Here is a 118,451-nt window from a genome sequence, read left to right as displayed (position 1 = left end):
TGCCAAATCTACTGTACGAGAACCAATTAAATTTTTAAATTTTCAATTTGATCAATTTAATCCTAAACCTTTTGACGATATGGTCGGCGCAAACGTGAATGATTTCTTCATTTTTTTAAATTTTATGATTTTTCAGATTTTTTATTGTCTTTTTTCTTTTTTTTCCCGCTATCAAGTGCCGGCAGGAGTTGTCGGGGCCTTGGCGATGTCACCAGCCATTGGGTGTGGGCTTGCCATCGCTGGCCACTAGGCAAGGGCAGCAAAACCTTTGCTAACCCTTTCGAGAAGATGAATAGTGGGAAAAAAAAAAGAAAAGAAAAATTATAAAAATTTAGAAAATTAAATAAAAATAACAAAATCGTCCACATTAGCGTCAACTATACCGCATATGATGGCCGATAGCCACGTCAGCGGTTTTTGGACAAAATTGATTGCTATGACTATATTGAAAAATCATTAAAAGGTTTAAGACTAAATTGATCAAATTAAAAACTTTATACTGAATTGGCCGTTGTACAATAAGTTTTGGACTTCTTGTACAATTGCGCTAATTTTACGTCCATCCAGAAAAAATTAATAGATCCTTCTCTATGTGAGATTTAGCAAAGATTGAGGTGCATTGAGCTCGTATGAACCTATGTCTACCACAATTTTCCTTCACGAGGTGCATTGGCATGGCCTAAGCCCTCAAATGATCTCCAATCGCTGTTATCTTTAAGATAAGGACGATTCCCTTTCAAAGAAGCTTGGTTTCCTCGCCAAACAAGAGTTCCAAGAGAAGAGACACGATTTCCTAATAAAGAATATCCGAAGAAGAAGAACAGACACGAACAATTGTAGCGAGTATAAACACGCTAGCCACGGGATGAGGCGGGAGCGACTAGATCCGTTGCCGTCCCATCCCATGTACGAAGCAATACATTCAGTAGTCCTATTCCCGTGCTGGAAATTCACTCCGTGAAATTATAAGCACGTAAGTTCATATACATTAAAATGAACGATCAGGAATAGTGAACCGTAACTATTGCCCATTAAATTTCCCTCGTAGCCATCCATCTAACGATCTATATGTACAACATCTGCGACACCCAGAAATTGGATTACATAATTTAAATCCCACTAAACTCAATTCATCTTCATTGGCTGCCTTTCTTAAAGAGAGTTACAGTAAGATTCATACAGAACGAGAAACGGAACAACAGCACGCGACGCACGTCCCTCTGCTGTGCTACAGGAACTTTCATCGGCACGGATTCACCCGTACGTGTGGAGTGGCTCCACGAAGGAGAAGAGCCTTGAAATCCTCCCCCCCGAAGTGAAAGGATCGTCGAATTACGGTTTTACCCCGACCCTCGGTTTGCTGGGGACCGCCGCGTTCGACCGGGACAGGCGGGCCCACGGTTCCAGGACCGAGTCGCGGAACCTGTACGGGAGAACCTGGTTCCTCCCCCGCTTCGACCTCACCACCGGCGGCGGCGACGGCGACGCGTCCACCTCGGACTCTCCGAAGGCCGCCTCCGGAACCTGTCGCTTCCCCTTCGACCCCTGCAGCTCGGTCTTGGTCGGTTCCTCGGTCGCGTCTGCTTTGGTTCGAGCGGAATCGTGGAGCTCGCGCAGCGGACACGGTCGCTCTCTTGACTCGGTCCCGTCGTCCTCGTCTTCATCGCCGTCGCCGACGTCGCGTCCGGAGACCAATTTCGCCGCTTCGACGAGCAAGCCCAAGAAGCCGTCGCTGTTCGACCGCTTCATCTCGCTCGCGCGATCTTCGTCGCTCTTCTCAAAGCTCTGAACTTGCACGTTGGTGATCTCCGAACCACTGTCATCTTCACCATTCTCTTCTCCTTCTTCTTCAGCTTCGACGCGATTTCGCACTCCACCCACGACGGCTCGTTCGCAGTTCCTCTCATCAGTTTGCTGCGCCGTCTCGCGTCCAACCTCAGAGCTCTTCTCGAGCGCCGTATTCCTCTCATCCACCTCAGGAGCCGCGACAGAGCTCGAACTGAACGAGCCGCTTTCCTCCGCAAAACCCACGTTCTCTTCTTCTTCTTCTTCTTCTTCCTCCTCCTCGTCGCCGAACGAAGCGCTGCACAATCGCAGGTTCAGATCGATGCCCAGGCCTCCGTTCGAGCCCTGGAGGCTGGAAGGTGGGTCCTTGGACGAAGCGATTATGCGGAGGATCTTGTGGAGACACGCCTGAGCCTTGGAACACCCACGACGATTCTCGTCATCGCCGCTCAACAGAGGAGGAGGAGGAGGAGGAGGAGGAGGAGGCCGCACCTGACGATCGGAATGGTTGACGAATTGAGACGCGGAAGACATTGCTCGGAGGACTCCGACCCCACCCTTCTTCACCGCCGCGCGAGATTTGGAGGCTTCGCAGCTGCGAAAAACTCTCTACCCTTGCTCCGTCGCTTGCTCCGTCGCCATTGGAGAAGATGAACGATCGGTGGTCGCGTTCTAGAGACCGAGGAACAAAGACCCGAAGAGATCGGGAGAGACGAGAGGAACAGTACTGGAGCGAGAGACAAAAGCAAAGGTTCACGCCCGATATGCCTGCCTCACTGCCTGGGCCTTGGAGCTGGAAAAAGAAACTTTTGACATTCTATATATTTTTTTTCCTCTCTCTCTTTAATGGATGACCTATGTTAATATCTTCTTTATGGGAAATGTTTCTTAGTACTTTATCACATTTTCTACTTAGTCTATATATCTTATTTGTAATACCCGCTTCATATATGGCAATATCAAGTGTTATGATAGTGCAATGTTAATGTTCGATTATCGTGTTAAGAGAAGAAGGACTATGGGTGTGGGATTATTATTGGGTCCGCCATCAACATAGAAAAATCTTCACACATTCTGTACTGAATGAGTGATATGTGTGTTCAAAATCAAATTTCTAATGGAATTTACTCGCGTGTCACATCATCCGGCAAATGTGTATGGGTAGAGATAATGAGCGAAATTCTCTGTTTTCTTTTAGTAAAAAAAATCCAAGAATCATGTATGACCGCGATTAGTCAAAATTTAGAAAAGAACAAGTATTATATCAAACTGTCCATTAGTTTAATTGTTCTCGTCCATCACAAGGATGATCAAAGACAAAATCGGTCCTCGTCGGTCGGAGGCGGCATGAACTTCGCGATGGGTCGCACGGCGCGTGGACCGATCATCTCCTTCGGGACGCGCTTCACGGCTCGGCACGTAAATGAGCCCGATTGTGACCCGATTCCCGTCCCTTAATTGGAGAAGCCCAGCACAAATTGGGCGGATAAATGTCATTTTCTCTATGAGGTTTTCTTTCCCATCGTGAGCTTCTTTATGGCCGCGATCGGAGCTTTTATGGGACATGGACTTGACCCTGCTAGGGGAAGGGGCGGTGGCCCCGCGGAGTTCCTGCCGTGCCGATGTGGCTCGCTTTTATTGGAGGAAACGGCACGGATAGTTTTTAAACTTTAACCCGATACGTAATGTCGTTCTGGTTGAACTTTTTAAATTGCTCGATGTGGTATTTAACGATTTCTATGTGTTCAATCTAGTCCCTAAACTTTCAATTTATTCAATATAATCTCTCATAAATAAAATTTGGTTCTTTGATACTATTCTCGAGTTTTCATAATATCATTTGCCCATGTTTTGTAACATCTTTTCATTTCAATCATTTTCTGATAAGAACAACATGAATGCCTTAACTTTCGTGTGATGCTCACTTGAGGGTCGGAACTTTTTTTTTTTTTCGCTCATTTAAGGCCCATAAATTTGAAAAATCGATTACTTAAGTACCATAGGTGATTTGCCTCGCCGGAAAATCTAATGTGGATGCCAATTGTCCTATATGGCACCACTGGTGCCGGCGTGGACAATTTTTGTAATTTTTTTTTTCGCTTACTTAAGTATCACAAATTTGAAAAATCGATCACTTAAGTGACATCGATAATTTTCCTCGCCGGAAAATCCGTCGCCGGCTTTACCCAAATCTGGCGAGGGCCTTCACGCCCTTGCCCGTGGCCGGCGAGAGCGCAGTGGCCTTAGGTAAGGCAATCGAGGTCTCACCAGCTGCGGGCGAAGGCCCTCGCAGGATCCAGGGGACGGCCTTTACGTCCCCACCGGTCGTGGGCGAGGTGGCCTTGCCGCGAAGGTTCTCGCCCGTAGCCGGCGATGGCCTTGCCCAGGGCCTTCGCGGCCCTGCCGGCCAAGGGCGAGGCCTTTACGGTTGGCGGACAAAAAAAAAATAAAGAAAAAACGAAAATAACAAATTAAAAAAGATCAATTTTAAAAATATACAAAAAATCAATGTAGGACGATTTTCCGGAAGCGGCACTCAAATGATCAATTTTACTTTGATGTGGTTCTTAAGTGAGCGAAAAAAAAGTTATGGCACTTGAGTAAGCGCCACACGAAAGTTATAGCACTCATGCTGTTCTTATCCTAATCATTTTCCTATTAAAAATATGCTATTTTTTATTACCTTTTTATCTTTTTGATCTTTATAACTATTACGATAGTGTCATATTAGTATATTTTAGTTTATAATCTCTATAACACTAATAATAGATTCTCTTTTGGAGTTACATCTAATTGATATTCCCACTATTTTGAAGAATAAGTGTTTTCTTAAGGATATCTGTAAATGGTGTTAATTTATCTATAGATGCTCGTTTGTTAATCTAAATCTTGTTCCCAATCTTTCGGATATATGAATTTTTTCACTATTGTCTGTCATGTTTTCTAAGTTAAATTTAGTTAAATCTATGAATTAGGAAATTAAAATAGCAGCATTATTAACCCGATACAACTCAAAGTAAGTTTATATTTTTTCTATTATAGTGGTCATAAGTTAAAATATACTTCAATGGAACAATTGTGATATTATAAAAACCGAAAAGGTAAAATGATAATATAAAACAACATACTTTTTTTGTTGATATAGGAAATGGATTGAAATGAAAAGAATTTTAAAACCCGGGTAATTATGAAAACTTGTTCATAGTTAAGAGGGACTAATTTGACTTTCTTGTGGAAAGTTGAGGAACTATTAAACAAATTAAAAGTTTAGGAACTAGATTAAACATTTAAGAATATTTAAAGGACCACACTAAATAATTTAAAAGTTCAAGGTGACATAGCATATTGAATCAAAATTTATGAACTATTAGTGTCATTTTCCTAGTTGTTTATTTTATAGTCCAAGGGCATGCATGTGTAAATCTGACTACCTAAGAGGCATGTGGAACATCCTGCAAGTCTCATAAAGCGATTAAATTTAGATCTTCGACCTATGCAGGGCTTTGACCCAAAGTAGTTTGACGTAGTGGGTTGGACTCGAACGGGTGACATTTTGTAAATTAATCGGATGTGTTTAGTGATCGATATTTGTATCAGTTGAGGACGGCTTGGGGGAGGAATGGGTGGCCAAGGCCCAGCCAAAAAAACAGAACTTCCCCATAATTGGCTGCATTATCCCCCGACACCTATGTTAAATATTTTAGTTTTTGATGTGAAGTTGTGAACAGACTTCCTTCGAGTTAATGAAATTTCAGTATTACCAACCAAAAAAGTTAGAAAAATTGCAAGAACTGCCTTAACTTGGCCTCATATTTCTCGAATCTCATGAAATTTCAAATTCTTACAAAGTATTTTTAGGAACTATTCAACAGAAACATTCTAATTTAAAAGCTAAATCTTACAACGATAATACTTCTAATTATAAAATATAAGATAAATTGATTGTTTCCAACTTGAGAAATAGCATTGTTTGGTGCCAATGGAAGTATTGTATTTACTTAAAAGCTTGCATCTATTAGCTCTTATAGGAGATTTAAGGAAAGAAATCCATTGTTAAGGAACGAATTATATTGCGAGTCTTATTATTATAATCACAAAAAGTCAAGAATAAATGTGATATTTAAAGATTATTAAGCAAGTCGAAAATCTACTGAAAATTAATATAAATATTTTATTCAATTGACTCAACTAATAAGATATCTTTCTATTTCAAGAAACAAAATGCACCTTTGTTACACGAATTAGATTGTGATCATAGAAACGAATAAATTCTTATTTCATGACAGAATTCTCTACCATACATTCACTAAATAAAATTACTTACAAATACGTAAAAAAAATAAAAAGATTGTTAGGTCGAGGTCAAACCCCCTGATATTCAAATTGAAAGGCTCGTAAGCTTCACCAATTATTTATATTTTTTTAATAAAAGAATGTAAAAAAAATAAAAAGATTGTTGTTTTATCAATTATTCAAGTCGAACGCGATGATCTTTTGAGTCAAGCTTGAGCAAGAATGTAACGCTCGATCGAGAGCTCAGATCATGCTTTGAGCATCCAAGTTGCAGCTTGAGTCGAACTTGAATTTGACAGTGTATCTATCAACTCAAGCCCGATAATGTATCAACTCAACTCCACTCAGCTACATCCCTAATCCCGAGCTTCATTTCCCTTGGCGAACGGAGACTTGAACTCGACAGTCACTACCTCTAACAAGTTGGACAACTCATTAGCCTCGATCGAACCAAGCACGGCAATCTCTTGCTTAGGTTCATTTTGATCTGTTCATAGATTGATCAGCATGTCCATTTTTTTCTTTTGCCACTCCGATTACTAAATTACTTTCAGTTCATACTTCATCAGCTCATCGTAATAATCAAAGAACAAAAAACAAAATCTAGCACAATTCATTAGCGTCTCTATCATTATTCTTTGGGTTTTACACTCTAAAGGTGCGTATGGCAACCATTCTGTGCCCCGAAACAGATTCTGGTCAGAAATGATTCTTTTTTATTCTGTGTCCGGGAACAATTTTTAAGCATTTGAAGGCGTTTGGTAACTGCCCAAAATTTCTATTCTTAGAATAAAAAAAGAACAGAAATGCGTTTGGTAACTACACAAAATTTCTTTTTATTAATAATATTTTGAATTTTTTAATATTTTTTTTCCTTTTTTTTTTTCTTTTTTTTCCTTGGCCATGGCCGGCAAGGGCGTCGCGGCCCTCGCCGCCGGCCTCACCGGTCGCGATGGCGAGGTCGGCCTCGCCAGATCTGGGCGAGGTCGAGCCTCGCCATGGTCGGGCGAGGCTCGACCTCGCCCAGATCTGGGCGAGGCCGACCTCGCCGTCGTCGGGGGCGGCGAGGGCCACCCTCGCTGGCCCTGGCTGGTCACCGGTGGCCGGCAGCGGGCCAGCGGTGGGCCGGGAAGAAGATGAAGAATAAATAAAAAAGAAAGAAGAAAAACAAGAAGAATCAGTTCCGGAAAAATTGTTCAAGAATCAAGAAGCTACTTTTTTTTGTTTCTTGATTCTGTTCCAAAACTGATTCTGGAATCAATTTTTTGCAAAATTGTGCTCGGGCACAAAAATTTTAACAAACGGATTTCTGTTCCCAAACTGATTCTGGGAACAAAAGAACAGAAATTTTCACTATTTGGCACGTTGCCAAACGGACCCTAATTGGGCTGAAATTGTAAGCTTGTCTTGTGTAAAGTTAGGGCCTACATAGGAGGGAGACAAAATCTTAGCCAGGCTTCTCGCCTAACCAATGTTTTCTCCAACGTTAATTCCTCGTAATAAACTTAGAAGTGGGACAAGGATTCAAATAGTCTTAGCATCTTTATCTCTTTAATCACTAATATTGCAAATTCCTATTTTTCGAGATAGAACGACCCCCCTAATTTTGTACAATTTACTACTTCCTTCAGAAAATAAAGAAATTTTAATTTGGGAAAATGATACAAATGATCTATGAACTTTGACCTAATGTGCAACGTGGTTCCTGAACTTTCAATATGTTCAATGTGGTCCATGAACTTTCAATATGTTCAATGTGGTCTCTAAACTTTGATTTTGTTCAATGTGGTTCCAGAATTTTTGGTACATGTTCAAACTAGTCATCGGACTATACTAAAATGCTCAATGTTGTCTTTTCATCACTTTAAGTTCATGGACAACATTAAGCATTTTCGTTTAGTCTAGTGACTAGTTTGAATATATACCAAAAGTTCATGGATCACATTAAACAAATTAAAAGTTCAAGGATCACATTGCACATTTTAGCTAAAGTTCAAGGATCGCATTAAACAAATTGAAAGTTCAAGGACCACATTACACATTAGTATAAAGTTCATGGATCATTTATATCATTATCCCTTTTAATTTTGGTCCATTCCATCATATAACAAGTGATGTAGTAACAGACGGGGCTTTCCATATACCCAGCGATCATGGCCCAACCCATGGATATGACATAAAATCCACGGGTCACGGTGAAGCCCGCCTATGTAATTGCGCACCACAGATTCCTAGTTATCTTCTTGTTTTGACCTAATTATTAAAAAAATCATAATTATTAGTCAACCAATACGACGACAGTTCATTTAGGGGGAAAAAGACGATTCGACCTGGCAATTGAATGTATGTAGAAATCATGCACAAAAATGTCATAATTCCATTAACCAAGCTTGCCAGCAGGTATGCCTCTGGCACTACATACATACCCTAACCCCAATTTAAAATTCTCAGTTTTTTTTCTAATTTAGTTCTGTCGGGCTCCGAAAGAACACCCCGGGATCTTTCTGAATTTCAGATTATTCAACGATTTGTGCACATGAATTAAAAAAAAAAAAAAAACTTAACACGTTCTAGACTCGAACCTTCTGATGAAGAGGAGCAGATTTAGATGAAACTTGGGTTGTGATTCGAGAGCTTCTGGGGAAGGTAACTCTTTGTATTCCTAATATTTATTAAAAAAAAAAGAAATTCCGTATCTTGCGGCTTGCTTCGTTTATAATATTTACTAAATACAATAATCGATAAATTGGCTCACATATAAAATTAGGCCCCGGGTAATATATATATGCAAATCGAGCCGTATCTTCATCCTGGCTGGCACATGAAAATTCCCTTTCGCACGTTTAGAGACCCTTATTTGTAAATAATTCAGAAGCCTAGTTGAAAATAGAAATACATATATATATAAATTAGGAATTATATATAAATATATATTTATGGCCCTGACAAATCTCACATTAATATTTCTCTCCCTATTATTTCATTTGTCTATGTAGAATAATCAGGAAAATCTTCATGATTGCTACCCTTTTCTATGATTAAAACTCGGAAGAGATTACGTATCCGTTCGCTAATTGCCAGGCACCACAATCAACCCATCGCGATTTGTACTTGAAGTATAGATATATTGCTGTCGTATTGCTTATAAATAATTATATCTTGGTCACAAACCCTCTCTTATGCAAAAAACCTAATTATGTGGAAAATTTTGTATCTTCCATCTCCGTATTATCTTGTCTTTTTTTTTTTTAATCAAGTCAGGTTCCTATTCAATCCAAAAGAGACAAGGAGTATGAGTCTGCGTAACTATCGTGTTTATATTATGTAATATTTTATAATCAAGAAGTTGCTCGAACGATACCAAATGATAATTTACGAAATTGAAAATAGAAACATATAATTTTGTTTTTTTAACTCAAGCTTGATTGCCACTAATGCACTTGAGGTTTGGTTTTTTTGGCCAGACAATTGAGGTTATCGAATGAGTAGCTCGACTTGCTTGAAACTTTGCTTTCAACCATGACAAGCACATCATCTTCACCTACCACCACCCCTTGAATTTTCACCATGCCGCCCTTTTCTCACCAAATCCTCTTCTCCGTGTACAATGTACCAAAATCATTGTCACGAACCCTCGCTTCCATTAGGAAGATATGATGTCTAACCATAAAATAATGACATTAAAAGTCATAGACTTTAATTAAATGTTTGAATTTCGTGGTTTAATGCACTTCCTAAGACGATCATAGTAGAATGGTTTCACTTTTCCTCCCGCGACATTCTAGCAATAGTGTCCCTATATTTTTGGGAAAATTACAGTTTGCTCCCCAAGATTATAGATTGTTGCAACTTTGACCTGAATCCCCGTTATGTTTTCCAATAGATTTCAATGTCCCGGCCAACCAACCTCGACTTCAACCGCTATCTCTTTTGCCCCTCTCAAGGGAGCACCGGCAGTCACGTGAGAGCATGTGACCAACTTTTCGGCGAGAATTTGGGCGGAGTCGATGTCAGGGGTGCATTGAAAATAAATTGAAACCATCGAGGTCATTTACGCTAAAGTCGAGATATTGGGCGGCAAGTCGTGATGGCCCCAAAAACTCAAGGGACAAATTAGTAACTTTCCCCTATGTAATTATTACTTAATAGCATATCAACACTCACAAGTGGGTCATTCCTCTTTGCACCCATCCTGGTTTATTAAAGCCACAAGTCTGTCCTAAATAAATGTCAATTAATGATCTTAAAAAATGATACATATTCTTCATATATTCATGCTTATCCACGTTATCGTATGTTGAGTTGATGATGTAGGCTATCGTCATTGCTTATGCCAATGCATGATGGCACTTGTTTTCTTCCCTTTGGTAGGTGAATCCAAGAAGAGACAATAAATAATTAATGAGCATTAAAGAGATAATGTACATTTGAAGTTTTATTTGGTGGGTCGGTTTGAAAGAGAAGGACGAGTGAAGGAAGATGGGAAGAGCACTTTTGGGACCTTAGGAATTGTACCAAGAACATGAAGATTTTCATTAAGTGAGAACAACCCAATCATTAAAAATTCGGCGGTCTAACATTAGTTTTCGTTATACTTTAATAGCAAATTGGATGAAACATTGTTTTCATCGAAGGGAAACACCTACTCCCAGTGTCCAATTGCTCATCAAGACAGCCATGAAAACCACGGCGCAATTTTATATCGAATTTTGGGGCATTCTTCGATGGAGCAACGTTGTCATGTTGAGTTTGAATGGCTAGATATGGGAGACTAATATAAGACCCACCGTTTTCAATGGATTCATTTCTTAGCTATTCTTTAAATTCTAGGGATGTGAACGTTGCTATTAGGTTTAAATGATGATATTAATTAATGACAAGTAAATGCTCTATATATCTAAGTATATCAAAACGTACCACGGGAACTAATGATTACTAAAAGCAATCAAACTGACGACCACATGATTTAGGAGCATTGTTGTGGCATTTAATGTTAGATACGATATGGTATAATGACATCAGAAGAATTGAATAAGATGATAGTAGTATTTGATAATATTGCGTGATAGTAGTTATTGGCATTTAAGGTCATCTATATTCATATCAAATCAAGATACTTAATACATCTACACCATAATGTAAAGGTCATTGTATTCATATTTTGGAAAATAGTTACATCACAAGGCTCCATTGGTTTCGCACAAAATGTGACATCTCCGGAAAATGTTTTTAGGGAAGTCATTTTCCACGAAAATATCAATATTTTCCAGTTTTGGCCAAGACTTGAAAATGAACTGGAAAATATTTTCTATCGTTTGGTAAAAAAAAATCTCATTTGATTTTCCTAAATTTACATATAATATTCGGGCACTACTAATTGCTTGTGCATGGATAGCTAAGGAACTCAGCATGGGCACCAGGGTTTCAAGCCCAGATCCCCGACTCCTGGGCATGAGAACGGCCATTGGTCTCCGATCCACCGATATTGAGCCCACAAAGGCCTGGGTCAATCGAGGCCGACTCCGGTACCAATGCACACGCTTGGGTCCATTGAGGCTGGGCCTCGAATTCGATGCTTGGGACTTGGTCCCCTACACCCAGACCCAGATCCATCGAGATCGGGCCTGGGACCTTGGCACCCATGCCCTAGTTAATCGAGGCCATGCCCCATCCTCGGCACCCGGGCCCGACATTGATGGACCAAGGCACGAGTGCAGGGGATTTAAGAACGGGCATAGGAGTCCCGAGCCTGGCCTCGATGGACCCTAACTCGGAAGTTGAGGACTTGGGCGTGGGCGCTAAGATTTGGGGCTCGGCCTTGATGAACTCAAGCATGGGTGCTGTGAACCAAGACCCGACCTCGATATTACCAGGCCTGGCATCCCAAGCACGGGCACTGGTGTCCCAGACCTAGCCTCGATGGACCCTCGCGCGGCGGCCGGGATCTCGAACGAGGCCTAGATGGACCCGGGCTAGGGCGCAGGGGACCTAGCCCCGTTGCCAAGGACTCAAGAATGAGTGCTAGGGTTCTTGTGTCAAGGGTTCCCAAGTCAAAGCATAAAGTTTCTTGTCCAAGCATCAATACCTAGTCATATTTTCGAAAATGATTTTCTATGTGTAAAGAGTAAATCATTTTCTTGAATTGAAGTTTTGGTAGGAAAACCTTTTCCCTTAATTCATTTTTCTAAGTGATCCAAACATCAGAAAATAAGGAAAATGTGTTCTTGAAAAATGTTTTCCGTGAAACAAACGGAGCCTAAAAATATCAATCTTCATCGTAGCTTATACTTTGAAACAATATTTTCATGAATGAGGATATTGTTCTTGCGAACTTACTAAAAGTGCCAATCGGCAACAATCGCCGGGCTCCAAGTTGCTATGATATGATCGCCACCGGCAGAAAATGGTTAATTAGGCCAATGACATCGCCGCAACCGCCACCGGTGTCACTGATCATCGCGAGTGCTTTCATCCGGGCATATCTAGCGCTAATTATCCATGGCCGCTTGGGTCAAAGTACACGTCCGTGCAGCGTAAGGACAATTAGTCTTTTCGTATTTTCAGTGATGTCTAAGATGGCGTCATCTTAGCCAATTGCAAGGTTTACTCTTGCTGGCATAGATAATGCCTGTGATCCTCTTTGCGATGTGAAGCCGCTCAAGCCATCGTATTCAGATAGTCCCCTCTCAGTGCATTGCTTGTACCGTTGATTAATACAATAGGACAGGCCATTTTCCTAAGACCGGCTCTCTTTCTTGCTTACGATCTATCTGCGAACTGTGCGTGCGCCCTTAGGCATATATTGGAGTATCGCCCGTTCGAGTTGGCTAGCGTAATACCTGTGGCCGACGATAGTGCACGCCACATGGTACCTAAACTTGGGCCACCAGCCCTGACCGTGACACGCGAGGAGGCAATTGTCTTGGACAAGAAACTTAAGTCGAGATTTAGCTCATAGATATTGATGTGCCGGATAAATCAATCAAAGAATGTGCGAAAATTTTCAATTCTCTTTGCCATCTCAAATGGAGTTTATTCTTTTTTGATGACGATCCTCTGCATAGACTGCATATCCCGGTCGAGTCTACAATCCCTCCCTGCCCAATCCCTACTGCAGCTTATTCCCTTTAAACAATGGCCTTCTTGAGCGCTACATGTTCGATGCTTTTGCCAGGGTTCAGATCCCGGTCGAGCCGATGATCCCTCCCCCGACTCGTCCCATAGGATCCAATGTCGACCGGTGGCCGTAGGCCGGCCATCACGACCTAAATCGTAGTTAGTCATTTCTGTGTTTTTGACCAAATGTTAGTTGAATCAAAGAAACATATGAGTCGAGCCATTCTATGTGCACACCACATCCTCCGGTCTCCTCTCTCTCCTCGTACCTGTCTTTCACGTCCCAAACAAACAAAGAACGACAGGGGGAGAAGAAACGGTGGTCCCATTTCGACATATTATCGTCATTCATCGTCGTTTCAAATTCTATTCTATGCTCTCCACCAATATTTCTCCTCCCTTGCTGGTTGGTCGTAGCCAGAAAAATGCGAAAGTATGAAATATTTTCCGAGAGAGAAAAAAGAAGAAAATTAAATTACATTTCAATTCAATTCAATAACCCTCTTTTCTCTGTGCAATCAATAATCACATCCCTTTACTTGTTTCTCTTTTAAAAAGAAAGAATTTAGGCCAATCAATCACTATCGCCGCCGCTCGTCGGAGGAGGAGGGCTCCAAGGGGTCATGTCCATGGGGTAACTCCCCAGCACCCGGAGGAACGACGTGTACTCCTGCACCTCGGCGAGCGCGTTCTGGGCCCTCACCTCCGCCATCGATGCCTCGAAGTCGACGTAGAACATGTACTCGAAGTGCTTCGCCGTCCCGACGTTGGCGTCGTCAACGAGCCTGATGGGCCTGTTCCGGTGCGGCCTCGACTCGATCTTTGTCAGGCTTATGTTGCGGAACGCGAACGCCGACAGCACCTTGAACAGCACCCCCGTCCCTTCCCCTCCGTTGTGCGCGAACACGATGCTCGTCTTGAAGGGTCGGTCCGTTCGCGGGATGATAGGCTCCCGCGCCAGCATCAGGAAGCGGGTCACGTTGCCGCAGTCGTCCTGTACGCCGTCGGCGAGCACCTGCATGCCGTAGAGCTCGGCGGCACGCGCGCTCGCGATGGCTGCCGTGTCGCGGAGGCGGTTTGTCGCGATGTATTCAGCAGCGCCGGCGGTGTCGTCGACGGCCTCTCGGGTGGCTTGCGGAGCGAGCCGCGTGATCGTGTTCTCGCACTGCGAGAGGGCCTGCGGGTGCGAGATGACGCGGGAGAGGCACTCGAGGCGGCTACCTGGGAGCGCGAGGAGGCAGTGGTGGACTGGCATTTGGACCTCGCCCACGATGTGGAGGCGGTGGCGGAGGAGGAGGTCGTAGTTCCGGTGGATCGAGCCGCCTAGGGAGTTCTCCACGGGCAGCACGGCCCGGTCGGAGATCCACAGCTCGACCGCCTGGAAGGCGACCTCGAACTGGTCACACGGGATGGCCTCGCAGTTCGGGTACGCCTTCCCCGCAGCCGCCTCGGAGTACGCGCCCGGGACGCCCTGGTACGCCACGCGCAGCTGCGAGCCATGCAACGGCGCCGGGGCGAGGTCGCTTATCGATAGCGGCTTCGGCCCCTGCGGCGCGGGGGCCGGCACGGGCGGGGCCGCCGGGCCGTCCTTGGTCTCGATGGGGACGAGGTTGAGGTCCACGGCGGCCCGGTGTCCGTTCACGGCGGCGACGTGGTCGGCGCCGCCGCCGCTCTTCTCGGCGGGCTGCTCCAGGGACAGGACCTTGCTGGATAGGATGGCGCAGGAGCTCTGCCAGTCGGCGCGGCTGTGGCCGACGCCGTTGGGGAAGTAGACGGAGTCGGAGCGGAAGGCGCAGCGGACGGCCGTGGCCATCCGGGTCGGGGAAGGCGCCGGCCTCGGCCTGATCAGGGACTTGAGATTGCCGGGAGCGGACGGAGATATAGCCTGCATGGTGATCGATATAATCGCTAACCCTCCTTCGATCGCTCGTTCCGCCTTCGGCTTCTGTTTCTGGGTCGACGGTTTATTACTCCGGTAACAGAAAAAAAAAAGGCCCAAAGAAAAAAGGGTGAAAAGCTGGAAGAAAGAGAGAGAGAGAGAGAGAGAGAGAGGGGAAGATGGAGAGGAAAGCTTGGTGTTCGCTTATGAGAAAGTGAACGTCAAGCTGAGGGAAACGAGGGGAGGCTGCGGTGTTTTTATAGCCAGTCAGAGGAACAGTGAAGGAGAAGACTTTGAGACACAGAGCCTCTGTACGCACGGAGGTGGGTGGTTCGGTCATGGCTTCACCTACCACCATCCATCCATCGAAGAAAACACCCCCCTTGCCTTGCCTTGCCTTGAGGCTTCTTCATTTTTCAATTTTTTTTTAAATAAATAATGGACATGGAGAACCGGACAAAGACTCGCATAGACAAGTACTTTCCAATTTCCATGTTCCCTTTTTTTCTTCTTTTTTAAAATTTCGTTTTGGTCTGAGTCTTCACGGAGTGTGTGTATTTTTATGAATGTGATGAGGATTCAGCGAAGGTTCCAACCGAAAAGAAAAGGGAAGAAATATTGCTCGATTGAGTTGGTCAAGAAGAGTCACTTGTAGACCGGGGATCGATGGCGGGAGGCCTGGCGACTCGTTATTAGTTTAATCCGATCGATGTCTTGATAGGAGCAAAACTGACCGGTTTAATCTCCCGTTAATCGTGCTTTTGCTCTTTAATACGTGTCGATTTGCAAACATATGCCTCTGACAAAAACAAGTGATTTATGATGCAAAACAATCGACCCTTTTAAACACCGTCCCTAGTTCAAAACTTGGGAGATAGCAAAAGGGTGGTCGTTTGACTGCTGAATGACTATAGAGAGTGCGATGATGCATTCCTACAAACATTGCCAAGTTACCGTACTTTTTGCAATCCTAATTAAGCTTCGAATCGGCTGATTAGGGAGTACATTTTTGCTTGAAATCAAAGGTGATACCGTCGACTAATTATCTCCCTCTTGTCGTGTCGAATTCAAAAAATCCGCGACATCCCACGGTATCAGTCCCGATGGATCTCATTGAGGATTGCAATGACACCGTGAGTGAAAGGAGAATCGAGAGCACGATGGAGGGCACCGAGGTTAGCGTAGTTACGGACAATTGACTGCTCGAGCGTCTTGAGGCCATTGAAATCGCAAGTGTGCACTGGAAGAATGAAAGATTGTACTAAGAGTGGAGCCCCCAAGAAGGGTTCCCATTTGTCTCTAACCACCTCAATTTCTCTAGGAAAGCATAATAGGTGGACCTGACTGCATGAAGGATCATGAAACACCTTAATAGTCTCATGAACCGGTTCAATACATGCTTCTGCCTATGCAGGTTACCCTAATTGGGAGTGGTTTGCGTTCAATTGGTGATATTCGAACGGGCGACTTCCAGTACCAGAGCCGGAAAACCCGGATGCCTTAATCAACCATTCTACAACTCCTAGTCATGTAGTGTTTTACCACGTTAAAGCATCGCGTCACGGTAGCCATCCTTTCGTTGTTTAGTCTAAGCAATTGTGGAAAATATGCTTACAAAAGAAATGGTTGCAATCAATGCTAAATTACGTGCGTTATGCTCCCGTCATAATGGCGCAATCGTTATATCTTCCTCTTATTCTTATATAAAGAGACGCGACCAAATTTTCGTTTTGGTTTGGTTTGGTTTTGTTCTGGAAGGGGACAAGTGCTTAATTGGAAAAAGAGAGAATAATTGGGGTCTTTGATGTGATGACGTCGTGTGAATGGGTAGTGCATGCTATGATTCTTGATTTGAATAATGAAGAGAGAACGGTTGGAGAGAGCCTTGAGAGAAAATTGGATGAGACTATTTCTTCAATGAGGTTAGAGATGGGTTTGAAAAGTACTCCCTTAATGCTGATTTACTTGGTCTTGCTCCTAGTCAAAGAGTATGGTTTAATTCGATATGATTAAGTATCTGGAAAATTTCATGCACCACGCGTGGGGGAAAACATTCTAAATTGCTTAATTAAAGCCTGCGCCCCTCTCTCTCTCTCTCTCGAATGAGATTATATTAGTGCAAAATAGTTTGTGTAATTAGATACGACACTAATTACGACGAAAATAAAAGATATTATGATGTCAAAAGCAACCGTTGTTAATGCAAAATGGGTTCATTATCCATAGAATATATCATCTCGTAAGTCGTTATAATTAATGTTTTTCTTAATTTTATATTATAAAATGACCCGATTCCCTGAAAATAGCTTAAGTCTCAATTTTGACTTAAACTTTTTGTCTCATAAAAGCCAATTTTAGCTCGGGTCCTAATTCTAACTTAAACTTTTTTTATTTGTCTCATAAAAAAGCACAAACATTAATTTGAGTCCCAATTCCAGCTCAATTTTTTTTTTTATCACATAAAGTGTCGACTTTGAGTCGATACGAAAATTTAGCCCCCTTTATTGGAATGCCTCTATATACATAGAATCATGCCTTGGCCTTAAAACATCAAGGAAGCAAACTGAAAAAGATAATGTCAAACCACCATTCACATTAATGAGAAATTAAGAAAGCCACGGCCCCAAAACATTATGTACATTGCTACACACGACCCCATATTAATTAAAAGGTTATCCCTCCCTTAGATAATATTTTAATTTTTCGTTTGCCCCCGGAAGAAACTTTCAAAAAACGCAAAAAAAAAAAAAATGAAATTGCGGGGCGGTCCTCGATAATGCACATCGCCCGCGTTGAACGAGCAATTAGGAAAGATTCCACGGCCTAACCCACTATCAATCTGGTTGGTTAGGACGTCCGTCGCAATGTTTCGCAAATTTCATTTGTGCCCACTCTTTTCGCGATTTTTTTTTTTTTGCAATTTTGCCCCCCATCTATGAATTTCTTCCCCAAGAAACCGCGATCTTTTCGTGCTCAAGCAACCCATTACCTTACCCGACAGTGCAAAGATGATTTCGAGTTTATCTTAATCCCCCCACGCTCTTAAAAACCCTTAACTCGGTCCACGTGTCGTTTTTCCAATTTTTATACAAGTTACTTGTAGCTAAGGGCCGGGCGCCACCCACCATTTTGCGCACGTGTGAAATAAAATTCCAACTTACGAATGAAAATACGGCGTAACCTTCGTGTGTCAATTGTAGACTACGGGCATGGCTGTTTTTTTTTTTTATCGGTCCTACGCCTATTCTTACTCTATCTCTCATCTCACTTTTCAAACTTCTGTCTCGCTTTTTACGGAGCGTGGGAGTCGAAACTCACACCTAAAACTATGTGTCCCCACCCCTGGCTTCCCCAAAGAAAGTGGGGGAATCGAACTCCCCACCGTAGATGTGGGGTTGTCGTGAGGCATTTCGTGCCAAATCAATCTTTTCTGGCCGACCCCATCTTCTTCTTTCTATGCACCAACATCGGGACACGTTATGAGAAACTAAGATGGCATGGATATAGTGAAAATTGTCTAAATAGTCCTAAATTTATCTTACGGCGGTCAATTCAGTTTTAAACTTTTTAATTATATCAATTAAGTCTTTGACGATTTGACAATATAATCCTAGATCTTTCAATTGTGCCGATCTAGTTCTAAACCTTTTAACGATTTGTCGATATAATCTTTTCAGTAATTATCCAAATAATAGGTTTATGACTAAATTGGCAAAATTTTGAAAGGTTTAAAACTAGGTTAGCAAATCGTTAGAATGTTCAGGATTAAATTAGTGCAATCGAAAGGTTTAGAGATGAATTGGTCGCCTCCTATAATTATAGGAGGCAGTTTCTTTCTTCTTTTTGGTGGATTTCACCAACTCATTATATATATATATATATATATATATATATATATATATATATAATGACATGTATTGACTTGACCAGAAGGTTCCTAAGGGGCCTCCAATACATATCATTTTAATTATCTTTAAGCTTTCCTTGCACCAACTCAATTGTATGTGCTGAATAAGGGCATTAGTTTTATATATTTTGCACCATAGTTGTCACGTCGGCTCTTTGTTAAAGCAACATTAGGGTCCTACTCCTTTTTATGTGGCTACTCTCTGACCAAGAAGACTTCGCCTCACATCCATTTTTATTATTATCATGTCACGTTGACGGAATTTCTGGGACCCTCCAACTTTAATCGACTGGTGTTAATCCTTAGGGTTAATATTGCGAAAATCCCCAAACTAGTACACCTATAATAATTTTATCCAAAATTAATTTTTTGAACATAAAAAATCTCAAACTGGTACACCTGTGACAAATTTACCTTCAATTTATTTCCGTTAAATTTTACAATCAAATTACTTTGTTAAATGACACACGACAATTGAGAGATGTACCAATTTTATGTTTTACTCGCCGTTTGTCTAGGTGTACCAGTTTATAATTTTTTTTTTGTATTAATTCAATTTAATGAAAATTAACGGAGGGTAAATTTGTCACAAATGCACCAGTTGAAGGTTTTTGGTTGTCAAAAAATTAGTTTGGGGTAAATTTATCACAAGTGTGCAAGTTTAGGATTTTTCGTGGTAAAAAAATTAGTTTAGGGTAAAATTGTCACAGGTGTACCAGTTTGAGATTTTTCGTGGTATTAACCCTAATCCTTAATCTCTTGACGAGACATAGGATAATACCCACGTAACAAAATGGACCGTTATATGTACATTAGACTATACTCAAAAAATTATTTATCAGATGATGAGACATTGCATAGCACAACACATATATGTCACAGTCCCGAGGTTTCTCCTGCACGAAGTACTGTGAATGTAAGTAGCACCGACACGCGACACTACACGACACAACTCGCCGATATGTTATTTCTCAAAAAAATTAGAATTCCAACATATTGTATATTACGTGTATATTTTTATATATGCATGATAAATTATCATTTTTATAATTATTTCAATCAAATTAATTTGATTCAAATCCATAAATAAATAAATAAATAAATAAAGAGTGTCGGACGAGTGTCGGTGTCCGACACGACACAGAGGCCTCGGAGAGTCTCCATGCTTCCTAGCCGTGAACTATAAAACTGACTTGGGAAGAGATTCCTAAGGCTACATTAGGTTGCATGGGTAAGGAAATGCTATATCGATCGACCTGTGACACATGGACGAAAACATGTGTCATAGCGAGATGGACGTAAGTTCTCTGAGATCAATATACATGAGAGTCCTTTTGGCGTGTTGATGGAACATCGTTTAGTGAAGATCATCCGTATTTCAGGGTTTGCCTCTGTGGTTGTTGGCGTGCCTTTCACATCTCTTTGATTTGAATTGGCCCATCTTAATCTACCGACACCGTATGACATTTTTCATTCACTGCAACATCTCTTTGTCAATGGTAGGTACATCTCTCAAAGCCCTTTCGAGTTATATAGGTCCGTGAAGACTCCTCAATATGAACACAGCACTCGTGTCGCATCTTGAATGCGAGTTTCAAGCCAATTCATTTGCCCATTCCGCACACCTATAGTTGAATTCTTCTCGTAATCGCGCCATGTGTAGTTAAACGAGTTCATCGTGACAACCTCACGTCTCGTTTTCAATAGCTACCCACTTTTTTTCTTTTTTTTCATAAGGTAGGTATTCAAATTCGCTCCTCGACTGACTTTTACTAATGCATGCAATGAATCACCGGATTTGCTAATCCTATCATAAGATGATATGCATATTTCTTTAAGGTTACTTCGAACTGAAGACGCTGCGATATGAGATCGAGACACGTACGGTTGTAATCGAATCATGCTAACTTATGGTTGGATTCCTTGGAGCGCATTTGAAGCTGCATGGCAAACATGGGATTTGACACGATTCGACTGTCTTTACGTACGACTAGCGTTGACAACTTCGAAACAAGGGAAGGACACGTGGCTTATAAGTTTGTAGCAACACGCTTAACACGTCCAAGTAATTGACGTCTGTCTGTACACAACAATAGATTTTACTCCACGTCCACGTGCCAGGTTTTCCACACGAAGAGGATGACATTTTCCTTGTCACATTCAATGAAAAAAGAAAAGAGAAAGAAAAAAACGCAATTTCTGGATATTATTGTGGTCTAAATTGCTCTAGGAAGTCGTTGTCGACGATCAATTACGGAGTTTGAAGATACGTATCTTTTGATGTCTCGTTCGTGACCATTGTTGTTTGCTTGCTTGGTGCATTTCTCCAAATAATTTGCATGCTTCGAAGTAAATGTCTTTGCTTTCTCCACATGTTTTGATAATGAGTGTCGTGATCTCCACACGTTCGATGACGTTGTTCCTAAATCAACATCGAGCGAATCTAACTATCGAGCAACTGGGAAAACGTATAGAAGATTGTTCTCTGGTCATAATTCTATCACAAAATGATCAAACTATCCACAAAACAAGTTTTCAAAAGATGGGTCGAACGACAGGTGCGCGAATAAAGCTTGCTAGTTCCCTAGAGCAAAGTGTGAAAGGGAATTGAAGGAAACTAAAGGACGGTGCAGGAATTAGACTAGAGGGAAAATAACACAAACAATCCTTGAACTTTGGCCCAATGTGTAATTTGGTCCATAAACTTTTAATTTGTTCAATGTAGTCTCTAAACTTTAACCCGATATGCAATGTAGTCCGTGAACTATATGAGAATGTTCAATGTCATCCCTCCATTGATTCAAGTTCAGGGACTACATTGAATATTTTCATATAGTTCAAGGACTGAATTGAACATGTATCAAAAGTTTAGGGACCAAATTGAACAAATTAAAAGTTCAGGGACCGCATTGAATATTATATTAAAGTTCATGGACGACATTGGATAAATTAAAAGTTCAGTGACTGAATTGCACATTAGGTCAAAATCCAGGAACTGTTTGTGTCATTATCCCTAGATTAGAAGGAAATCAAAGCATATACATTGGAAAGGAAATTGCTGGAACGTAAACTTCACCGGAATTAACATGAAAAGGAGAGTTAGAAAGACCATGTTAACTGAAATTTTTCTCTTTCTTTGTGACGGAAATGTTGGAAGGGGACGGGAAAGGTCCTCGCAATGTTATAACACATTAGAAATACTTGATCAAAGATCATCGAGTCTAAGCATTTTGATCTTTGACACTTCATATATATACACATTGGTTGTACATGAACTTAATATACAACTATATGATCGACATAGTTCAAAACTGACTCGAGAACATCCTTGACATTTTGACCATGTTAAAAAGTAATACCATACTACGTTAAATTAAATCATAAAACGCCTTTTCATTATCGCGCTAGAGAGCTGAAATCATCATAAAATTAAATGATTCTAAACTGTTATGAACGGATAAGTGATCGCAGAGATCACCGGCCATAATCGACAAAACGATTCGGCATCCGTGTTCACCGTGGCAATATCCAATGATGCATATGTTCCACCTGTCTTATGTTGCTTAGACTAGACATTAATCTAGTTGTATTGATCAGACCCTGCAGGTTTTATAAAGTCGACGTCCATGTGACGCAGAGATGCTGTACTGTACTAGGGTTGGACCAGATTCTTGCACGAAAACCTCGGGACGTGCAGTTATTCTTCCAACTGTTTTGTTGCCTTCTCCTCATTGGATTGTCCTCTTATCTTCGCAATAATGCAGGGCGCGATCCGCACATGAAAACGTGAAGCAGAGCCTGAGCATGTGCTCCGTTGTTTTTTCAGTGTACATGTGATTCACATCTTACGAATGTGAAGTACGGGGAAGACCTTGACCTACAGATGGTGAAGTCGCGCGAAAAAGAAAATTTATGGAACATTTTAATGTGTACAAACTTGAAAGTCAACGGGAGGGAGAGCCGTGCATTTGTCCCTGTCAAAACCAGGGTTTCTCAGAAACAACCAAACCGAAAAGAAAAGCAGAAAGGGTGAAGAAGATCTGCAAGAGACGATAGGGTGAGTAGAGCCACTCTCAACTAATTGATTAGTACTTAATGTCTAGCTAATGATTGCATAAGAATATACAAATTATGCCAAGTATAAGAAGTGAGACCCTTCGATTAGTGAGGATGGATTCGAGTTCGTGGCACGTCATGTCGAAATACATGATTGATTGAGCCACGTATTGTAGTCGATGAATCGCGATCTCCATGGAAATAAATTGACTCGGGGTAGTATAGAAACTCGATATGACATGTTATTGTGCTAGACTGAAGTGTGCACAAAAACGCAATTACTTCCTGTCTTCGATTAATCGGAAAACAGTACGAGCAAGCATCATTTGCGAGAGCCATCGAGGTTTCTTTCCATATCCTACTCATTTCAATGAGGTTAGTGAAGTATCTTCTAAGCCCTAGCTTTAAATTTATTGTTATTCACATAAAATGTGATCCCTCCTTTTATCTTTTAAAAAGAAGGACATGTGAACTGTGAAGTCAATCCTGATTTACGTGAAACATGATGATACTTTAGTACCTCGAAAGGAATATGCTGTTGGCTGATGGATGGGTGAAGAAGCATCGAACTTTCGCTCATCTCTTGCAGGGCAGGCAGGTGGAGGTCATCGCCCCCCCAAGAATTTGTCAAGCTTGCATTTGCAGCGAAATCGGGAACAAAATTTAATTATATTGATGTAGCAGAAAATACATATGGAGTTGACGTTGAAGTTCAGCTGGTCAACTCGAGATAGTCTCATCTTCTGATCAACGACCTGGGGTCAAGACAAATACATGTGCATATGTGCTGACTATCACTTTGTATGTAGGAGGAGGTCTAGTCGAAGAATGGGAGCTGAGCTATAACTATTTTTTTTTAAATGACGCGATCTAATGCGAAAGAACGCAATTTGCCAGAGAAAACATCAAGAAACGATAAAGAAAATTGAAGATTTACATGGTTCGGAGGTTACAATCACTCGCTTATATGTCTCTTAAGCCCCATGACACAAATCCTCACAAGCGCTCATGTTTCTCTTATCGAGTTTTGCTAGAATAGCATAAGAGACTCTTTGAACAGCTTGTGATCGTGTTCTATTCAAGATGGAGGAGAAAACTTACTTAAAAACGGAAAAGTTTGCGTCAAAATGCGTTCCCTCTGGATACCTGGACAAAAGCTGTGCCCTAGTCCGAGTTCCCTGCCAACATTGTGGCCAGACATCTAGCCAATGCCAAGAGATCTTCTAGGCTGCCGGCCGGCCATGCGACTTAAGTGTAGCGGGGTCGCCGGACCAGCCATAATCTGATCCGGGGCATTCTCAGGGTGTTCGTTCTCAACCCAACGGACGCCCGAAAGTTTCTCTGTCATATATTAGAAGATCTTGAGCTTAGTCCCATACTCCCAAACGACGTATTCGACAAAAAATTAAGCCACAAAAAGAAGCTCAACAATTTTAAGTCTCTATGTCACAAAACTCACCCATGGGCATAGTCCACTAAACTGAATTTGGGTGATTGAAATTCGTACCATCGGAACTGTCTATTGGATTTCTATTGACCCGACTACGTGAGAAGCATTGAGGCAATCATACCGCCATCGAAATTATTATGTCAACTTAACGCTGTCATAGCTAAGTAATTCATATAATTCATCATCGCGTGATTTTAGCCATGTAATTTATATGTTTCGTATTGAAAATGTCCTAAAAAACTTTTGTGGGAGAGAGAGAGAGAGAGAGAGACAGAGAGAGAGAGTTGATAGAAGAATTCTACGGGTTGACTGGGGTTAAAGGTGCGAAAGACAGTTGGGTCAAAAACAAAGAGGGAGATGGCCATCGAGATGAAGGGTAGCGGATCCGATAAGTCATGTCATATCCATATCTACATACAAAAAATTGCTGTAGTATGTATATATTGTTTCATGACTTGTGATTTACTAATATTATTCACACAGCTTGCCATCTGAGGATGTCAAACAATTCACATTACATTTGCCGGTAAGGAAAGGCTCATGTCAAAAACAAGGCAACGGTGGCGTGCCGTAGCCCTATTCTATTATCAACCTTGACGGGCGCGCCCACGCCCTATTCTATTAATAGTGTTACATTAAGTAATGTGCATGATATCGCCATGCACGACAGACCCTTGCTAGCGATCGAGCTTTGAAAAGAGACAGCACGCATTTGGATTGAGATTTACCTCGAAATGGTCGCTCATCCGAGACACGCTAAATATATTTGGTACCTAATCCTGCACTGGATATAAAAGACAGAACCAATCACGGTGAAGAAAAATCCCATGGTCTTTGCTTTTCACTATAAACTCCATTAATGCAAGCCCTGCTGTTTTTCCAATTGGTATGACATTCTTATCACGAATATTAGGAGAGGGGCATGAATAAGACGGGAAGATCCAATAAGGAAGGAAGAATAACACTATTAGGTCACTTAAGCCCTTATCATAGCACCATTAAGTTCCCAAAATCATGAATCCAACAGTCATTTTCCATTGAAAACCTGCAATGACCATCAGCAAAGAAAATAAAAGCTCATCCCACCGATCTTCTAGATCGTACGAAACACAAGTTAAGAGTTAGGAGGAAGATAAAACATCATGCCTGTGATCAATATTTCCGAGTAGAACTCATTTCCATTCAGTATTCCAAACAAAATTTGTTCGAGAAAAAGATGATCCAAACAGAATTTACACAACAGAGCTCCTAGCTTGCCAGAAGCTGTATCTAGACATTTCAGTAAGCTACCGCTAACCATTCAAAAAATTACAAACACAACCAGATCTCAAGAGACCTCAAATGTACATTGCGACTCATATCCAAAATCTATTGGCTCATGTCGTCCTACTTTGCTAGAAAAGAACAGACCGTGGGGTATTGCTCCGCTTCAGTATGGTGTTAAACAGCTCAGATTCAGAACCCAAGTGCTATTACAATCATCTCGTAACGACAGCTGCTTTAATGCAATGATTTAGCCACCCAGCAACGCCGATGCTCAGAGACCAACCCATTTAACCCATCTAAAGAACTTGCTGACTCTGAAGGGAAGCTCATAGTCCTTAACAACTGCAGGTTCCCTCCTCGCAGCTTCCCGTTCAGACCACACATAAACACCCCGTTCTTGCTTACTACCAGGAACAGTGTTGTCCAGGATAACAGCCACAAAAAATGCAATTACCATGTGCATTGAAAGTAATGTATTCAAGACATAGTTCACCTGCAAAGTTTAACATAACAGAAACAAATTACTTGCTAGAAATCTTTTCTTCATTGGGAAGCTCTATGGGCCTTAAAGATTCCATTATCAGTTAAAAACAAAGCCAATCTGACTGAGAGCATTGACTTGGTTGGGGTTCTTTAACTTGGATGGATCATTGATTTGGCTGGGGTTCTTTAACTTGGATAGATAAGCTCACTTCATTTCTGACTATTTAATAGATGTTTCTTTTTATAAACCAAAGAGGAAATGACGAACGGTCACTAGCACAGATTTAAACACTCCTATAAAAGAGAATGCTTCAGGATCATTTTTTTCGCTGACATATTAGGATATCATCTCTCATGTGCAACGGGATGACATTCACACCACATAGGATGGTGTTATCGTGTAGCTTGGGAGCACAATTGCATCCTGAAACTTCAAGAACTAATGCTCCATTCAAAAGCAGTTATCTATTCTAGTGTGGCACTATGTTCCCTGCCCAAACGAGAGTTTGTCTATTGCTATTTCCACATCTATTTCTAAAAACCTATCCGATCACCCTGCCATCAAGGGTTTTGCATGCAAAATGATCGATTCCTAAACCACCAAGAAGAAGAAGCCGAAAAAGAATTTTGCAAGCAGAGCAGGCCAAGAGATCCTTACCCCTCCATACTTGCTGCGAAAAGGTCCATGAGAAGCTACGATATATGGCTGGAAATAACTTGGAACGGACAAATTACTATTGGGGGAGATGCCATATTGCTGGAAGTAGGCTGGTATTGAAAGGGCGAAAAACAAAGATAGCCCAACAATGATGATATTCCTAGAGCTTCCTGCCTCACTGTAACGCAGATTTGACAGGCCTAAAGCAGCAAGCATTGCCCACATGTAGCAAAGGAGAGCAGCAACCATGACCACAGGAATTGAAGCAATAAAACCTCCGACTTTACCTGTGAGCAATTGAAAGAAAACATCAAGACCCGATACTAAATTTCACCATTGGAAAGGAAACAGGCCACTTCATGCCCACAGGAAGGGTACCCAAGGAGGTGCAGAAAGAAAGAACATGAACCGGTATGTTCAGCATCTCAGTGCCATAACCTTACTTAAACTTAATTTGCCAGATAAATAACAAAGACTACAGAGTTGCCTCCATGCTCGACTATCACAAATGAAAAATTATCAAACTTCACATGCAAAAGCATATGCCAAAATCACAAACTCCATCTGCTTAGTATGTTAAACTTCTAGCTCAAAGAATCAGCCCTTTGTTGATTGCATCACTCATATGGCACGTTACCATCAAGGTTAGAATCAGAAATTAAAAGGAACTAGAAAGGATTTGGCAGCCTTATTAGCACTAGGAGCAAGTCTTAAAGATATGACAAGTTGACACAAGATCCTATAAAATTGTACAGTACAAAAGACACCTGATCCAAGGATGGTCCTCTCAAGGAAAAAAGGTGAGAAGGGAACAACACATTCAGTCAAAGGACAGTCTCAAGCTAGCAAAACAGCCATCTAGATCTAAATCACGACCACAGCTACATATCAAGTTCAGCAATATGAAGCCACAATCATTTTGTCAGCTCAGTTGATTAGTGCTTCAAAGATTTAAGAAACTTAAAATTTTATGTGAAACATTGCCGTCTTGAAAATAACTTTAAAGAAAATGGGTTTCTCTAGAAAATTATCATTCTTTTGGTATTGTTTACAGTATGGAAGTTGACAAACTTTAGTTCATCTCAGTTAGAAGAATCTCAATTGTGAAGGTTGTCACTTGCCATTATGCGTATATACAAATCTTGTAAATGGTATGGTTGGCACATCCTTGACGCCTATTTATCTATTATCTATACTCAATTATCCAAATACCACAGAAGGCTTCATTTAGCACCCCAAGCAGGTAGCATCAACAGTGATTCCACCACCCAAGTGATCCAATGATCTCAGAAGTCAAAGATATTGAGGATGACTTCTTACCTATAACAGATAAAACTATCAAAACACCCGCACCTACTTCAACTGCTCTACGGCTTCCCATTTTAGTCACAGCAATAGTGTGCACATTCTCAGTTAGTGTGGACGATCCGGTTCCTGTGCCACAGAGACCAGCTAAGACACTTGAAAGACCCTCAAGACCAATGCCTCGACTAAGAACGCCTGGGGTTGGAGGTCGCGACGCCACCAAGAGTGAAGATGCATGGTATGATCCAACCTGAATGTAACAAAAGGAGAATTTAGCAGACCAGCTATTTGGAAAAGGGTGCAAAAACGCAGTAACTACTACATTTCATCAAGTTCAAAACACATACTTTATATGTAAGTCCTATGAATACATAAAGTTACTTTGTCATCTGTTAGCCATCAGTTTTGTGAAATTCATGTGCTAGCTGTCAGAATATTTGTGTGTTATAGATTTGATTTTCTTTTCCAAAGTCCATGATGCAAAGTGTAGTTTATCACATAATACAAAATGTGAATTATAGTTCTTCCATTCACATAACTAACTATAGAGTTGGAAAAAATTGTAGCTACACTGATCTCATAATGTCGGACACAGTTTGTGGTTAGCACACAATACACTCTGTAACCAAGAACTTACATGTACTTTATATATAATTGATCACCTATGGAATGCTATATGTGACATTTAACATATCAAGAAAATGAGATCTGAATAAATAGCTTAAAATCATTAGAGAAACAAAACCAAACACTTACTGAATCCACTGACGATATTATCGACACGACACACATAACTATAGCCATTTTCCCGCGAAAGACCGGAGTTCCCCACTGTAATGGATAAGGAATCCTCAACCATGGAGAAGATTTTAATGCCTGGGAGGTATCGACCCTGCAGTACTTCATCCGGGATATATGCTTCCTGCAGTGCTCAGATATTATGTTTGAGGCTGGTACATTTACATCACAACCTTTGTAGCTATAAGCACCAGCTTCGGTCAGCAGGAAAGCAGCAGCCCATGAGATAGCAAGACCCAGTGGAACCTACAAATATGAGCGGACATAACTATAGAAATTTGCAAATGGTAAAGAAAACTATGAATATAATGTGAGACAGAAAAAGAAGTAGAGCTTTGCAGCTTTTAACTTACTGCATAGATTAAAAATATACGATGACCAAAAATTGATATCTTGCGAAGATACTGCAAGAAAATAGACAGACATGTCAGATATTACAATATGATAAAATTCCAAAGGAATGCCCTCAATTAAACAACAGCTCAGAATGCAATGTTGTGTGTGCATGGGTGTGTGTGTGCGCAAGCGTGAGAGAGAGAGAGAGAGAGAGAGAGAGAGAGAGAGAGAGAGAGAGAGAGAGAGAGAGTTGATGTACTGCCAAATAGAGAAAGAAGGAAACTGCACGTGCCCTTTTGAAAAAGCTATGTAGAACTTACAAGAGAAAAAACTATGACCAGTAATATCTGCAGAATGCCGATCTCAAGACACTTTCCAACCAGAGGAAAACCATAGCTATAAAAAGACAGTCCAACAGCAGCAATAGTTGGGGACACCACTACTGGATTTATCAACCTGAATTGTAAGAGAAAAGAACTGCAGTAGTTTAATCTGGCATTGCTCAGCAATAATTTCATAAAAGCATTGTTAAATAACAAGCATGCTAATAGGCAGTGCTTGATAGATAATAAGCTGATAAGCTGATAAGCATAGCTCTACCTCAGAAGAATGGACATAAGTCCACTATAACCAAGTATGGCTTGAAAAGCTGAAGCGACAATTATGGCACCCTGTAGCTCTCTCATAATGTGTTTGAAATTCTGCCATCACAAAACAACTTAGGCTCAATGGCATTCAAAGATGAAATAGAAAGATTGTAAGATAGTAAGATCCGTAAGATGAAAACCAAGGTAAACTTAGACCTTAAAGGCTTAAATTCACTTATACACAGACGCAAAGAGTTGATAAAAGGGAGAGAAATAGCCATTCCTAATTCCAGAAACCAAACCTATAGGTTTGCAATAATAACAGTCTTTAGAAAACCAATTTTACAAAAGGATACAAATCAACCAACTTTTTCTTTCATACTGATAGCAGGTGTTCTTGAATGGTTTGCCCAATGCACGCTTGTCACTGTGAAAATATATTAACTGTGAATCAACCTAAGCTAATCAAAGCGCAGCTCCATATCAACCTCCGACACATGAGGGAGATGAGAACATTCTAATTTCTATGCACAAAAGATTGTGATCCAGTAAGACTGAATTGAAATGTCAAATTTATTATCAAGAATCAAATCTCTATTTACAAGATGCGGTAATATACCTAAATCTAGAGTTCCTTAACAACGGCATTATGTAAATTAACTGGAAAAAATGCAAAATAGGAATTTTTTAACAAGTTCATGACTAGAGACAAGTATATTTTACTTATGAATACACGTTATGAATTCAATGGATGAAAACACAACCATGATATTGACATATCTCAACCACCTTCCTATTTATCAGTCCATCACAACCCCGTGCAACTAATTCACTCTTACAAGTGAAATTACTCATAAAATTTTTGGCTGCCTGCATACCTTTAAACTGAAATCTGTAAATTGTTAACGACAAAGTAGGCATTCTGCCTATAAAATGATGAAGTCTCCTCAAGACTCCTACCTAGATGACAAAAGCCACTAGAGATTTTTTTAAGTTGTCCAAAAGTAAACTTAAACTCCAGCTTCATCTAGAAGTATAAAATTCCAACAGGTGATTGCTAAAGAAGTTTCATGTCGCTAATGCCACCATTGACAATGAAATGCTCACTGACAGCTGAGAAAATTCATCTAGTATCTAAGGATGGGTAGACTCTGTCATGTCTAATTGAGAAAGGAGTGTCACTTAATTTGTTCAACTTCTCTCTCCTCTTCTTATGGAGGGCATGACTAAAAGTGATCAGTACTTCTTAACACCATTCTCCCACATGACTAAATGGCTCTGTGATGAAGCTTCAGACTGAAGAAGGCAACATGACAATGAAGGGCGTAAGCCACAAAACCAGAGCCAGTAACATTTGTCCATTTTCCATTGGTAAGCTAATCATATCATCCAACTAACTGGAGAAAACTGTCCACCGATAAGGTGATGTAGAAGATACACAATGAAGGATTTAAACGTAGATCAAAACATGCCAGTACAAGGAGAATAAAAAAGCGGTTGCACTTGATGCATAGCTCATGATTTGAACAGTTGTCTGGAGAAAGCACCAACAAGTAAATTAATTTATCTAGCCACAATTAGATCAAGTGAAAATTGATTACTTACATTTCCATTCAGCCCTTGAAATTCTGGAGAGTTGATTATCACTAGAGCAGGAGCAAGGTAAACAAAAGATGGACCCTGTATCAAGGGCAACCTTGACCCGAAACAAGTTTGCAAAAGTGTGGTGACTCCAGACACCAGGAGCACAGTAGAGACTACAGCTGCGATGTCCTCCTACATTCTTAAATCAAGTCAAATGAGGTACATTGGTTGATGGAGACGAAAATCAACATATATTAGGAAATAAAACCAGACTACTCACATGATCGCCACCCATTGCAGGAACTATGACAAGTGGGACGAGAACGAGCGAGCCCAACATTGAAAGAAAATGCTGGAATCCATAGAAGCCAATTGGAACTGAAAGTTGCACCGTAGAAGAGAAATTAAATAATGCTGATTGTTAAAACATAGATATGACGTATTTTCGCGAAAGCAATATGCACAAGAAATATATATCACACAAGTGAAATCATGCAAAATCAGGCCTATCTATAAGGTCATTGATCCAGACCGAAAAAAATTAAGGTCATTTGATTAAAAAAAAGGTATCTTTTCAAGAAGCATCATATCCCTGATATCATCGAATGAAAAGTACAGCCGCACAAAAACATACAATTTGACTTGAATTGTCAAAATGACTGTAGCCAAACTGTTTGTGGCCACCAATTAAATTACTTATTTTGTGACGGCATTAAAGATGGCATGATTGCAGTTGCAACCTGCAAATTGCACATTTGACAGATACAGAATCGAGACTTTCAAACAGATGAACTCTATCACACCTTAAATAAGACCACGCGCCGCTAAAAGATCACGAAGCTAACGAACTAAGTAAACCCAAAAGACTCACCAAGGCCCGGATTATCTCTAAGCTCGTACTTCATATGCGAATGCCTGCTCCCAAACCCATCATCATCCACCGTCTGAGGCAACATGTCCACAGCTTCCTCGCTCCTGTTGGGCCGCCGCGGCGCCTCCGCGGGCCCGGCCGAGGCCCGCCTGTTCACCCCCGGGCTGGAGCTCTTCGGCGCCCCTCCCCCATCAGAATCCCTCCGCCTCTTCGCCGGCTGATCCTTGTCGACGGCCGCCGCCGCCGCCGCCGCCGCGGGCGGGGGCGGCAGAGGCGGCTTGTCCCCCTGGGCCTGCCCGTTCGCCGAGGCGGGGGATGCGGCGCCGACGCCGGCGGAGGCTGGGCCCGGGCCCGGCCGGCTTCGAGATCCGGCTGGCCGTCGGGCTCCCTGGGCCGGGGGGCCACGGGCACGGGCATCTGGCCGGAGTCGCCGGCATTGGCCTCGCCGGAGAACTTGGGGCGGAAGCCGGTGCGCTTGGCCCACGAGGACGGCGGCGGCATTGGCGAGGATTCCGGCACGGGGGGCCAGGGGCCCGGCTTGGGGCGGGCTTTCGGGTCGGAGCTCGACATGCTGTGGGGGGGGGGCGCGCGCGGGGGAATCAGTGGCGCATAGCTGGGAAATCACCGCGAGCTCCGCGGCCCAGATCTGGCCGAGACGACGATCGGGCCTGGGGGGGGGGGAGGGGAGCGACGACTTTAGGGTTTCTGGTTCGAGCGCTCCTCTTGCTTCGTGCCGTGCGGGGGAGAAGATTGACAGGTGATGTTCTAGAGAGAGAGAGAGAGAGGACGCAGAAGCTCGAAGAGAGAGAGAGAGAGAGTGAGAGTGTGAACGAGAGTGTGAACGAGAGTGTGATAGTGAGTGTAGAGAAAGAGAGAGAGAGGGAGTCAATTAAAGGGGAGAGGGATGGAGAAGGCAGAGCCGCGTCCTCCTTCGTTGTTGTTTCTCTCTCTCTCTCTCTCTCTCTCTCTCTGTCATTTTCCCGATTTTTATGTTATCCGATTTCATCGCCGCGGTGTAATGCGCTTTTTGTTTTATGGGTGCCCGGTGGCAATTTCGTGATTTTGGGCGGCGGTGCGACGGGCGACGGCGGAGGAGGCCGGCTCATCAGGTCCCGAGTTTAAGATCGGATGCGATCACGCGTGCCCTCCTCCGTGTATTTCCTGTTCCGATGTGGTCGGAGTAAAGACACGCGATTTGATCGTTTATGGGATAAAGGTGAGATCCCCTCTTTTATTTGTCGTGGAGTTTGGTTGTATATGAAAATGACCGCAAAAAATGAAGAAAAGGAAAGGATCCAATCGTACCGTTCAGGCCGACCAGATCGGATCGGAATGCCATTTTAACCGCCTTCCCAAAAAGTTTAATGTTTAAATCAATTCGGGCAAATATATGTGCCGTTCCTCTTGCTGTTTACATCAGAGGTCACTCATCGATACATCGCGATTTGGATTCCGACCGGTCGTCGCGACCCCCGTTCTTTTTTGGCCTAAATTTTCCACTTCCACGATGAAAGCGGCGATCGAGCAACAACAACCGGTACTATAAAAACAAAAAAAGAAGTGATCAGGAGTGCTCCTAAAGTCCCTCTCTCTCTATATCTTTCTCTGTCCATTGATAACAATGGAAAGCGGGGGGTCATAAAGAAGCTCGAAAACGAAAGGATAAAGGGGATTAAGAAATGTAAACTGTCCGAAATTTTTTCAAAAAAGATAAAAATATCAAACGAGCGGCTTCCTTTCCTTTTCTTTCTCTTTCTTCCTTTTTCCCTTCTTTGTTTTTTCCGACGGGTTGTCCGAACGGTCTTTTCCAACAAAGAGACTTTTTTATCTCTCGTTCTCATGGGGGGCGGGGGGGCCACTTAGGGAGGAGAGGATCCTCCTGGATTTTAGTGGGGGTTTTGCTAAGACGACATTACTACGACGCGCACAAGCGAAAGAGGAGAGACGAATCCCCGGATTAAACGCGCCCCGACCGACCCACCCAATCCGACTAATTAAATCGATCCCCATCCCCGCCCGGCCCCCCCAACCAAAAAAAAAGCGGAAACGAAAAGTAGAAAATGAAAATGAAGAAATGAGGAAGGGGGGGCAATCCTAGCTGGCATGATGAATTGACCGAAACGGGGCCCTGATATTTTCTCGGCATGAAAGGCCAGACGAGACGAGAGACAGTGCCAGTGCTAAAAGTGCTAGTGCTAGGGAAGGGGAGTTTGGAGGTGACACGAATTGATTTTCGGGGGGAAAAAAGGGGGCGGTGGGGCGCGTGTTCTGCTTAGCTGGATCCCCCCCCGGTGGACGAGAGGTGCCACCAGACCCTCCCCCCCTCCCGACGATCCGGAAAGCAACGGCTACTTTTCTTTCTCTTGGCTCCATTCGTAATCCCATCCCCACCCCCGAAGAAGCCTCCGGGCTAGCCGTTCGTTTCGAACCAATCCTGGTTGCGGAAATATCCCGAGTCGCCGTCGGGGTTCGATTTGGGCTCGGACGTCGTATCGCGTCTCGAGAGCCGTGGCCTCGGCATCGACTTTTCTTTCGAGAATGAACGGCGTTGTTCGGGGTGTCTCGAGGACCTTGCTGGTTTCGATCGGGACTGATTTGGAATGTTCTTTCTGTGGCGGGAGCAAAATTTCATCGGCAGTCATAAATAAGTCGGGTGCAATTGTTTTAGCGATTCGAGTAGTGTTCTTACGCCTACAAGTCCCTCATGCTAGAAGACTACTTTTAATTAGATCTGTCAAAATGAGTTATAAACCTTTTTTTTTTTAATTCATATATGATGGGTTGAGTTATTATATGGGTTAGTTATATTTGGTAAATGGGTATGCATGAGATTTAACATAATATGGGTGTTAAATGGGTTTATAACTTACGAAGATCTAACTCACTTCTATGACTCTCTCTTCATTTTCTCTCGTCCTCACTAGATCTTCTGCTTACTTACTCGACGCTCTCACCTTGGTTTGGGTACGAACTTTCCTAAATTGAGTTAAATTTGGAAGCATTCTAACAACATGGGTCACGTTGAGTATGGGTCACGGGATTTGTGTTGCATGGAAATGGGTCGATTTGGGTTGGACCATTTTCAACCCGACCGAAATCCGACCTAAGCCGCTTGGTTGACGGGTCCACTTCCAATACATGACCAAGGACCATCATCTGGCGGGCTTCATAACAAAGTATGGCCCGTTGGGCTCGGCAAGAACATCAATTGGTTCGATGGTGGGCGGGCCGGGCTCTTAACCTTATTTCCGAACCCCACCGTAGTTTCTTAAGGCCCGGCCCGGCCCATTTATCAGGCGAAAGTAAAACCATCCAACGGTCCTAACTGCTCCTCCGACAAGATATTTCTCGGTTTTCCAGAATTTAGCGGCAAAACAGAGAGGACACAGCAAGCAAACCGTCGCCAAATGTTGTCCTCCACAAGTGCTCCCGTCGTCCACAATCCTCTTCTCCGGCGCGCCGGCCCGACCCGCGCGCGGCCCCGGCCGGCCAGTTTCCTCAGCGTCCGATCGGCTTCCTCGAGCCTCACCGAGAAGCCGCCGGCGATCGTCGAGGACAGAGTCGGGGGCCCGGGCGCCGAGCTTCGCGGCTCGGCGAGGTTCCCGGCGATAAGGGCGGCGAAGAGGGTGGTGCTGGTGAGGCACGGCCAGAGCACGTGGAATGCGGAAGGTCGTATCCAGGGCAGCTCCGATTTCGCGGTCCTCACGAAGAAGGGCGAGGCTCAGGCCGAGACCTCGCGCCAGATGCTCATCGATGACTCCTTCGACGTTTGCTTCACCAGGTGCGCGCGTCGTTTTTCGTTGCAGTCCTCGTAATATCTGAAACCTGCCTTGCTTCCTCTCATCGGAGCAGCGAGCGTGCTGTGGAGCTTGATGAATAGAATGACTGACGACTAGTGTGCTTCGGTGTGGAATATGTAATCAATGTAACTTACTTTTAGTGTGTAGTTCCTCGCAAAATGTTCTCTTGAACTGAAATCTAGCATTCGTTGTTGACGATGGAGTTGAAATGTCATCTCTGAATGGTGCGTTTCTCTGTTCAGCCCCCTAGCACGCTCGAAGAAAACAGCTGAGATCATATGGGGAGCACGGGAGGAGGATATGATTGCTGATACTGACTTGAGGGAAATTGACCTCTATTCATTTCAAGTACACTCGCTTACCCGATTTGTCCATAAGCCATCTGGATGTGCAAGATTGAAAATTGGGCGGTGCGTGCCAAATATGAACTGCTTTTTGTTGGTGTGGTGCAAAATCTAGGGGCTCCTGAAGCACGAGGGGAAAGCGAAGTATGGTGCAGCATTTCGGCAATGGCAGGTGGATGCCGCAAACTTTTGCATTGACGATCACTATCCTGTGAGGGAATTATGGCAACGCGCTAGCGACTGCTGGACCAAAATTCTTGCCCATGAAAGCAGGTCTGTTCTTGTGGTTGCCCACAATGCTGTTAATCAGGCTCTTGTCGCAACTGCTATTGGTACTTCATCCTTTCACTCTTCAGATGAATGTCTGAATATATGAGTTCTGAGATTAGCTTTGTTATCCATCCGACCTTTTTCTTTTGTCATTCTTCCTCTCAATGGTCAGGATTAGGGACAGAATATTTCCGGATTTTGCTACAAAGCAATTGCGGAGTCAGTGTACTGGATTTTACCCCGGGAGCTGAGGGCGGATCCCCATTTATATGCCTCAACCGGCTAAACCAGGTATACGTCATTCAAGTACTCAAAGATGTATTCATGATTGTTTACTACATTAAAGCCCTTCTTGTGTAAAAAATCAAATGATACTGCACAGACTCCAGGTTCGCCTGTTGCTGCTGGCAGTTCTGCAGGCAGAAAAACCAGCAAGAGGATCATACTTATCTGTCATGGAGTAACAGAGAGCGGTGCTGAGGTAAGAGCAATGACCCTATTGCTTATTATTTAAGCAAAAAAAAAAAAAATACCTGACTGCATATTCATTAGGGAATTATGTATCTGATTACTCCCGCCATTCGCCTCTCAATAAGATGCAGGTCGCTGAAAAGTCAAGTCCACTTAACCGATTATGCTTGGTGGATATTTCTGTGCCTTGTCCTTGGTTTCTATATGGCAAATATTACCTCGAACATGTCATTGCGGGGGTTCAAATTTTTCTTTTTAGGCCAAATTGTAGGGCTATTGTGCATACCTTCTTTTCTAGTCTCAGTGTAATTGGCTGTCAATTCAGATTATTCTTTACTGCAATTTCTGGTATGTACAAATGCCTAGAGATACATCTTATTAAGTAGGACACCTCTTGTGCACTTCAAAGTAAAATTGCTAGATGGGGATTCATAGTGAGGCTTTTCTTGTTTGGGCGGAGGTTTCTTTCTACTTCTCAGATCTCTTCCGCTCTGCAGATATACATTTTAGCTGCAGACATTTGCAGTGGAAGGCAGTATATTGGACTCTGCCTGTGCCGCAATTATCTTTTTACTCTATTTCCAGCTTCTTCAGTCTCTCGGTTTTAATATTATGATATGAACTTTTGATTATATGCAGGTTACTTTTCCAAGTCATAGTAATGAACCATTGAACATGCTTGGAATCATACAGGTTTGACTCTTCGGATAAACCATATAAGAGACGCACTGGAACGGGCTCATTTGCGTACCTATGATTATGATTGATTTTCTTTTGCCCTATATGACAGTCCCAGAAAATTGCAGAGCTCCTTCTTGATTTGAAGGTCAGCTCGATAATCAGCAGTCCGAGGAGCACCAGCATCGAGACAGCCATGGCTATATCGAAAGTAAGCTCATGTCCTGGGTCCTCACATCAGCATATCACTGTAGCTATGAAGAAAATGCCCCTACCCTAGGTTCTCAAGGAACTTAGTTATGCTATTGCGAAGTTAATCTCACTCTTAAGTCGTTCTTACTACTGTAGGTTCAAGAAGCCGCAGACTGCTTGGGTGCTGACTGTGTGCCACGCTATGTTGAGATGAAGCAAATGCAGGAACTTGGATGTGAAAACGTTCTGCAGCAATCGAAGAAGGTAAAGGCATCCAATCATGACAATGAATTGAACTTTTATCCACTGCCTAGTGCCATCGGCATCTTGAAGTTTTGTGCCACGCTGGGAATTACAGCAGCTGAACATGCATCTGGTTTTTTGAGGGGGACATTGCCCTCGTCTCTTTTCCTGCAGGATGCTGCCCCAGTTCCTCTTCTTCAACCCGGCTGGTTAAACCAACACGAAGACAAAGTCCTCACAGCGCTGTGGGATCAGTCAGGGAGAGCCTGGCAATCTCTCTTGGATGAACTTTCCGATGAAACCGAGCCTGAAAAAGTCGTGGTGGCAGTGGGGCATCCGGTGGCTCACATCGCACTGATGGGGCACTGCTTGGGTTTAACAAAAGAATGGATGGGATCCTTTCACCTCGACACGGGGAGCATCAGTGTCATCGACTTCCCCGATGGACCAGCAGGAAGAGGGGTTATCCGGTGTATAAATTACACCGCCCATTTGGGAAGATGGTCGATTCCCATTACCAGACCAACACTAGATGATGAAGATTTTTGATGTCTCACGAATGTTGATAGGTATACTCCAATAAGGAGAGCACGTGCTTAACACCCTGCTGCCTGTATAGTACATTGTCCGGTTGGTGTTATTATTGGACCATCCGTACTAATCTTCACTTATGTTAAGCCTGCTTTATCAACCGAAGTTTTCTTTGTAAAAGAGGGAAAAAGAACAAAAAGATAGCGTCCTACTTTCTTTGGTCATGTTGCTTTGTTGACAAAATTCCAGCTAATTCAAGTCAATTGGAGGGTCAACAAATGGGCAAAAAGAACGAAGCACACAGAAGAAAAATTAAGAAATGATGGGACGATGGACCTTATCAATAGAAGTAAAAACCATTCAAAGATTGCAAGACAGGAAACTTTCTTTACGGGCAAAACCAGCTTCCCGTAATTGCACCACCATAATAGAAAAAGTGACAGTGGCACAAATAATCTTTGAACTTTGACTCAATATATAACGTGATTCCTAAATTTTTGATTTGTTCAATGTGGTATCTGAATTTTAGCTCAATGGGCATAGTGGTCTTTAAACTTTTGGTACATGTTTAAGTTAGTCCCTGAATTATATGAAAATATTCAATATTATCTTTCTATTGATTTAAGTTCAAGGATAACATTGAACTTTTCATATTATCTAGGGATTAAATTGAATATGTATCAAAAGTTTAGGGATCACATTGAAGAAATTGAAAGTTTAAGGATGACGTTGCACATTGGGCTAAAGTTCAGAGACCGCATTAAATAAATTAGAAATTAAGGAATCACATTATATATTGAATCAAAATTCAGGGGCTATTTGTGTTATTTTCCCCGACAGAAAGAAAAAACAGAAGATTTATTAACGTTTACACATTTTTCACGTTCTTTTGCTGGAGCTTGGGTTGGAGCCCAAGATGAAATGGGACGAAGAAGACGTACGGACAGGCCCAGCCCCATCGGGAAGGCTGCTCGCGCGGTCGAACTAGCAGTCCTCGTGCTCGCCGTCGGCTCTGCAAATGCCCCCGGGTTTAGGGAGGTTTTGGGGCTGAAGAAAAATGGCAGCTTCCGTCGCCGGAAGATCCGCATTCCTCCGCGCCATCTCGAGAGCCACGGCGAGGACAGCTAGCTCGACGCTCCGAGGAACGGTTTCCGCATCGCCTCGTCCTTCGGGTTGTCCCCGTTTCGCGCTTCCTCGGACTCGGATTTCTCCTCCCCTGTCGTTCAGGTTGTTTCGCCGTCTCCTCCTCTCTGGGGTGCCTTCTTGTTTTCCTTGCCAGGAAAAAGAAAGGGTGCCGTTTCGATGTATGAGGTTGTCGGGTTCTGGGTTTGGATTACGAGCTCGTTTTTGGATTCGTGCTGTTTGTTAGGTTGATGCGGCGGGAGCTGAGCTCCCTCCTTCCCGTCCACAGCGCCATCGCTTCCGCTTGCCTTGTTTCGAAGCTCCCCAGCGAGGTCAACTCTTCCGCTGAAGGTCCTCTCTCTCTCTCTCTCTAGAGTTAGTTTGCAACTTCACAGTACTCGTGTAGAACATCGTGCAAAATTAATGACGCTTTTCGTTTCTTCAATATAACCTGACGTTGACAGGTAGGTTCGCTAACTATCTGAGTCCCATCTGAAGTTGGTGCCTGCTCAAAACGTAGAGAATGGCTCTCACTTCTTCGGAGCTGCTGGGTAATTCATTCGGCGGTCGGAATAGGCTTCCCAAGATTTTATCTGTTCATTCAACCATTACTTTCATATTAGAGGGATTTTGTTTTTTCTGTAGCATTCTGTATGGTGAGGATGGATTGGAATTTTGTTTTTCCCAAATAAATACCATATGAGATATGTAAGTACACTGCGAGAATCAATGGGCAGTACTAATGACTCGTTTATAATTGGTCGTGTTGAATTAAGCCTTCTGTTTGGACGTGAATCTCAAGTATTGCTTGAAATAGCAGTTGCCTTGATGCATCGCATGGTATCTGTGCTTCTTCATTGCTGTAAAGAGATAAATTGCATATCCATTATGAAGAATTTATAACAACTTACGTTACTCGAGGCTAAAATTGCCCTTGTAGCTGTTTTAGATTTTCTTCTGGAGATCTTCTGCAGTTTGTTGAGAATAGGAAAGCTATGGTTGTATTTGCATCAAACGAGATGCACTGAGAATCATCTGGAGGAAAATCTATGTTTGCTAATCTTTAGCATGCGGTGGTTGAAATTGGCAGATGTAATGGGTTGGCCTGAAGTCCGGAGTTATTCAGCAGGTTGTGCTTTCCTCTAGACGAGTTTTCATTCTGCTCCCCTATCTTAGTTACTCTATTAGGAAATGCTTTCTTTTACTGTGATGCATTTCGTGGGATCTTGAATGTAGTTGTGTGCCGGTCATGCTAAATGACTTGTGAGATGTTCATGCCAGAAAAAGGATGGATGGATGGATGGCTTTGAATTAGTCGAATATAGGGCATGGATATTCATAACATGACAGTTGCTTCCCTGCTGAAGTGGAATGATTACACCAGTATAATGATTAACGAGAGTTCTGTTCTCTGATACTTCGAACAGTTAGGGTTGACAGATTGGGGATGAATGGTGATGGTATGCTCTTACTCATCTGTGAGAGAGTGGGGGAGATGTGATGTGACCCACGACTCTGTATTCTGGTGGCTTGTGCTTATTTCTTTATCATGGCTTTCAAGTGCATGGCATACTGATTTAGTTGATAGTGAGATGCGATCCTTTATTTTTTCCTCTAAACTACAAGGATCAGATTGAGCTAGAAGCCATTTGCTCATCTTGGTTCGAATAACTCAGCCCGAACTTATCTGATCGGAGTCATAAACATTCCAAGGAAGGTTTTATTTAGTGGCTTTTGACTATTGTCATTTGCGGCTCTTTAATATCTAGAGAGTTTGACCTCTAGATGCTCGGGCTAGTTTGAAGGGGTAGAATGTGAGGGTGCAACATCAGGGCAAAACGACATGTACTCAGAGCTTTACTAGGAATAACTGCAGAGTTTCTGGTGATTCTTAATATTAGGTAATTCTGCTTGATGGTTCATATTCTCATTGGGCTTTTCTCTAGCTTGGAAAGGAGACATAAATCCATGGTAAAAAAGTGAATTTTTGGTTGAAGTAGGTGAATTTTCAGAGCAAGACGAGATACTAGTACCTCTTCAGCCGGTGCTTTATGTGTGGAACAATCGGAGGTCTGGAGCTCAACAGGCTCTACTTAGTCGTCTTGAAACTTCATTTGCCAGCATATTCTCCTCCTTGTGTTGTGATTTTATTGCAAGCAAGAGCAGACATAATTTCTTAGGTTATCTGTTGTTGTATATGGGTTTGGACTAACTTTGTTTTTCGAGCATGTCAATATCAGCCAAGACTCTTCAGTTTGTAATTTTGTAATACCACAAGTTTTGTGCCATTGCTCATGCCGCATGACAAAAATCTATTTGCATATCTGTGGTTGGGTGAGCAAGATCTTGGGCCGACCAATGCAAAGAGTTGGCATTTTGGACAAGTTCCATCATTTGCCAGGGGAAGAAAATTGTCAAGAGGTCCACCGTTTCTCCTTTTTCATGTGGTGGTTAGGCCATGGAGGTTGGCAGGTGAAAACACGTTTTTCATCAAAGGCTGGCTACAACTGGGAAGAATCTATTGAGGTGATATCTGTCTATGCAGGTAATGTAACTGCCCCTTTGCTCCCAACTGCTCGCTTCTACAGTCTCCCGTGTAATTCATTTATATCGAGTGTGATAGGCAAGTTTAACTCTTGCTCGAATTTGTTCTAGCGATAGCATTCAAGTCTAGTATTTGAAATTCAAAGACATTTAATTAGCTCAGATGCTAAGGTGACTGGAAACTTTTGCGTGTTTTGGGTATAATTCATGCTGATTTTATTATTTTGTCTCGTGTCTTGGATATTCACCGTCTTCTTTCAGAAACTATCTGCCGAGATTTGTGCGAGCGATCTTTATCTAACAATTTTGCTTGTAAGCTAAGGCTACGAATGATAATCATTTTGTTTCTAGTTTTCTATTCCAGAAACAAGTTTGGAACAAAAATCCGTTTGGTAACGCAATTTCATTTTTTAAATTTCTGGAACAAAACTTGATTTCAGAAACAGGTTTGGAATAGAAATGAGAAGTAAAAATTTTCTACTTTTTTATTTTAGAAATAAAAATGAGAAATAAAAATTCTTCTCATTGCTTGCTTTCGTTTCTAGCCGGTCGCCCATCTACTGTCCATTGCCGCCCACTTGCCGGCTATCGCTTCCCACCGTTCGTCGTCTCTCGCTGCCGTTTGCCCTCTCCCGCTGCCGGCTTCCCTCCTCCCGCCGTCGCCCCCCCTCGTCGCCAGCCGTCGATCGCCTCCTGCCGCTGCTTGACGCCGGCCGCCTCCGGCCGCCGTCCTCCACATTGGTTGCGTCGCCGTCCGTTGCTGCCTCCCCCCACTGTTTGCCGCTCGCCGTTCGCTGCCACCGTCCACCCTCCTCCCTCCGTTGCCCCCCTCCTGCCGTCGGCCGTCGCCCACCTCCTGCCGTTGCCCAATGCCGGCCGCCTCCATCTGCCGTCCTCTGCACTGGCCGCGTTGCTGTTGACCGCTGCCTCCCCTCGCCGTTCGTCGTTCGCTGCCACCGCTGCCATCCGCGCGTCGTCCACTCATCGACCACTCGAGAGAAAGAAATTTTGTGCCCTTATCAAACAAATTTTTGTTTTAGGAATAAAAATTTTGTGTCGTTATCAAACGTGTTTTTTTGCTCAGAAACTCGTCCAGGAACAGAAATAGAAAAATATTTCTAGCTATAAATTGATTTTTGAAATAGAATGATTGCCATTCGCAGTCTAAGAAGACAACAGAAAAGCTATTGATTTCAAGTCCATGTGCTGTGCATTGTAAATTTGCATTGGCTCTGACCCTAACAACATGTTTGGTCTAATGGAATCGCCGTTTCTCAGTGGAGGTATTTTTGATTGGAATGATTACTCTATTCACTGGTTAGGAGTATTTGTGGAATCTAGGCCTATTCTAATTACTTTTCTTTCCATTGCCATACAAGTATATCTTGTTCCTTTTCGATTTGCCTTCGGAAGGCCAAAACAGCAAGGTCGGATCGATCAAATAAGCATTTCACCTTAGGCCTATACAATACTTGGGGTAACGATCGTTCTATTGCTCGGTTAGCAATATTTTAAGGAAATCCATTCTATTCTTGTGGATTCACCATTTCAAGTTTTACTATTCTGTTCCATGAATGGTAAGCAATTTTCTGTTTGTGGTTGGCTAATCTCGTAAAACTTTCATTGACCATATTGATATAGATTGGGGAGCTGCACATGCAACCGGTAGATGAGATGTCGATTCAGCTTATCTTATTATTATATCGATGAAGCCGTTGTTTGATGGCAGCTCTTGAACGAGACAATAGAGCTCAAACGACTTCTTCTCATGGCCAACAGTTGTTTTTTTAGTATATGTGTAACAAACGGTGTTCTCCCCGGCGCATGCGATCGGCATTCTTACGAACAGAGATAAAAAGCTTGATTTCGCAATTACTGCCAATTGATGAAGGTTCTAATATGCATTAGGTGCACTCAAAAGGGTGATCGATGCTTGGATCTAAGCGGTCCTGTGCATCCTACTTGATTTAGGAGTTCTTGTTTGCACGATATACGCGAGCGACCCATTGTGTGTTCTTACTAACTTCTCCCAACGAGACAATTATGGCACAAGTCCCATGGTTCGATAATGCACTCAACTTATAAAACTTTCATTTCGTACATTTAAATGGTAAAACTCATTATAGCCGTTCGCTTTAGCCTTTTCATTAACATTTTAGATTTTAATAGATGAAAAACATTACGTGAGTAATAGTAAAAGCAGTCACATAGCATTTTTCGTCAGCTTATCATTGGCGGATTTAACCGAAAGGATTCAAGCGGGTTCAAACTATAAGTCTTCAAGGCTTAAATGTATGAAATGGTAAATTCTAGGATTCAAGTGCATCGTCGCGACAAATTTAAAGATTTACTTTGTAATCGTCCTCTCCCAGTTGACTAACACGCTCCGGTGTGCACGCATCGCAATATAATTTACTCCCATGATAGCGCTAGTGACTTAAGACACTAATCGGTTTAGATCGCTCGGATAAACAACTTTTCGGGAAAAGCGTGGAGCCATACCGTGCGAGTGTCAATGGTGATAGGGTGCTGCATAATGCGATGGGAGTTTGGGTTTGGCCTTGCCTTCACACACACCTAATTCCTCCCCTGCTATTTGAAGTCGTTTTTGACGAGGCTATTAATCGTCAAGCACAAGATTAAAAAACTCAATCAATCCAATGGGTAATCAAAGAAGATTAAACTTTTCGAACCGTCAATTAAGCGGTCGGTCGTGCTTATGGAAAATGATCAAAAGTCGGTCCTCCTCCTAGCGTAGCGTGCAAGATGCGATAACACACTTTACACCACCAAAAGAGGTTTAAGTCACGAACGCCATGAAAGCTTTTTGCAAGAAAACTCTCTGGCAAAACTTGGTGTTTTGTTAATGGGTAAAAGGTATGGTGGGGGGGTGGCCCCATGCCCTTTCTTGACTTTGTCCCAAGACGTTTTCCCTTGGGTGTTTTTTCAATGGGAAAGCTTCTTCGTCTCTTTCCTATTCAGGGGCTCGTCATAATCTCAGATGACCTGTCAACCAACAGAAAACCAAGACGTGGAAAAATGGTATTATTATTAGGGGTAATGGAATCTATATAAATTAAAAAAAAAAACGAACAAAGCTTTTCTCTAAAAATTATCGTATAACGATTATAATAATCGCTAACGTTTTCGGGGTAACTCATCCTACTAAGTATTTTCTTGAGAGTTTTAGCTATCCTCTCGATACTTGCCGGGTATTAAAGGAATGGCGAATAAGTTTTGTGAAAAAGTTGGATGTGAAGCAGTATGATTCTGAGAATTAGGTTATGGTTTATTAATATTAAAGTTTTGACTTTCGTAGTTTTTTGTCTACAAGATCAAGCATATAGATCTTTATACTTCAGTTATTCTTTTCTCTCTTTTAAGTTACCCGAGTTCCGATATGTGATTGTTTTATTATTTTGATTTTTTTTCCCGTTTGGTTTGTTAGAGTGTTTTACATTTTTCATTTGATCAAGCACTGATATATTACCAAAAAGTTTGGTTGACAATAATGAGCTTTTGGTTACTGACTTCCAACCTTTGATTTTTTTTTTCTTTTGGATTTTATGTTGATTAGTTGACGTTTATATCTATGTTTTTTGGTTGATCACTAATTTATTTCCGTACAAAAAAGGGCAGGTTAATGGTCTAGTTGATTTATGACACGGGAAATTTGTCCAAAAAGTCCTAAACTTATTGTACGGCGACTAATTCAGTCTTTAACCTTTCAATTGTACTAACTTAGTCCTAAACCAATTGTAGAGTGGTCAATTTAGTCCTAAATCTTCTGATGATTTGTAAATTTAGTCATAAATCTTTTAACGAATTTCCAATGTAGTCCTTCCGGATAATTTGCCTGGAATTTGCTTAATGCGGCAATGCAGTTAGCATCGGCTAAAATTAAAAAAATTATTCACGTTACCATTGGCCGCACCACATAGGATGGCCAGTGCTGACTAATTGCCACGTTAGCGATTTTCGATCAAAATTAGCCAAAGGGACTACATTGGTAATTCGTTAAAAGGTTTATAACTAAATTGGCAAATCCTCAAAATGTTTAGGACTAAATTGACATAATTAAAAGGCTTATAATTGAATTGGCAAGTTGTTAAAAGGTTTAGGACTGAATTGGTATAATTGAAATGTTCATGACTTAACTGACTGCTGTACAATAGATCTAAGACTTTTTGGATAAATTTCCCTTTATTACATTAATACACAAAATGACGTGACGAAATATTAACTAATGATAAAAATGCTCTATTTGTTTGAAAGCTTATTTAAAGTTTGTCACATCACTTAGCATATCGGTTTATCAAGCTTTTCTTGTTTATCTAGAATGACTCACAAAAAGGAGTAATGTTAAATACATTGATTAATCTATAAAATAGATATGCAAAGTGATATTGCATATTGTAATTCTTAGTGGGACGTATGCTTAGTTTAAATAAATGAGTACTAGTCATTGCTCAGCACGAGTCTATCACCGTTTAATTAATACATAAATTTTCTAAATATTTGGTCTTCCATGCCCAAAAATGATTCAAAAGGGGGGAGGTTTGAACGGGTCCACCCACCATTCTTCAAGTTAAAAGAATTTCAACAGCTAAAAGCATGGACAGTTCAAAGAGCACTCACCGCTTTTCATGCCAAAACTCAAAACGATAAAGGAATTCGTTTATTTTCTCAGCATACATCTCTCTCTGCAATTGTTTCATCTCTCTCTGTCTCTCTCTCTCTCTACGAGCTGTGGTTTTGTATCACCACTTCTCTCTTCCACAGAAATCTCACAGAACTACAATGAGAGACTTCATTTCTTGCTTCAGCGAGGACTCCATCAGTTTCTCCAACCCATCATGCTCCCACCCTTCCAAAAACGCTTTCATCTCTCCCTCCCCTCTTCCTTCAGTCCAAAATGCGGTCACCTGCGTCTACAAGACCATCCTCTCCAAGCACAAGAAGCACCTCTTGATCACCATCTCCTGGCTCACTGCACAAGCGGGTCATCGAGACGTGATCATGAGCTTTGACCACGATCCGTCTTCTTCCTTCAGGCTCAGCACCAATTCGGGCTTGTTCAGGAAGAACAGGGGCCACTGCAGGAAGATGGAGCACCAGAATTCCGAGGTAGAAGTCTTCTGGGACTTTTCGAAAGCCACGTACGAGATGGGACCGGAACCTGTGGACGGGTTCTATGTATTGGTCCTGGTTGATTCTGAATTAGGTCTTGTTCTTGGTGACATGGCAACACAAGAAGCGATCTCCAAGAAGCTCAAGGTTTGTGCAAGCAGGGATAAAGCGAAATTCTCTATGGTTTCGCGGCGAGAGCATTTGTCGGGCAACTCAGTGTACAGTACCAAGGCCAGGTTCGGCAAGACGGGCATCGTGCATGAAGTTCTGATCAAGCACAGAGATGAAAGCGAGGGGCAGAAGTATCCGGTCCTATGCGTTTACATCGACAAGAAGATTGCGCTGAGAGTGAAAAGGTTGCAGTGGAACTTCCGGGGGAGCCAGATGATTTTCGTCGATGGCTTGGCGATCGACCTGTTGTGGAATGTGCACGACTGGTTCTTCGCCCCGGGGACCGGATGTGCAACGTTCATGTTCAGGATGAGAAACGAAACATCGGCGGCGACCTCAACGACGGATGATAATGAAAGGTTTTGGTTGGAAGAGAAGTTTGTGATGCAAGAAGAGGAAGAGTGTCAGAGAGGTGATTTTTCTTTATTGTTATGTGCAACCAAGATGACAGAGGCCAGTTCAAACGTGTAGCTTTGGGATTCTCTCTTCTTTGGGTTTCTTCAAGTCCGAACCATAGATCGAATTGTGTAACTTGTGATCTTTCTTCATCTGTCTCACATTACATGTTTAAAGGAGGTACGGAATACTTTTGAGTTAGCTTTGTCTTTTTAGGCAAACAAGGAAGGTGCAGATGAACATATTTTTCCTTGTTATATTTGGTCTTAATTCGTTTTTTTTGGCCAAAATTCTCTTCATTTGTTGAGTAGGGTGCTTTTTGCAGAGCTGAGGTGTTAATGTATTATATACAATGATTGGTCTCTCTCTCTTTCTCTCTTTCTCTCTCTCTCTCTCTACCCCACAAATGAATTTTCAAAGTTTACTGGGATATATGCACTAGAAGTCCTAAAACTTGTTACAAAAGTGCATTTGAGTCCTAAAACTTTCAAAAAGTGCAAACAAGTTCTAAAACTTGTCACGAAAGTGCACTTGAGTCCTAAAACTTTCAAAAAGTGCAAATAAGTCCTAAAACTTGTCACGAAAGTGCAAACAAGTCCTAAAACTTGTTACAAAAGTGCAAATAAGTTTTAAAACTTTCAAAAAGTACAATTAATGGAAGGACTTGATTAAATCAATTTGATAAGTTTTAGGACATGTTTGCACTTTCGTGACAAGTTTTAGGACTTGTTTGCATTTTTTTAAAGTTTTAGAATTCAAGTGCACTTTCATGATAAGTTTTAGGACTTGTTTGTACTTTTTGAAAGTTTTAGAACTCAATTATACTTTCGTGATAAGTTTTAGGACTTTGAAAGTACTTATCCCAAGTTTATTTTAAGGGGGAAGGGAGGGTGGCAAACAGCAAGCATGAGTTGAAAAGCATCATATGATTGCATGATGTGCAATCATGAGTTGGGTAATCTCTCCAAATCAAAACCTGAGGGCCTCTGGAGTCTCTACCATGCCATCACACGCACACCTCGCTAATGTTAATTTGGAATGCATTCTAGACCCTACAGGCCACAAAACGAATCGGGTCGCGCCCCAAAATATTCACAGGCCGCTCCAATCGGATTTCACGGCGTAGTCTCTTAAGACAAAATGTTCAGATCCCACGAGATTTCACGATACCATCGTCCGGTCAACTTGCGAAATGCTGCATACATAACCCAGTTCTATACTCTGGCCATACTCGTGCGCATTCATTGGCAACAAAACGAGAGTCAACAGCATGTTTCATTCGATACTGAATGTTCCTTGAAAGAACAGATGGAAAAGTTGCAGCTGGGATATATGATGCTTTTCAGTCAACAAGGATGCATCGCTAATTCAACTTCGTTGACCTGACTAATCCGTGTTTCATGATGGCGAGCTTTTACAAAACGTCACAAAGTGCCGGCGAACTTACTCAACGAGTTTTTAGAGAGAATCTTCAGTCAACAAAATGAGGCTTCAAACTCGAACGTGGCAACGAAAGCAAGAAGCCATTCTTGATCGAGTTTAAGCTTCTCAAACGCAACGGAAATTGGAAAAGGAAAATGATACAAATGATCCTTAAATTTTGACTAAATGTGTAATATATCCTTGAACTTTTAATTTATTTAATGTGGTTTTTGAATTTTAGATCAATGTACAATATGATCTCTGAATTTTCAATTTCTTCAATATGGTCTCAGGATTTTTGGTGCATGTTCAACTTAATCTCTGAACTATATGAAAATATTTAATGTTGTCCTTCCATTATTTCAAGTTTAAGGCAGGGACAATATTGGACATTTTCATATAGTCCGTGGGCTAAGCTGAACATCTATCAAAAGTCCAGGGACCACGTTGAACAAATTAAAAGTTCAGGGAATACATTGCACATTTGGCTAAAGTTCAGGGATCGTATTAAACAAATTAAAAATTTATGGACTACACTGCACATTGGGCCAAAGTTCATGGACCATTTGTGTAATTATCTCAATTGAAAAAGAAAAACAAGGGGCAAAAAGGGTTTTCTACACGGGCTACGGTATTATTATTCAACTGATGCCGAGTTGCCAACCTTATGCAAAGTCTCTAGTGCCCATTCTCTTTCCGTCATGTTGGACTCAATTTTCGTCAGATTTAATTTATTTATATAGTTTTTGATTTCTTTAAGGTTTTCGTCTTCCCATTGGCAAGGCAATGAAACTAAATTATTGGACGATTTTGTCCTTTCCTCAAGATCTCCAACCTCTGCGAAAGCGAGATGATGGGGGGATGATTCCATGTACATCTCATGTGTGTACACTCCTTCACGTGTTCTGTCTCGCTTGATACGACGAAATCGGAGTCCTAATCGCCATGAGATTCGTTTAAACAAATGCGTAGAATGACCGGACAAATCGCTAACGTCCGACACTCTGCTTTGAATTCGAATGTAAAAAGAACCCGTCTCTCATCGACTTTTATTTTCCTTGATTCACTGTCGCATGATATAATCGTCACATCGGAATCACCGACGTGTATTCATGGAGGGATTTTCGGTGATCGGGAAATTAAGGCACATGTGCATGTGACATAGGCGCGAGGGCACAAGATTTTGGGTGCAGATTGAGTCCAAATACCTAAACTTTGGGCCACCTCCAATCCTTCCTAGGTTTGACTTTGCGCACGAAAATGATGAAGCAGTTGGGAAAATGCCAAATTGGCCGGACTGCTGCCTAATTAAGTAATTATTGTGGTAAAACTTGCCTTTTAATCTTAATTATCATTTTATCATGGCAAATGAAAAAAGATAACCATGCTGCAGAGTCCATCGCAGGGTATTCAGCATTGATGGGCTCCAAAATAATTGGCATGGTGGTAAGACTAGAAATCTTATTGGCATGCATCGATGGACTTCGGAAACCGGGTCTAGTTGAGCTGAATCGAGCTCGAGCGATGTACTTGAGCGCCGCTCGATTTGGGCTGCGATCAGGAATGAATTTCAAAATCTCAAGCTTCGACTTAATTCCGCACGTCAGAAATTCACTTCAGTTTAAAGTCATTCTGAGATCGAATTTGAGCTTCAGAGCTCGAACTCGAGTTTGGAAATCTAATGGACCGAGTTAAGGATGCGATGCAGCTTGTAAAAAGGTTTCATGGGCATGTCCAAGTTGGACCAGAAGAGCAAGGGTCATTCGCTTGTCTAATAATCTTGGTCTGTTCATTACCAGTGCACCAGCAGATTCTCAAATGAATAGAACCAAACGGAGAGCAAGGAAACAGAAGAGGACACTACCAAAGGACTTGGATGATGCACTTCCTCCTGAGATGACCTTATCCCCTGCAAAAGAAAATGTTGATTTCTTGACTCTGATCAACGATTTCGATGATAACAAAACCGAATAGAAGAAATTGTGGACTTACTGCACTCCCTTGGATGGCAAATGCACCTTAATCCCACACCGCAGTTTCCATTAGGCTTTTCACACTCGTTGCAGATGTTCGGCACGTGATCTGGAATGTCGAATGATATCCTCGTCCCAAGCTCATACCCTTTGTAGTCCTCCGACTCAGTACCATCATTAGTAGCATTGTTCTTGTATACCCATCTGTAACTGGAGCAGTTCAGGGCCTTAGGATCAATACCATTCTCAAGCTTTTCGAGATCATGAATAAGCAAGCATGAATCAAGAGGTTCAGTTGGTTGCCCTGGAGTTTCTGGAAGAACTCGGCATGTATGAAAATTAGTGCAATTATGGATAAGAGTCGACATTATGGGGAGTCTTGTATCGCTGCAGTTGAGGAGGAGGAGTGAGTTTGGGTGCGGAGGCGGGGGAAAACCAGCAGTGAGAAGTGAAGGAAAGAACAAATGGGATTGAGATGAACAAGACGGTTGGTGTGAGATGGTCAGTAGTTTGTTGGTGTAGTCAATGGAGGAAATCCGGAAAAGACCAAGAGATGTTCTGAAATATGGCTTCTGAGATCTGCAGAGAATCATCCTACTCAATGGAGATGCCTCGGTCGAATTCAAGTTCGAAAAAGGCGGGTCGATCTGGGTTTTGCCGCAGAGAGTTCCAGGCGCTCCTTCGGCTATGCAAAGGTGAAGAAAGTAGTGCAGTATCAGAACTACTAGGAGATGGAGTCTCTTCAGCGGCTTCATTTTAGTTTTTTGGCTCTTGATTCTCTGGGGGGCAGATTATAGAAGTGATAGAAGAAAGCAATTGGGAAATGGAATCTACTTTTCAGTTTATCTTTGAATATCTGTCCTTATGCAATCCCCCTTTTTGGGTCACTTGGTGGCAATAAGTTCATTCTATTGTTTGTTTTGATTTCTTTTGGACCAGATGGAATCATTTTGAGCCTCCTTTTGCAGAAGAATCAGAGCTTTTTTCTTCCCCAATCCTTTTACTTCATGTTTCTTCTCTTTTCCACGGTGGTCATTGGCACTTTTATTGTTTGCTTTTAGCTCTGAGAATCCAGCCCATCTCTTTCATATAAGGCTTTAAGCTTCGTATTTGGTCGAGCTATCGGGTACATATTCAATGCCCCTTTTGCGCATGTTCTCGCTTATCTCTTTTCTTTTGATCTCGCGACATTTCAATTGCAACCAGAATAGAACCAGATGCCTGGGCTTGTCAGGAGCCAAAAGTTTAGTATCCATATTTTATCTCGAATTCGCATAATCATGCTGATTGGTGTAAAGTACCTCAGACTAAATCGGGCCACTCGCTCTCCTTTTAGGTGGGGTTACAGATGTGATCGCATTGGATGGTGTGTTAGCATCACATCAGTACTAATTGTCCACTCTCGCAGACAGGGCATAGCAATAAAGTCAAAGTTCGTTTAACGCCTTCTGGGATCACAGTCATATGCTATTACTATCATGATTAATTGAATCCATTACCAGCAGTACCAATCTTACTGTCTATTCATCAAAAGCATATAATCCAAAATACAATATAGGACACGCTGAAACAGAACAGGTAGTCTGTAGGTTGATCAGATTCTATCGAGACTGGACGAGTAACTGAGTACACACATATGCTGTCACATACACATTGCACAGAGGATGATCACAATCATGCTGCTGTTTTCACAAGAACAGCGGGGAAATCGAGCACAACCACCTTCTCAATAGCTGAGGAAAATGTAGAGGAGAACTCTACATGATTTGAATGACCGAGAAAGGCAGTGAAGTCCTCCTTCTTGTGGAATGACATTATGAAAGCATGAGTAAAACCTTGTCTAAGCATCTCTTGCCCTTCCATGTCTTGTCCCCTGTTTCATTAACATTTTTAAAACCAAATAGTGAGAAACAGTTTTGGGAATTGTAGCTTTAATTAAGGTTGATTCTTGGTGGATTGGAAAATCACGCACTTAATTATGTTGTCATTGAACAGAAAAAAGGGCAAAGAGCGCAACTGTATGATTCTGCTACAGCATAGCCACACCTCAGTTTTTAAAAAGCCTATGCCCGTCCTCTCAGCATATGAATATCACTGCATTTTTTATGGTCTACAAGCAGATTCAGTCTAGAAATTTACAGAATTGTTACGATAATAATAATTGGTCGACTAGACCAGATCCGTGCACTAATATCACACTGATGGAGAGATTAGCACTTTGGAGTGCACTGAACTGTCCCACGGACCAAAACATCATGAGTATCATCATCAGCTAAATAGAAGTTTGATTATGTTACCATTCGAAGGACTTGACAGCTTCGATCTCCAGGGCCAGCTTCTCCAATCCCTTGAGAATCTCTTCAATTGCAACGTCTTCTTTGAACTTGACGATAACCAGATGCTTAAAGTCTCCCATGGCTACTTCAATCCCGAAGCAAAATAGGTCACTGAACGACAGAATTTATACACATTACTCTCCCATCAACTTCAACAGCTCAACCTGTGCACTGTTTGCGCGGTGGCCCAGTTCACCACTCGTGTCATTGGAGGTGCACAAAAGAGAGGTGTCTTCTTTCTGGGACAGAATCGGCAGCTCAATATGTGGGAAAGGTACGGTGATTGCCGGCATAGACCCACAAACCAGCATCTTCTTCCCTCGATGGTACAGCAAAAATGTCTTATGCCATTGTCTTAATGCTTACTTTCCTACATCCATGGGGTCAGTGGTGTCAATTATTTGGAAAAAAGTTCGAGTGTTGGGGTCACCCTTTCATTTTGCCGACTGTATCGTCACATGACAGTGTTTTTCTTTTCTTGATTTGTGCGTGCAAAATGATGTTAACTTTTCCTAGTCGAGTACCTTCTTTAATTTGGCCTCCTTCAATAAACCATGCAGCACAGATTGCCTTAGCTGGACTCTTCTTTATGTCATTCCATGAGCAGTAAGGTATAGCAGTGGACTATAGTAGGTGGATTATATGACACCACTCATCTTTAAGGAATCTAAACTGCACCCACTATGAGTCATCTGGATCTCATTTTTCAACAGATCTGTTAGGTGGGACGGACGCTTTTGTTATGTTTGACCCAGATAAGGGGTGATTATTACTAATTGGTGAATATGTCATCTTGATTTCTGGCTTCCTGATGAGGCAGAACAGATTCTTCCCATTGTGCAATCTGTTTTTCCTCATATTTCCATTAATTTGTGCCTGATTTGGTAACTTGAAACAGTCGTTGTAGAGTTTCAGAATAAAATGACTAGAAGTTCAGTCACAAGAACTTAAAATAAAGTAAATTGGTTACAAAAAGCCATCTTCCGTTTTAGTTCCATTAATACTGGTATTTGCTGAGCAGATCAATGGTAGATGGTGTCGCCGTCGTTCCTATTAGTCTTCAAAGACCCATCTTTCTCTCTATATTGTGCTAGAGATTTTGTAATCGACAGGATTTATATGGTCAAATCTGTTTATTGACAGAATCTTCCCCATGTTCAGCTTTCATTACTGTTTCTAATTTCTGTTGATCTAGTTGTCAATGGTTACATGAAAGCATTGTCTCCCATTTGTGTCATCCTCATATCATATGCTTGTCATGAATTAATCGTAGGAAATAATTGAACGCGGGGCCCCGCGCACAGTGAAGAGTCTCTCCAACGGTGAAAGCCTTCGGCCACCTTGGAGATGACAGTCCTCAGCGAAAGCCTTCGACCGCCAGGACCGTCTGTAGTGAAAGCCATCAGCCACCTGGATTTTATAATTTATGGTGAAAGCCTCCCGCCACCTCCACTGCAAAAGCCTACTGCTGCCCGGCCACACATCTCAGTGTTCTCGAGAGAGCCTGTGGTCGCCCTGAACACAGTCCAGGAACAAAAGCTTTTGGCTGCCCTGACCTATATCCTTGGGATTCTCGAGTGAAAGCCATCGGCCGCTGGGACGCAATACTGGAGCCAATTCCCTTGGCCAATTGGACCAGTTTCACAAGTGTTCTTGAGCAAAAGCCTTTGATCGGCCGCCAGGAACATGGTCCTGGAGTGGACTCACCGGCCACTTGGACCCATAACCTAAGTGCTCTCGGATGAAAGCCTTCAATTGGCTGCCTGCCAGCCTGGAGCATGGCTGCTTGGACCTGTATCACAAGTCATCTCGCTTTGTTAATACACTTCCTTGGAGAAATTATTACACGAGCGTGATATACATCCTAATATTGAACCGGATCATTAAAATTGTAGATCTCACTAGGTTCGATGGTCCAGATTCATTTTAGTACACATACGAGATTTACAGAGTAATGTTTCATTTCCGAGTGATGGAATTAGTAGGAAAAAAAATTTCTGATTCTACAATCGATTCTTATAAATAAATGATTGTTTTAGATCTCGATGCGCAATTGTTAAATAATGAATAGTTTAATGGGAATCACAAATTACCTGGGGTAGGGAGGAGACTCCACAATGCATAACTCAGCTGGTCTCATTCACAATGTGCAGATAGTACAAATATCAGAAAGCAGTAACATCAATGCCAATTAGATATTCAAAACGTCAATTTTCTGTTAGCGACAGAAATAAATTAAAAGATTGCTCAGCTTTCTGGTTTAAAAAAATAGCATGCACTACAAATCTACAGGGGTCTCACTAGAACCAGGCATTTATACGATCACATCAGTATCAGAAATTTCATCCGAGCTAAAGTTTCTGGTTTTCTAGCAATTGATCCACAACAAGAATTATATATGACCATAATAGCTTCCTGATTCTGATTATGAACTCGGTCCCCCATAATTGTTATATTTTTTTAGCAGAACTTCAGCTCCTTGGGTCAATGGAAGATGAAGGAAAACTGGTGCAGTTCCCACATGATCTGAGTAGTTAAAATATTCCTAATGCCGCGTCTTGTTCTTGGTGTAACCTAACGCAAACGCCTTTCTTTATGTTTGATCAGAGGACTTCAAGTCTCCCACTTAGTCCAAGTAAAGCCAAGAAAGCTCCAATAGAAAATTAGCTATGCCTCGGACTCGTGTCTGTCTAGTTGGCTCCTACCAGGTTTGGTTCACTGAACGTGCCAAAAAGCTCGTTGTGATTGCAGCATCATCAGCCAGAGCATCAGAGCCCACTATCCAGAGGTCAACGAGGTCTTCGCTTCCCCATCTTTGGTGTCTGCGAAGACCTGGTATCTGAACAGTAGAGCGGCCGAGATGGAGGTTCAAATGATTGGAGGAGCCAATCCCAACCCCATGAACGGTCACGGCAACCACCACCATGTGGTCACGGTGGCGACGGAGGCGGCAAGGGACTGGTCATCCGTAGTGCATCGGAGACTCGGCCAGAGGCCGACCCGTCTGAAGCATTCAGCTGGCAGTTACTCCTGCTGCATCTTCAAGGTCCCTGGGACCCTCTTAGAGCTCAACCCCAAGGCGTACAAGCCCCGCATCGTGTCCATCGGCCCGTACCACCATGGGAAAGAGTACGTACACATGATCGAAGAGCACAAGCCGCGGTTCTTCTCTGCTCTTCTCGCCCGAACCAGAAGCTTTGGAGTTGATTACAACGATTACTTCAATGCCCTTGCGTCGAAGGAAGAGGAGATTCGAGATTGTTACTCTGAGCCACTCAACTTCGGCAGCTCGGAGCTCATTGAGATGATGGTCCTCGACGGCTGCTTTATCATCGAGATGTTCCGAGTGATTGAGAGCATCGTCACGCCCGAGCCCGATGACCCGATCTTCAACATGTTGTGGACGTTCACTTCGTTCATGCGCGACTTCCTCCATCTCGAGAACCAAGTCCCCTTCTTCGTCCTCCAAACGCTCTACGATATGTCGAAGTGTCCTGCCGATCCCCAGTACTCTCTCGTCGAGCTCACGCTGCGGTTCTTCAACTACGGCGTGCAGCGGCCGCCGGATGTCCTCGTGAAGTACTATGGAGTCGCGGACGTCAAGCACTTGCTCCATCTCATCCAGATGAGCCTTATCAACCTTCCTCCGGAATCACCGAGGGAATTCGACGACGAGTATCTGCAGCTGGTCCGTTCAGTGACAAAGCTCCGTCGCTCGGGAATCAAATTCAAGCCGAGGAAGTGCGACGGTTGGCTTGACATTCGGTTCAACAATGGAGTGCTCGAGATTCCCCCACTGACGATTGATGAACTGACCAGCTCCTTCTTCCTCAACTGTGTTGCGTTCGAGCAGTGCTACTGCTACTGCTCGCAGCACATCACTAGCTACGTGACCTTCATGGGGTGCCTCATGGCCACTGCGGATGACGCGAGCTTCTTATCGGATCACCATGTGCTGGAGAATTACTACGGGACCTACCCCGAAGTCGCGAGCTTCTTCAATGACTTAGGGAAGGACGTGGGGTTCGATATTGGGAGGTGCTATCTGGCTGGAGTGATGGAGGACCTGAACAGGTACTATAGGAACCAGTGGCGTGTGCGGTGGACGGGATTGAAGCGTAAGTACTTTGGTAATCCATGGTCTTTGATTTCGGCACTGGCGGCCTCCCTGATTCTAGTGCTCACTTTCATTCAGTCTTTCTTTGCGCTTTATGCATACGTGCGTCCTCCTCGGTCGTAATGAGCTGTTTGTGTGTCTGTACGCTTTCCTGGGTTCAGCATCTGTAATGAAATTCAACTGCTGAATTGTGTCTTCACATAGTTGCAAACTTGCGCACCACATCATACACTAATGAAGGAACATTAGGATGACATACGTCTTCAAATAGGATCTCCCAAATCATTAACGTGACTGTCCCTTACAGCGAAACACAAACCCTGCCTCAATAGAGGTCTTGTAGAAAGTATATTCTTCCATAAGAAGGATGCCGATTGTCGGAACTTCTCGATTGGTGATTCATCAAATTTCTTCTTCACCCTGTTTCACCAGAATCACTCTCACGTGCAAGCCGCAGCTGGTTCTGATTGGGTCCTATGAGAAATTGTCATCCCAGTCTGGGAGATCATAGCTTGACTGAGGTCTTGAGATCTCCTGAAACCAAGTTCACCACATTGATTTAGCCCCTGGCCTTCGAGTGCCATTCCTCCCTTAGAACTCCTCGCCATCATATCCAAATTTTCACTTACATGGCCTTTCAGCTTCTGCGTTGACATAGCGTAAGCAGAGACTGAGCTCTTATCAAACTAGCCTTCCGCCTTCCTGGCCGAGGGAAGGTTATGCATTTACATGCTGCAAGATTGGCTTCATTTTTCTAATCGATAATACCTAGCATCGAAATTTAATGTCTTCTTTCCTGGAAAACGCATTGCCAGAGAAGAAGATGCCCTGTCCACTGACCATGTTCTTCCATCATTGCATGACTGAGAACATTGTGACGACTGGTCGGCATGACTGCTTGATCCTCCAAAGGAACCCTTTGTTTCGGCCTTGCGAATCGTATGCAACAGGGTCTCCGTGCAAACGCTGAAGAGATGCAGGGATCTCCCCGTGGTTATCCTCTTTGAGGAAGCCAATAAGCTCGCTTACATCTCTATCCTCTCATAATCACTTTACTTATACAAGAACAAGGTCGCCGGAACAAGGGATATGATGCTAGATGTGCAGAATCTGAGGTCCAGAACCTGTAACTTATCTTAAAATGATCTTGAGAACATGCCATTTAACTCCATCAAAGGCCTTGGACCCATCAGCCTAATTTGTACCTATGAGACCTTTACCCGTATCCTATTATCATTGCGTGAACTAGCTCTTGTTTGAAGGAGAGTGTTCTCTCCGGTCTATCTCCTAGTTTTAAGAAAAGGACGTTACAAATGTCATAAATTTTGTATGGCGCTTATTTGAGAGTCATAATTTTTTTTTTTCGATTATTTGATTGCCATAACTAATACATGACACTCATTTAAGTGCCATAATTTTTTTCCTAGATCACTTACGTGTCATATAATTTTTTAATCGATCACTTGACCGTCCTAACTTTTTAAAAATGTTGAGCACAAGTGTTATGACACATCGGGTTTTCGATACTTGGATGAACATTTTTAAAAAGTTATGGCACTTGAGTGATTAATTGAAAGTTATGGCACTCGAATGAACATTTGGTTAGAAATTATGGCATTCAAGTGGTTGCAAAAAAATTTACCTTCAATTGAGCGCAATACGAAAGTTATGGTACTTGTGGTGTCGTTATTCTCCAGTTTTTGATCCTGTTTGATAACATAATACAAATCTATGAAAGAATGGCTTCAAATCTACCAGCAAGGTGTTTAGAGATCGTATTTCATAACACTTTGCAGATAAGAAAAGTTCTTTGTCTCTAATTGGTTAAAATAATGAGTTTAAAGTCGACATTCTACTTATTTAATGTGTTTAAGGAGTGCTCTTTTAGCTGGTGCCCTCAGGATTAACATGCACAACTCCTAGGAGTAGCTTGCATCATAGTTTTGAAACTTTTAATTTGTACAATTAAATCCTAAAACTTATCTAATTATGCACCTCTGTTAGTTCCGTCCACTTTGAGTGATAGAAAATATTGATGTGATATTTTTTATTACTTTCTTCTTCCTATGTTGCCACTATGTTAATGAAAAGTGCAATAATGGGCAGCGACACTGTTTTCCTCCTAACCTTAAAGTAAAATTAAATTAAGGGGGGCAGCTCCTAAACACCCTACTTTGCCGACGAGGATTGGCGACCCTTTGTGGTGATGTAGGCAAAGGGCCTGCAAGGGCTACCGGCTATTGCTAGGGTCAACGAGCGTTACCGGCCCGTGCGGCAAGCAGGCGATGGTTCACAGCCTCTTGCTTGTGCGTGGTGGTGGTGGCGCGACCACCACGCAAGGGTTGGCTAGCCCTCGCCGACGACCGGCACTCAAATCCAATCTAAGAATCCCAATCGTTTTTTATTTTTTATTTTTATCGTTTTTGCTTTCTTCTTTAATTCTTTTTCCTTTTTCTTTTAACATTTTTCTCCTTTTTTTTTTTCCTTTCCATCTTGTTTCTTTAAATTTTTAAGGCGTTTGCTGATTTGGCGCCTAATTGGGGCCACATCGGTTCCATGTTTATTTAAAAAAAAATCATTGAAAATTGTTATGCCAATATTTTGTTAAGAAGGGAGTCTATTGCACCCGATATGTTTAAAGATCTAATTATAATTTTTGAAAATTTCAGAACTTAATTGCATGTTTGTAATAAATTTTAGAACTTTTGCTTAATGTTCAATGCGGTCCTTGAATTTTTACTTTGTTCAATGTGGTCTCCGGACTTTTGGTACATGTTCAATTTAGTTCATAAATTATATGAAATGTTCAATGTAATCCCTAAACTATATTGACTTAATGGAAGGACCACATTGAATATTTTCATGTAGTTCAGAGACTATATTGAACATGTACCAAAAGTCGAGGGAGCATATTGAACAAAGTAATAGTTCAGAGACCGCATTAAACTTTAAGCTAAAGTTCGTGGATTATATTGAACTATTAAAAGTTCAGAGATCACATTGCACGTTGTGTCAAAGTTCAAGGACTGTCCATGTCATTATCCCTTATAAATACTAGGTGTCCTCATTCATAGGGTCATGGGTATGGTATGGTATTGGAGGGTGCTCAAGTGGGTTCTTTCAATTGTGTACTTGGACTGGAGGAGCGGCTATTGACTTAAAGAGGGCGGGCTCGATCCAAAGCGACATCGCAAGTTATATGGAAAATGGGCTTTTTATAAAGAGCCTTGTTTACAGGCAACTACGCTATGAAAGGCCCCCCAAGCTTTGAAAACAAAAGAGAAAATTTACTTCTTTTGATAGGAGCTCCTTTTTAGCATCTTTTGTCACAAAAAATTGTAACATATAACTTGCACTTAACATTTAACCTAGCCGAGTCGAGAGAGTGGGAATTGCTAGTTGGTCCTCCTCGGATAGAAGCGATCAACGCAGATGGCAACATGCGAAAGGCGCTTGGGGAGCGGTAAAGCCACATCTTGGTAGCGTAGCTAAAAGGTGCAGTGTGATTGTGGCGATCCATATAGTTGGCAACCTATACTTCAGGACTAGTATTGAGAGTTGAAAAGAGTCTTTCAATCAGGCCACAGCTCCTCCAAGAGGAGCAAAACAGGCTCATGTAACTTGTTTTGCGAGCTTCTTTCTATCTTTCGCTCCATTTTCGCACTCGAAAATTGAAGGTGTCTGTTGGCCTAGCCTGAGTTCCATGGCTAGTGAGCTCAATGGGGGGGACTAGGCAGTGTTCCAGACGAAACGAATCCGTCCTTTTTTAATTTGGCCTCCTTCGCTAAACCATACAGCACAGATTGCCATTGCTGGACTCTTCTTTATGTCATTCCATGAGCAGTAAGGTATAGCAGTGGACTATAGTAGGTGGATTATATGACACCACTCATCTTTAAGGAATCTAGACTGCACCCATTATTGAGTCATTTGGATCTGATTTTTCAACACATCTGTTAGATGGGACGGACGCTTTTGTCATGTTTGACCCAGACAAGGGGTGATTATTACTCATTAGTGAATATGTCATATTGTGATGGAATTAATAGGAAAAATGTTTCTGATTCTACAATCGATTCTTTTGAAGAATGATTATATTAGATCTTGATACGCGATTGTTAAATAATGAACAGTTTTACGGGATTCACAAATGACCTGGGTTAGGGAGGACATTCCACAATGTACAACTCAGCTGGCCTCATTCACAGTGTACAGATGGTACATATCAGAAAGCAGTAACATCAATGCCAATTAGATCTTCAAAACGTCAATTTGCTGTTGGCGCCAGAAATAAATTAAAATAAAGCTCAGTTTTCTGGTTCAAAAAATAGCACGCATCTGATGCGTCGCATCACATATTTACAGGGGCCTCACTAAAACCAGGCTTTCTGGTTCTGATTACGATCTCAGTTCCCATAATTATTAGCGATTTTAGCAGAACTTAAGTTGTGTGGCTCAAGGAAAGATGAAGGAAAACGGGTGCAGTTCACACATGATCTAAGTAGTGAAAATATTCCTAATCCACTGTCTTCTTGTTGGTGCAACCTAAAGCACAGATCCTTCTTTATGTTTGATCAGAGGACATCAGGTCTCCCACTAGTCCAAATAAAGCTGAGAAAGTTTCAATAGAAAATTAGCTATGCCTTGGACTCGTGTCTGTTTAGTTGGCTCCCACCAGGTTTGGTTCACTGCATGTGCGAAAAAGCTCCTTGCAATTGCAGCATCATCAGCCGGAGCATCAGAGCCCGCTATCCATAGGTCAACGAGGTCGTTGCTTCCATATCTTTAGTGTCTACGAAAACCTGGTCTCAGAGCAGTACAGAGGCCGAGATGGAGATTGAAATGATTGGAGGAGACAATCCCAACCCCATGAATGGTCAGGCCAACCACCACTTTGCGGTCACAGTGGCAACGGAGGCGGAACGTGACTGGTCATCCGTACAGAATCGGTTGGTCAGCCAGATGCCGACACGTCTGAAGCCATGAGCTGGCAGTTCCTCCTGCTGGCATCTTCAAGGTCCCTGGGACCCTCTCCGAGCTCAACCCCAAGGCCTACAAGCCCCGCATCGTGTCCATTGGCCCGTAACACCACGGGAGTGAGTGCGTCCGGATGATCGAAGAGCACAAGCTCGACTGAAACAGAAGCTTTGGAGTTGATCACAACTATTACTTAAATGCCGTCACATCGAGGGAAGTGGAGATTCGAGATTGTTACTCAAAGCCTCTCAAATTTGCGGGCCCGGAGCTGATTGAGATGATGGTCCTCGATGGCTGCTTCATCATCGAGGTGTGCCGAGTAAACGGGAGCATCGTCGATCCCAAGCCCGACGACCAGATCTTCAATATGTTGTGGACGTTCACTTCGTTCATGCGTGACTTCCTCCATCTCGAGAACCAAGTCCCTTTCTTCGTCCTTCAAATGCTCTATGATAATTCGAAGGGCCCTGCCGATCGCCAGTGCTCTCTCATTGAGCTCGCATTGGAGTTCTTCAACTATGGCCTGCGGCAGCCGGATGTCCTTGCGAATTATGGAGACTGGGACGTCAAACAGTTGCTCCACCTGATCCAGCTGAGCTTTAATAAACTCCCTCCGAAAGTGCCGAGGGAATCCAACAATGAGTATCCGCAGCTGGTCCACTCAGTCATGAAGCTCCGCCGCTCGGGAATCAAATTCAAGCCAAGGAAGTGCAGCGGTTGGCTTGACATTCGGTTCAACAATGGAGTGCTCGAGATCCCCTTGCTGATGATCGATGAACTGACCAGCTCCTTCTTATTCAACTGCGTCGCGTTCGAGCAGTGCTACTGCCACTGCTCGCGGGACATCACTAGCTACGTGACCTTCATGGGGTGCCCCATGGCCACCGCAGATGACTCGAGCTTCTCATTGGATCAGCACGTGCTAATAAATAACTACGGGTCCTATGCCGGAGTCACGAGTTTCTTCAACGACATAATGAAGGACGTGGGGATTGATATCAATAAGAGCTATCTGGCTGGAGTGATCGACGACCTGAACAGGTACAATAGGAACCAGTGGCGCAAGCGGTGGACAGGATTGAAGCGCAAGTACTTTGGTAATCCATGGTCTTTGATTTCGGCACTGGTGGCCTCCCTGATTCTAGTGCTCACTTTCATTCAGTCTTTCTTTGTGCTTTACGCTTACTTGCGTCCCCCGAAGCAATGAGACCAGTTTATGTGTGTGGGTATGCTTTCCTGGGTTCGGAATCTTTAATGAACTTCAACTGCTGAATTGCTAAATTGTGTCATTACTAGCTGTGAACTTGCGAACCATATCATACACTAATGAAGGAACATTAGGACGACACAAATAGATCTTCCAATGAATTAAACCAAATTTATTGGAAGTTGGCGATCAAGAGAAAAGGTTATCGATTCACTAAACAAGTTGTCGATTTTAATGGTTATTGATCGGCTACCTGGTTGTCGATTTACAATATTGATGCCGATGTCTGTTCAACTTTCAAGAGAGTCGTTATTACTTTCAAGAGTTTGTTTGTATTTCTTTGTCAACCGTTCGTGTTTCTATATGTAGTTAATGTTTTGTAAATTTTCAGGAATCAATCTCTTTGGAATGCTAGATATATTTACGAGTCATGTAATAAGCCTATTTAATGGCAAGTGTTGTAATCATTTTTTATAAGGCCAGATAAGGCGATAAAGTGAAATAAGTAAATGCCTCTGTCTCCTTTTGAATTGTGAGCGTTTACCATCAAACATCTTGTGTCGACAACTCTCTTCCAGAATACAATACACCTTTAAATTATTCTTATCAGAAACACCCTCAGTAGTGGTCTTGTAAAAACTGTGTTCTTCCGTGCGAAGATTGTTGGACCTTCTTGATTGGTGATTTATGGAAGTTTCTTCTTCACCCTATTTCACCAGCATCACTCTCACCCACAAGCCACAACAGATTCTAGTTGGGTTCTATGAGAAATTGTCATCCTTTCTAGGAGATCATTGCTTGATTGAGGTCATGAGATCTCCCGATAAACAAGGTCACGGCATTGATTTGGCCCCTGGCTTTTGGGTGCCATTTCCTTCCCCCACCTAAACCTCCTCGCCAGCATATCCACATTGTTACTTATATGGCGTTTCAGGTTCTGCTTCGACATAGTGTAAACAGAGACCGAGCTCGCCTTCCCACTTCCTGCCTGAGGGAAGAATATGCATTTCCATGCTGCAAGATTGGCTTCAGTTTTCTGATTGATTTATTCTAGCTGTGAGATAACAAGAATTTCCTATTGTTTTCTGGGAAACACTTTTCCAGATAAGGAGATGCCCTGTCCATTGGCCACATTGTTGCATCATCGCATGACTGCCTAAGCCGCCTTGCTCCTTGGACTCTCTGGAGAGTAATAAGATATGACTGGGAACAATGTGACGGTTGGTTTGCATGACAGCTTGAACCTCAAACGAACCTTTTCCTTTCGGCCTTGAGAATCATATTGGACACGGTCTCCAGTGCAAACGTTGAAGAGATGCAGGGAAAGAGGATCTCCCCGTCGTAGTCCTCTTCCAGGAGTCGATCTTGTTGCTTTTCCCCTCGCCAGGTTTCACGGTTTCCAAAATTGGCCCTTTCGCGCGGGGCTCTATTAGATCTTGGCCCATTTTGTGTGCTCGAGTGGGCCTCCTTGTATAAGCTTGCTTACACTTCTATCCTATCTCATTTTCACTTTATTTATGATTTTTTTTTTCACAGGAACAATGTATACGACACTAGATATGCAGAATCGAGGTCCATAACCTGTAACTTCTGTTAAAATGATCTCGAGGACATGCCATTCAACTCCATCGGCCTAATTTAGACCTATGAGACCTTTACCCTCATCTGATCATCATCGTGGGAACGCGCTCTTGTCCGATGGAGTGTTCTCTCCAATTCATCTCCTGGTTTTTGAGCCAGTTTGATAAGGAGAATTCTATGCAACAATGGCTTCAAATCAAACAGCAAGGTGTTTGGAGATCATTTTTCATGAGTTTTTACAAATAAGGAAGTTTTTTTTATCGCTAATACATTAACTTTTCTCGTGATATGTGCTAGCGATGAGTTTTAAGTCGAGATTCGGCTTATTTGATGTGTTTAAGGAGTGCTCTTTTAGTCCGTGCCATTGGGATTGACACGCATAACTCCTAGAAGCAATTTATGTCAGTCAATACGACAATGGCCGTCAAAATATTAAAATTTGTCACAAAAATAGAATTCTGAAAATTTTTTATTTGTAGAATCAAATCTTAAAACTTCTCCAATTTATGCAATCAAATACCTCTATTAGCTCTGTCCTATTTGAGTGACGGAAATTACTGACATAATAATTTTTTTATTACTTTCTTTTTCCTACGTTGCTATTATATTAATAAAAAGTGCAATAATGACCAAAACAATATTGTTTTCCTCCTAAGTTTAATTAGGATCAAATTGAAAAGATAAAAAAAAAAACACTATGCTACTGGGGCTAAAGGGTTAAGGAGGGAAGCGCCTCCGCTCCCCACTTCATCGGCGAGTGTTTACGACCTTTGTGGCTAGTAGGCGATGGTTTACGGCCGCTAGCTTGTGCGGTGGTGGTGCACCATTACGCAAAGTTTGGCCACACAAGATTCGGCTGAACCTCAAGCGATTAATCCTTGCTGACCACGGTTGCCTCAACCCAACCTAAGAATCCTATTCTTTTTTTTCTCTAAATACTTTTTCTTTTTTCTTTTAATATTTATCCTTTTTTATTTTTTATTTTTTCTTTTCATCTTTTTATCTTTTGGATTTTCAAGCTTTTTATTGATGTGACACTTAGTTGGTGCCACATTCACGTCATGTAAAAAATAAAATAAAAATTTCTTGAAAGTTATTTTCTGTGAAGCGAACGGAGCCTTAGAGTATTTTTTTGGGAGCTTGATCCTAAGGAAGAAAACTTAGAGCAATTGTGTTGTGCTTCAAACTAGGGAGAATGATCGTAAGAAATTGTGCTGAACTTCAAACTAGGGAGAATGATCGAGATTGCTTCGCGGTATCACGTTCGAGTATAAAGTGTTGAAATGAAGCTTGGATGCAGAGATGGAATTATGCCAAATCTTTTTTTAATCACTGAATTATGCCAATTTTGATGGGACAAAAGATAAGGGGTTAATACCACAAAATATCCAAAACTGATAAACTTATAATAAATTTATCCCAAACTAATTTTTTGAGCATGAAAAATTCCAAACTGGTACACCAATGACAATTTTACCCTCTGTTAGTTTCCATTAAATTTTACCGTTTAGTTTCTAAGTTGGATGACACGTGACAGTTGACAGATGTATCAGTTTGGATTTTGTCCTCCGTCTGTCACAAGTGTATCATTTTGTAATTTTTTGTAATATTAATTCAATTTAATGGAGGGTAAATTTATCGCAAATATATTAGTTTGGGGTTTTTGATGGTCGTAAAAATAGTTTTGGGTAAATCTGTCACATATGTACCAGTCTGGGATTTTTGATTGTCAAAACACTAGTTTGTGATAAATTTTGTTATATGTGTACCAGTTTGAAATTTTTTGCGGTAACCCAAAGATAAATTACATGGAAGTGCAAGAAAAGTACATTGATGTAACGAAACGAAAGTAAAGATAAACACAGATAAGAGATCAGCTTGATTGTCAAGGGAAAAAGTTTTATAATCATAAACACCTGGTATTTCTAGACTGAAAGAGAAAACTACTCCAAATTTAGCTCTAAATGATACGTCACTCTTGCAGCCCTATCAAACGATAAGCCACTCTTGTTCCAGTTTTATCGGTTTCCATCCCACACCTGGTATTTTTTGATGTCAATTCAGTCCTAAACCTTTTTGTCTTTGTGCCAATTCAGTCCTTCCGGTCAATTTTGGCCGGATTTTGCTGACGTGGACGTTGCCCAGCTGGCGGCCGATTATCGACGCTGACGTGGATAACTTTTAATAATATTTTAATATTTTTTTGAAATTTTATTTATTTATTATTTTTTTTCCCTCCTTTCCCTCCTTCCTCTAGCCGGTTGCCGGACCGGCGACCGACCAGAGGCCGGTGAGGCTCGCTCTCGCCAACGACGGCGAAGGCGAGCCTCGCCATGGCTGGGAGAGGCTGGACCTCACTAGCGATGGCGAAGGTGAGCCTCGCCATGGCTGGGCGAAGCTGGACCTCGCAAGATCCGGCGAGGTCGTGCCTCACCCAGCCGCCGGCGAGGTCGACCTCGCCGGCCCTTGGCAAGGCTCACTCTCACCAGCGATGGCGAAGGCAAGCCTCGAGCCCTCGTTGGAAGCCTTTGTCGCTGCCTCTAGCGAGGGCTCGAGCCTCGTAGGCGGCTGGGTGAGGCACGACCTCGCCGGATCTGGCAAGGTCGAGCCTCGCCAGCCGCTGGACGGATCTGGTGAGGTCGTGCCTCGCCCAGCCATGGCGAGGCTCGCCTTCGCCGGCCTCTGGCCTCTGGCCGATCGCCAGTCTGGCGACCGGCTGGAGGAAGGAGGGAGGGAAAAAAAAAGAAAAAGAAAGAAAGAAATAAATAAATATTCAAAAAAGTAAAATATTATTAAAAGTTATTCACGTCAGCGCCGGTGACTAGCCGGTGTCCACGTCAGCAAAATTAGGCCGAAATTGGCCGGAAAGATTGAATTGGTACAAAGACAAAAAGGTTTAGGACTGAATTGGCACAAAAAAAGGTTTATGACTAAATTGGCACTAATGTAAAAGGTTTAGGATTGAATTGGCACCAAAAAAAGATTTAGGACTAAATTGGCACAAATGCAAAAGGTGTAGGACTTTTTTGGCACTTTTCCCCTTGCATGTAGATGTAGTCAAATAGCTCGTCACGGGAACGTAGATCAGTCATAATTATTTCACTTGGTGGTAGTTATCATTGGTGCTCTCTGTCTCTCTCACTAACTTCTAGCAAATGTTATGAACTATCACGCGGTACTTTAGAGTATCTAGTAGCTAACGCCGTAGTTTTCTTTCGATAAGGTAATTGGAACTTGCATAATTGAAAACCAGAAATAATGAATGTATTGTCTGAGATATATCATGAGTCTGGTCAATCTACATTATTTTAAAAACGAAAATAGTCGATTCCATTCCACTACTAAATAGTTATACCATAAACCAAATATTCTGTTTGGGGTGTAGGACTATCAGCATTGTAACGGTGAGTATGGCGGACTAGCATTCGATCTTGTTCAGTAATGGAATGGAAGATAGTCCGGTCCACCATGTTCACATATCGAAGCAACACGAGAGTGACTGAAAGAAGCATGCTCGTTAAAAACCGACACTCGCCACCGCATTTTTGGGAAGACATGGACTTACGGCAACATGTAACCAGTTTTCGAGGTCCCAGATAGCTGGAGTACAGCCGTGAGCCCTCTTGGCAATGATGCCGTGACTTTTTTTATTCCCCTTGGTTTTGTTGCTCATTTGTGAGTCTTCCATCGGCTAAGTAATTTTATGACCAACGAAGAGATTGTGGTGACAGCACAGATCTCTTCGCTAGGTATGTCTGCCGCACCAAATCTATCTGAGTCATTGATTGCGTCAACCATCTATATGAAATTTATGTGTAGTTTATGTCACCTTCAATGCTATGTCCTTTTCTACATCAACCTCCTTTCTGATACCGATTTTTGATAGCAACTAACTGTGGTTGTCTGCTACTATTGTTGGAGCTATTTCGACGTGAGGCTAATCTGGCAAATAGGTGATTCGGAAAACAAACTAAAGCTTATTCTCTGGCTCTAACTCGACCGCAAAACAGATTTTTCTAAGACGGACATAATGACGACTATACTAAAAAGGCGTGCTAGTTCCTGAGAGCAAAGTGTGAGATGGAATTCGGTAAATTGATGTACACGATAATAGGTAAATTGCTCAAAAAGTAAATTTCAATGATCGGAAGATGAAAGCAAACGAAAAGAACGGTGCAGGAATTAGAATAAATCAAAGATAAGAAGAAGAAATTAAAGGAAATCAAAGGCGACATTGAAAAGAAAATTATTATGATCCAAACTTTCATTGGATTTAAAATCGAAGGGAAGTTACAAGCACTTTTATGCACAACATTCAAACGAACATTACATTGATATACACAAACGCACATTGTGGATTACAAGCTTAACCTTATATCTGAAATCAAAATGGAAAGACATTGCTTCAAAAAGAAGATATATTAGAGGAAGTAAGATCAATCCAAAGTCAATGGTGCCACCAATTTTGCCTTTACTTAAACGTGGACTCTCGTCCTTCCCTGGTGTTAGAGATATAGATATATTTATGAGATTTTGTCTTGATTCTAATTTGATGTAATTCATATTATGTTATTTGTTACTTTATATAGTTAACATCTAAAACCTATGAATAGGCACATGTACTTTTCATTAGCACTGTTTGGAATATTACATTTTTCCGTCACTACAAATCTCAACTTGGTATCAGTGCCAATTGTCTGAGGAGCGGTCATTGAGTCCTGCCGGTATCCATTTTTCGCCAAACCCACAAATATCGACTATTGTTTCGACTATTTTGGTTGCTTATTTCAGCAAACCAACACTACCACCTGACTCATCGCCCTCAGAACTGCAAGACATCAAAATTTCGCTCCCACCTATGCCTAGTGTGACTACGGGTAAAGCTCACGCGCCTCTATAGAGCCAACACTTTTGAGTATTGTTTCGACGCAATTGGTGGCTTGTTTCAGAAAAACCACCTCCCATCTTTTCGTCCAACGCCGAGTCCAACGCTGGAAACCGCCACATGCGTCCGCAGGCGCCATCATGCGCCACTGCGGCTACGATCCATGCTTCTCCACATGCCCCACGCGCCGCAAGTGCCTACCACTCCGCTGACGTCATTGCTGACGTCACTCACATGCCATCCGTGTGCACACTCACACCAAACTAGCTGCCACATCATCATCCACTTCAGTCGACACATCATTTGCCTCATCATACAGCCACGTCAGCAGTTTGACTGTTGATCGATAGTTGACCGTTGACTTTCTGTTGACCTTTGACCGGTTCAGTCAGACCGGTCAAACCGGTTTCGGGATACTTTTTTGACGCGTTCAATCACTTTTAAATGGGTTTTTGGAGATTACATACCGGTTCCTAAGGTATTTCGACGTGCTAAGTCTATTTTTTGCCTTAGTTTCTCCATATTGGCTCTCCAGGTACTAGTTTCTTTGCATTTGCTGTTGAATCTACGGTGTTGAAATTTGGTAGAGTGCATATTATGGATAAATTGGAGGTTTTGATGTCCAATTGCCATCGACTACGACCTAAGAAACTTCCAGGGACAGCCAATCAACCCCGGAACCGCGGTCCCCATGCAAGTTCATCTGCTAATGCTGTTGCTATTAAGACTTCTTCCAATGGATTGTCTGTCACTTTCTCATTAGAGGATCTTCATTCCATTCTTCGAGAGCTTGGTACTTCTAGTTTCTTTGTTCCTTGTACTACGTTTGTCGCTTCTGGTACTTCTAATTCGTGGTATTTTGACTCTACATGTTGTAATCACATGACTTCAAATTCTGATTTGTTTCAGTCTTATATATTTCATTGTTACTTGACTTGACGTTGCCTATGCCGTCCATATTGTTAGTCGGTACATGACGCATTTTGCTGCAGTAATTCAAATTCTTCGCTACATCAAGGGTATGTTATTTCATGGCCTTCACTATTCTTCTCAGTCTACCTTGAAGTTGACGGCTTATTTTGATGCTGACTGAGCTGGTGACCTTCAATATCGTCGCTCCACTACAGGCTACTATTTCTTTTTGGGCACCTCACTTATCTCATGGCGTAACAAGAAAAACACTATTATTGCTCACTCTAGTATAGAAGCAGAATATCGAGCTCTTGCTGATACGACATCAGAGTTACTCTGGTTGCAATGGCTATTAGAAGACATGGGAGTGTATCAACATAGTGGAACAATCATTCATTGCGACAGCCGGAGTGCTATCCAAATAACACATAATGATGTTTTTCACGAAAGAACCAAGCACATTGAAATCAACTATCATTTCATTCAATCTCATGTTCTTCATGGCATTGTTTGACTTGTGTCTACTTCATCCACCGAATAGATTGCCGATGTCTTTACCAAGACACATCTGCCTGAGCATTTTCTCGATCTTTTCTCCAAGCTCAAGTTGACTTCTTTCAAATCAACTTGAGTTTGAGGGGGATGTTAGAGAAATAGATATATTTAGGAGATTTTGTCTTGATTCTGATTCAATGTAATTGATATTTTGTTATTTGTTACTTTGGATAGTTAACCTCTAAAGTCTATAATAGGCACATGTACTTGTCATTAGCAATGTACATAGTATTACATTTTTCTATCACTACAAATCTCTACTCCAAGTCCACCAAAAATTATTTCTTGTTAGCTAAAAGTCACTCTTGTTCTTATGTTTATTAGGTTGCCTCGCTCACTGCCTCGATGGCCAGGCAACCCTCGCCTAGTGGCCAACGAGGGCCTGGCGAGCATCGCCGACCACATGGTTAAAAAAAACAAAAGTTAAGAAGTAAAACAAAAAAAAAAGAGAAAAAGAAAAGAAAATAATAATAAAAATATTTGACAAATATTAAAATATTATTAAAAATTATCCACGTCAGCGCCGGTTGTGCCACGTAGGACAGCCGGCGTCCACATTAGCGAATTCTTGCCAAAATTGATCGAATGGACTCAATTGGCAAAAGGTGAAAATGTTTATGACTCAATTGACAAAATTGAAAGGTTTATGACATAATTGACAACAGTGCAATAGGTTTAAGACTTTTCGGATAATTTTTCTAGTTTAGAGAAGTTTAGACCTTGAAACCAAGAGTCATTATCATCGATCGGCGTTATCCTTTTGTACAAATATGCTTCTTTCATTTGGTTCGTGTTGCTTTAATATGTTAACATGATGGAATTGTATATCTTCTTTTAGATCAATAAAATGATGGGGAAGAGCGACCGGTGTACCTTTCTTCTCTCGGAGTTAACATAAGAGTCCTCTATCCCCATGAAATATTCGGTTTAAGCCAAAACTACTTAATGATGGAATGGAAATCGACTACTTGCATTGTAAAAATCATTTAAATTGAGGAGCCTTAACATATTTGTCAGGAAACACATTCATCCTTTCCTGTTTTAATCATGCAATTTTCCATTACCCAGTCCAAATAAATCTAATAAAAATTATTAAATGCTACCTTATCGATAGAACACTACGACATTAGTTACTAGATACTCTACAGTATCACGTGACGGTTCTCCGCAGTTCATAAAAGTTGGTCAGCCAAAAAAAAGAAAAAAAGAAGCAAACATAAGAGGTACGAGGATGGTACCAATTTTATTCATCGTTAAACTTCTCAAACCCCCACTAATACAACAAACCAACCAAACGATTACACAAAGCGATTAAGTAGTCGCCAACTAGGATACATAAGAATTTATTCTACACGTTTTGAAAGAGAGAGAAAAGAAAGAAAGTAGTAAAGAGCAATCACGCATTCGTGCCCATTGACCCGTGAACATCTTGTCTAAATTCAGTCTAATATGAAGTCATTGGATCCAGAGATCTCGTGTGAAATCTATGTATCTGACAGTTCATATCATCCGTTTAGGTGACTCATTTCGTGGCTGAGCACGTAGCGATGAGCGACAGTCTCATTACTCACTTCCTCCTTGCCCTTGCCCTTGCCCTTGCCCACCTCCTCCTCTTCCTCCAACACCAATCATATCCGGGAACTTCACCTTGAATCTTTGCCCGCCTCTTCCTCTACCGCCAATCGCAGGCGGGTACCTCACCTTGAACCCCACTGGACGAAGGGCATCCGCAGGAAACAGGTTCGGAATGGCCAAGGGCGATTCTGGAGCGCTCAGTGTGACTAAAGCCTCCCGGGATTGGGAGGACACTTCCTTCACTTTAATTTCAATAACTCTCTGCGACTCGTAGGGAAGCATCGGGAACAGCCCGTCGAAACACCTCACTAGAAATGTTTCCTTCCCATCCTCAGGAAGCTTGCCCAGCATGTTCCCCACGATCTCGCCGAGCACGTCCTTGAGCAGCTCCTCCTTGTCTTTCACGGGTAATTTGTTGAACAAGTCCCCTGCATTACCATCACCCCCGTTCTCCAATGGTTCCTCCTCGTCGACATTAACTCCATCCGTGGTATCATCATCAACAAGGGCTATGCGCTTAGGCGGAGGAATGATGGTCTCGGCATCGTTCGCAAAGCCCATGAGGAAGCTGAACACGGATTCGAAGACCTCGGAGGTCTCACGGCTCCTCTTACCGTTCTGGGTCTGGAAATCCGACGGAGACATACTGGTGATAAAGAAGGAATGGCTTAGTGGGGGTGGACGAATTTGGGAGTCGGGTTTCAGGGGCTTAAATAGCGAACAAGAGATCATTTTTCGTGGAATTGGAATGACGAAAGTCCACGTTTTGAAAATGGGTGGCGCCATTGACTTTGGATCGATCTTATATTTTCACTAGCAAGAAGAGTGGAGATTCCATGAAGAGTGGCATGATCGTGTGGAATTTATTTGCAATCGTGCATCGATCCCAAGAATTGGTGGACATGTGATTGATCCATCCCCCCTTAGTAACGCTTTGCATAGATGAAGCAAGCACGTGAGGGAGTGAAAGAGTAATCGACTGACGTCTCACCGGACGAAAAGTTCTTTCTAAAGCAATACACTCCCAAGTGCCTTCCATTGAGCTCACTTGGTAGGGAACTCAGGCTAGGCCACAAACAAATAGCCGAGTGCTAACTAGGAACGAAAAATAGAAAGAAGCTTGCCAAAACCAAAGACAAGAAGTCACACCAGCCTGTATTGCTCTTTTTGGACAAGCTGTTGCTCAAGGGTAGTTATGATCTCCCGGTGCGTTTATTTCATTGAAAATTTCATGATAAAAAAAATTAACTTTCATGAAAATCGTTTTCAAGGAAAATGGTTATCTTTTGTTTGATGGTTTAGGGGAAATGGTTTCCTTCTTGTTAGAAATTGAAGTTATTTTCCTCCAATTTAAGCTTATTGTTTTCAATTCATAGCAGACGTTCTTTGTAAATCAATTAATTATCCATCATCAAAAGACTGGACAGTTGGAAGCGAATTTCCGAAAATAGTTTTCTTATAAACAGACGAACTCTTAAGATTTAGAGAAGATGGGAAGAAGAAGAGACTTGCTCAATCCACTTTACGTTTTACTTAATCCCCAGAGTGAAGGAACTTACCTTTTATTGAATGCTGTTGTATTTAATACTTTGTTTTTTAAGGTTTTGTGGCCCATGTCCAGAGGATCGGGTTGGTTTGGACTACATAGGTACTAAATTGCAATTTTTCCTATATTTTTCTTCTCTTTTAGTGGTAAATTGCAACTTGCATGACACATGCTTAAGTAACTTAAGTTACTTATTTTACAAGCCAAAAAGGGTGTCAATCGTGGAAAAATTACAGATCACCTACAGGAAAATGTTGAAGTAACTTAAATTACTCATAATAGCAGTTTATGTAAAAAAGTAAGTCAAAATATTTAATGAATCCTTGGTGTGAAAATATGAGCTTGGACCTCTCTTGTAGCTCTAGCTGATTGCAAGATTTGGATCGGCTGAGGAAGAACCGGACGATGTCTTTTAGTCGTGGCCTTTTGAGCTCGTGCAACTATACAGTGCAGACAAGTAAACATCAATTGATAATCTCGGTAGGTGATCGTGGCTATCGCCATATACTTCAATGCGTGTATAGAGAGTCGAGAAGAGTCTCTCGAACAATGAGGTTCCTTTTCGATCAGGCCACTGCTCCTCCAAGGAGAGCAAACGGGTTCGCAAACTTCTTTCTATTTTTCGTTCCTTTTTGGCACTCGGCAATTCAATCTAACGTGAGTTACCTAGCTAGTGAGCTCAATGGAGGGACTAGGAACGTATTCTTCTGGCCACAACTTTTCCATCCATTGAAACGTGAAGTCCAGTCGTTTGCTTGCTTGCTTCATCTATGCAAAGCGATACTCGGGGAGGATGGATCAATAACATGCCCACCTTCTTGGGATCAACGCAGAGATTGCATATACAAAAACCCAAATAAATTCCACACGATCGTGCCACTCTCCATGGAATCTCCACTCCTCTTGCGAGTGAAGATATAAGATCGATCCAGAGTCAATGGTGCCAGCCACTTTTCGTGACGGTCAACATATTCCTCTCTTTCTCTCTTTTAATCGCGTCTTCGATTGGTGGATTAAGATTGCGAATATCACCTCCATGCACATCTAATTAAATATAAATAAAGGTAGGTTATATTTATACTCACAACCCATCAAAATAATATTATATGGGCATTAGACTTTCTTATTTGCTGAATATATATACTAGCGTAAGACTCGAGGAAAAATACGATAAGAATGTTTCTTCATCGAGCATCGTACCCGCTAATTTTTATACAGCCTTTTCCATCAATCGATACAGAAAATCTTTCCCGCACGTGCGCGTGCATGCCAGCTAGTCTAGTGAGAAACAGACAAAGGCAAGGTAGTTTGTTCTAGTTTTGCTTGCATGCATGAATCTACATTTTGTCTCCAACTCACCTAATCCATGGTTGAGGTAAAAAAAAAAAAAAACCTAATCCTTGGCCGGCATATTTAGCAATTAAAGGTATAATTTATTTGTTGAAAACTAGGAAAATTATAAAAACAAAAACTCTTAAATTTATTGCAATTTGTGCCAATTCAGTTCATCCGGCTAATTTTGGCTGGAAATCGCTGACATGGATGCCAGGCGTCTTACGTGCATGGCCAGCATTGACGTGAACAATTTTAATAATGTTATAATATTTTTTCGAATTTTTTATTTATTCTTTTTTTCCTTTTTTTTTTTTGTCTTTTCTTTCTCTTCCCTTCTTCCTCTAGGGTGAGCCTCGCCTAGTGATGGTGAGGTCGACCTTGCCGGTCCTCGCCTCTAGCTGGTCATTAAGGTTTGATAACCGACCAGAGGAAGAAGGGAAGGAAAAAAAAAGAAAGAGAAAGAGAAAGAAAAGAAAAAATTCGAAAAAAGAACAAAATAATTCAAAAATTCAAAAAAAGATATTAAAATATTATTAAAAATTATTTATGTCAATGCCGGCTGCGTCACATAGAACGGCTGACATCCATATTAGTAATTTCCCACCAAAATTGATCGGATGGTCGGAATTGGCACAAATGCAAAATCTTTAGGATTCGATTCTAAAAAAAGTAGTTTATGATTGAATTGATACAATTGCAATTAGGACTTTTTTGGTAATTCTCTCATCGAAAACTTATTGAATAGATTTGATTTTGATCAATTATATCTATCAAATGATATAAAAAAAAATAATGAGATTTGCATTAGGTCTCACAGAAAAAAAAATATTGCTTCGTGCAATTACACAATAAAGATATTAAAATATTATTAAAAATTATTTATGTCAATGCCGACCGCGTCACATAGAACGGCTGACATCCATATTAGTAATTTCCCACCAAAATTGATCGGATGGACGGAATTGGCACAAATGCAAAATCTTTAGGATTCGATTCTAAAAAAAGTAGTTTATGATTGAATTGATACAATTGCAATTAGGACTTTTTTGGTAATTCTCTCATCGAAAACTTATTGAATAGATTTGATTTTGATCAATTATATCTATCAAATGATATAAAAAAAATAATGAGATTTGCATTAGGTCTCACAGAAAAAAAAAAAATTGCTTCGTGCAATTACACAATAAAATTATATAATTCACACTCAAGTATCAAACTCAAACTCATTTAGAAACAAGTAAATTTCATTTGGTACAGTTTCTTCTCAAGCTTACTCGAAGAAAATTAATCTACAAAATGAATATAGTATCCAATGTGAACACTGAACAGCTCATCTGATTTTTTTTTAAATACATTTCCGTTGAATTCGAAATTCTTCTAAGTCAACCAACCCTTTTCACGATACATGCAGATCCGTACGAGTGAACTAACCTATTCCTCGTACATGTGCATCAATCACTTGTATTCGTGAGTGTTCTTCAAGATACAACTTGTCATCCATGGAAACTTGAAGTCCGGGTCATCACTCCGTCACTCCACCTCGTGCTTGGCTTCATCCATGCAAAGCGCTACTCCGGGGAGGTCGGATCCATCGCATGCACACCTTCCTGGGATCGATCCAGACATTGCATATAAAAACTACCCAAATGAAATTCCTCACTACCATCCCGCTCTTAATGAAATTTCCGCTCTACTTCTTCTTCCTCCTAGCTCGAGTGAAGACATTAAAAGATTTTGTGAGGTCACTATTTTAAAAATTTGAGTTATTAAGAGAAGGCGTGCTTTTACTACCTATATATAACACTTTTCCTTGCCCATAATTTGGACTTTAATCCAAGACAAAAACTTGAAAAAAAATGATAGGGGAATCAAATTTAATATTTAAAAAGAGCACTCTCTTTTCACATAGGTTAGACTTTGGCCTATGATTAATACGTGAGAATATATAATAGGGAAGACATAAGGGCTGAAAATATTTGAACTCTCGACAATCTGTTCCGATATCATGAGAGATTTTGTGTGATCACTATCAATTGTTTGAAAAGTTTTAAGTTATCATGTGAATGTGTGGTTTTAATAACTGAATAGGAAGAAAAAAATCAAGACAACTCTCTATGGGCAAATTTCCTCAAAGTACCCACCTGAGCGATGTTTGTTTTAATGTAAACCCTGAACTTGATAACTTTGTCTTAATTGACACCTCTTCTCACTAGTGGCACATGTCGTCACGGATGGCAACTGCGTATGTGTTTCGCGCCATTATTCGCCCAATGGATAGGCAATTTTTGTCGGAAATCATTTGAACTCGATTTCCAAAATTCTAAATTTACTATCTAGTCCCCAAAATCTTTAAACTAAAACTTAATTCCCAAATTTCCCAACTAAAACGGACTCCTAAAATCCAGGTCTTTCTATCACCTTCTCATTTTTTTTTGGTCGTATATCACATTCTCACTTCACTTATATTCATTTCATCTTCTTCTCCCACCTACGCTCTTGAAAGCTCCTCCTCACCCAAACGCCGTATTACTACTTAAAAATCACGTACATGAGATGATGGAAAGCCAATGGTGCTACCCAATTTTCCAGGATGATAACGGGAACTTCTCCACGAAAAGTGATTTCTTGTTCGCTATTAAAGCCCAGAACCCTGTCTCGAAATTGGTCCACCGCCACTAAAGTCATTCACTCTTGATCACCACTATGTCCGATTCCACGAGCGAGCACGGGAACAAGAGCCGTGAGACCTCCGAGGTCCTCGATTCTGAGACCATGGCTCCTCAGCCTAGGCGCAGAGCGACTGTTGATGATGATACGACGAATAGACTTCATGTCGACGAGGAGCCGCCATTGAAGAAGGAAGGCGATGGTAATGCAAGGGAAATGTCCGACAAATTGCCCGTGAGAGCCAAGGACGGGTTCGGCCAGATCGTGGGGAACGTGCTGAACATGCTCAAGTTTCTGCGGAGGTGTTTCGGGCTGTTCCCGAAGGACGTTTCTTCCCAATCGCAAGAGGTCCCCGTTGAAGCCGGTTACGAGATGGACCGCGGCATGGGGAACGAACGCTTCAGCGTGAGGCATCCCCCCACCATCGGGAAACCACCGCCACCTCGCTCGCCACCGCGACATCCTCGCCCAAATGCTCGAAGGTGATAAGAGAAAGGATGGTGCGGTGTCCTTATAAATGTTGTCCTAGCATTTCTTCCTCGTTTGGGAATAAAAGCTCCGTTTGTTTTATATAAAATGAATTATTTGAAAAATATTTTACAAAAAAGATCGTTTGTATCGCTTGAAATAATTAGTGAATGAAAAATATTTTTATTATCGAAAACAAGTTGTGTTTAAATATTTTCGTGAATGATAAAAATATTTTTTATTTATTCATTTTTATAAGTGATACAAGCGATCGTTTTTAAGAAAATATTTTTCAAATTATTCATTTTCTGCAAAACAAACAGGGTCTAAATGTCTATTGCACCTCGTCAAACAATAAGTCACACTTGTTCTTGCGTTCATTAGTATTTTTCCCATTTTCCCCTCTTTCCCGTACTTTTTGTCTAGGTGTCGTACTTGCTGTCTAGGTGTCGTACTTGCTTGTTCGAGTTAATATAAACTTTGTATCTTCACCTGTCGTTAGCATTGTCGTAGCACTCGAAAAGTTTCCACGCTTTTCGGTGTTCTCGGTGATTAGCACTAATGCTCTAGTATGTATAATTAAGTCCATTGTCTTGTACCAGCTACGAGTGAGTATGGTCTGAATGGGCGGTTCCTATCTTAGAATAGGGAACCACCCACTAAGGACTAGTTCCTAAAAATTGGAATTGGGAACCGCCCGTTAGTTCCATGGACCAACTCGGCAACCAGACCGCCAGTCCGGTCCAGTTCTTGGGTGGGTCTATGGAACTGATCCCACCAGTCAAGAACGGAGACGGAGAGTCGAAGACAGTGAGGTGAGCATTGACCGAGAAGAGTGAGAGAGTGAGAGTGAGCATGAGGCGAAAGCAAAAGAAGGCGTTTCTCGGCTCAGTGTAAGGTTGTGACTGTCAAGCGAGTTAGGTTTAATTTAGGGATTTTAAGATTTTTTTAATTTAAAATTAAATAAATATATTATATTATTATTATATTATCGGTCCGGTTCGGATGGGCGGTTTCACACTTGGAATCGAGAATCGGACTGGTACCCACCGATTCCCAAAAATTGAAATCGGAAACTGGACCGGTTCCCTTAGGAACCACTGGTTCTGATCCGGTTCCGAGCCGTCCTGGGCAATCCAGGCGGTTTTCGATTCTTTTGCACACCCAGAGTACCAATGAAATACTAATCCCTTTTATTAAAATAATTTAATCCAATGAAAACTTTAATATCTTCTCAACGAGTCACTTGGCGCTCGTCAACGGATTTCTTAAATCGTTTGATACATATTGTGGTGTCATGTTAAACAAGTAAAATGATACCATTAATTACCGCAACAGTTGGCGATGCGTCGATGCCGCGTACCACTATGCTGAGGAGAGGGAGAGGGAAGATAATTGTGTAGATTTGGTTATGATTTGTCTAATATGTTTTTCTATGGTAGGTGGATATGTGAATTACGTAGGATTATGAAACCAATATCATACAAAATTCAAGGTAGAAGAAAATATGGTCCGAAAGATCATTTACATGGACAGTTCAAGCACCCGAATTCACTTGTACTAGTGAATTTAGTGAGCCTTGTGTATAGATCCGGTACGGCTCACTATCTTGAATGGTAAAAGTTCATTTGGACACATGCAATGACTTGCTAACGCTTTAATCGGCACACGTGCACATCCTTAGTGTGTCAGGCTAACTAGAGAGAAATTACTAAAAAAGTCCTGAACTCGTTGCACTTGTATCAATTCAGTCCTAAACCTTTCAATTTTACCAATTGAATTATAAACCATTTGATAATTTGTCAATGTAGTCCATTCGGCCAATTTTGGCCGGAAATAGATGACGTGGATGCCATTCATCTTACATGGCACGACCAGCGCTAATGTAGATAAATTTTTAATAATTTTTTTGAATTGTTTTTCTTTCTTTGTTTTTCTCTTTTCTTTTTGCCAGTGGCTGCTCACCGGCCACCTGCCCCAAATGATGGTCGATGAGGGTTGGGATCGCCTGGGCAAGGGTCATTCGTGCTCGCCACAAGCAAGGATTAGCCTCACCGGTACTCGCCCTTGCCTAAGCCAGGGCGGCCTCATCGGGCGTTGCCTAGGCGAGGGTGAGGCCCAGCGAGCCTCGCCCTAATCTAGGCGACATTGCCTGTAAAACGAGGGAAAATCATCTAAAACGTTCTAAACCTATTGCACTTTGGCCAATTCAGTTATAAACCTTCCAATTTGCCAATTAAGTCATATTTTGACAATTTACCAATTGAATCCATCCAGCTAATTTTGATCAGAAATCATTAACGTGAACACTGGTCGTCCTACGTGGCACCGCTGGCGTTGACGTTGACAATTTTATAATTTAAATTTTTAATTTTTTTTTGAATTTTGAATTTTTTCTTTTTTTTTTTCCTTTTCTTATTTGCTTTTCTTTGTGCCAGCAAGGGTCACCGATGGCTAGAGGTGTCAAAATGGGTCTTAAACCCATATATGACCCATTTAAAAATAAATGGGTCACTTTAATTTTAAAGAGTCAACCTTAAATGGGTTTTAAATTTTAAAGCTTAAAGATAAATGGGTTGAGTTTGGAACCCATGTCCAACCCACCTACTAGATCCATCCACACACTCTCTCCCTCTTTACAAAAATGTTTAAAAAAAATCGAAATTTAATTATTTTTTTTTCTCTTTTTCTTTTATTTTTTTTTCTTTTTTCTTCTTTCTTTTTATTTTTTTTTATTCCGGCCGGTGGTCGGCCACGGCGACCGGCCACCGGGGCGGGACGACCTCGCCGGAGGCCGGCGAAGCTCGAGCTCGCCGGCCTCGGGCGAGGCTCGAGCCTCGAGAGCCTCGAGCTCGCCCGATTCCGGCGACCTCGAGGCTCGCCCGATCCCGGCGAGGCTCCAGCCTCGCCGATCTGGCGAGACTCGAGCTCGCCGGCCTCAGGCGAGCTCGACCTCGCCGGATCTGGCGAGGTGGAGCCTCGCCCGAGGCCGGCGAGACTCGAGCTCGCCGGCCTCGGGCGAACTCGACCTCGCCCGAGGCTAGCGAGCTCGAGCTTCGCCGGCCTCGGGCGAGGCTCCACCTCGCTAGATCCGGCGAGGTCGAGCTCGCCAGAGGCCGGCGAGCTCGTCATCGCCTGTGGTCGGTCGCCGGCCACGGCGGCCGGCGATCGGCCAAAAATAAAGGAAAAAGAAAAAAATAAAAATAAAAATAAAAAATAATTAAAAATTCGATTTAAAAAATAAAAAAAATATTAATTTTTTTTTCTTGGATAATGACTTTATGGAAAATATTTTTTAGAAATGTCGCATTTTTCGTAAAACAAACATAACCTCAATTTTAAAAAAAATTATAAAATTTTTTCATTAGCTTTGTATTGCATAAAATGTTTTAGCAGTATAATTTAAAAAAAAATTCATAAGAAACAAGTATTCCTAGATTAAGTTAAATATAAAAGTATTTTAGCAATATGGGTCGGGTCGGGTCGGGTATGGGTTGGGTATGGGTCGGGTCGGGTCGGGTATGGGTCGAGATATTTACACTATGAATAAATGGGTCATAAATGGGTTAATGGGTCAATTTGGGTCGGACCATTTATGACCCGACCCAAACCCGACCCGATCCACCCGTTTAACAGGTCTACTGATGGCCCTCATCGGCCACAAAGGCCTCGCCCAAACTAGGTGAGGGCCGCCGGCAGCGACCTCACAAAAGCCCTGGGCGAGGGCCTTTGATTGGCATCATTCTGGTTGATATAAACTGTGCACCTTTCACTTGTCGTTGGCATTGCTGCGACACTCGAAAAATTTTGACACTTTTCGTGACTGCCAACATATTTCTCTCTTTCTCTCTCTTGTAATCGCGTCTTTGATCGGTGGATTAAGATTGCGAACATCACCTCCGTGCACATCTATTTAGATATAAATAAAGGTAGGTTATATTCATACTCATAACCCATCAAAATAATATTATATGGGCATTAGACTTTGTTATTCGCTGAATATATATACTTGCGTAAGACTCGAATAAAATACAATAAGAATATTTCGTCATTGAGCATCATGCCCGCTAATTTTGTGGACGTGCGCATGCATCCCAGCTAGTCCAGTGAGAAACAGACAAAGGCCTGGTTGATTGCTCTAGTTTGCTTGCATGCATGAGCCTCAATTTTGTATCCAACTCACCTAATCCTTGGCCCACGCGTATCGTGCAATTATTGAAAAATAAAGTAACAAAGCATTCCGCTAGAGGAATGATTTTATTTGTTAAAAACTAATCGGATAGATTTATTTATTCAAGTATATCAACCATATGATAAAAATATAATGAGATTCACCTTAGGTCTCATGGAAAAAAACTATTGCACGGTGTGGTTACGCAGCGAAAATACAATTCACACTCAATTATTGCACTTAAACTCATTCGAAAACAAGTAAATTTCATTTGGTACGGTTTCTTCTCAAGCTTTGTCAAAGAAAGTTGATTCACAAAATGAATATAGTATACGCTGTGTACACTGAATAGCCATCTGAATCTTTTTCAATTAATTTTTCCGTTGAATTCGAAACTCTTCTTAGTCAACCAAGCCTTTTCGCAGTACCTGACGCACTGTACGAGTGAACTTACCTTTTCATCGTACATGTGCAATCAACAACTTGTACTAGTGGACTTATGTATGTGAGTGTTCTTCTAGTCTAGATACAACTTGTCATCCATGGAAACGTGAAGTCCGGGCTATCACCCTGTCACTCCACTTAGGGGTGATCGGTTCTCGATCCGGTTCGGTTCCAAGGTAGAATCGGGAACCAGAATGAGAGAACCGATTTCCAATTTTGGGAACCGTGGACCTGACCGGCTGGTTCTAGGACCGAGAATCAGACTGAACCGCCGGTCCGGTCCAATGGAACCACTCACTTAGAGTTTAGTTTTTTTTTTTTTTGGTTAAACACTTAAGGTTTGGTTCACATTGTACTAATTTTTGTCAATGAATTTATGTCAATGAAGTTCACTTAGGGTTTAATTCACATTTTACTAATTTTTATCAATGAATTTATGATAATGAAATTCACTTAGAGTTTAGTTCACATTTTATTAAATTTTTTTTAAGAAAAAAATAACAAAAATATATATTAAATAGTCGGTCCGGTCCAGTTCTCCCTTGGAACCGGGAACCGGACCGCCTGGAAACCGGTTCCGCTTTTAGGAACCGGACCGATAGTCTCGAGAACCGGACCAAACCTGTCGGTCTGGTCCGGTCCTGGTTTGGATGGTCCAAGTTGCTCACCCTTAACTCCACCTCGTACTTGCTTCATCCATGCAAAGCGCTACTCCAGGAAGGTTGGATCCATCGCATGCACACCTGTCTGGGATCGATCCAGACATTGCATATAAAAAATGCCCAAATGAAATTCCTCAGGTCACAACCATTCCAATTTACATGAAATCTTCCCCGTCTTCTTCTTCTTCGCTCGCTTGAGTGAAGATATTGAAAGATTTAGTAGGGCCGTTGTTTTGAAATCTTAAACTAGAAGAAGGTATGATTTTATTATTTTGATATATCACTTTCCCTTACACATAAGTTGGATTTTGACCTAAAACTAAAATATGGAAATAACTAATAGGGGAATCAAATTTAATATTTAAAAATAACACTATCTTTGCACATAGGTTGGACTTTGGCCTAAGATAAAATCATGAGAATATATAATAGAGAAGGCATAAGAGCCGGAAAGATTTGAATTCAGGATAACCTACTTTTATATCATCAAAGATTTTGTGCAATTATTGTCAATTATTTAGAAAGTTTAAGTTAATATACGAATGCGTGGTTTTAATAACTGAATAGGGGAAAAAATCAAGACAACCCTATATGGACAATTTTCCTCAAAGTACCCACTGAAGTGATGTTTGTTTCAATGTACACCCCGAAGTTGATGACTTCGTCTCAATTGAATCCTCATCTCAGCAGTAGCACATGTCGTCGCGGACGACAACCACTTACGTAGTACATGCCATTATTCGCCCCTTGGATAGGCAATTTTGTTCTGAAGAACTCAATTTCCAAAATTCTCAAGTCAAAATCTAATCGCCCATAGCTAAAATGGACTCCTAAAATCCACGTCTTTCTCTCACCTTTCTCACTTCACTATATTCATTTCATCTTCTTCTCCCACCTACGCTCTTGAAAGCTCCTCCTCACCCAAACGTGGTATTAATATCTAAGAATCACGTATATGAGATGATGGAAAGCCAATGGCGCTACCCAATTTCCATTATGAAAACGTGGACTTCTCCACGAAAAGTGATCTCTTGTTCGCTATTAAAGCCCGGAACACAATCCCAAATTCGTCCACACTCACTAAGCCATTCACTCTGGATCACCACTATGTCCGATTCACAAAGCGAGAACAGGATGAAGAGCCGTGAGACCTCCGAGGTCTCTGATTCAGGGACCATCGAGCAGCCACTGGAGAAGGGGGGCGGTGGTAATGCAGGCGGAACGTCCGACAAATTGCCCGTGAGAGCCAAGGAGGAGCAGCACAAGGACGTAGTCGGCAAGAACCTGGGGAACACGCTGAATATGCTCAAGGAAGCGTTTACGTGTTTTGGGCTGTTCCGGAAGCTACCCCGCAAGTCCGAGAGTGTGATGAAGGACGTGTCTTCCCAATCTCGAGAGGCTTCCGTGATACCAAGCGGTCTGGGATCGCCCTCGGCCTTCGACCAGTTTCCCCCTGATGCCCTCGAACCGGTGGGATTCAAGGTGACCTTCCCGAAGATTGTTGGCGGAGGAGCAAAAGACAAAGGCAAAGGCAAAGGCAAAGGCAAAGGCAAATAGGAAGTACTTGGTTGTAGTAGTAAACTAGGAATAAGCTTGAGCAAACTTTAGGTGATTAACACCATGTTCTCTTCTACTTAACCCGATCGTCCTGTATTAGCAAACGGTAATCACTTTTTATTAAAATGATCCATTGGGGCTCTTCTATAAATTTATTAAATTATTTGTTAAATGATGTGGTGTCATGTTAAAGAAGTAAGGCGATATAATTAATTATCGCAGCAATTGACGGCGCCACGATGCCGAGCGCCACTGTATTGAGGTGACGGAGAGGATACAATCTTGATTTTTTTTGTAATGCTCGGTGGATATGTGGATTCAATTGAAATATGTAACCTATATCAAACAAAAGTCGGGGGATGAAAGAAACTGCGGTCCGAAATATTTATTTCGTAACATCAATACATTTGTACTAGTGAATTTAGTGAGCCTTATGTATAGGTTCGATGACTATCACTATATTAAAATGGGGAAAGTTCGTTTGGTTGGGCGCATGCAATGACTAATCACCGAATTAACCGGTACACATTCAATGACTTGTCAGGCTAATTGGCCTTTTCAGTTGCATTTTGCATGTTACTAGATTCACATACGTTCAAATGTAGTGACAAGTTCATTTTATTTACTATAAAAAAGGTGCCACAATTGATTTTTTCGGAAAGATCTCAGTTTATTTAGAGTGACTATTTAAATTTTTATTATTATTTTATTTAAATTGGCATGTGTATATAGTATTAGACACTTATCTAATGTGGATATTCTGGCAGGTTCTCGTGATCTGACTTACTCTAGATTATTTTGTTTTCCCATTTCGCGAACATGTGTATGGTCGGAACCTTATTAATGGAACAGCAAATTCTATTGCACGATTTGAGTCCCATCGTCAGTTCTTCTGATTTGCTGGTTTAAGGGTCATGCCATATATGCTGATTGTGCAAATTGGTGACATTTCTAATGAAAGTTTCATTTGAGATTCTTTTTCTTGCTTCTCATATTTTGTTTCTTATAAAGTTTTCCATTTTAACAAAGAAAATTCACAAGAGAAAAAAAGTAGCTTCGAGAATCTAAAAATGTAATGATCTTAGAATCCGGAGAAAATAGGAGGAAGAAAGGATTTTTGTGTTGGAGTGTCATTCATACTCCCCAGCAACAGGACAACACGGGAGTCCTGCTCATTATAGTGAAATTCTCAGCTGAACGTAACTGAAGAGTATGAACCACAACCCAATATTTTGCAATCTACTTCAAGATTTCACTTAATTACTTGAGTGATGGGTTTTATCTGTTATCGAATGCTGTCAATTATATTACTTTGTTTTTTAAGGGTTTGTGGCTAGATCCGTGTCTTGAGGATTGGGTTGGTTTAGTTGGACTGTATATGTACTAAAATGCGATGTTTCCTAGAAGTTTGGTCCATTCTTTTTTTTGCTTTTAGAGGCAAATTGCAACTTGCATGGTGCAATGTTGCCTTTCGGTTAAGTAACTTAAGTTACTTATTTTACAAGCCAAAAAGGGTGTCTAAGAGCGGACAAATTATAGATCACCTACGTGTTGAAGTAACTTAAATTACTTATAATAAATGTAAAAAGGTATGTCAAAAAATTTCATGAATACTTGGTGTGAAAATATGAGCATGGACCTCTCTTGTAGCTCTCGCTGATTGCTAGATTTGGATCAGCTGAGGAACAACCGGACCATGTCTTTTAGTCGTGGCCTTCTAAGCTTGTGTAAGTATACGATGCCACACGTAAACATAATTTGACAATCCCAGAAGGTAATCGTGGCTATTGATATATACTCCAAGGCGTGTATTGAGAGTCGAGAAGAGTCTCTCGAAAAATGAGGTTCCTTCTCGATCGGGCGAGAGCTCCTCTGAGAAGAGCAAAACGGGCTGGTGTAACGCGTCGCCTTCGGTTTCACTAGCTTCTTTCTATTTTTCATTCCTTTTTGGCTAGATTTAAACTGATAGGATATAATTTAATCAATTATGTCATTCAAATGATAAAAAAAATAATGAGATTCATGTTAGTTCTCATAGAAAAAAAACTATTGCATCGTGTGATTACGCAACGAAAGTACAATTGACACTCGAGCATCAAACTCCCATTAAGCCATGGGCATGCAAACTCATTCGGAAATTGGTATGGTTTCTTATCAAGCTTTGTCAAAGAAAGTTAATCTACAAGATGAACATATAATACGAAGTGAACAACTGAACAGTCGTATGAATCTTTTTCAATTAATTTCTCCGTTGAATTCGAAACTCTTTTAAGTCAACCAAGACTTTCCGCAATACCTACCGCTCCGTACGAGTGAATTCAGCTCTTCATCGTACACGTGCAATCCACCACTTGTACTATGGGACTTATGCGAGTGTTCTTCAAGATACAACTTGCCATCCATTGAAACGTGAAGGCCGGGTCATCACTTTGTCACTCCACCTCGTGCTAGGCTTCATCCATGCAAAAGCGCCACTCCGGGGAGGTTGGATCCATCGCATATAAAAAATACCCAAATGAAATTCCTCACGTCATGACCATGCCAATTTACGTGGAATCTTCCCCTGTCTTCTTCTTTTTCACTCGGTTGAGTGAAGATATTGAAAGATTTTGTAGCCGTTGTAAAAGCTTAAATTAGAAGAACGTGTGGTTTATCGTTTTGATATATCACCTTCCCTTACATGTAAATTGGCTTTTGATCTAAGACTGAAATATAGAAATGACTAATAGGGGAATCAAAAATAATATTTAAAATAAAACGCTCTTCGCACGTAAGTTAGACTTTGGTATAAGATTAATACTCAAGAATATATATAACAGGGAAGACATAAGAAACAGAAAGATTTCGTTTCAGGACAATCTACTATGATATCATGAAAGATTTTGTCGGTACCATTTCTAGTTGTTTAAAAAGTTTAAATTATCATGTGAATACGTGGTTTTAATAAGTGAACAGGGAAACAAAAAAAGTCAAAACAACCCTCTGTGGGCAATTTTCCTCAAAGTACCCACCGGAGTGATGTTTGTGTCAAAGTAAATCCTAAACTTGATGACTTCGTCTCAAATGATGCCTCATCTCACCAGCGGCACATGTCGGACGACAACCACATATGAGTTACGTGCCATTATTCGCCCCATTGATGGGCCATTTTTGTCCGAAATTATCTGAACTCAATTTACAAAGTTCTCAAGTTAAAATCTAATCCCCCGCAACTAAAACGGACTCCTAGAATCCACGTCTTTCTATCATCTTCTCCCTTCACTTATCTTCTTTTCATCGTCTTCTCCCACCTACGCTGTTGAAAGCACCTCCTCACCCAAACGCGGTGTTAATATCTAAGAATGACGTAGATGAGATGATAGAAAGCCAATGGCGCTACCCAATTTTCAATCATGAAAACGTGAACTTCTGCACGAAAAGTGATTTCCCGTTCGCTATAAAAGCCCAGAACACTCGCTCAAATTCCTCCACCATCACTAAGCCATTCACTCTTGATCACCACTATGTCTCTGTCGGATTCCCAGACCCAGAACGGGAAGAGGAGCCGCGAGACCTGCGAGGTCTATGATTCCGTGTTCGGCTTCCTCATGGACTTTGCCGACAAGGCCGAGACCATGTTTCGTCAGCCTAAGAGCAGAGCCGTCGTGGATGATGATACGGCGAACCGAGTTCATGTCAACGAGGAGGAGGAGCCACTGGCGAACGTGGGTGATGGAAATGCAGGGGAAATTTTCGACAAATTGCCCGTGAGAGACAAGGAGGAGCTGCTCAAGGACGTGTTCGGCGAGATCGTGAAGAACATGCTGAACAAGGTCCCCGAGGACGGGAAGGAAGCGTTTCTGGTGAGGTGTTTCAAAGGGCTGTTCCCGAAGCTTCCCTGCGAGTCACAGAGAGTGATTGAAATCAAAGTGAAGGACGTGTTGTCCCAATCCCAAGAGGCCATCGCGACACCGAGCGCTCCGGAATTGCCCTCGGCCTTCGAAAACCAGTTTCCTGCTGATGCCCTTCAACCGGTGGGGTTCAGTGTCAAGTACCCGCCTCCGATTGGTGGTAGAGGAAGAGGAGGGAGAGGAGTTGCTGGAGGAGGAGGAGGGCGAGGGCGAAGAAGACGGTAATAAGACTGGCATACTCGCTCGCTCATGGCAACTTGCTACGCCATGAAATGAGTCGCCAACAGGTTATCCGAACCATTAGATAGGTAGATTTCACACGAGGTCTCTAGATCTAACGACGTCACGGTAGACTGAATTTAGACGATGTTCCCGGGTCAATGGATCATATGAATGCGTGGTTGCTCTTCCTATGTTCTTTCTTTTCTATCTCTCTTTCAAAATATGTAGAATATACTGTGTGTGAGTCCTATTTGGCGACTAACTTGTCGCTGTTTGCACTCCTTTGTTTGGTGTGTTGTATTAGTGTTGGTTTGAGAAGTTTAATGATGAATAAATTGGTTCCGTCCTCGTACCAACTTACATGCTCATGCAGTCAAATTGCTCCTGTCACAGCAAACGTAGATTTGTCATATATATTTCACTCGGTGGTCGTTGCCATTGGGTGTGATAAGACTACTCTATTCTCTCCCTTTTCTCTTCTTTTTTTTTTCCCCTTTCAAACTGACCAACTTTTGTAAACTGTGGAGAACTGTCACGCGATACTTTAGAGTATCTAATAATTAATGTTGCAGCGTTCTATCGATAAGGTAGTATTTAGTTTGTGTGTTAGATAGACTTGGGCTTGATAATGGGAGATTGCATAATTAAAAACCAGAAAGATAGAACCCGTTTTCTGAAAAATAGTTAAGGCTCCTCGATTTATATGATTTTTAGGGTGAATTCCCTAAAAAACCCTCAACTTTAGGTCAAGTTCCAAATCTACTTTGAACTTTTTTTTGTCTAAGAAAAACCCCAAACTTTAGGTTCAGTCCCAAATCTACCTCGAACTTTTTTTTGTCTTAGAAAAAATCCCAAACTTTAAGTTCAGTCCCAAATCTGCCCCGAATTATGTTTTGTGTAATAAAATCAGCAAATTTCAATTTATTTTAAAAATATACCCCTGTGATCTAGTCCCAACTTGACGTGGCACTTCCACGTCGATAACAAATCCATATCAGCAAAATAATGGGGCGATAGGTACAAACCGACGTCGCATTTCCACTTCGATAATAAATCCAACCCAATAAAAATTGTTGAAATTTTCTAAAATAAAACCGTTCTAGGATATGAAACTTAGGGACGATAAAAAATCCAGCCTGAAAAACTTTTTTATAATTAAAAATTGGTATAATTAAAAAAACCCAATTTTTAGGTTCGGTCCAAATTTGCCCCAAACTTTTCTTTGTCTAAAAAAAAGCCTCATTACTTTGTTGATGTGGATTTTTTATCGACATGTAAGTGCCGCATCAAGTTGGGACTGGATCACGGGAGTATATTTTTGAAAATAAATAGAATTTTGGTGATATTTTTTACATAAAATAAAATTTGGGGCAGATTTGGGACTGGACTTAAAGTTTGGGATTTTTTCCGAGACAAAAAAAGTTCGGGGCAGATTTGGGACTGAACCTAAAGTTTAAGGTTTTTTCCGAGACAAAAAAAATTCGAGGCAGATTTGGGACTTGACCTAATGTTGGGGGGTTTTTTTAGGGAATTAGGCCATGATTTTTACAATGAAAATAATCAATTCGATTCCATCATTGAATAGTTGTGGCTTAAACCGAGTATTCCGTAGGGAATAAAGGACCCTTCCCTCCTAGTCCTTTTATAGATATAAAGGAAGATCGTCCATTCTATCATGTTCACGTATTAAAGCGACACGAAACTGAATGAAAGAAGCGTATTTATAGAAAATATAAGGCTGATCTATAATAATTACTCTAGCTTTCAAGACTTAGACTTCTCAAATCCATAACCTAACGGCCTTTGTAAAATGCCGGGGGATAAAATCCTGGCAAAATTATCGGCCTCATTATGAGCTGTCGGATAACCAATGATGAGATTGAGAATCATCATTAGTCAGTTGTATCATTAGTTGATGATTGTCAGGAGATAAGATCATAAAAACCCTTTAGGCTACAGCTCCTCCCTCCAAAAAGAGCAAAACAGGCTCGTGTAACTCGTCGCCTTTTGGTTTCGCAAGCTTCTTCTAGTTTTCGTTCCGTAATTCAAGGTGTTTTGGCCTAGCCTGAGTTTCCCAGCTAGTGAGCTCAATGGGGGGGACTAGGATTGTATTCTTCTGGACAGGACTTTTCATCCATTGAAATGAGAAGTCCAGGCGATCACTCTTTCACTCCACCAAGTGCTTGCTTCATCTATGCAAACCACTACTCAGGGAGGATATATCAATCACATGTCCTCCTTCTTGGGATCGATGTAGAGATTACATATAAAAACACCCAAGTTAATTCCTCAGATCATGCCAACTCTTCATGGAATCTCCACTCTTCTTCTTCACTCAAGCGAGTGAAAATATAAGTTCGGTCCCAAGTCAATGGTGCCACCCATTTTTCCATTACTAAAACGTCGACTTTCGTCCTTCCCAGGTCCACGAAAAATGATTTCTCGTTCGCTATTTAAGCCCCGTAGTCCGACTCCCATATTCGTCCACCGCCACTAAGCCATTCACTCTTGATCGCCACAATGTCTCTGTCTGATTCCCAGACCCAGAACGGGAAAAAGAGCTGTGGGACATCCGAGGTCTTCGATTGTGAGACCACCGTTCCTCAGCCTAAGCGCAGAGCCCTTGTTCGTGATGATATGACGAACGGAGTCCATGTCGACGATTTGGAGAACGGGGGCGATGGTAATTCATGGGAAATGTCTGATGAATTGCCGGTGAGAGCCAAGGGCGTGTTTGGTGAGATCGTGGGGAACATGCTGAACATGCTGAGCATGCTCAAGGCAGCGTTTCTGTTGAGGTGTTTCGGGCTGTTCCCGAAGCTTCCCCGCGAGCCAGAGAGAGTGATGAAGGACGTGTCTTCCCAATCTCAAGAGGCTTTCGTGATACCGAGAGCTCCGGAATCGCCCTCGGCCTTCAACCAGTTTCCCACTGATGCCCTTGAACCGGTGGGATTCAAGGTGAAGTATCCGCCGACTGTTCGCGGAGGAGCAAACGACAAAGACAGAGACAAAGGCAAAGGCAAATAAGGAAGCACTTGCAATAATAGTTATAAGCGTGAGCAAATTTGAAGTGTTTGGCACCGATTATTCTCGTCTACTTAACCCAATTGTCCTGTATTAGCGAAACGGTATTCACTCTTTTATTAAAATAAATAGTCCATTGAAAATTGTAATATTTTCTTAATGGATCACTTAGCGCTCCTCTAGATTTGCTCATGTGCAAGTGTAGTGACAAGTACATTTTATTTACTATAAAAATGGTGTGACAATTGATTTTTCGGAGAGGATCTCAGTTTTTTTAGGAGTGACTATTAAAATCTCTATTTTTTTTTTAAATTTGCGTGTATATATATATATCTAAAGTGGATAATTTTTGTAGGTTCTCTTTAAATTATTTCGTTTTCCCATTTCGTGAAAAATGTGTAATGCTGGAACCTTAATTAACGGAATGGCAAATTTTATTGCACAATATAACTCCCATTATCAGTTCTTCTGATTTGCCGGCTTATGGGTCATGCTCATACATACTAACTGTGCAAATTGGTGACATTTCTAATGTTTCACGAAAGTTTCATTTGAGATTCTTCTTCTTGCTTCTCATATTTTGTTTCTCATAAAGCTTTCCATTTTATAAAAGAAAATTCATGGAAAAAGAAAAGCAGCTTCCAGAATCTAAATATGTAATAATTTTAGCATCTAAAATTTGGGGAAGATAGGAGGAAGATGGGAGTAGGCCAATCTACTTTAGGGTTTCACTTAATTCCCTGAGTGATGGATATCATATGTTTATTGGATGCTGTTATATTTAATACGTTGTTTTTTAAGGTTTTGCGGCCAGATCCATGTCTTGAGAATCGGGTTGGTTAACACATGTTTGGTCAATTTTTTTTTTTTTAGTGACAAATTGCAACTTGCATGACACATTGTTGCCTGTTGGTTAAGTAACTTAAATTAATTATTTTACAAGCCAAAAAGAGCGTCGAACGTCGACAAATTATAGAATACCTACCGGAGAATGTTGAAGTAACGTAAATTACTTGGTCCACGGCCATGGACACCTCCAACTCGCCGATCACTGGTCCATGATGACGAAGTATACTCATGTTGCCCTGGCTAGCCCAGGGGCACATCTCTCCCTTCCTCGAGCTCACCAGAACCCTCTCTTCTTATTCTTCTTCCTGCTGAAAACCGCTTCATCTTCTTCTGCTCCACCCCCGTCAACCTCGTCTCCCTCCCTATCTCTTCCCTTCGATCTGATTCGTCGAGCTCCGCCTCCCGGCGTCGTCCCCTCTGCTCGCTGCCTTCCCTCCCTGCTTCCACACCACCCTCCACCTCCCTCCCCCTACCTCATGCCCTCCCTCGAGTCCGCCTTCAATGCCGTTGCCCACACTTTGTCCCACCTCCTCAACACTCTCAAACCCACCTCAGTCGTGTACTTCTTAACCAAGAATGCGTTTATATATGCCAACACGGTGTTTAGAGATTTTCCTGAGATTTTAAAAATAAGGAAAGATTTCGATCTCTAATAAAGCAACTTTTGTCCCGATATGCACAAGCCATGAACTAAAAGTTTAGATTCTGCTTATTTAATGTGTTTAGGGAGTGTTCTTTTAGCCAGTGCCCTTAGCATTAACATACATAGTTCTCAGAAGTTATCATAGTTAATGGGATAAGTGCAATCAAAATTCTAGAATTTGTCATACAAATACAATCATGCGATCAAGTCTTAAAACTTGTCCAATTTATGCAATCAAATATCTCCGTCGGCTATGTTTAATTTGATCGATGGAGAATTCTGCATGACTTTTTTTTATTACTTTCTTTTTTAAACATTGCCATTATGTAAATTAAAGTGCATTAATGACCAAAATTTCACTATTTTCCTCCTAACTTTTTAATAAAAATTAGATTAAGAGGCAAAAAAAATACTGAAAAGTTATAAATAAATAAAAAAGCACTCTATTGGATGGGTTGAAGGGTTAAGAGACAGCACCGCCAACCCCTACTTTGTCAACGAGGGGCTGGGTGCAGGCAAGGGCCAACGACCCTCATCAAGGGTCGGTAAGGGCTCACAGCCCTTTTGCAATAAGTTTTAGAATTTGGATTGCACTTATCGTTTGTGGTTAATCAAAGAAGTCCTCCTTGATTGGGTCACGGATATGGCATTGTAGTGTGTTTGAGTGGGTTCTTTCAATTATGTACTTGGATTGGAGAGCCGCTAACGATCTAAAGAGGGCAGGCTCGATCCAAAGCCGCTTGCACCTAACAAAAGCTTGCACTTATTTTACCTGTGGACACTAGAGTGATATACCTTAGGGTGTGTTTGTTTGGGGGAAAAAGTTTTACGGGAATTGATTTTCCGGACTTTCATCCGTTTGGTTCACGGAAAATGACCAGTCAACCGAAAACACTTTCCGGTCAATGAAAATATTCATGTAAAAATTTAGGAAAGTGAATTCGGATATGTAAGAAGATGAAAACACTTTTCGGAATTGCTATCTTGAATTTTTTAATATTTTATTTTTCTTTTATTTTTCTTTTTTCTCTTTTTTCTTTTCTGTCTTTTTCTTTTTTTATTTTCCTTCTTCCTCCTCTGCCGGTTGCCGGCCTCGACGTCGTTTTTTTAAAACGTTTTCAATAACATATTACTAAACAAAGGAAAACTAACCGTTTCCCTGGAAAATGATTTCCTGGAAAATGATTTCCAAAAACGCTACGTTTTCCGTGAAACAAACGCACCCTTAGAGAGAGTGGGAATCGCTAGTAGCTCATCCTCGAATAGAAGCAATAAACACAAATGACAACATATACTTCAAGATGTGTATTGAAAGTCGAGAAGAGTCTCTTGAGTAATGAAGTTCGCTTGCGAAGTTCGTCTATTTGAAGAAAAATTGTTTTCGGAAATTTGGTTTCCGACCTTTTAGTGTTTGGATGACGGGAAACTGATCGATTTACGGAAAATGATTTCTATGGACCGAAAACAACAAGCTTTAATTGGGGGAAAACGATTTCCCCCGATTTCCTTCTAGCAAGAAGGAAACTATTTTCCCTAAACCACCAAACAAAGGAAAACAAACCATTTTCTTTGAAAATGATTTTCATGTTTAATAATTTTTTTTTATTAAGTTTTTAGTGAAACAAACGCACCCTAACATCAAAACTACCCTTGAGCATCGGCTCGTCCGAAAAGAGCAAAACAGGCTGGTGTGACTTGTTGTCTTTGAGTTTGGCAAGCTTCTTTCTATTTTTCGTTCCTTATTAGCACTCGGCAATTCAAGGTGCTTGTGGCCTATAGCCTGAGTTCCCTGCCAATTGAGCTCAATGGAAGGCACTAGGAGTGTATTGTTCTAGAAAGAACTTTCCGTCCATTGAAACGTGGAAGCCAGGCGATCACTCTTTCACTCCCCCGCGTGCTTGCTTCATCGATGCAAACCGCTACTCCAGGGAGGTTGGATCAATCAGATGTCAACCTATTCTTGGGATCGATGCAGAGATTGCATATACAAATACCCAAATAAATTTCTCACGATCATGCCACTCTTCATGGAATCCCCACTCTTCTTCTTCTTCTTCTTCACTCAAGCGAGTGAAAATATAAGATCGATCCAAAGTCAATGGCGCCACCCATTTTCTCCTTTACTAAAACGTGTGGACATTTCGAAAAATGATTACTCGTTCGCTATTTAAGCCCCTGAACTCGACTCCCAAGTTCGTCTACCCCCCCGTAAGCCATCCCCCCTTGATCACCACTATGTCTCTGTCGGACTCCCAGACCCAGAACGGTAAGAGGAGACGTGAGACCTCCGAGGTCTTCGATTCCGTGTTCAGCTTCCTCATGGACTGTGCGAACGAGGCCGAGACCATCGTTCCTCAGCCTAAGCGCAGAGCCGTTGTTGATGATGATACCACGGATGGTAATGCAGGGGAAATGTTCGACAAGTTGCCCGTGAAAGACAAGGAGGAGCTGCTCAAGGCCATGTTCGGCGAGATCGTGGGGAACATGCTGGACAAGCTTCCTGAGGACGGGAAGGAAACGTTTCTGGTGAGGTGTTTCGACGGTCTGCTCCCGAAGCTTCACTGCGAGTCGCAGAGAGTGATTGAAATCAAAGTGAACGACCTGTTTTCCCAATCCCAGGAGGCTTTTGCCACACTGAGCGCTCCGGAATCGCCCTTGGCTATTCCGAACCAGTTTCCCACTGATGACCTTTGTCCAGTGAAGTTCAGCGTGACATACCCAAGTACGATTGGTGGAAGAGGAAGAGGAGGGAGAGGAGGAGCAGGAGGAGGAGGGCGAGGGGGAGGAAGACGGTAATGAGACTGGCATACTCGCACGCTCATGGCTACGTGCTCGGCCATGAAATGAGTCACCAAAACGGATGATCTGAACTGTGAGATACCTAGATTTCACACGAGAACTCTAGATCTAATGACTTCACGTTAGACTGAAGTTAGACAAGATGTTCACGGGTCAATGGGCACGAATGAGTGATTGCCCTTTACTGTTTTCTTTCTTTCTCCCTCTTTCAAAAGATGCAGAATAATTTCTTGTGTGTCCTAGTCGGCGACTGCTTGATCGCTGTGTACTCGTTTGGTTGGTCTGTTGTATTAGGGGTGGTTTGAGAAGTTTAATGTTGAATAAAATTGGTACCATCCTCGTATCTGCTTCCAGGCTCATGCAGCCAAATAACTCTTGTCACAGGGAACATAGATTTGTCGTCTATACATCACTCGCTGGTAGCTCTTGTCACAAGGAACATAGATTTGTCATCTATACACTCTATTCGTGGGGCGAGAGAGACCCAGGTGACGGCAAGGTTGGCCTCACCTTGGCTAGGTGAGGTCGACCTTGCCGACCCTCGCTGGCGACCGGCCAGAGGGAAGGAGGCTAGAAAAAAAAAAGAAAAAGAAAAAAAGGAAAAATATTCGAAAAAAATATTAAAATATTAAAAAATAATTTCCACATCAACGTTGACCAGATCGCTGGCGCCCGCCGGCGTCCACGTCAGCTCCAGGCAGCCAAAATTGGCCGGATGGACTCAATTGACAAATTTAAAAGGTTTAGGACTGAATTGGTAAAAATACAATAGGTTTATGACTTTTTGGACAATTTTTCCAATGTCTTAGTGTTCTATTGACAAGGTAGCATCTAATAATTGTATTAGATTTATTTGGACTGGGTAATGGAAATTTGCCTAATTAAAACAAGAAAGGATGAATGTGTTTCCTGATAAATATGTTACGGCTCCTCAATTTACATGATTTTTACAACGCAAGTAGTCAATTTTCATTCCATCACTAAGTAGTTTTGGTTTAAACCGAATATTTCATAGGGATAGATGACTCTTATATTTCATAGATTAGGATAGGTTTTTTTAGATAAGATTGCATCTCAGATATTATCTAATAGTTTAAGATAAGTTTTCAAGTTAAAATAGGATTTAATCTAGTTTATTTCCTAGTTTGAATTGGATAGTATCTAACTTTAGATAATTTCTTTTAATTAATTATTAATTTCGAATTTTAATTAAAAAATTGCAAAAAAAAACACGTACATGTCATATAGGAATAGATTGCCATATCATGGTGCCCCGTCATCATTTCCATGTCATATGCCATGTCATTCATGTATGCCACGTCATCTATTCCATGTCATTTAGTGAATGCATATTTAGAGTCATATAAGTTAGATTGCATAACATATTAGCATGATTTATGTTTTTTTGCCCGTCTTTAGAAATAGGTCATATAAATTGCATGTTACATGTCATTAGAATAAAAATCATACAAGTTAAATTTAGAACAAATGGCGTGTAATTAGTCCTTATAAATAAATAAAAAAGAACAAAAATAAATAATTAGAATTGCATGTTTATCTAGAAACCATGTTTAGGTTAGGCATGCATTTTTTTAGATTAATACCTTGTAGATACTCGGAAAATAACCATGATATAGTTGTGGTTTGCTTTGCATTGACGTTAGTCTAGTCCCTTTGCAATTTATTTAATGCTTCGATTATTGAGTGTTAAATTATTAATTGTGCACTCGCATGATCACCTTGGCATGTTAATGGTTTAGGTTTACAATTGAATCAAGACTGCTTGCAAAAATATTTTTAAAAACAAAGAGAAAAGGTACCGAAATGACGTTAGTTTAATTTAGCGTAACCAAGTCTTTGAATATTTTAAATCTCTGGTTTGCAGAAGTAAAATATTCTCCCATACTTTACTTGGGTTTCTAATCAATCCTAACTGAGTAGTAGCGACTCCAAATTGAAAGAAATTGCATGTTTAAATTGGTTAATTTGAGTACCAAGATGCGGCTGGTAGGGCTTAGGAGAATCCGTGATAAGTCTTCGGATTTAATAATCCATTAGCTTTTCCTTTGAAGGCTTATCCTTGGGAAGGTCGCGAGAACAGATTTTCATAGCATGTACAGAACGAATATCATGACATGTATTCTTAGAATACTTATTGGTTTTCACGTCAACAAATTATACTATTTAAACTCTAAAAATGAATAAAAAAATGACACATCGAAAGAGATGGGGAATTTTTCTTTGGAGGAGGAAATGAAACTGCGAAATCATGTCTGAAACGTGAAAAATACAGAGATTGTGAGAGCTGATGGTAATTATTTCATGAGACTCTGTGTGAATGGATCCTCACCGTGCTCATCAATAGAACAATCAAACGTAAATGTAAAAGACAATAATAATGGACAGAAGGGAGCCTAAAGTCGAAGGTTAGCGCAGTAGCGTACAACGTATTAAGGTCGGACATTCCACTACATCAATGACCTGATGTGGACGATAAACACTCTCACTACTAATGATGAACACCCATATGAAACATTGCTGTAAATTATTTAAACCAACCCCCTAAAAGAACTCCTAATATTGCTACCGGTGTTGTTCCCCTAAAGTGATTAAGCCTTGATTTAGAGACTTTCAGCTGAGCCATGTGGTTCGTTTTCGGTGAGCTCGGCCCTGCTTGTGTCGTTCCCATTCATGTCCTCCTCTAAGCACATGATCACCGCAGGCCTGTAAGAATTCGGCTCAAACACATCAAAGACTATGAAAAACACCTTTGCAGGGCGAGTTACTAACGAAGTGCTTTGTTATTGTTTTTCATAATTGCCGGATACTTGTGCCGAGGATTAGGTGAGTTAGAGACAAAATTGAGATACCATATGTTAGCACCCAAAAATAACCAAGCGTTTGTGCAGCTAGTCGATGAAGTGATACCAATCGACGAGCCCTAGCTTTGGTGAACAAAGGTGCCGACAATAAATACCAAATTATGGCCAAGTGTTGATACGGAAGGATCAACAAATGAAGTATAGCAACGCAGTCGACTGGGATAGGAGCGCAGGATGCTAGGAAGTGGAATTGATGATCTAGGGAATTGTAATTATTTACAAATAAGTGTTGTTGAATAACAAGAGCCACGCAATGCATATTAAAATTTTTTAGTAACCGTTGTATGTACCTGTCGATAGAAGGGTATAGATACCCCAAATGCGCTCTTTGTAAAAAGGCTTACCATATCAATCAAGGAACACATATTGTTCTTATTTTTATTTTCAATACATTTACTTTTCCTCTACAATTTTATATTTTTGGTAACGACTGCTCCTAGTATTTACATTTATTAAATTTTTTGTCATTCACTTTCCATTCTTGAAATTAACAAAAAATCCTTCGAACTTTGTCGATTGGACTAGTTTGTTAATTCGAAAGGTATTTGACTTTTCTGGTGAACACCATGCATGTAAGCAAACCAGAGCCACCTACCTGGCCTTTGTCCGTTTCTCACGAGAACAGGTGCGGGAAATTTTTCATTAATTTCTTTATGTAATGATTGATTGAGAAGGCTATATATAAATTAGTGGTCATGAAAGTCTTGTGCTAGTGTGTGTATATATATATTCCGAAATGAAGAAAGTCTTACGCCAGTATAATAATATCTTGATGGGTTACAAGTGTGAATATTTCAAACATTTTTTTTATGTTTAATTAGGTCTGTACGGAGGTGATGTTTGTAGCTTTAACCCATGAATCAAAGACATGATTGAAGGAGAGAGGAAGGGAGGAATTCTTTGGAGTGCTATGGCAATGCCAACTGACAAATGAAGGTAACCAAATATATATATATATATATATATATATATATATATATATATACATGCGTCTGAGCTAAAGCAAGAACAACACCAAGACAGCAAGTATGGGAAGAAGTGGGAAAAAAAAAACTTGGGAAAATACAAGTAAACGCTAGGGTAGACTGTAGATTGACTTGATAGTTTGATGGGGGATAGCAGAAGACGCTTGTTGCCCGAACCAGGAAGAACTGAGAAGAGGATAACATTCATTAAGGCACCAAACCGTGCACTATTTCGAGCCGCCCTTTCTCTTATCCCCTTGTTCTTTTTCGGGTCGGATTATCCCCTTGTTCAAGAGCAGGGCTGCGGGCGCGCTGACGCATGATATGGGCCGGAGAGTTCACGCCGGTGCTGGCAAGGGAGGTCACACAGGTGCCGACTTGAACGAGGTCATCTTTGGGAAAAAGGTTCGGGAAGGCCAGGGAAGATTCCGGAGCGCTCTGTATCGCGGGAGCCTCTTGGGATTGGGGAGGCACGGGTATCATTCTGTGCTCGATCACCCTCCGTGACCCGCCGGGAAGCTTCGGGAACAGCCCGTCAAAACACCTCACCAGAAACTCTTCCTTCCCATCCTCGGGGAGGATGTCCAGGATGTTCCCCACGATCTCGCCGAATACGTCCTTGAGCAGCTCCTCCTTCTCTTTCATAGGCAATTTGTCGAACAGCTCCCCTGCATTACCATCGCCCCCGTTCTCCGATGGCTCCCGCTCGTCATCATGAATCGTATCTCCATCAACGATGGTCTCGGCCTTGTCAGCAAAGTCCATGAGGAAGTCGAACACGGAATCGAAGACCTCGGAAGTGTCACGGCACCTCTTCCGTTTCTGGGTCTGGGAATCCGACAGAGACATGGTGGTGATCGACAGCGACTGGCTTAGTGGCGGTGGACGAACATGGGAGTCGGATCCTGAGGCTTAAATAGCGAACTGTAATTAAAAAAGTTCAGAGAACTGTCCAGTATTCACATCATAGACTATATTAATTTTGTAAATTAATTTTCTCTAACAAAGCTTCAGAAAGATTGCTCCAAACAAAATTTACTTATTTTGTAAACGAGATCGAATGCCCATAGTTTAATGGGAGTTTGATACTTGGCTATGAATCACACGGTATTGTTTTTTTTTCGTGATATTTTTTCATCCTGTGATTCATATAATTCGTTAGATCGAATTTAATAAATTACTCTTCGAAATATCCCTCCAGCGAAACGTTATTGTCACGTTTTAAATACCCGCTCAGTATGCAAGTCTAGGATTGGGCGAGTTAGCGACGAAATTGAGACCTAGTGCATTCGCGCAATCTAGAGCCAACTACCCGACCTTTGTCTCTTTCTCGGTAGGCTAGCGAACTACCCCTTTTTTGTCTTTTTCCTCAAAGGTGAGGATGAAGTCAAGTCATTTATGATTTTTTTTTTGCATGTATTGATTAATTGAAAAGGCCATAAATTAATTAGCGGGCATGAAAGAACGATTATATTTATATGTGAAATATGTGCAAAAAGTCGTATTGCACTGTTCCCTGCATTTCAAAATTAATGACACAAATAATTCTTCAACTTTGCCTCAATGTACAATATAATCCATGAACTTTTAATTTGTTCAATGTGGTCCCCGAACTTTAACCGAATGTGCAATGTGGTCTCTAAACTTTTAATTTATTCTATGTGATCCTTAAACTTTTGATACATGTTCAATTTAGTCCCTCGACTAGATAATCCATGGACTTGATTGAATTTAAGTGTATAATAATTCAGGGACTAGATTAAACATTTACCAAAAGTTTAGAGGCCGCATTGAACAAATTAAAAGTTTAGGGACCAAAGTATACATTCGATTAAAGTTCAGAGATCACATTATATATTGAGCCATAATTCATGAATCATTTGTGTAATTATCGCCCAAATTAACGATAGAGATGGTTGTTTGTCCTCTAAGAGAAGCATCTATTGTGGGGTCAGTTCCCCCATCCCACGCTCATAATTTACTAGTACGATGCTCATTCAATACCATTCATAGGATCGGACCTCTCCTGCACATGTCAACCCATCCCCCGATCTAACGGCCATAAGATTTCCTTCTGGAATAATGCGAATGAAGCGCGAGACACCAGATTCAAACATTGAATCTTCTAGGGGTGATCGGTTCCAGGATGGATCGGTTTCAAACCTGGAACCTGGAACCTGAAACCGATCATGTTATAACCGGTTCCAAGTTTTTGGAACCTGAAACTTACCCTATTTGCCTTGGACCCTGTTTTGGAACGTACCTTGTTTTTTCGGTCTAGTTATAGGGTTTATCCAAGAACCCCTTTTTTTTGTTCCTTTTTTTTGTTTCATTTTTCCAGGTAGCAAATAGGAAAACTTATAACTCAAATCAAAGGTTATAAGTTCGACTAGGCAAACAATCTTAAGTATTCATACAAAAGCATATTATCTTAGTCCCAATAATTTAATGGACGTGATAAAATAATATAGGTTTCAGTTAGATATGTAGTTTATTCGTTATAGAACAAAAATTTTAAGAAAAAGGAAATTGCTTCTTATAATGCTTACAAGCCCTAGTTAGACTATCCGCAAATAATGATCACATCTCTCATCCTTTATGATATAATGTTTTGAATTCTGGCCATATAAAATTACAAGTGGACCTCCATATAAAACCAGTTCTAAAACCGGTCCGGGTGGGTTTTCGCTTGGAACCGGAAACCGGACTGGTTCTCACCGGTTCCCAAAAAATGGAACCGGTTCCCGGACCGGTTCAAATGAGAACTGGTTCCCAGACTTGTTTTTTGGGTGTGCCAATCCGATTTCCGAGTAAACCCAGTCTGGTTGCACACCCCTAGAATCTTCAACTAGCTCCTCCAAAGCCGCCACCAAAAAAAGCTGTACTTCTGCTAGATAATAATATGCAGAAGAAAATTGTTTATCTCGTAACGAAGAATACATGAAATATTTATAAACTTTACGAGATAACTATTTAAGATGATAATAATATATTATAATATCAATTACAATTAATTATGATCAATCAAGGATATGCACAATCAAATAAGATATGCACATAATTATGAGAGATATAGAAAATCTCCTCATTATCTCTAGCATCCCCTCCAAATCATGTGACATAGAGGAAGTCAATTGGGATTTGGAGAAAAGACCTAAAAATGTCCGAATAGATGTGCCTAGTAAAGGTGTTAGCAGTCCAATTAACCGATGAAGTCTATAGTGCCACAAAGCACGTGATATTGTATAAAGTGATAGCCTATTTCAATATACTTGATGTGCTCATAATAAATATTATTGCATGATATTTGGATACCCCGCTTGTTGCAGTAAATAATTGTCCCACCATTACGACAAACTCTCATGTTTTCTGATCATTACAATCATAACAATTTCGATGTCGTATTGGCAAAAGCACGGTATTATGCTTTCATACTCGACTGAACGAAACTATCTGTTTGTTGCTACACTATAAGATAAAAAGTAGCGTTCGGGGAAACGACGATCTAAAGGGTTATTTCCTAGTCAACTCTAAGCTAGAGTGATTGCCCTATCAATGGTACTTCGGTTTAATTGAGTAAAACTTACCAAACATTAATTCTGTGCAAATCAAATTGATTATAAAGCAATGCAGATAATATTTATACTTGTAACCCAGTAAAATATTATTTTGGGCCGAAGACTTTCTCATTTGCTGAATAGTTGGCCTTTTTGACTCGACCAATACATTAAAAAAAATTACGTGAAAAAAATATGCACGTGCATTCGAAGGAGTCTAGTAAGAAACAGACAAAGGCCGGGTAGTTAGCCAGTCTAGGGAGAAACAGACAAAAGCCAGGCAGTTAGCTCTTGTTTGCTCCCATGCATTGGAGTCTCAATTTTGTCTCCAACTCACCTAAATCCTCGAGCAATTATTCAAAAGAGCGACAAAGGCCACCGCTAGAGGAATTATTTATTTGGCCAAGTAGTCGGATAGATTTGATGTAACGAATTCTATTAATCACATGATAATGAAATGATGAGATTCACATAAGGTCACACACAAAAAAAAGAAAAGAAGAAACCGCATTGTATGATTATGTAGCGAAAATACAGTTCGTACTCAAGTGCCAAGCTACCATCAAATCCATGGGCATTCAATGCCTTTCGAAAATAAGTAAATTTTACTTGGTGCAGTCTCTCCCGAAACTTCGTCGGAGAAAGTTAGTTTACAAAATTATTGTAGTATATGATGTGAATACAAAATGGCGATCTGAATTTTTTCAATTAATTTCTCCATTGAATTCCAAAGTCTTCTAAGTCAAAAATACCTACCCCTGCGTGTTTCGTGATTTTAATAGGTCATAAACTCTTCATGCCCATGTGCATGGACCATCAGATTAAATCATCTTCTCAAAAATAATGTCCATGTCTGATTCCACAGCTTCCTTAAATTTACTTATAATAGCAGCTAACGTAAAAAAGTAGAGAAAAGTATCAAAAAAGTCATAAACCTTTTGTATTTGTGTCAATTTAGTCCTAAACCTTTTTTTGGTGCCAATTCAGTCATAAAGTTTTTGCATTTGTGCCAATTTAGTCCTAAATCTTTTTTTGATGTCAATTCAGTCCTAAACCTTTTGTATTGGTGCCAATTCAGTCCTAAACCTTTTTTTGGTGCCAATTCAGTCCTAAATCTTTTGCATTGGTGCCAATTCAGTCCTAAATCTTTTGCATTGATGCCAATTTAGTCTTTTCGGCTAATAGCTATTCACGTGTCGAATTGGCCCTAGATTGCGCCAATTCACGCAAGAGAGGTCAAATCTCATAGTTTTCACACCAAAGATTCATATATTGTAGGCATACTTTTTTAGGGAAAAGTGTCAAAAAAATCCTAAATTGGCTATTAGCTATTCACGTGTCGAAGTAGAATTAAACTTCTCTTGTAGTCCTAAATTGCTTTGGTGTGAAAGCTATGAGATTTGACCTCTCTTGTAGTTCTAGCTGATTGCCAGATTTGGAGAATGAGGGAATGGATTTCTATCAGGCTTGAAGTAGAATTAATCCCCGCATATACCCGTTTATTTGAATAATTCGTTTGCTTACCCAGCAAAAAGAAAAATACATAAATCTTACACGATCGATGTTCTTCCTTATGTAGACATTGTTTATATAGGAAATTTGATTTTCGTATGAATCAAAAGACGTTGCTATGGCTAGAAAAAAAAAGGTCAAAGCCAACCAAATTTCCGAGACCTCACTGCATGCAATCGAAGCGTATAATGAACATATTTAGAGCATTGAGTCGAATGAGCCTTATAAATATGTGAAAGGTCCATAGAGTTCACACAATTTGTCACGCCCCGTACCCCACGAAGCATGAGCATCCCGCTTATAGGTCGAAATAGTAGCGCGACGCTCCCAGGTTACGGCACCGACCCGAAACCCAAATCAGAGAAAACACGCCACATGCAGAAACGACGTATAAATAATAAATATATATATACACCCAGACAATTTAAAAGCAACCACGAGTGGCAAGAGAAAACAAATTACGATTGATTAAACCCCCAAATACATTACCCATCTATAAACAAAAAGGGTACATCAAAAGGCCACGAACAAAAAGGGATCGGTGACCTAGGGGTGTCAAACTAACTACCGGAGGGGTACGGTCAAAAAGTGTCGACCCTCACTCCTATGCTGATATCTAACCTACGGTACCCAGTCAGGATCAGAACCCGACGACTCCGAAGAACTCTCGAGTCGCTCTTGATCCTCCTCAGAACTCATGGCCTCCAACTCTATCTCTGGCTCAGGGTCTTGTTCTTCGTACTCGTCTATGTCCATAGGCTCGGGGGCTTCGCATCCACCGCTCCGGAGCCGGATCGACTATCTCCGCTCGAAAGCTAATCCACCAAGCTCCTCGTGCTCTTCCTCTTCTTCCACAATCTCGTACTCAACCTCAGAATCAGGATTGCCCTCCATATCAACATCTACTATATCACCGTCTGGACATTGAATATCTAGCAGACCCTCTCCCACAAACGGGACGTCGGCGGACCTGATGGCACCGAATTCTACTCCAAAACGATCCCGGAAACACCAGACTAGGTACTCGTGAGTCTCAAAGTGAGCTAAGCCTACGTCTACCCATACTAAAGCATAGTGTCTATAGTACTTCTCCCCGTTCCCCACGGGGTGCACGGTCAGCGTACGCTCTATATGATGGGGAATCCCAAAGCGTAACGGTGCATCGTCGAAGTTCATGGCGGGAGATCTGAAAAGTCGGTTTTACCACAACCGTGAGAAAACTCAGCAAGTAAAAACCATTAATCCTAAACTAGGCTAATGTGCACCTCCAGAGGGTAAATAAAACACATAAATAGATAAATAAACCAGTATAACAATCAATATAAGCTCACCCGGGCCCACAGCCCAATTCACTACTCTGCCCTGCAGGTTAGACTTTTAATATCAAAATAAAACATATTCACTTAAATCGACCCGAAGGCCACGACCCGAAGGCCACCATTTATCCCGACCCGAAGGCCACAATTTATCTCGACCCGAAGGCCCGACCCGAAGGCCACAATTTATCTCACTACAACCATGTACATCAATGCGTCCAATATTGATCAATCAACGTCACGGGAGATGAATACAAGCCAAGGCACTCAAGGTTAATCGCCCACACTAATATACCAAGCATACTCATTCTCGACTTAGACGCATTCAACTCATCCTCAAGACAATCAATATACTTCCGTTCTCACCCAATCCACTCGACAATGATTCGCACCTTTATTACAATTCAATGTAATGCACCTAAGGCCCGCCTTGGGTAAATCAAACTTAGTCCTCATTCTCATTGGTACGGGGTCACAAGATAGGATTTATATAAGTCCTAAGTAACCTCTAAAAATGCCTAATTCCTTGCCATCAACCAATGACTCAACTAAGTATTCAACTTGGATAAATTGCACAAATTCGGTACTCAATGAACAGTACCAGGGGAGGACACATTTTGCCCACTAAACCACAATTAAACACCCTCATTAGGCTCTAATCTCAAACCCCAATCACCCAACAACCAAATCCACTTAATTAAGGTTCAAATAAGCCTAAATAATCCCCAAAATGTCCACTTCCAAGTCATTAGTACTTGAGCTTAATTAGTGCCACACTTAGACAATTTTACACAATTTCGGAGCCCCATGAACAGTACCAGGAAAAATTCACATTTAGGTACTAAACCACCTTTAAACCATCTCATTAGGGCCTAATCACTTACCCTAACATCCAGCCACCAAATACACCTAATTAAGCCTCAAATGAGCCTAATTAACACCTTAATTAGGCCTAATTAACCCCTAAAAATGCACAATTAAACTAATTTGGGGTTTATACTCGCCTAAAATCGACTCGAGGCGACGGGAGCGGGCGGTCGATTACCGACACGCGGTGAGAATCGACGGCGGCGCTCCGGGGGCAAGCCGGCGGTCACGGCGGCGCCGGTGTGATTCACGGCCACACACCCAACCGGAACAGGGGAGCTGCTGGGCGTACGGGCTGAGGATGGTGGAGAGAGAGACGGTGAGGGTGAGGTGGTCGACGAGGGCGGCGCACGGCGGTGGATGGCGGCGCGGTGCCGGCGAGGTGAAGACTGGCGGTGTTTCTCTCTCTCTCTCTCGCTTGGAACAGCTGCTGTGGGGCGGACAATGCAGAGGGTGGGGCTGGTCGACGGAGGCTGGGGCGGTGCCAGGGGGTGCTGTGCGGCGGCCAGAGGTCAGCAGCTCCGGCGGCGCGGCTGTTCCGGCGTGAACAGTGGCCGGTGGAGCAGAATGACCGAGGAGCGGCGTGAAGACGACGATCGTGAGGCTGCTCGGGAGAGAGAGAGAGAGAACGTGAGCTGAGAGGGACTGAGGAGAGAGAAGAAGCAGGTCAAAAGTGGTCAAACTTGGGTGAGTGGAGTCCAAGTGTCAACAATCCAAAGGTTTGGACAATTTGCCCTTGAATCCAATGGCTTAGGTTCACTCCTCTCCAATAATTCAAGGGTATAATGGACAAATGCCCCTAACCAAGGCTGACCAGGTCTGGTTTGGTCTACTTAACCTTAGTTAGTCCCCAAATTTTATCCAAATTTCGGAATAAATTAAAATGGCCTAGGGGCATTTTCGTAATTTTCCGATCCCGGACCGAAATTTCAATTTTTGTCCATACCGGTCCTATATGTTCATGGGAGACATAATACGGTGTCGGATTCGCGAAATTCACTTTCTACGCCTTCGAAAATCGCCTGCGAAGTCCCGGGAATAAAATAATATTATTTTTCCAATTTTTGCCGAAATTCCCGTTTTTGTCCAAAACCATTCTAAATGTACGTGGCCACTCCAAAATGACCTTGGCCGCGAAAAATAACCTCAAACGGCCTCCGAATCCTGCCCCGGTGCCCACGGGGGCAAAACCGTAATTTTCCCAATTTTTGTCGAAATTCCTATTTTCAGCCGTTCTTGTCCCAAACTTACTTGGCCACTATAAAATGACGTCCGTCCTACAAAATAGTCATAATTACCCTTGAAATTTTGATATCGGAGTTCGGCTCAATATCGCGATCAAAATAGCTCGTTTTGAAATCTTAGGATCTCTCACTAACGGGTGGCTATTTAGGTGTTACGCGTATCGACCTAAGACTGTCCGAGTCTCGATAGTCTCAAATCTCGAGAGAAGGTGAGAGATTATCACTAGTACCGGGGGTCGCGATCGTTCGGATAAAATTTGGGATTTGTTTGTCAGGCGTACTTTCGGTCGTGCGGAATCACCCGCGATCCAATCGTACGTTACTAACTATATCACATCCATTATCTTCCTAAGATCGGCCCATATTGGCTCAAGATATTCTCTCGACGTTTCTCGAAATCAGTGTCCAATCGCGATCGGTTTCTCGGTCCACGTACCTGTTCCTATTTAGTCTTTCCCATTTGGTTAGTATCCCGTGATTGATCAAGTCCGGGCGAGACTCACTAAATTCACACGAGAATTAATATACGCTTTACTGGTTCCGATAACGGGTCAAAATTCAGGATGTTACACAATTCAATAGTTCAAATGAACCCCGTATACGCACTCCAATTCATATCATAATTAGGAAATATTAAATATGCGATAAATTTTATTCATTGTTGAATATGACCCACTTATTAATGTTCCAATTCATATCATAATTAGGAAATATTAAATATGCGATGAATTTTATTCATTGTTGAATATGACCCACTTATTAATGTTCGCTTACAGTTTGTCATATCATTTAATAGATTGATTTTTTGAACTAGTAGTAGTCGACCTAGAATTGCTTGCCATAATTTTTCCAAGCGTGACTTAACTTATTTCACTTAATATGATCACCGAATGGAGATATGAGTGCGTCTTTTTCACGAGGAAGCAATTCTTGTTGAATATCTGTTATTCGTGTAATGTGATTATTAGCTTATATTAACGTGATTACAAAGTGTTTTCAAATAAAAAAAGGATTAAAACGTGTCAATTTCGATTTAAACAGTAATACCGTCACATCATTTAATATATTATTTTTGTGAATCAGTCGTAATATACCAAACATCGCTTGCTATAATCTTTCCAAGTGCAACTTATTTCACTTAACCTGAACATCAAATAGAGATATGATTGCGTCATTAGACGGGGAAGCAATTCATGTTGAACTGTCTGTTGTTCGTGTAATGTGATTGTCATTTTATATTAATGTGATTACAAAGTGTTTTCAACTAAATATGAGTCAAAACATGTCAATTTCGAGTTAAACAGTAATGTATTAATTTGTCAAATCATTTAATTTTCGATAAGATATCAGATTATGATAGGCCATGAAATGAGTCAACGGGAATAAACTCTTGTGTGGGTTCTATTTGGTGACTACTTTGTGGCTGTTTGTATTCGTTTTGGTTGGTTTGTTGTATAAGTGGCAGCTTAAGAAGTTTGATGGCGAGGGTCGGGGTCACCGAAGCTTGCCGGCCATTGTGAAAAGGAAAAAAAAAGAAAAGAGAAGAAAAGAAATAAAAATATAAAAAATTTAAAATTTAAAATATTTTAAAAATTGAAAAAAAATTGTCCACATTAGCATCAACTTTCGCCAGTCATGTTACGTAAGACGGCTGGTAAGACGGCCGGTGTCCACGTTAGCAATTTCCTGCCAAAATTGGCTGGATGAACCACATTTGCAAGTTGTTAAAATGTCTAGAATTAAATTGGCTAAGTTGAAAAGATTATGATTGAATTAGCACAAACATAATAGGTTATGTACTTTTTTGCTAAGTATCCCTATTTAAGTGGGTATGAGGATGGAACCAATTTTTATTCAACATTAAACTTCTCAAACCAGCACTAATACAACAAATCAACCAAACGAGTACAACCGGCAACCAAGTGGTAGCCAATTCACGTTGACTCATTGGATGGCCGAGCACGTATAAAAACATTTGAAAAAATTACAAATTTGGGGAAAGTTGTTTAAAAAATCCTAAACCTATTACATTTTTGTCAACTTAGTCATAAACCTTTCAACTTTGTCAATTCAGTCCATCCAGCCAATTTTAACTGGCCGACGCTGACGTGGACGTCGGCCATAGCATCGTTTGTTAATTAAAAAAAAAAACAAATTTCCTATATAATAAACAATAAGTACAGGAGAAGAACATCGATCATGTAGGATTTATAAATACTTCATCAAAGGTGAAGGGCGATCTACTTTGGTGGGATGGCGTGTGAGCAATTAATTGAAGAAAGATTTCAGACCGCCGCTGTCCATTGTTGACATTGTTCGAGACGCGATACGTGTGAGCAAACTAGAGCGAACTACGTATCGCAAACTAGAGCGAACTACCCGGCCTTTGTCCGTTTCTCCTTGGACTAAGCCAAACTACCTGGCTTTTGTCTGTTTCTTCCCTAGACTAGCTCGAGTGCACGCGTGCGTGCTGGGAAATTTCTCTTGCATTTTTTATGTATTGATATACTGAAAAGGCTACATATAAATCAGTGGGCATGATGATCAATGAAGATACATTCCTGTTATGTTTTCCTTTTAATTCTTACACTTCTGTACATATATATGTGCTGGTGGATATAGAATTCCGGTGTGGGTCGCAACTAACAAGTCAGTCGGTCGGCACATAATCACTGATCAGTTCTCGTGCTGAAAATCCCTTCAACTTCAAGGGCTTTGGCACGGTGCCGTAAGGGTTTGCACAGCCACCATTATGTCGAAGAGAGAAAAAGAACAACAAATCGGTGGATGATGAACAGCTTCTCGTGCAGGCCCTCACGGCACATTCTGATTCAGGCAACTTTCGTTTTCAGCAGATTTTTCCCTTGATTTTTTTTTTTTTTGCAGATTTTTCCTTAGGTACGAATGGCCGGAGGAGGAAACCAAGACCAGATCAACCGAGAAATGGACCGCCATGTGATCGGGGTGCCGAGCAAATGGTCATATTCCATGGAGATGCGGTTCAAGCAATGGCCGACTCTTCTGAAACCCCCTGCCAGTAAGCGCTCCTGCTGCATTTTCAGAGCCCCACAAAGCCTGCTTCAGATCAACGAGAAGGCTTACGAGCCCCAAATCGTCTCCATCGGTCCATACCACCATGGCCAACAGCGGCTGAATATGGTCGAGCAGCACAAACCTCGATTCTTCTCCACTCTCCTCGAACGAACTAAAAATAGCGGCGTGGGCCTTGACAACTATTTCAAAGCCATTGCATCGAGGGAGAATGACATTCGGGATTGCTACTCAGAGCTTCTTCATTGTGAAAGCTCGGCTCTCGTGGAGATGATGGTCCTCGATGCCTGCTTTATTGTCGAGATGTTCCACATCTGTGCGGGAGTATTTGAGCCTGATCCCGACGATCCTTTCTTCGCAACGCCATGGATGTACATCATCCTCATAAGGGACCTTCTGCGGATCGAAAACCAGATCCCTTTCTTTGTCCTTCAAGAGGTTTTCAACTTATTGAATGGCGACACTGAGAATGAAGCCAACCAACGCTCCCTCAGTGAGCTCGCGCTACTATTCTTCAACATCGCGGCTCAAAGGCCAGAGGGACAACTGGAGAAGTTCTACAAGGTAAGCAAAGCCAAACACTTGCTTGACTTGTTCCGACTGAGTCTTGTCGGCCATTGGGATGTGGAAAAAGGTGTACATGTCAATGACGACTGCTTAGAATTGATCCCCTCAGCGAGGCAGCTTCTTCGCTCCGGGATTAAATGCAAGCTGAGGAAGGGTGACAACTTGAACTTACTGGACATCAATTTCAATCGTGGTGAACTTCAAATCCCTCGTTTGACTCTAGACGATTTCATGAGCTTCTTCTTACCCAACTGCATCGCCTTTGAGCAGTGTTACTGCTACTCCTCCAGGCACATGACCAGTTACATCATCTTCATGAAATGTCTCGTGGGCACAGAAGCGGATGCAGAGCTCTTATCTGAGAACCAACTACTAGTGAATTATTTGGGATCGAATGCAGAGGTCGCGACTTTCTTCAATGATCTGGGTAAGGACATTGCTTTTAGTATCAAGATAAGCTATTTGGCCGAGTTATTTAGGCAAGTGAACAGATACCACCGAAGCCAATGCCGCATGACTTGGACGGGGTTCAAGAACAAATACTTTGGTAGTCCTTGGTCCTTCATGTCGGCTATTGCTGCCATTCTACTGTTGGGTCTTACCGTCCTTCAAGCATTTTATGCGGTCTATGGGTATTACCGTCCCCGGAAGTAACTGACACTCGGCAACGCATTTTTGGGGAGACATGAACCTAGGGCAAAATTTGATATATGTTTTGAGGTTCTTTTTTTGTTTTGTTCGAAATGTTTTGAGGTTCTAGATGGTTTGAGTACAGCCACGAGTCTTCTTGACAATAATGCTAATGGTATTTTCCCCCTTGGTGCTGTAGCTCATTTGTCAGTCTTCCATCGTCTAAGTAAGTTTTTCTCCTCAAAAGATTGTGGTCACAGCACATATCAACGGTCTGTATTAATTTGGCCTATAGAAAATAGTTCAAGAAACATTTTTTTCGTCAACCATCTGTACGAAAATCATGCTTAGTTACATCCTCCTCCAATGCTATGTCCAACTCTACATCAACCCCCTTTTCAATTCCGATTTTTGATAGCAGCAACTCTGGCTGTCTACCACAATTATTGGAATTATTTCTACCTAAGGCTACTCTGGCAAATAGGTGATTGGGAAAACTAACTAAAGCTTGTTCTCCAATTCTGACTTGACAACAAAGTGATCAAATTCTTCAGAAAATAGGTTTTTCAAAGATGGATTGAATGATGGATATATTAAAAAGGCATGCCAGCTCTTGAGAGCAAAGTGAGAAATGGAATTTGCTAGATTGATTTAAATGACAACAAGTAAACTGCTTCAAAAGTAAATTCGAAGGAACGGAAAATCAAAGGAAATTAAAAGAACAGTACAGAAATCAAAGGAATGAAATTAAAGGAAATCAAAGCGAACAAGAAAAGAAATAATTGGAAAGCAAATTCGACTGGAATTGAAATCGAAGGAAAGTTACAAATCCCTCAATTGGAAATATTGAAACGAACATTACACTAGTATTCATAAAGGCACATTATGAATTATATATGTGACATTCCGAATTTCGACCCATTTTTGAAATTTATAAAACGTGTAATTCGTCAGTGTGCTTATAGTAAAATCTCGCCCGGGAACTGATCACTCTCGGTTATCGTTTTCAAATTGAGATTTCGCTATAATTGCATTCGATCGAATTTGGCCGTTATTTAGAGCTCGAACTTTGGTGTCGAATTTTTGGAGTTTCGTGACGAATTAAATTGGACGGTGTCGATATTATTGTGGCCAGCCTTGAGTTTGCCTAGATCAGTCGGAAAGTGAAAATTTGGACCGGGTGCGGATTTTGACCGGTAGACCTCCCTCTAGGTTTATTTTATTTAGTATCCGTTGGTTTTTCCTTAGTTTATAATTAGAATTTTTAGTGAGCCGTTAGATCGTTTTCGGGTTCGAACGTGGATCGTTGGATCGCGATAATTACCGTTGACTCTCTGTCTCTCCCTCTCTCTCTCTCCTCTCCTCCTTTCCCGCCGAACACCCCACGCTTGCTGACCCTCACGTGCTGCTTCTTCCTCTGCATGATTACTTCTACTGCTGACTTCTTCTGCTGACTTTGCTGCTGCCCCACGTTGCTGACCTCCCCATGCAGCTGCCATGATGGACTTCCCTGCTGCTTCTGCTGCCGTGTTGCTTCTGCTCCGCCCATGCCATTTCTGGCTTGCTTCTGCTTCTGCACTGCTGATTGTTTCTGCCTCTGTTTCTGCTGACTTGCTGCTGACTTCTTGCTGCACCTTCACGTGTGCTTTGCTGACCATTGACCCATGCTGCCCCATGCTGCTTCACGTGCTGCTTCTGTCCATCATTGCTGCTGCCGCTGCTTCTTCTTCTCTTTCGCTGCTTCTTCTTCACTTCTGTTGCTGCCGCTGCTTCTTCTTCTCTTTCGCTGCTTCTTCTTCACTTCTGTTGCTGCTGTTTTCTTCTTCATTTTGCTTCTTTGCTTCTTGCTTTTTCTTGCTGCCGCTCACCAGACCGACCAGCTCCCTTGCTCAGCCACCCTCAGCCACCGTGAGTGCCAGCGCTCGCCCGTCCAGCTACTGTGAGCTCAGCTCACTGCCGGAGTTGCTGCTGCCTCTTCTTCTTGGTTTGCTTGCTTAGGATTCCTAGTAAGTGGCTTCCTAACCCTTGACTAGGCTAAGGGGTGACTAATGGACATGTTAGGGATGGTTTAAGGGCTGTGGATAGTTGGTTTAGTGGCTGGTTGTGCTTGGTTTGCTTGGTGGTGCTTGTTGGTTAATTTCCGGTAAGGTTGCTGCTGCGTCGCTGGATTTTGCTATTTTTATTGTGACTTGTGTGGGCCGAATTTGAGGAATTGTTCTTCATAAAAGTTGTTCATAATATCTTGAAGTTTGACATATATTAAATCTGGAATTTTTGGAGATCATTTAGTTCCATTCGTAAGTCCATTTTTGGACCGAATTCAGTCTGCCGGATTTACTGTTCATCCGACCATCTGGTCTCTCCGATTTTCTACAAATTTTTCCAGACCTCTTTTCAACAAACTTCCTTCACAAAAATTGTTAAGAACATTTGTTTCTATGACATATAAAAATTTGAAGGCTTTCCAAAATGATTTGGGTACTGGATGAGATGCATTTTGATGGTCAGGCGGCCTGACTGGACGGGTTGAATTTTGTCTGACTTCAAGTGACAAAAAATGGTGTTTACAGTAGGAACTGGGTTTCGAGTTCTTCACGGAAAATGTTTATAAAGATGTTTTATGCGACATATCCAAATTTCAGAATTTTTGGAGTTTATTTACTATTTATTTTAAAGGAAATTCGGTGACTATGTTATTTCCCAGTTTGGCCCCGATTCTGTGCATACTCGGTTTTTCTCTCTCTCGGGAACTGATCGGTGTTACCATGACATTTTGGTGGATTTAGTTGACATTGGGCTAATTTACAAAGATAAGAATTGGTAATGATTGTTGAGGTGTGTGCATGGTCACGACACGTTCCGTCTAGGCGGGAGTTCTAGACGATGCCCGGCGGGAGTTCGGATGCCGTCTAGGCGGGGGTTCTAGACGTTGCCGATCGCGGTAGAGGCCGGATCGATGCTCCTTTGTGGAATGCCGTCTGGGCGGGGGTTCCGGACGTTGCCGTTGCCGAAGTAGCGGGACGATGCCTGGTTACGCCAGAAGACCGGCGAGAGTTCGGTGGCCCAAGGGGTCGTTAATAATCTGGACTTAATGAGTGCGATTTGCATTGGGGAATGCTTTGCCTGAGTTAATTGATGAGCACGTCTGGATTATTAACCATGTTATGCTTGATCATGCCATGAATTGCTTTGCGCGTGCTTGATGGGCAATTGGCCATGTTATGGCGATATTCTAACGTGCAGGGCTTGTGTATGCGCCAAGGCGAGGTAAGGACGCCTGTGATTGTTTATGGCACGTCGATTGTTTGAATCGCATGTTTAGAATTGTTCGGAAGTACACTTTGGCCTAAGCGAGGCTTAGGTAGTTGCTTATTGAGAAGTGTTCTCATGGTTATATAACCAAACCATTTTAGACCCGCGACCGTGATTGATCCGGAGACGCTACCAGGATACTATGGGGATTGAGGATAGGTCGAGTTACCCCGTCTTTTGAGTGCACCTTTTTGTAGAGGAGTTAAGCTTACCAACCACCCGATCCATGTTATTATGCGTGGTTCGTAGATAGTGGCCTCGTAGAAGGCTTGCAAATGTATGTGTTGTAATCGATGTTATGTTTATAAAAATGTCTTGTTGATGTGTTTTCTTTGTCTCTCTACTATCCCGTTGTTTATATGTTGTACGGAGAGTTCGAGGTTGCTTCCGCATGCGTTACTCGTTAGTGTTTCGATTGGGTCGGCGACAAGTCCTGGGCTGTCGCGTACATTACGACCACAAAGG

General features: G+C 41.7%; 9 protein-coding genes and 1 pseudogene across 12 annotated transcripts; 6 read left to right on the top strand and 4 right to left on the bottom strand.

The window, feature by feature from the left end:
- Positions 1-13,620: 13,620 nt before the first annotated feature.
- LOC115678052 (arogenate dehydratase 1-like) lies at positions 13,621-15,483 on the bottom strand. The gene has a single exon (XM_030601354.2). The coding sequence runs from the start codon at positions 15,083-15,085 to the stop codon at positions 13,769-13,771; it is 1,317 nt and encodes a 438-aa protein (XP_030457214.1). The 5' UTR covers positions 15,086-15,483; the 3' UTR covers positions 13,621-13,768.
- Positions 15,484-25,635: 10,152 nt separating this feature from the next.
- Positions 25,636-33,051, bottom strand: LOC115673420 (nucleobase-ascorbate transporter 12). The gene is given in 11 exon segments (XM_030595586.2): positions 25,636-26,245; positions 26,894-27,180; positions 28,214-28,448; positions 28,955-29,242; positions 29,350-29,400; positions 29,653-29,788; positions 29,933-30,033; positions 31,525-31,695; positions 31,784-31,881; positions 32,375-32,702; positions 32,705-33,051. Coding segments are annotated over 11 exon segments (2,157 nt in total). The 5' UTR covers positions 32,945-33,051; the 3' UTR covers positions 25,636-26,023.
- Positions 33,052-35,740: 2,689 nt separating this feature from the next.
- On the top strand, positions 35,741-39,083 carry LOC115678535 (probable 2-carboxy-D-arabinitol-1-phosphatase). 2 transcript variants are annotated; one of them, XM_056313544.1, is made up of 9 exons: positions 35,741-36,155; positions 36,417-36,522; positions 36,634-36,850; positions 36,961-37,079; positions 37,171-37,271; positions 37,916-37,952; positions 38,050-38,148; positions 38,286-38,393; positions 38,547-39,083. In XM_056313544.1, exons 1-9 carry the CDS (start codon positions 35,782-35,784, stop codon positions 38,919-38,921), a joined length of 1,536 nt encoding a protein of 511 aa, XP_056169519.1. In that variant the 5' UTR covers positions 35,741-35,781; the 3' UTR covers positions 38,922-39,083. The 2 variants fall into 2 exon arrangements, with proteins under 2 accessions (XP_056169519.1, XP_030457790.1); XM_030601930.2 differs by having other exon boundaries at positions 35,742-36,155; positions 37,171-37,269; positions 37,899-37,952.
- Positions 39,084-39,910: 827 nt separating this feature from the next.
- Positions 39,911-40,782, top strand: LOC115675596 (uncharacterized). 2 transcript variants are annotated; one of them, XM_056313313.1, is made up of 3 exons: positions 39,911-40,130; positions 40,273-40,357; positions 40,490-40,782. In XM_056313313.1, the coding sequence occupies exons 1-3, from the start codon at positions 39,961-39,963 to the stop codon at positions 40,508-40,510; spliced, it is 276 nt and encodes a 91-aa protein (XP_056169288.1). In that variant the 5' UTR covers positions 39,911-39,960; the 3' UTR covers positions 40,511-40,782. The 2 variants fall into 2 exon arrangements, with proteins under 2 accessions (XP_056169288.1, XP_030454180.1); XM_030598320.2 differs by having other exon boundaries at positions 40,273-40,376.
- Positions 40,783-47,152: 6,370 nt separating this feature from the next.
- On the top strand, positions 47,153-48,633 carry LOC115675566 (uncharacterized). Its single transcript, XM_030598294.2, has one exon. The coding sequence runs from the start codon at positions 47,370-47,372 to the stop codon at positions 48,339-48,341; it is 972 nt and encodes a 323-aa protein (XP_030454154.1). The 5' UTR covers positions 47,153-47,369; the 3' UTR covers positions 48,342-48,633.
- A 2,822-nt stretch (positions 48,634-51,455) lies between these two features.
- LOC115675576 (uncharacterized) lies at positions 51,456-52,406 on the bottom strand. Its single transcript, XM_030598303.2, has 2 exons — positions 51,681-52,406; positions 51,456-51,597 (listed from the first exon to the last, which is right to left on the bottom strand). The coding sequence occupies exons 1-2, from the start codon at positions 52,252-52,254 to the stop codon at positions 51,503-51,505; spliced, it is 669 nt and encodes a 222-aa protein (XP_030454163.2). The 5' UTR covers positions 52,255-52,406; the 3' UTR covers positions 51,456-51,502.
- A 750-nt stretch (positions 52,407-53,156) lies between these two features.
- LOC115675586 (stress-response A/B barrel domain-containing protein At5g22580) lies at positions 53,157-54,204 on the bottom strand. Its single transcript, XM_030598310.2, has 2 exons — positions 53,959-54,204; positions 53,157-53,534 (listed from the first exon to the last, which is right to left on the bottom strand). Exons 1-2 carry the CDS (start codon positions 54,075-54,077, stop codon positions 53,336-53,338), a joined length of 318 nt encoding a protein of 105 aa, XP_030454170.1. The 5' UTR covers positions 54,078-54,204; the 3' UTR covers positions 53,157-53,335.
- Positions 54,205-56,458: 2,254 nt separating this feature from the next.
- Positions 56,459-58,311, top strand: LOC115677739 (UPF0481 protein At3g47200-like). Its single transcript, XM_030600961.2, has one exon. The coding sequence runs from the start codon at positions 56,858-56,860 to the stop codon at positions 58,235-58,237; it is 1,380 nt and encodes a 459-aa protein (XP_030456821.1). The 5' UTR covers positions 56,459-56,857; the 3' UTR covers positions 58,238-58,311.
- Positions 58,312-62,610: 4,299 nt separating this feature from the next.
- Positions 62,611-64,499, top strand: LOC115677748 (UPF0481 protein At3g47200-like; annotated as a pseudogene).
- A 48,293-nt stretch (positions 64,500-112,792) lies between these two features.
- Positions 112,793-115,000, top strand: LOC115673325 (UPF0481 protein At3g47200-like). Of its 2 annotated transcripts, XM_056312950.1 has the most exons (2): positions 112,793-114,237; positions 114,315-114,463. In XM_056312950.1, the coding sequence occupies exons 1-2, from the start codon at positions 113,331-113,333 to the stop codon at positions 114,404-114,406; spliced, it is 999 nt and encodes a 332-aa protein (XP_056168925.1). In that variant the 5' UTR covers positions 112,793-113,330; the 3' UTR covers positions 114,407-114,463. The 2 variants fall into 2 exon arrangements, with proteins under 2 accessions (XP_056168925.1, XP_030451329.1); XM_030595469.2 differs by having other exon boundaries at positions 112,793-115,000.
- Positions 115,001-118,451: the final 3,451 nt, after the last annotated feature.

This window comes from Syzygium oleosum, unplaced genomic scaffold (genome assembly GCF_021117445.2).
Source record: "Syzygium oleosum isolate NSW1041296 unplaced genomic scaffold, Sole_v2.1 Sole_v2.07, whole genome shotgun sequence".
Classification (NCBI taxonomy): Eukaryota; Viridiplantae; Streptophyta; class Magnoliopsida; order Myrtales; family Myrtaceae; genus Syzygium; species Syzygium oleosum.
Note: the sequence above shows the minus strand (reverse complement) of the source record. Positions and strands in the feature narration are given on the sequence as shown.

What these genes read in the sequence shown, in the direction of transcription:
- LOC115675566 (XM_030598294.2), top strand. Translation starts at nt 47,370, where the DNA reads ATGAGAGACTTCATTTCTTGCTTCAGCGAGGACTCCATCAGTTTCTCC.
- LOC115678535 (XM_030601930.2), top strand. Translation starts at nt 35,782, where the DNA reads ATGTTGTCCTCCACAAGTGCTCCCGTCGTCCACAATCCTCTTCTCCGG. An exon ending in GCCTCAACCGGCTAAACCAG is followed by an intron (nt 37,080 to 37,170) that starts GTATACGTCATT and finishes GATACTGCACAG; the next exon opens with ACTCCAGGTTCGCCTGTTGC. An exon ending in TTCTGCAGCAATCGAAGAAG is followed by an intron (nt 38,394 to 38,546) that starts GTAAAGGCATCC and finishes CTTTTCCTGCAG; the next exon opens with GATGCTGCCCCAGTTCCTCT.
- LOC115678052 (XM_030601354.2), bottom strand. Translation starts at nt 15,085, where the DNA reads ATGCAGGCTATATCTCCGTCCGCTCCCGGCAATCTCAAGTCCCTGATC.
- LOC115677739 (XM_030600961.2), top strand. Translation starts at nt 56,858, where the DNA reads ATGGAGGTTCAAATGATTGGAGGAGCCAATCCCAACCCCATGAACGGT.
- LOC115673325 (XM_030595469.2), top strand. Translation starts at nt 113,331, where the DNA reads ATGGCCGGAGGAGGAAACCAAGACCAGATCAACCGAGAAATGGACCGC.
- LOC115675586 (XM_030598310.2), bottom strand. Translation starts at nt 54,077, where the DNA reads ATGGGAGACTTTAAGCATCTGGTTATCGTCAAGTTCAAAGAAGACGTT. An exon ending in GCTGTCAAGTCCTTCGAATG is followed by an intron (nt 53,535 to 53,958) that starts GTAACATAATCA and finishes TTAATGAAACAG; the next exon opens with GGGACAAGACATGGAAGGGC.
- LOC115675596 (XM_030598320.2), top strand. Translation starts at nt 39,961, where the DNA reads ATGGCAGCTTCCGTCGCCGGAAGATCCGCATTCCTCCGCGCCATCTCG. An exon ending in TCTCCTCCCCTGTCGTTCAG is followed by an intron (nt 40,131 to 40,272) that starts GTTGTTTCGCCG and finishes GCTGTTTGTTAG; the next exon opens with GTTGATGCGGCGGGAGCTGA. An exon ending in GGTCAACTCTTCCGCTGAAG is followed by an intron (nt 40,377 to 40,489) that starts GTCCTCTCTCTC and finishes TGACGTTGACAG; the next exon opens with GTAGGTTCGCTAACTATCTG.
- LOC115675576 (XM_030598303.2), bottom strand. Translation starts at nt 52,254, where the DNA reads ATGATTCTCTGCAGATCTCAGAAGCCATATTTCAGAACATCTCTTGGT. An exon ending in TTGCCATCCAAGGGAGTGCA is followed by an intron (nt 51,598 to 51,680) that starts GTAAGTCCACAA and finishes TTTCTTTTGCAG; the next exon opens with GGGATAAGGTCATCTCAGGA.